The sequence below is a fragment of the Ctenopharyngodon idella genome, chromosome 18 (assembly GCF_019924925.1).
Source record: "Ctenopharyngodon idella isolate HZGC_01 chromosome 18, HZGC01, whole genome shotgun sequence".
Taxonomy (NCBI): Eukaryota; Metazoa; Chordata; class Actinopteri; order Cypriniformes; family Xenocyprididae; genus Ctenopharyngodon; species Ctenopharyngodon idella.
The window spans coordinates 14,672,642-14,816,820 of record NC_067237.1 but is presented as its reverse complement, the minus strand read 5'-3'; the positions used below and the strand labels follow the sequence as shown (position 1 = coordinate 14,816,820).

At 37.7% G+C, this 144,179-nt stretch overlaps 7 protein-coding genes, 1 long non-coding RNA gene and 1 pseudogene across 12 annotated transcripts in view; 6 read left to right on the top strand and 3 right to left on the bottom strand.

The window, feature by feature from the left end:
* Positions 1–19,295, bottom strand: part of LOC127499676 (semaphorin-7A-like) — a 19,720-nt gene extending 425 nt beyond the window's left edge. Inside the window, exons 1-15 of one of the 2 annotated variants that reach the window (XM_051870141.1) lie at positions 19,177–19,295; positions 18,543–18,579; positions 16,383–16,522; positions 16,030–16,077; positions 15,584–15,679; positions 15,431–15,509; positions 12,058–12,150; positions 11,782–11,903; positions 8,277–8,440; positions 6,947–7,052; positions 6,299–6,473; positions 4,585–4,694; positions 4,032–4,177; positions 2,600–2,628; positions 1–1,561 (exon numbers count right to left, since the gene is read on the bottom strand). The exon at positions 1–1,561 is cut by the window's left edge and continues 425 nt beyond it. In XM_051870141.1, coding sequence (XP_051726101.1) covers positions 1,188–1,561; positions 2,600–2,628; positions 4,032–4,177; positions 4,585–4,694; positions 6,299–6,473; positions 6,947–7,052; positions 8,277–8,440; positions 11,782–11,903; positions 12,058–12,150; positions 15,431–15,509; positions 15,584–15,679; positions 16,030–16,077; positions 16,383–16,522; positions 18,543–18,579; positions 19,177–19,278 — 1,821 coding nt within the window. In that variant the 5' untranslated portion in view covers positions 19,279–19,295 and the 3' untranslated portion in view covers positions 1–1,187. Of the gene's footprint in view, positions 1,562–2,599; positions 2,629–4,031; positions 4,178–4,584; positions 4,695–6,298; positions 6,474–6,946; positions 7,053–8,276; positions 8,441–11,781; positions 11,904–12,057; positions 12,151–15,430; positions 15,510–15,583; positions 15,680–16,029; positions 16,078–16,382; positions 16,523–18,542; positions 18,805–19,176 lie in introns of both variants that reach the window. The other variant, XM_051870142.1, reaches the window with a different exon arrangement.
* Positions 19,296–23,194: 3,899 nt separating this feature from the next.
* Positions 23,195–36,667, top strand: LOC127499678 (uncharacterized; annotated as a pseudogene).
* Positions 36,668–45,369: 8,702 nt separating this feature from the next.
* On the top strand, positions 45,370–54,106 carry LOC127499681 (collagen and calcium-binding EGF domain-containing protein 1-like). The gene is made up of 11 exons (XM_051870154.1): positions 45,370–45,617; positions 46,089–46,169; positions 49,992–50,044; positions 50,905–51,039; positions 51,127–51,264; positions 51,384–51,511; positions 51,578–51,698; positions 51,767–51,888; positions 52,161–52,196; positions 52,344–52,379; positions 53,276–54,106. The coding sequence occupies exons 2-11, from the start codon at positions 46,111–46,113 to the stop codon at positions 53,462–53,464; spliced, it is 1,017 nt and encodes a 338-aa protein (XP_051726114.1). The 5' UTR covers positions 45,370–45,617; positions 46,089–46,110; the 3' UTR covers positions 53,465–54,106.
* A 2,063-nt stretch (positions 54,107–56,169) lies between these two features.
* On the top strand, positions 56,170–76,395 carry LOC127499674 (NAD(P) transhydrogenase, mitochondrial-like). Its single transcript, XM_051870138.1, has 21 exons — positions 56,170–56,453; positions 59,081–59,310; positions 59,380–59,597; positions 59,676–59,763; positions 61,155–61,243; positions 61,330–61,517; positions 61,612–61,745; positions 61,829–62,020; positions 62,146–62,299; positions 64,078–64,239; positions 64,321–64,431; positions 64,526–64,671; positions 64,738–64,933; positions 66,560–66,793; positions 66,906–67,066; positions 68,598–68,777; positions 68,857–69,016; positions 71,846–71,927; positions 74,546–74,664; positions 75,840–75,955; positions 76,045–76,395. Exons 1-21 carry the CDS (start codon positions 56,351–56,353, stop codon positions 76,189–76,191), a joined length of 3,210 nt encoding a protein of 1,069 aa, XP_051726098.1. The 5' UTR covers positions 56,170–56,350; the 3' UTR covers positions 76,192–76,395.
* On the bottom strand, positions 76,210–79,422 carry dtwd1 (DTW domain containing 1). The gene is made up of 4 exons (XM_051870155.1): positions 79,120–79,422; positions 77,943–78,086; positions 77,673–77,868; positions 76,210–76,613 (listed from the first exon to the last, which is right to left on the bottom strand). The coding sequence occupies exons 1-4, from the start codon at positions 79,315–79,317 to the stop codon at positions 76,387–76,389; spliced, it is 765 nt and encodes a 254-aa protein (XP_051726115.1). The 5' UTR covers positions 79,318–79,422; the 3' UTR covers positions 76,210–76,386.
* LOC127499691 (uncharacterized) lies at positions 79,300–84,148 on the top strand. Its single transcript, XR_007926163.1, has 4 exons — positions 79,300–79,531; positions 81,202–81,742; positions 81,836–81,876; positions 82,643–84,148. It is a non-coding gene; the product is annotated as an uncharacterized LOC127499691 (long non-coding RNA).
* A 1,387-nt stretch (positions 84,149–85,535) lies between these two features.
* fgf7 (fibroblast growth factor 7) lies at positions 85,536–96,905 on the bottom strand. The gene is made up of 4 exons (XM_051870156.1): positions 95,323–96,905; positions 93,595–94,038; positions 86,905–87,011; positions 85,536–86,739 (listed from the first exon to the last, which is right to left on the bottom strand). The coding sequence occupies exons 2-4, from the start codon at positions 93,875–93,877 to the stop codon at positions 86,524–86,526; spliced, it is 606 nt and encodes a 201-aa protein (XP_051726116.1). The 5' UTR covers positions 93,878–94,038; positions 95,323–96,905; the 3' UTR covers positions 85,536–86,523.
* A 17,614-nt stretch (positions 96,906–114,519) lies between these two features.
* Positions 114,520–130,848, top strand: secisbp2l (SECIS binding protein 2-like). Its single transcript, XM_051870167.1, is given in 19 exon segments — positions 114,520–114,688; positions 118,893–119,059; positions 120,402–120,717; positions 120,813–120,945; positions 121,026–121,249; positions 121,321–121,345; positions 121,862–121,971; positions 122,044–122,145; positions 122,246–122,335; positions 122,796–122,963; positions 123,056–123,197; positions 124,383–124,528; positions 124,530–124,550; positions 124,642–124,762; positions 125,922–126,084; positions 127,522–127,742; positions 127,870–128,024; positions 128,122–128,341; positions 128,823–130,848. Coding segments are annotated over 19 exon segments (3,090 nt in total). The 5' UTR covers positions 114,520–114,667; the 3' UTR covers positions 129,368–130,848.
* A 13,165-nt stretch (positions 130,849–144,013) lies between these two features.
* The window catches only part of fbn1 (fibrillin 1), a 63,843-nt gene continuing 63,677 nt past the window's right edge, over positions 144,014–144,179 (top strand). The window contains exon 1 of one of the 4 annotated variants that reach the window (XM_051870137.1): positions 144,014–144,179. This exon is cut by the window's right edge and continues 85 nt beyond it. The gene's annotated coding sequence lies outside the window, so the exon portion shown is untranslated. The other 3 variants (XM_051870136.1, XM_051870135.1, XM_051870134.1) reach the window with 3 other exon arrangements.

Below are 144,179 nucleotides of genomic sequence, written 5' to 3'. Positions count from 1 at the left end.
AAATAAATATGACTCAATCGCATCACTTCATACAAACACAGACAATACATTACAGTCTGAATCACTGTATAATGTTTGAGGCGTCAGTCTGTACTGAACAATTGATTTTTGTTAAACAACACTTTACAATCGAAACTCTAATGAAGTGACACTGGTTGTGAAACGTTCATAAACCACAGTGTTTCACAATCTTCAACGCTCTTTCTTTACCCAAAATAAGACTTGAATTGATATTTCATTATCTAATGTAACTTAGGCATTACAAAATAAAAAAATCTTGTGGCTGCTGTCGATGTTGGAATGATCCAATGAAATGCTCTTACTAGTTTTATCTATATTTAATAATCCTAAATGACAGATTGTTAGTCTTAAACACTAGTACATATGAGTAACAATCACACAAATAATGTTTAACATGCAGTAAAACGTTCAGCCACATCGACTCGTTCTTCATTTGCTCATGTTCGAATAAAAGTGCGTTAATAAACATGATGCAAATGAAAACTCTCACATTTGAGCTTCGTCTAGTTCTCAGTTTTATTTATTTAATGTTTAATAATTTATTTTTGTCTACTAAACTAATGTAACTCGTTTAGATCAAAAGGGTTTGTAAGATCACGAGGAATGTACATTGAGTTTGCGTCCAAATATTTGCCTGGTAGATCACGTGACAAACACCGCTGATCGTGAAAACAACAATATATATAATCTCTCCACATCCTGTAAAAATGATGTGGAATCATCAAATCCAAACTGATTCTCTCCCACATCAACCTCGTGTGTTTTCATACTCTTGTGACTGATGACAAACTGGACACTCATATTGCACATTTCATATACTGTAAATATCTGGTGTATGTCGGAGTGTTTACCTCGTTTGCTGGTCTCTTTGTGAATGATTCATCAGTGCGAGTTTTTGTATAGAAAGCTAAATCTGTATAAACTTTCTTTAAAATGAAAAATATTAATAGCTCTGGCAATAATAATAATCAATAAATATAATATTATTAAACAGGATGTGGACAATTTTTCAGCTGAACAATGATGCTATTGTCTTTCTAGAGCTGAATTCTGCTTGCATCATTGAACATTGTATTCCTGTTTGTCACAATCTCTATTGTGTTAAGCACTATAGAAATAAAGGTGACTTGATAGTGACTTCAGGATCAGATAATACTTTCAAAAGTCTATAACAGGAAGTAAGGCACTGTGAGCAGAAGTAACAAGCACGGTAACACTATTGGAGCGACACGGTGAGCGTCTGACCGGCTCATGCTGAGCTGATATTGAGCGACGGTCTTCTTATAGGTCTTCTGATAGATGTCCTCTGAAGACACACAGATGTACGACCCTTCATGAGTCTTGTTCATGCTTTCAATGAGATACAAACAGCCCTGATCTGAACGAACGCACTCCTCGTGCGTGTTACCGTGGAGCCAGTGGTATGTAGCGTGATGTGATGTCATCGGGCAGAGCAGGAAGTGTCTAGAGGACGGTGGGACATGAACCACTGATGTCTCGGCACCAATTTCAGTCTTTGATGGTGCGGCTAAAGCTGGACCTGTGGAACAGATGGTCATGTGATGTGTTTGTTGAATTGGCACATATGGATAACCTGAAAACACTCTTTTCCAAAACCTATGAGCTGCCAATCTAGAAAGCAATCCCAGAATACACCACAAGTTCAGAGATCATTTTCATCTTGAGATGAAGCTTGTTGATTATAATATTAATTCAATACCATAAGCAGAAATAGATTAACTAAATGGTTTATTTGACTCAATATTAGTATGTCAGACTCCCACACGAGTTGATGAAAAGCTAACAATTGAATGTAAAATGAAAATAAATAAATGTGGCTGCACAATTAATTGAAACAAAACTGAAGTGCGATATGATTTTGTGCAATTTATTATGTGCAACTTCTTCCTGAGTCTCTCCATCAGTGTCGACTCCGGTTTGAACAATGTAAGGCTGAACACCGTCGTCATTTTGGCTGCGTGAGATTCTCCAGCTTTGTTGTTGTCGAGCGACTGAAGCGCGAGCTGTTAAAGCTCCGCCCTCTTCTGGAAAGGGGGCCGGGAGCAGCAGCTCATTTGCATTTAAAGGGACGCACACAAAAACGGAGTGTTTTTGCTCACACCCAAATAGGGGCAAATTTGACAAGCTATAATAAATGATCTGTGGGGTATTTTGAGCTGAAACTTCACAGACACATTCTGGCGACACCAGAGACTTATATTACATCTTGTGAAAAGAGCATTATAGGTCCCCTTTAAAATCTCAAGTAAATATTTTACATCTAAGGGGTTTGGCTGACAAAAAAGTTTGGGAACCCCTTCACTAATGTTTAAATCACTATTTATCTATCTTGTGTGATCTCACACTATTTGTGTGGCGTACAAAAGTTACTGCCAATGAAGAGCATCTCATATCAGTCACATTTCACTTGGGATGCTTCCTATAAAGGCAGCTACCTATGTAGGAAAATACTAAATACTTTTAGCACTGAAGAAGGTGGTTTGAGTTAAAAAAAAACAAAACAAAAAAAAAAAACACAAAACACAATCATCATCATCAAAAACAGAGCCAGACTTACTGCAAATGTGGGAGTTGGCAACTTGATTTCTGTGGAAAAAAAAGGGGAACATTAATGATACTTTCCATAAAAGTATTATTTTCATGTAAGTGATGCAGTGTGGGTTTCAGTTGTGTGTGTGTGTGGGGGTGGGGGAAGTTGAGTTGTTTAGTGGTAGATAAGGAAATGGGTGGGAACATACTAAAATTGGTTTCATGTGGTGGAGGTGTAAGGGCAGGTAATGCGATGCAAAGAGGTTGAGTTCAGTGGTTATTTGGTTTCAGAATGATTAAGCGGGATTGCACATAATTTTACTAATTCCCGCAGGTTTCACAAACAGCGAGAGTGATTTAGCGCTAACGCATCTGTACAAGCGAGCTGCAAGACTTTCACTCGCATTTTGGGACAGAATTTCCACTTGCCTAATCAGCCAGTGTTGCATCGTTACTAAAGTTTATCATATGCACGACTTGTCAATTTAAACATTCAAGCGATTTTAAAGCATTCAGTAGTGCTTGAGTCCCATACTCTCTGAAAGACGGTTTTCTGTGCGCTCATGCCCAGAGCGCGCACACATAAAGCCGCCTCTCAAACAGCTAACGAGTACCAAACTGAGCGCATTTTCATGGCTTATTGCAGTTAGAAACGCACAAATTTGTCAAAATGCCCGTCTTGGCGAATACTCACATAAACGCAGTCGGTGATATCTTAAGTGAACGTAAATGGTTGAAAAAGAAAACGCATGTATATCAGTATATTGAATCTGTGCATTCACTTTTAAAGTGACAGCAGCCTAATATTCCTGCTGCTGTCTATCATTAATGTTAATCAAACAACAAAAGATAGCGAGTGTCTGTATTTAATTTATACAATGAAACATTCGATTTATTAAATTTCTGTAGCATTCCTGTACCTGAATTTCATTTTTTTTTGTTGTTGTATTTATTTGTACTTCTGCTTGTAATGTGTTTTTGTTCTTGTTTACTTTTTTTTGCTCATTCAATTCAAGGTTGAAATCAATCTTCCTTGTGCAGTGTGTAAACTCATGCGCAACAAAATTACCCCATTGTAAAAACACAAATACATAGAATGAGCAAACATTTAGGTGATATAAATGTAATTTAACCCCCAGCTCCCCCTTAAAATTCACCTCAGAGGGGAAATCCAAAATGAAATTCAGGCCCTGACCTTATTACTAGTGCTCATTATGATTTGAACAAACCTCAAACACTAAGTATGAAACTTGAGTGTGTAACTCATTCTGCAGATCAGAGAGACTCAAACCAGTATGAAACCACCTCACAACCACCCAGAACGCTCTAGCTTAATTTCTTTCAATATATGAATTAACAGACTACTATGAGTGTTATTAACGGTTTATGCCTCATGCTAAAAATGAATTTGTAATCAGGAAGGAAGCAGACTTGTGGGTGTGCAGCAAATGATGTCTTACTTTTCTGTGAAGGTGCAGTGAAAACTGTTCCAACCGCAGTAGGGGTCTCGCGATAACAAGCATTCAGTACAATCATCTCCGTACACATGACATGCCTTAAGGTCAATCTGAACAACCTCATTACTGGAACTCACAAACAGACGCTTCTGAGAAATTTAAACACAGGATATGTTAGTACCACTAATGATACATTTGTAAGATTAAAAGAATGAAGATCAATCATAGATTAAGAAACTATATAACTATATATATATCTACGTTCAGAGTAATTAAAAGCAAAATAAAACAACATATTAATAACTATACTATATTAATGGTGACCTCAAAGCATAGGATGTTCACACATTATTTATCAGCTACAACAATCTCCAGTTATTACCAATGAGACGCTGAATAACATTTTATTCAAAGCAACTTGCAATGCAGTAAAAAAAATTGATTTTATCAGATCATTCAACCCATGGCCTTGATAATGCTCTACTGTTTGAGACATCATTCCAAACTTTTATTTTAGTATGCATAAAAGGAAGTGGATGTTATTTTTGCGTCATACCTCAGAAGCGTCCAGCAGCATGCTGGTGATGTGTGTCCCATGTGGAAACGGCAGATACTCCGCAATGATAAAAACTGACTTTTCCAGGACTTTATGGACCCTTCCACTTTCTGTAAGAAAATAAGAAAAATTTCCATATAACAACAGGACATATAACTAATCTGTCTGCATAGGGAGCTCCCTACAAAGACAGCAACTGTCACATGCACATCATACAAACACTAACACATTTTATCCAAATAGAGTTTGATGTTACATGTTGCTTTTGCGTGAAATAGTTGGTTTTTAACCCTTGTGCGTCAATTAAAAAAAAATTACACAGGTCTATAGTGGACAAAAATGTCCATGTCATAAAAATTTGAATCTTGGGAGCACAGACTTAGTCTCATTTTATTATTGTATTGAACATTATTGTATATAAATTGTTTTATGAAATATGTTGAACTCTAAAACTGCTAGAAAATCAAAGTTGTGTTCCAAATTTGAGGTTGATATCTCAAAAAATGAGCTTTCAGTAAGATTTTGTTTGGGCGCAGTACCACATTTTTCCCAATGGAATGGCACCATCTGGTAAAAAATAGTGAAAACTTTAATTTTGAAGCCTTGTCATCAGAATGAAAGCCTATTAATACAGACTGCATCATTTTATAGTTAAATGGCCCTGGGATTAAAAATTGCAGTTTTAATGGGGGCATTTTTGTCCTTAAGGTCCTGAGAGGAACTATTTTGTGTTACTGGTGCAAAATATAAATTTTTTTTTTTTAAAGGAAATGGAGGTGAAATAGTAAGATTCCAATAAAAATATACACCTGTGCCAAAATTTATGCAATTGGCATTAACACAAACAAAATGATTAAAAAAAACAAAAAAATGTTCATAAGGTTGCACAAGGGTTAATTACATAATTCTGCGATTGGCTACAAGTGAGACATTGATTTTGGCAATATATAGAAGCATCATGTTTCTACCTAGTGTTTGGAACAGCCTTCATGTCTATGATGCCTAATAATAACACCTAGTTAGACAGCTCACTAGGGTTTGAAACTATTAGATTGCATCACTTTGATTAATCATACTACACTCCTTATTCATTCAGCCTCAGTCATCTGACTAACACAACATTATCAATGATTCATTACATTTTTCCAGCAATTACCTATTCCTGCCTTTTCCTGTAGCAGCTGGTCATTTAAATGTGAAACTGATGAGTTTAAATCAACATGAAACTGCATTTACAACCCAATTAACTTTTCTAATGTGACGTATTTCAGAGTGTAACAGGATGTTCATGAGAAGCACATCACAATTAACAAACAGACTAATGACTCTCATGAGCCCATTCATCTTAATCTTTTCTTGGTATTTAGTGTTGATTTTGTTTAGTATTTTTCTTTAGTAGATTTAAGAGGAACATTAAGGAACCAGTAGCCTCATTTATTAAACGCACGTACAATCGGATCTGATCCTAAATTCCATTGATCTCATACTACATCAAAAGAAAAAAATGGGATTTATTAAGGCAGAAAGTGACATGAAAATGTTCTTAAGCGTACGCTAACTGAAGAGTATGAGTACAGACTTTTCAACTCTTATACTAGTAATTAAAATAATCCAACATTGATTATGAGAATGTCTTCTTAAACAGGCGTACTTCGTTTGAACAATAAAGATAGTAAACTATTTGTGGGAGCTCTGTTGATGTAAACTCACATACCTAGAGACAGAAGCAGGACAGTGTTGTTTTGTTGTCGGTCCACCTGGATGTGAGTGTAATGACAATGTTTGAACAGCAGGGGGCCGTTCTCTGGCATCACCCAATCCTTCATCTCGGGACGCTCCTTCATAAACGTCAGCACGTCATCGCTTAGCGTAGTACTGTCATTGACACACTAAAAGAACGATGAGTAGTTAGTTAGAAGGAATGGGAAAGATAACTGTGACCTGTTGATTGGACTACAGAGCTCAACAGTCGGTTCGAGAATCTCTATCAAGAATTGAGGTGATGATATGTGCTAAACAGTTGTTAGGAATCATAAGAGGACCTTTTAAAAGGACACAAAAACCCAGACTGACTGGATTACATCATTCAGTTTATGAGATGCGTAGCTCATTCATTCCCTCATAAAAGTCATTAAGTACAGTCTTGTACCTTTTGTCTTTTTGATTACATCACTGAATTGTCTTTTAATCAGATGTTGTAATGTTATGATTCATCCAGAGTTGTTTAGTTTGGTTCATGTCTCAGAACTACAGAATGAATCATTCAGTAAGGTGCCGCATTTTTAGGATGATAATATAGTTCTCGCTTTGCGATTATACAAGCAATCAAGCAGTATCGCTTCAGTGACAGCATAATTCTCACCGTTCCAGGCCGATGTTTTGTATGATCTTTGTTGGAGTTGAATTGAGAGGAATTGAAGATAGCGCTGATTTTTGTCATGTTATAGACGCACACAGCACTCATGTTCCTGTAAAGAGAGACACAGAGCTTCACACTTTAAACACAAGAGCCAGAGTTTGTGGAACTGTCAAATGACAGATGTTTCCTGGAGCTTTTAACACTCCACACTGAATCAACATGTAGTATCCCTCGATTCAACAGGATCATGTGACTCACCAGCAGTCATGTTAGCATTGTACACTAATGTGACAGACTTAGTACTTTAAACAGATGCACATTGGGGTGTCATGGGTATTTACTAGGGCTGGGCATTGACACAAATTTCACGATTCGATTTTTATTCAGAAGCTTGCGATTCAATTAAATTTGATATCGATTCACTTGGATATATATCAGATACAGTACATGTCAGTTTTTCTCAAGGAAAAATGTCTCAATTAATGTTGTAAACTATACATTATTAAAAATGCCTTCAGTTGTTAATTTTAACCTTCAATATTATAGTAAGTTGTAATAGCCTTTTGATTACATAAATGTTTCTACACCAATTTGTTTGAAAATAGACATTTAAATGGTTGCTGTCATAACTTTTTCATGATGGGTTTATTCAAACATATTTGAATATACATATTGAATATGCATTAAATATTAAAGAACAGGTTAAGTAAAAATATAATGGTTATGTAATTTGTAATTTAAAAGTGCATATATTTATTAAAAATGCTCCTCTCTAGAGTTATTTTTCTTGCTATCACGTTTATGGTCATTGAACGGCTTTTCTGAGGTAAATGTGATTTTACGTGACATTATTGTTTTCAGGCTGTTTTATTGATGCCTTTCCACGGTTGAAACATCGATTACATGAGAGTAAGTTGTTCTGTATCTCTCAACATTCCTTCTGATGTTCATGCATGTTTATTTGGTGCTGTAACTAGTAGTAAAGAGGAAAAGATGATCGCTTCACGCCACATTTATTGTTTGAATTTTGTGATAAAACTGACAGAATTTAAAAGCTGAGACTTTTTTCATATCAAAAGTATCAAAGCATAAATCTTATTACAAATGTTTAGTGAAGTTTTCTGCAAGCTTCAACTGAAAAGATCAATTCTAAGGATTTAAGAATCGACATAGGTTCATCAAACTGAGAATCAATTAAAATCCAGAAATGTATATTTTCAACCCAGCCCTAGTATTAAACTATTGAGATGACAGACTTTAGTTAAAGTTACACACTGATCACCTACAATAAAATATCACTGCAAAGCACGAGAATGACGTTTTTTTTCCTTACCAATAGTTTCTGAAAAGCGCATAAATTTTGATGTCGTTGTCTGTTTCGAGTGTGGCCACATCTATCAGTTGACTGAACTCATATCCACTCCCACAGAACAGACGGGCGTAAATCATGGACGTCCAGCTGTTCTGAAGATGACCCTTACGACCGCCTCTGTCATTCTGAAAAAGATCGTCAGGTGTTCAACTCTTTAGGTCAATGCATGTGAAGTTTTTGGTGTGACAGCTTTAAAGTGGTTTAAATCCTATTTTACTGACCATTCTCAGTTAATTTCTATGGGTGGTTACAGGTCTGAGATTAGCTCTGTTTTCACTGGTGTTCCCCAGGGCTCTGTCTTAGGCCCTTTACTCTTTAATATTTATCTGTCACCACTTGGTGTTTGTTTTCTCTCTGGCTGTATTTCTGAGATAACCCACAATCCAACTTGTCAGTTGTTTCTCAAACATGCTTATGATCTGTTTTTGAGGTTTCTTTTTATTACTTGAGCTATGTATGGCTTATTTTGTGTAGAGCACTTTGAGAAGCTGCTTTAAAAGGCGCTTTATAAAATGTTTATTATTATTATTATTAAGTGCAGTCATATGAGCTACTTTTATTAAATGTTTATGGTGTTTTTTTGTCCTTTGTGGAGTCCAACAGCTCCTGTGTGCCTATAGTGTATATAAAAAGCAATATGAACATTCAGCTAAACATTTGTTGTGTTCCACAGTAGAAAAAGTCATACGGGTTTGGACTGATGAGGGTGAGTAGAATGACTAGAATAAAGAGAGGTTCTTCAAGTTTTTCTGCATCACTCTGCGATTACAGATTACAAAAAGGCCTAACTTTCACAATATTTCTCAGATTATATAATGCAATCAAGTACATTGAAACATAAGGACCAGGAATCTGCAGCAATACCCTGATTTCATACTGAACAAGATTAAATATGGCACAAAAAGGCTTATTTATTGATATATGATCCTGCAAGAATGTTCAGTCAATGTTTTCATAATTGCAAAAATTCGATATTTACTGGTACATTTCTTACATGCATCTATTCAGAGCTTTGACAACATTTGAAGTCTCAGAGCACTTGACATGTGTCATTAACACCTGCGCTTATAATTATAGAAGTTTTCCCTTTAGCACAAATGTGGCTGCGAGTTACTGAGAAACATCTTTAATAAAAGGTGGTGATGCAGGTGTCATCATTTGTCAAATGCATTTCATATCTACTAAAATGACATTTGTCACATTTAAGCAGGTGAAAGATTGCAAAGGAAACCCAGACGTACACTCATTCTGTGCAAGACACCTCAACATCAGGCTGCATTTACTGCTGTTTACTGACAGATATAGTTGCAAGAAAAAGTATGTGAACCACTTGCAGAATCTGTGAAAATAAAAAATAAAGGAGATAATACAAAATGCATGTTGATTTTTATTTAGTACTGTCCTGAGTAAGATATTTTACATAAAAGATGTTTACATATAATCCACAAGACAAAAAAATAGCTGAATTTATTAAAATAACCCCATTCATAAGTATGTGAACCACTGATTCTTAATACTGTGTGTGGTTACCTGGATGATCTACGGCTGTTTGTTTAGTGATGTTTGTTCATGAGTCTCTTGTTTGTCCTGTGCAGTTAAACTGAGCTCTGTTCTTCAGAAAAATCCTCCAGCTCCTGCAGATTCTTCAGTTTTCCAGCATCTTTTGCATATTTGAACCCTTTCCAGCAGTGACTGAATGATTTTGAGATCTGTCTTTTCACACTGAGGACAACTGAGGGACTCAAACACAACTTTTAAAAAAGGTTCAAACATTCACTGATGCTCCAGAAGGAAACACAATGCATTAATAGAAGGGGGGTGAAAACTTTTGGAATTTGAAGATCAAGGTAAATTGGATTTAATTTGTCTTCCGGGAAACATGTAAGTATCTTCTGTTGCTTCCGAAGGGCAGTACTAAATGAAAAAAATTTATATTTAAACAAAATAAGAAAAATTTGGACATCTTCATCCTGTTCAAAACTTTTCACCCCCGACTCTCAATACATCGTGTTTCCTTCTGGAGCATCAGTGAATGTTTGAACCTTTTTTAATAGTTGTGTTTTGTCCTCCATGTGAAAAGACGGATCTCAAAATCATTCAGTCACTGCTGTAAAGGGTTCAAATATGCAAAAGATGCTGGAAAACTGAAGAATCTGCAGGAGCTGGAGGATTTTTCTGAAGAACAGAGCTCAGTTTAACTGCTCAGAGCAAACAAGAGACTCATGAACAACCATCACACAACAAACAAACAGTCGTGGATCATCCAGGTAACCACACACAGTGTTAAGAATCAGTGGTTCACATACTTATGAATGGGGTTATTTTAATAAATTCAGCTATTTTTTTGTCATGTGGATTATATGTAAACATCTTATGTAAAATATCTTACTCAGGAGAGTAAATAAAAAAATACTAAATAAAGTACTAAATAAAAAATAACATGCATTTTGTATTATCTCCTTTATTTTGTTAAAATTATTCACGTTTTCACAGATTCTGCAAGTGGTTCACATACTTTTTCTTGCAACTGTATATTAGATTATATTTGGCAACTTTGAGATATAACTAGCATATGCAGTATTTACTTGGACACACATGGAATAGACAGATGTCATTGGGCGTTTTTCAGTTTTCATTTCTGGGTGGGGTACCGATTAGGAAAGTTAGTTAGAATTCAGGGTTCTTGTAGATTCACTCTATTGCTCTCTGTATAGCTGTCTATGAATGCATGATAGATGGATAGATAGATAGATAGATAGATAGATAGATAGATAGATAGATAGATAGATGGATAGATATAGATAGATAGATCAACTTGTCAACTTTGAGACTTTGAGATTGATAAATGTGAACTTGACTGAGAAACAGAAGTGATACTTACACTGTGCTTCAGTTGCAAAAAATACTGACAGCCTTTCTATAATTATTTATATATATATATATATATAATATATAATATAATATAATATACACATCTGAAGTAAATAAATTGCATTACGTCTGCAGATGTCATTGGGCGTTTTAAAGGGATAGTCCAATCAAAAGTAATTTTGTCTTCATTTACTCACCCTCATGTCTTTCTAAACTTGTATGACTTTCAATATTTTTTAAAATCTTTTGTGTTCCACATAAGTCATACAAGTTTGGAACAATGTGAGTAAATAATAACAGTTTTTTATTTTTGGGTGGAGTACCAATTAGATAAAGTTAGTTAGAATGCTTTTGCGCCCTGTATGACTGTTTATGAATGTATGAACATGACTGACAAAAACATGGAAGCTGTACTGCCTGAAATTCCTCAGATGGTAGAAAAATCCCTTATTGAGTTTATGTACACATTGGGGGAATCACTAATTGCAATAATTTTTAAACAATAAACAAGGTTTACAGCCTATATGTCTTTATGCACATCTTTATCAGCAAAATAAGATCTCAAGATGTTTTACGGTGTGTGATTTCTGCTCACCATGCAGCTCTGAGAGACTCGTGGAATCCACTGGTCTTCACTTTTGTGTTTCTCTGCGAAGAAGGAATAAATTTTGCCCTCGTTTTTGCCTTTACCAGCGATCAGCTTCAAATACTTTTGCTCTAAATGTCAGAAGAGAAAAAGAGCACTTTTTAGGATGAAAACGGTTTCATTCTCACAATGACAAGAACTCATTTCAGTGAGAAAGTGAAATGCTCACTGTGGCAATGAAACACTTTAGATGTCAGTAGTATTGTGTTTAATCTGATTTCTCACCCATTTGAGGCGCCTGAGACCAAATGTTGTAATTTTTGTCCTTGCTTATCCTGTACAATCCTATCTCAGACTTAGTGAAGTACAGCATATCATCTGAAAGGTCAAATAAAGACAGAACATGGACGACACGTGTAAAGATAGACAGGACGTCACATGTAGCATGTAATAGAAGCAAATAATGTATTACTGTTCCTAGTCAATCTCACATAGACCATCATTTAATTTGTACCCGAATGAAAACGAGGCATACAGCGCTGTACTGTTGTTTAACAACATGGCAATTGTTCTGCTGACGAAACTTCTTTCCAAAAAAATTTGACAAAAACTCCTTAAAACCATTGTGAAAGTTGAGAGTTGTGTAAAAATGATCTTGGACCTTTATACAGTGCATTTCACCCTAAAGACTGTAAGTCTATCCTTCACAGCTCCGTTTTCATCCACGTAATATTTAATATGCCATCTACCCAGACTAAGGTATATCCTTGGGCTCATAGTGATGTGAACAAACCCTTAAAGGAATAGTTCACCCAAAAATGATAATGATCCCATAATTTTCTCACCCTCAAGCCTTCCTAGATGTGTATGACTTTTTTTCTTAGCCGAACACAATAGGAGATATATTAAATAATATTTTGGCTCTTCCCAGCCTTGTAATGGCATTGAATAGAGTTTTTGAAGCACCAAAAAGCACATCCATTAATCATAAAAGTAATCCAGGGGGTTAATAAAAGCCTTCTGAAGTGATGGGTTTTTTGTAAGAAAAATATGCTTCCGAAAGAACTCTACACTCTCATGGACACACGTCCGGCCGTTGCTGGAAGCCAGTGATTATAGTTTATGGTTTCAAATACAGTTATTTTTTCTTACAAAACCTGATCGCTTCGCTTCAGAAGGCTTTTATTAACCCCCTGGATTACTTTTATGATGAATGGATGTGCTTTTTGGTGCTTCAAAAACCCTATTCATGCCATTACAAAGCTGGGAAGAGCCAAAATATTATTTAATATAACTCTGATTGTGTGTAGACACCTAGGAAGGCTTGAGGGTGAGAAAATTATGGGATTATTTTCATTTTTGGGTGAACTATTACTTTCGCAGTAAGTATTAAACTTCAGTGTGTAACTCAAGCCCGAGCCCTATATAAAGAGAAGTCTTGACAGTGGACAAGTATGAAACAATCTCATAGCCAGGCCCTGACAAACACACTAGCATCATGGAAGGGAGTTTTACACATACAACCTCCACCCAAAATCTTTTCCGTTTGGTGTCTCTTGAGTGCAGAAATTATGGTTTATTATTCATAGCATTCTTGTGACGTGTAGGTTGCGATCAATGTGCACTTAAAGGATTAGTTCACTTTCAAAATAAAATTACCACAAGCTTTACCCACCCTCAAGCCATCCTAGGTGTGTATGACTTTCTTCTTTCTGAGGAAGACAGTCTGAGAAATTTTAATAAATATCCTGACGCATCCGAGCTTTATAACGGCAGTAAGCGTTACCAAACGAGTATGAGCTGAAGAAAGTGTCTCCATCCATATCTATCCATAAACATATTCCACATGGCTCCGGAGGGTTAATAAAGGCCTTCTGAAGAGAAGAGATGCATTTTTGTATAAAAAAAAAAAAAAAAAATCCATATGTAGACATGTTAGGAAGTAAAATATCTAGCCTTCCGTATTCAAATCACGTAAAAAATTGAACTGGCGTGGCGTCAGTTCCGTAATTTTGAATAGGGAAGGCGTAGGACGTACAGCGTAAGCTTTTTGAAGAATACGGAAGGCAGTCTGGTGGAAGCTACATATTTTACTTCATAACTTGTTTAAATATGGATTTTTTTTTTAAATTAATTTATTTTTTTACACAAACGCATCGCTTCGCTTCGCTTTATTAACCCTCCGGAGCCGTATGGAGTACGTTTATGATGGATGGATGTGGATGGAGACAATTTCTTCAGCTCATACTCGTTTGGTAACACATACTGCCATTATAAAGCTATGATGTGTCAGGATATTTATTAATATATCTACGATTGTGTTCGTCAGAAACGAGAAAGTCATATACATCTAGGATGGCTTGAGGGTGAGTAAAGCTTAGGCTAATTTTCATTTGAAAGTGAACTAAACCTTTAAACATTATCACAAGCGTTATTATGAGTGTTTCTCAGTCCTGCCGGCATCATGTCTAGTCATGTGCAGACAGACGTGGTGCTTTCAAAACAAATGATGTGAGGGTGGACAAACCATCCTGTCTCATTCCCATTGGTTAAACAAATAATCTATAGAAACACTGTAAACAAGGTTCAACTTCAGTCTGTCAGATCTATATATGGAGGCAAACTGTATATCATCAGGCACACAGAAAGCCTTAGTTCCTCTCTCAGTTCCCCTTTATCAGACTGCAGAAGCAATGCAAATGTGCAGGAATTCACACATTTCTTCTCATCAGACAGCTTCCTGAAACTGTATATACTGTAGTTTAACTAAATGTGATCATTTGAATTCATACTGTACGAATTTCCAGGAGCACAACAAGAGATATTTATAGCAAAATATCCAAGTTGCTCTTTCTATTTTCAGTAAATAACATTTCCGTCTGCTCCTCACACAAAGCATCATATGACTGCAATAGACTTGTCACGTGTCATATGGACCACTGTTACACTTTTATAGTGCGTTTTTGGTCATTTTTGGAGCTTGATAGCCATTGAATGGAATAGAGTAGCATGAACATTCTGCTAAATTTGTTTGGAACGACATGAATGTTCATTTTTGGGTGAGTTGTAGGGTAACAATATCCATCAACTGTCCTGCTAGTTTTCTGGAATATGAGTTAAACTTTGACAGTCAGTTATATGTAATAGCAATAAATGGTACTGCATGCAAATGCATGAATTGCATGTTAGTTGCACCATGACCTTCAGTAGAAGCACAGCGTTTCAACACGTCGAATGTTTCCTGAACCACTAGAACAAACATGCAACCCCATGTGAAATTATATTGGTACGCTATTTCATAATGAGTGTAAGCTTCTTTACCAAAGAATAGTGCCTTGATACTTTCCTCAATAATGGAGTGATGGAGCAGAAGGGAAATTAGGAGTGTTTAAGCATTAATAGTAATAATACTCCTACTGTGCTCAGCTAAATTCCAAACAATGAACAAGCCATTAGGTTGTCAAGAATCTGAGTGGGTGTTTAAGTATAACACGCTGACCAGATGCATTTCTTAGAGACATGCGTACTGAATCCAACCACAAACAATGGATATTATATACTATATTTTTGCAATTCTAATTAGTAGCGCTCAAACTGCAGCTCAAACTTATGCAAGCTTACTACTTACATGAATACAAATGCATACACCAATACTCACCAACGAGTAATGACGGCTCATTAATATTTGGCTCATAATTTTCTAATCTGAAGCAGTCAGTCATGGAATAATCGGAGTTCTGGAACAAAACAGATGACTCAGCTTCATACTTTCACACAAGTTCAAAATGCATACAGTAAAAACAGGACATACCATGTAACAGCACTTCGTATTTTCATGAACCGACCCACAGAAGAACAGATTTCCTTTAGCGCCCGGACTGAGCAGAGAGAGCCTGTATGCACACTCCTGAAAAATCAACAGTTCAACAGCAGTCAGTGACCTTTAATGGAGAAGCTGCTTAAACAACATGTTTACATTAATGTTCGATTATGAATAATAAAATCTGAGTGGTCATGAAAATGCATTAATTGGCTTAAGGTCATAAACCGGCATTTAAACGCCTGCATTCAATCGGCTTGTTATCTTGCTGGATTATTTGCGTGTAAACCAGTCAGACAGGTTATTTTATTAAACTGACTGGTACATCTGAGTACTGGTCTGCATGTAACATACTCAGTGAAGTCTGATCCTGTGGGAAGCCTGAATATCAAAAATCTTGCATAAACCATTTTCCTTAAACTCTTCTTAATACTTACTGAATTGTCTGAATCTTTACTTTCATCCTTACAAAGGTTCACATCCACCTAAACCAGGATCCAAACAGATATAACGTGTATTACAGCAAACATATCATATTACAAGCCAAAAAAATAAAAGATGATACTGCACAAACATAACAGAAATTATATCATGTTACTCTAGCCTTAAATTACTTTAATGAGAAAAAATATTTTAAATGGGGAGATTTTAATATATCAAATCATTTGCATCAGAGCAGTTATATGTGGTTTTGAATAATCGCTTAAAGTAAAATATCATCTTTCTCTTTTGGCAGAAAATGATCAGCTGGTGGGAACCGTTTAGACAATTATACATCAATATGAGGTACCAGTTTGGGTTTGGAGTCTTGTGCTGGTTTGATGGAATAGAGGGACTCGTTTCCTCCCACCCAGATGATTTTGCTACCAGAAGTGCTGACCAGCTTAACCAAACCACTCTGGTGGTTTTCAAAAGAATATCTGGTTATACCTGAAAGAGAGAGAGACAGACTGAAGATATACCTATAAAGTGTGCATTGTGGATTTGTAATAAAGTAAATCCAGTTTAATAATGCCATCACAGCCGAATGCAGAAGACACAACAATTGGTGTCTGAAATAAAACACCCACTCTGGGCAGCGTTTCCCAAAAGCATCGTTAGCCAACTATGGTTGCAAATTCCGCTGAACTGTTGCTAATGACAGAACTTGCGACCATATTTGACTTGGGGAAACGCACCCCAGAGTGGTTTGTCGGTGTGAGTTCATGAGAATACACAAGAACATTAAGTGAGGCTTTGACGCATCATGTAAATGTGAATATTTGACTATTTAATATTAGATTTGGATATAAAACACCATTAACTAATTTTCATGTAATATTTGACTATAAAATGTTTTTCAAAGAATTTTAAAGAACAAGATTTATTATCAGGGTTGCCAATTTAAGCAAATCTGTTCTCACGCTCTCATGCCACACATCTATTTTTTCATGAAGTGAAAGAGAGGACACTGACAACATGCTGAGAGACAAGACAGAGCAGCTTTCAAATTCTGTCAATTTTATTCAATCAATAAATACCGCTTTGGCACTCTTTCTTTTTCGTCTTTTCCTCTTTATTACTAGTTGCAGCACCAAATAAACATGCATGAACATCAGAAGGAATGTTGAAAGATATAGAACAACGTACTGAAATGAATCATGTCTCAGCTTGAGAACAACATTACATTTACCTCAGGAAAGCGAAAACAAGACGAGACGATAGTATTTTTAAGAAATCTTCAATGATGAAATACATGACAGCTGCATTTGAAATGTTTTAACTAATCATCTAATGAATGTCATTTCAGTTCTGCTTTGAGTATGAATTATCATATGCAGTAAAAGACAACAATACTCAAGAATTGTAAAAGGTTTTGCCACAAACTCAACTGACTGGCTTCTCTCCTGTATGATTTCATACGAGTCTCTTCAGACCGTACTGTATATGATTTACTGTTAGACCTTACTGAAGTCCTTTCCACAAATTGATCATAGAAATAAAAATCGTATTAATAAAAATGAATAATGTAAACGTAGCGATGGCATATTGTATCCTAATTTCACCCTCATACTCCGTCAATTTTAATCTCGCGTCACAGCCTTAATAGTTAGCTAGAAAAATTAACTCTAGAGAGGAGCATTTTGCTAAATATATGCAATATATTACATATTCTATTTTTATAGATTTTTATATCATTAAAAAAATTTTTTTTATAAAAACTGCCTTATATTAATAATTGTAGGCCTATACAAATCAGTTATTACATTATTTTAGTAATATTATAGTATTAATATATTATAGTATTAATATTATTTAAAATGAATATTATAGTAGTGTAATATTACATTATAGTAATATTTATAGTAATTTACTTTAATATTATAGTAATGTACCATCTGACAGGGCTTGACCCTTAGTTTACAGCATTAAGCTACTTGAGAGATTTTTTATTTATTTTTTTGTCCTTGAGAAAAAAATAACAATTTTTAATTAAAATTAAATTATACTTTAGGCTACTTGATATTTATTCAAATTAATCTATATTGAATCGAATCGCAAGCTTATGAATCAAATAAGGACTAGAGAGATGTCTTTAAAAATCTTTCCCTTTGAATTAAGTTTATTTATTAAGTTTATTTTTCTGACCCCACTGGCAGATCTCAATTTTGATATTTGTTCAGAAAACAAAACTAATCTTTTGTAATTTTGCTTCTCCAGTAAATATCTCGATTAAGGAATATTTAGATATTTGTGCTGGAAAACAAGACAAAACTACTGAGTAAGACAATAATTTTTTTTTCAGTGTACAAAACATAACACAATTCGATCTGAGCATGATATTAATAACAAATATTTGTCTATTTTTCATAGATGATTCATTAATGATCAGTCAGTGCCATAACTGGTTAGACTTTTCTTCACAGAACGATGATTTTGAGAGTAAAATAAAAAGAAATATATAACTTACCTTCATTTTTCACCGTCACTCGAGCATTATAATGCACCTTTGTTGAACAAACACATGAAATCCATATCAGCAGCACAGAAAAACACGTCCAACCCATCTTAACATGCGAGTTTTGACAGACTGTCTCTTGTTTTAAGTTGTGTCAACTTCCTCTCACAGTTCAATCGCGCTCAGGAGGTGCGGTTAGTCGGTTTAACTAACGTTAGTCCTCCTTATCTAGTCATGTGTGTACTTAAGATAACGGGATGGTGTAGTTCTGCATCTGCAAATACCAAGTTAACTGTAATTATACACTCAGTTTTATAAATAAATACAATTCAAAGCTGCCATACGTTACTGATGTACTCGTTTAATTAGAAATGTGTGACATGTCCGCCAGATGGCAGTTAAACAGTTTAACTGTCTAAAGCAGTTTGACTGGAATATATTGAATTAAAGTAAAATAAATTAATTAAAATAAAATGAATTTAAGTAAACTAAGCGCAGATATAGTCCACAAGGCGCGAAATGTCATCATAACTGTCAGAGGAGAAGATGCGTTAATGTACGACGATTTTGGTTTTAGCGTTATATTAGTTAACAACACGTCAGAAACGACAAGAAGTTTTAAAAACTAACAAATAAATAAACTAACCGTGTGTCTGCTCCTCGGCTGGGTGCCATGTTTTGTCTGTTTTCTTTCTTTCATAAACCGAAACGCTAGTCTGTACACTGATGCTGATGCTGAACTGCGCATGCGCCAAAATAAAAGTCCTCTTTGTACAAAACACAGATCTATTAAATAAATCGTCTTAGTAGAAAACTTTTTTTTAAAAACAGATAAAATGTTAAATTAGGGAGAAATCAAAAATGTGCAGTGATGGGCTTTTCCAGCACAAAATCACATCCTGCTGTTTACAAATAATTTGAGAAAATCCTTTGTTTTAACTAATGCAAATTATATGGCATGTTCTCAGGTTTAAGGATTTAGTTTAAAAAATAAGAAATGAAGAGGGAAAAAATGGCACACTGCTTTATCTGCTTCCGTAAGACTTCAGTATAGCATATTTGCTAATTTTAAAAGCATTTTAAACTTTTTTTTTTTTTTTTTTAAAGTGTATTTTATCAAAATAAACATTTAAGAAAATATAGTAGGCCCATATTTAGAAAAAAATTAAAAGCATTCAAAAATATTATTTAGTATATTTACTAAAAAAAAATAAACATTTAAAACATTTAAGGAAATGTATAATTATAAAATATTGTAAAATAAAATACAGTATATTTACTAAAAATTAACATTTTAAAATATTAAAAAAAATAGTATATTTGCATTTAAAATTAAAAATGATTCAATATATTAACTAAACATTTTAAAACATGTTTAAAATCAAAAAATTTAAAACATTTTACATTTTCTAAATAGAATGTTGTATTCTAGGCTGTTGCCAGGACATCGCTATGCAGTTTTGAGTGGTTGCCAGGTGGTTGCTAGGGTGTTCTGGTTGGTTAAAACTGAGTGACATCATATTTGTGATGCAAATCATGACACGGGAAAAATATGAATTGGTTACTAATTAAAATTAAATTCCTAAAGAAACATAAATGGTGTATTTTATAGAATACTTGATCAATTTTTATACATTATTGCATCCATGTGCAACTGTTCATATTCAATATGAAATCAAAACTGGCTGATGTTCCTGTCTTGTTGAATGAATCATATTTTTTAACTCAGAAATACGTCACATTATGGAAGTAAAGACTGGGTTGCAAATGCAGCTCTTTAAATGCTGGCTTTTCTTTCCTGGCAGTAGATTTGGTGTGATGAAGACATGAAATATAGTTTTATGGGAGCAGATAAAGCAGTGTTCTGGTTTTTTGAATTGTTTGACAGAGCACCTGCCCAAGTTTGCACGCTCAAATTAGTTAAAAACTAGCCCGTTTAACAAGCAAACTGCAGCTGATGAAGCTCTCAGGACGTCACGCCACTGAAGCGGCTAAAATGGAGTCATCCATCAGCTGCAGAATTAATTTAACGAGTTCGCAATTTCATGCCAGAGAGAGAAAGAGAGAGAGAGAGAGACTGACTCTCTGCCAGAACACAAATAATAGAGCACGTTTATAAGTTTTAATCAGTCACTCACAACAATTTGTTAAACTCAGACACTTCATCTTTAGTAATTGAACAGGAAAATGATCAGGATGTTCATAAAGAGCAAAAGTTCTTTTGACATGTTGAAATTCTCAAACTGATTTCTGTCATTTGATCAGAGAGGATGGGGTGCTTCAGAGTGATTCAAAAATGATGTCACTTCCTGGATGATGATAAGTGCTTTTGTTAATTAGAATGATTGCACAAAAGACTGACATGGTGCAAATGATGACACAGGAGGAAGTTATGAATTGGTTACTAATTAAAACAAATGAATGTATAGATTATCTAATAATGTGCCTTTAGACTTTATTATTGTGTGTTGTGTACAGTGTGATCAAACTGTTTAGAGTCAATATGAATTCAAAACTGTCTGATGTTCTTGTTGGATCAAAACTCTTATTTTTTCTCATTGAATTTCCTGTTTCACACTTATGAATCACATTATGGAAGTAAACCTTGAGCTGCAAATGCAGCGATTTCTTGCTGTGGCTTTCTCTGTGAACCACCATTATATGAATTAATGTTGTGTTCAGCAGGAATATGATGTGCAGACTTACTGGAACTCCATGACGTGTGTGTGTGTGTGTGTGTGTGTGTGTGTGTGTGTGTGTGTGTGTGTGTGTGTGTGTGTGAGCACGTGTGTGTGTGTCTGAGCGCGTGCGTGTGAGTGTGTCTGTGTCTGTGTGTGTGTGTATGCGTGTGTCTGTGTGTGTGCCTGTGCGTGTGTCTCTGTGTGTCTGTCTGTGTGTGTCTGTCTGTCTGTGTGTGTGTGTGTGTGCGTGAGTCTGTGTGTCTGTGTCTGTGTGTGTCTGTGTGTGTGTGTCTGTGTGAGTGTGTGTGTGTGTGTGTGTGTGTGTGTGAGAGCGCGCGTGCGTGTCTGTCTGTCTGCGTGTGTGTGTGTATGTGAGAGTGCGCGTGCGTGCGTGTCTGTGTCTGTGTCTGTGTGTGCGTGTCTGTGTGTGCGTGTGTCTGTGTCTGTGTGTGCGTGTGTCTGTGTGTGCGTGTGTCTGTGTGTGCGTGTGTCTGTGTCTGTGTGTGCGTGTGTCTGTGTGTGCGTGTGTCTGTGTCTGTGTGTGCGTGTGTCTGTGTGCGTGTGTGTGTGTCTGTGTGCGTGTGTGTGTGTCTGTGTGTCTGTGTGTGCGTGCGTCTGTGTGTGCGTGCGTCTGTGTGTGCGTGCGTCTGTCTGCGTGTGTGTGTGTGTGTGTGTGTATGTGAGAGTGCGCGTGCGTGCGTGTCTGTGTCTGTGTGTGCGTGTGTCTGTGTCTGTGTGTGCGTGTCTGTGTGTGCGTGTGTCTGTGTCTGTGTGTGCGTGTGTCTGTGTCTGTGTGTGCGTGTCTGTGTGTGCGTGTCTGTGTGTGCGTGTGTCTGTGTGTGCGTGTGTCTGTGTGTGCGTGTGTCTGTGCGTGTGTGTGTGTCTGTGTGCGTGTGCGTGCGTCTGTGTGTGCGTGCGTCTGTGTGTGCGTGTGTCTGTGTGCGTGTGTGTGTGTCTGTGTGTGTGTGTCTGTGTGTGTGTGTCTGTGTGTGCGTGCGTCTGTGTGTGCGTGCGTCTGTGTGTGCGTGTGTCTGTGTGTGCGTGTGCGTGTGTCTGTGTGTGCATGTGTGTGTGTGTCTGTGTGTGCGTGTGTGTGTCTGTGTGCATGTCTGTGTGCGTGTCTGTGTGTGCGTCTGTGTGTGCCTGTGTGTCTGTGTGAGTGTGTGTGTGTGTATATATGCGTGTGTGTGTCTGTGTGTGTGCGTGCGTGTGTGCGTGCGTGTGTGTCTGTGTGTGTGTGTGTCTGTGTGAGTGTGTGTGTATATGCGTGTGCGTGTCTGTGTGCGTGCCTGTCTGTGTGTCTGTCTGTCTGTGTGTGTGTGTCTGTGTGTGTGTGTCTGTGTGTGTGTGTCTTTGTGAGTGTGTGTGTGTGTGTGTGTGTCTGAGTGTGTGTGTGTGTGTGTGTGTGTGTGTGTGTGTGTGTGTGTGTCTGTCTCTGTGTGTGTGTGTGTGCGTGCTTGTGCGTGAGTGTGCGTGTGTGTCTTTGTGTGTGTGTGTGTGTGTGTGTGTGTCTGTGTGTGTGTGAGTGTGTGTGTCACACCGTGATGAACCTGCTGTATTCATGCATTAATTAATTTCTCAGATACTGATAATATTATATTTTGTCTCTTTGGATTAAAAGCGTCTGCATACATGTAAGTGTAACTGCCCTAATGAAACTGTGACAACTTGCCCCAACCTGAGATTTATAATTAAATACCCTGCTGAAAAAAGCTGGTGTCCCAGTTTTAGAGGGGATTTGGAGACCATCTTAAGCCAGTTAAAGTCAGTAAACCATTATAGACAGATTTTAGCCAGTATATATTCGGGATATAAGAGATGTACTCAGTTTTACCCAATAGATCATGTGGAAATAACATAAAACCGTCGCTTCTATTTATAATCTCGACTTTTTAAATGCATTACTTCACTAAGTTGAATTGTCTCGTAGCATCATCATCATCATCACGCATCAGCAGTAAACCGGATTGATTTCTCTGCTGCGGTGCGCGTGTCTGGCGCGCGTTCATGTCCGGCTCGTTTATAGAGTCTGCTCGTGTCTGTGGACGCTCAGAGACTCGTGAGAGCACTCAACAGAGAGCATGACTGCACTAGTTTGTCAGATTTGAGCAGCGCTCTCAGCCTCTGGGAAGATGCAGGTTGAACTTGAAGGTAAGAAAAATATCAGCATGATGCTCATTTTGTGCTTTTAGATGTTTTAATGATTGTTTAGTTCATAATCAATGGGAAGATGTGTCATGTGTGAGTCTTTAAACTACTATATAAAGACAACAGCAGCACCCTACAATGTCTGTAAGATGTTTAAAATCAGTTTCACTAGATGATTTCATTGTTTTTATTTTCACAGATATACAATTTTTTTTCTAGGCTAAATATACTAGAATGACAACAAACAGTTGCACAGGAGACACAACTGGTATTGATTTCATATTTGACTTTAGATTAATTGAGTTGTGCATAAACATCATTATGAACTGTCACTGTCTGAGGTTTGACATCAGCGCAGCTCTGTTTCTGATCACTGATGCCTGTGTCACTGATTAGAACCCAGAGCCATTTCCTCTGCGCTTTAATGCAATCACCAGTGATGAGTTGCATTCTGACAGAAAGGAAACGCAGTAAACAAACCCTCAGTTATCATGAGTCTGCCTCTAATAGTTTTCACAGCGACGTGTAACTACTTGTTCCTTTGGTGCACTACAGCAATTTGATATTGCTTTGGCACGACCAAAGTCTTAAATCACGGCATGAGTCACTGGAATTACTGATGATTTTTGTAAAATCATGCTGCAGTATATCCAATGACACCACCCAGCCCTCATTGTAAAGAAATGTTTTTTCAAAGATAACTGAAGTACGTTTTACAAGAAAATAGAGTGAATTCAGGTAATTTGCCATTCAGATGACTGGGACAAAAAATGCCCCAAATATCAGTTTTTCTACTTATTTCAATGTGTTACTTGCTATTTCTTTTCAACTGAGGCCTCAATAATGATTAACTTATATGATTAATAATAATTAATAATACTTAATAATGATTAATGGATTGATGGATGGATATTCGGATGGATGGATGAATTGATGATAGATAGATGGACAGACAAATATTCGGATGGATAGACAGATATTCGGATAGATGGATGGATGGATGGATAGATATTCGGATGGATGGATGAATAGATGATAGATAGATGGATAGACATATTTAGATGGATAGACATATTCAGATGGATAGACATATTCGGATGGATGGATAGATGGAGGGATGGATAGATATTCAGATGGATAGATAGATATTCAGATGGATGGATAGACAGATTCAGATGGATAGAAGGATATTCAGATGGATGAATGGATGGATAGATGATAGATGGATGGATAGACATATTCGGATGGATAGATAGATATTCGGATGGATGGATGGATGGATGGATAGACAGATATTCGGATGGATGAATGGATGGATAGATATTCAGATGGATAGACAGATATTCAGATGGATAGATGGATGGATAGATATTCAGATGGATAGATATTTGGATGGATGGATGGATAGATGGATAGACAGATATTCGGATGGATGGATAGATGGATAGATAGATATTCAGATGGATGGATGGATGGATAGATGATAGATGGATAGACATATTCGGATGGATGGATGGATGGATAGATGGATAGGTATTCAGATGGATAGATAGGTATTTAGATAGATGGATGGATAGATGGATAGACAGATATTCGGATGGATAAACAGATATTGGGATGGATAGATGGATGGATAGATATTCAGATGGATAGGCAGATAGATAATCAGATAGATAGATAGATGAATAGATAGATTTTCAGATGGATAGACATATGGATAGATAGATATTCGGATGGATGGATGGACAGACACCACCCAGCCCTCACTGTAAAAAAAAGAAAAAAAAAAAAAAAAGATATTTCAAAGATTACTGAAGTACGTTTTACAAGAAATAGGGTGAATTCAGGTAATTTGCCATTCAGATGACTGGGACAAAAAAAATGCCCCAATTTTAGTTTTTCTACTTCAAAATTTCACATTTACTTCACTGTGTTACCTGCTATTTATTTTCAGCTGAGGCTTCAATAATGATTAACTTTATATTGATTATGTGTGTTTTAATAGCACATCTCCAGATCTTATTGGCTGTTGGCTTAGCCATTCTCTCTTTCTGCCTGGTGATTGGCTGCATAATCTGTTGCTGGCATCGGAAGTCCCATCCCACGGATGACAAGGAGGCGGGGCTATCCTTACCTCCTCTACCTGCAGATCATGTGACGGTGACTCTTAGCCCCTCCCCTTCCATCAACACCCTGCCAATCAAACAGCAGTATGAGGAGCTGGACGGAGACGTCCTGGACTATCCCTCATTTAACAGCAGCTCAACACCGTCAGAAGACGATCTTTCCTTCACATCTCTTCCTCACAGTCTGACGGGACCTCCGAAGTCTCATTTCACTCTACGGAGGCTCAGTTCCCCTGTCGTTTTATCGAATCCCACTAAACCTGCCGTTCGTGTTCGTTCCTCGCTCCCAACCATTCCTAAACTCAGCCTAAAGTCGCAAAAGCGCAAGAATGGTAACATCTCGTATACGGAAAGCAGCAGGCTTAAAGTCGATAACAACCAACATTACGGCTCCAACTCTCACAAACCCACACCATCCCTTCACTTCACTTTACTTTTCTCACCGTCGGAGGGCAAACTCACCGTCACCATTCTGGGTCTCTATCGGGGTTCGAGGAAACTGAGTGGAGCCACAGTCAGGGCGTGTCTGCCTCCGCTCTGCCCCACGCCGCTTCAGGACGGCCGGACGCGCAGACGCAGCCTCAGTCCAGACGCTCCTGCGCAGGTGTTCCAGCTGCAGGTGAGATCGGCAGAGGAGCTTCAGACCTGCACCCTCAGACTGACCGTGTCCAGCAGGGATTTCTCAGGTCTGAGGGAGACGGCTGTGGGCGAACTGGAACTGGCATGTGCAGAAATCACTGGGAACCCGATTCCACCGTCACCTTCAATTGTCAACTCAACCCTGCGAGGAGGAGGCTGAGGAAGGTATTAGAGGAGCAGTGTGATAGAGTGACAGACATATTGAAACAGGTTTCTATACACTCTCTCCATATTCCATTAGTCAGACAAACATACGTGACTTCAGTATGACTTAACTGGTGAAGCAGAACCAAAACTGATATTTGACCAGTTAGTTGGATGGATGGATAGATATTCGGATGGATGGATGAACGGATGGATGGATTTTCAGATAGATAGATAGATAGATAGATAGATAGATAGATATTCAGATAGATGGATAGATATTCAGATAGATGGATAGATATTCGGATAGATATATATACGTATAGATAGATATTTGGATAGATATTCAGATAGATAGATATTCAGCTAGATGGATAGATATTCAGACAGATAGATATTCGGATAGATAGATATACGTATAGATAGATATTCGGATAGATAGATATTCAGAAAGATAGATATATATTCAGATAGATATTTGGATAGATAGATATTCAGATAGATGGATAGATATTCGGATAGATATTCAGATAGATGGATAGATATTCGGATAGATGGATAAATATTCAGATAGATGGATAGATATTCAGATAGATATTTAGATAGACAGATATTCAGATAGATATTCAGATAGATGGTTAGATATTCAGATAGATATTTAGATAGATAGATATTCAGATAGATGGTTAGATATTCAGATAAATATTCGGATAGACAGATATTCGGATAGATATTCAGATAGATGGATAGATATTCAGATAGATAGATATTCAGATAGATGGTTAGATATTCAGATAGGTAGATATTCAGATAGATGGATAGATATTCAGATAGATATTTAGATAGATAGATATTCAGATAGATGGTTAGATATTCAGATAAATATTCGGATAGACAGATATTCGGATAGATATTCAGATAGATGGATAGATATTCAGATAGATATTTAGATAGATAGATATTCAGATAGATGGTTAGATATTCAGATAAATATTCGGATAGACAGATATTCGGATAGATATTCAGATAGATGGATAGATATTCAGATAGATAGATATTCAGATAGATGGTTAGATATTCAGATAAATATTCAGATAGACAGATATTCGGATAGATATTCAGATAGATGGATAGATATTCAGATAGGTAGATATTCAGATAGATGGATAGATATTCAGATAGATATTTAGATAGATAGATATTCAGATAGATGGTTAGATATTCAGATAAATATTCGGATAGACAGATATTCGGATAGATATTCAGATGGATAGACAGATGGATGATGGGTAATATGATGATGTAAGTATAGTGCAGTACATGATATATTTATATTTGGCAGACGCTTTTATTCGAAGTGATTTACATTGCAAGGTGTTCATGTGATCAGATCGTACATTTCCTGGGAATTGAACCCGTGCCGTTGCTAGTGTAGAAAGTAGCTGTCATCAGCACAGAAACTCAGTTGCAGTGAGATCGTATACGACTGCGTGACCAGCGTGCCAACAAGTGGTGCGTTAGCCTGGCCTGGAGCCAGAGAGCTGCAGAGAGAGGAGCGCGAGTGCCAGTGGAGATCAGTAATGCAGCAGAGGAGGAAATACAGCAGGAAAAGAGAGAGAGAGAGAGAGAGAGGAAACTGAATGTTGGCTTGAGGAAAAAAAACTTAGTTTAAAGCCATAAGTCTTGCATAGATTGAAATCTTGGGAAGTTTGTAGAGAGATGTGTAGTTTCAAGGTAGTAGGCAGATGGATGGATGGATGATTTTGGGTATGTTGTTGTCGATGTTAATTGTGTGTTATATTTTGGGATGTAAAAGTCAGTGAGTGTGAGACACTGTGTGTTACTGAAGGATTGAAGTGATTGGTCAGTGTGTATTCGTGTGGCTTGAGATCAAGACAAACTTCCCCTTGGGAACAATAAAGTGAACTGAACTGAACTGAACTGAATGTCTCCTCGCAGTAGATGTGATTCAGCGTCAGTGTGAACATTATGTTTGAATGCTAATGTTCAGATGTAGTGTGACAGTGAGTTTGTACTTCCTCTGAGAGTCTAATATGATTACGAGGAGATGTTATTTGAGGAAAGCGCTGGAAATTGACATACAGACACATTCAGTTAAAAGAAAGATCCGTGTCTGGGATCCACACAACCTGCAAACACCTCTCACATCATACGTCTAAAATACGTCTTTTATTTTCTTACCAGCTCTTTTAAATCAAGTTTTTGTACTTTCAGAGTCAGAGTTCCCATGATGCAGTGGGGGACATCAGGGCTTCTGTTTGTCCTGTGCGATTTCTGGGCCAGATCCTGATTCTGCTGCAGTATCAGACGCTGGCGCATCGCATGAAGGTGATGGTGCGGAAAGCTGAGAACCTGCCCAAACTCACCCGGATGCCTGGGACTCCAGGTCTGTCTGTGTTTTATAAATGTTTCTTGCATTTTCTCTTTTGTAAGTGACATTGGATAAAAGCACCTGATAAATGAATGTGTACATTTTCTGTATACATTTAAAATAATTCATATTCAGACCAAGTGTGATAGATGGATGGACTTACAGATAGATAGACAGGTGGACAGATAGACAGACGGACGGACGGATAGTTGGACGGACAGACAATAAAGTTTCTCTGAACTCTGTACTATATCTGTTTATCGCCCGTCTATCGCCAATGATAGAAATTTTTCTTAGGTTAAAAGGCTCTCATACATGACAAGATAACAATACATACATAACAACAATCCACAACTCACAATTCATCTTTAAGATTTAAAAAAAAGTGCATATTTCTACAACCCACACACAATCACTTAACCTTGTTTAAAATAGCTACTGCGTTGGGCACAAAATAATTCCTGTAAGTCTTCTCTCTAGTCAAGGCAGTTCTGAACCGGCAACCTGATGGAAGCAGCTGAAAAGCATCATAAAGAGGAAGTGTACAATCTGTAATAATAGAAGCTGCTTTCCTCTTAACTGCCATATAATAAAGGTTTGAAAGGTGAAGCTGCGAGACCCCAGTAATCTTTGACGCCTGCTTAATAATTCTTGATATTTTTTTCTTATTTTCAGCTGAAAGTAAGCTATGCCAAGAAACAATATTAAATGTCAATTAAGTGACCGAGTCATAATGTCCTGTCTAACATTAAATCTTTTCAGCTGTCTCAGAAGACATAAACGCTGATTAGCCTTCTTGTAGACACCATTCGCATGTTGTGCAAAGGACAGTTGGCTGTCAATCACAGTAGGGGAGAGTGGGGTAAGATGAGCCATTTTTTACTTATGTGGTCCTCACGATAAGGGAAAACGAGGCAGAAGTACAATGAAAGTATTTAAAGTAATTTCAGGATGTTTCCTATCATTTTAAATGATCAGAATAGTTCTATGACAAAGGGCTCTAAAAATATGGCTTCTTATAAAAAAGTGTTCCTGTGGCTCAATTTGCCCCACGTTAGGGGTAAGTTGAGCCGAGTCAGTAGGTGGGTGTAAACTGACCATGAATCTGAATCTAACCCATGTGAAATTTTGAACAAAACCTATTTTATAAGATTACCTCTTTTGAAAACTAATTTTATAATCAAATATCCGTTTACAAATATTTATATTTATTTTCTACCTTAAACAACATAAAACCAACCAAACGAAGTTGAAATTTCAATGTCTTTAATTGTTTGCATTTCTGAAACAATATGTTGAACGCCAAAGTTGTAACCTTCCCAAAAACAGACTAAACTGAGAATTTGAGTAAAATTAAATAAAAAATGAATTAGAATGAATAAATGTTACTGAAACTTATAAATATTTTAGTCAAAATGTTCTTGACATGGTAGTTTTTCTGCAATGTTGACCATGTTAGTCCATTAGGGACTACTGGTGGAAAGATATAAACATCTTCTGGTTCTCTCAGTTTATACTTCAGAGATTTAACTTGTGGTGGGGTAAACACTGGCTCAATTTTCCCCACAGCATTTGGCTCACTTTGCCCCATAGCTGCCATTTTGGGAAAAACAAGCTAGCTTACCAATTCAGGATAATATTTAGCTAAATGATTTGCATGGTTTTTTACATTGCTAAATGACCAGTATGATTCATGAATATTTTTAGACATGGACAAATTTGCTTTGATGTAACAGCCATTACATCTGTTATGCTAAAATTTCACTTTGACAAGCCAAAAACAGTTTTTAAAGTAAATAAGCGACTTCCACTCCTCCCATGTGCTTCTCCTTTTCACAGTCTGGCAGAAATAATGGGTAGTTCCAAAATATATGGTCACATGGCAATAAAAGGGTACGGTTGCCAAGATACAGAGGGTGGGTCAACTTACCCACTGGCTCATCTTACCCCACTCTCCCCTACCCAAATATGTAAAGGATTCAACCTGTTCCACTTCCTGCCCCCCTAACCTAAGTGGTTCATAAAGTGAAGAAGAAATTTTGGATGGACAATACCCGCCCCACAGCACAACTCTTTGCTCTTACTTATGTTCAGCTTTAGGGAACTGTCATGGAACCAACCAACCATGAATTCAACAAATTCCCTGTATATAACCAGGGACTGCTTGTCTGTCATACAAGCCACCAAAGCCATGTCATCTGCGTATTTCCAAAGTGACATACCCTTAATTCCACACATGACTTCATTTGTGTATGGAAAATAGAATAGGTGACAAGACACAACCTTGTGGAACTCCCGTATTTATAAAAATACTACTAGATTTGTGGTCATACATTCTAACATATTGGAGTCTATTCGTTAAAAAATCCTTAATCCATTGCACAAGAGTTAAATTAACTTGTAATCTTTTAAGACGATCCAACAATAGATTAAAGGGTTAGTTCACCCAAAAATGAAAATAATGTCATTTATTACTCACCCTCATGCCGTTCCACACCTGTAAGACCTTCGTTGATCTTCGGCACACAAATTAAGGTATTTTTGTTGAAATCCGATGGCTCAGTGAGGCCTGCATAGCCAGCAATGACATTTCCTCTCTCAAGATCCATTAATATACTAAAAACATATTTAAATCAGTTCATGTGAGTACAGTGGTTCGATATTAATATTATAAAGCGGCAAGAATGTTTTTGGTGCACCAAAAAAACACAATAACGACTTATATAGTGATGGCCGATTTCAAAACACTGCTTCATGAAGCTTTGGAGCGTTATGATTCAGCGTGTCGAATCATGATTCAGATCGCGTGTCAAACCGCCAAACTGCTGAAATCACGTGACTTTGGCGCTCCGAACCGCTGATTCGACACACTGATTCATAACGCTCCGAAGCTTCATGAAGCAGTGTTTTGAAATTGGCCATCACTATATAAGTCGTTATTTTGTTTTGTTGGCGCACCAAAAATATTCTCGTGGCTTTATAATATTAATATTGAACCACTGTACTCACATGAACTGATTTAAATATGTTTTTAGTACATTAATGGATCTTGAGAGAGGAAATGTCATTGCTGGCTATGCAGGCCTCACTGAGCCATCGGATTTCAACAAAAATATCTTAATTCGTGTTTTCCGAAGATGAGCGAAGGTCTTACGGGTGTGGAACGACATGAGGGTGAGTAATTAATGACATTATTTTCATTTTTGTGTGAACTAACTCTTTAATGTTGACTGTGTTGAAAGCAGATGTAAGATCCATAAATAGAATCCTAACAAACAGAGTTAAGAGCATCCAAATGTCTAGTAACAGTATCTAAAAGAATTAGACAAACGTCTTCAACTCCCCGTTTTGACTTGTAGGCAAACTGGAGCAGGTCTAAACACTGACCTACATTGGGCAGAGAGCTCCCCTACTGCCACCCTCTCCATGCATTTACAAAGAACCGAGCTAAGTGCCACAGGTCCGAAATTCTCCATCTCTTTAGCATTAGATTTTTTAAGAACAGGAATTATCATCGTCTCCTTCCATGCTTTCGGAACACACCCAGTGTTTAGTGACCGCTGGAAGAGCTGAGCCACCATTCCACCTAATTGAGCCGAACACTCCTTCAATATGCGGCTTTCAAGACCATCTGGGCCTGGAGCTTTCCCTGGCTTTAACCTAGAAAGAATGGAAATGGCCCTTTGCTCATCCGCACTGATAGGAGTGGGAGCATTACTGTCATTAATCAGATCACAGAGCTGATCACATTGAACCTTGCATAAAAAGTGTTCAGCTGCTCCACAAATGAACACTGCGCTCGAGCTGACTCCTGTGCTTTTCCCGTCATCATATTAAGATTCTTCCATGCAGTTTTTGTATTTGTTTGTGTAGATCACTATGTTGTAATCAACCTGCGTCAGGACGGTAAAGTCATCAGCACTAAAGAGACGAAGGGCGCCAGTGGAGCGAATGCGGTTTGGAACGCACCCTTCCTGTTTGATCTGCCGGCCGGTGACGTCAGCCGACTGCCGCTGCTCCTGGAGCTCATCGTCATGCAGGTGAGAATATTTTTAATCTATTTTTAATCTATCTTTACAATTCATTAATATGTGACATCACATGATGTGTCTCAAAATTTCACAATAATGACATGGCTCTATTATGTATTGACAGGGAAGGCTATACACGAAAAGTTGCATTCTGGGTCGTGTTCTGATTGGCTACGAAGGTTCCGAGGCGGGAAACCAGCACTGGAGTGAGATGTGCAGCAGGGCGCAGGTGGAGACGGCGTACTGGCATGAACTCCAACCAGACACCTCATAGGCCAGCAACGCTTGATTGACATTCTCCCTAACCAATCAGATCGCTCCGTTAAATTTCTCATTTCACAATGGAGTTCTAGACTGTGGAACCTGGTTTGAGGAGACGAGGAAAGTTTTCTGCTTAATTTGTTTGCAAATATCACTGCAGGGTGTCATTATGATTAGTTAAAACATCAGCTGATTTTGCACTAGTGAACTGGTCAGTCTTGTTACTGTAAACTAAAACTTTGCCTCAGTCTTGGACAATCACAATTTTGTGGTATTAGTGTCATTGTGCTGCTTGTAGTTTTTGGTCCTGCTTTAGTGTTTGTTTCAATGGTTTGAAAGATGACCAGTATTCCTGTAATCCCAGGTAAACTAAACCAAACTATTTCATTGATTTAGTTTTTTTTTTTTTACCTGTCGATCCCTTCATGCTGTAGTTGCCGTGTTGAAATGTGAGATTCAGAGCGCATTCAAAATTGCAAATCACATCTAAGAAAATAAGATGCAACCAAATATTCATGATTGGGTGTGGCCAAATTAAAAATCTGATTAAAAATGCAATGCATATCAGTTAAAGTGATAGAAATAGTGGTTAGAAAGAAAGATGAATGTCGAGATCCACTTGGTTTGCAAATTTAGCTATTTTTAAACCTCCAAATGCTCACTGAAGTGGAAACGGAAGTCAGACTGTAATTTAATGCAATTGCACGCATGCGGAACGGCCTTATTACGCAGTTGGATGTGTCACTTTCTGAATATTTGTTTTGCATTGGATCAAGATTTTAATGTGCAGACTGGAATAAATGAGCTCCAATATGAAAGAATGATGAAATGGATATTTTAGGTATTTACGGTGAAATTCAGAACTTGCTGTTTTTACAAACAATACTGTGATGGTACATTTTTGGTAACTTGGTGTGGAACCAAAATGTTCTTTTGAGATGTTGATGATGAACATTTGAGCTGAAGTTATAGATTTTATCCTTTTAAACTTTATAGCCGAGCTCAGTGCTGCTCTCTGGAGGATGGAGGAATTACACCAGTATTGGAGACGATGGGTTTGTAATGTAATGTAATGTAATGTAATGTAATGAAAAGAACAAAATAATTTTAAAGGTGCACTAAGTAACTTTTGTTTTTGTTTCACTGGGCGGTATGACCAAAAATCTGTGTCACGGTATTTTTCTGGTGGATTCTGGTGGTTTCATGGTATATCACAGTTTTTTGTTTTTCTCCTTTTCATGACTGGACCTTTATATAAGTTTATAGTGGTTTATTATTCTGCAGTAATGCATGAAATATAAAAACATTATAATATCAAATACAAATTTACTTTCAAAAATGAAGGTAATCAAATCAATTTATACAACTAACAATTTAGTTAAAGGTGACCTATAATGCCCCTTTTCACAAGATGTAAAAGTCTCTGGTGTCTCCAGAATGTGTCTGTGAAGTTTCAGCTCAAAATCCCCCACAGATCATTTATTATAGCTTGTCAAATTTGCCCCTATTTGGGTGTGAGCAAAAACACGCCATTTTTGTGTGTGTCCCTTTAAATGCAAATGAGCTGCTGCTCCCGGCCCCCTTTCCAGAAGAGGGCGGAGCTTTAACAGCTCGCGCTTCGGTCGCTCAACAACAACAAAGCTGGAGAATCTCACGCAGCCAAAATGAGGATTGTCAGTAACGGTGTTTGTGAAGCAGTCCGGCGTAAAATGACGGCATGTCAACAACACTCTACTACAACAACTCTTCCTCTTCTCTAAAGCAGCCCAACATGGCCTCGCCCCCTTTGTTGTGTGTTCTCGGGGGCGGGGTTTATGTAAATTTTAGGGTTTGTGATGTCACCAACCCGGGAAGAAGCTCGTTGTAGTCCCTACCAGCCGTTTGTTGTAGTCCTTAAAAAGTGATTTCTGTAAAAGAAAATATCTCCCTTTGCATTGAACTTTGAGCGTCGTAACTCGTGCAGATGTTGTTTATGATCAAACAGCAACATAACTAAAGTTAAAAAAGTGAAATCATAATCAACCACCCCTTTAACATTTTAAAATGTAATCAAATAAAAAAAATTCAATCATTTCTTTTTGGCAAGTCTCCTTTTAAATGAAAACGTAAGAGAACTTTTGTGATATTCCTTAAACATAATGATTTAATACATGATTTTATTAGTACTACTTGAAGTACACTACTGTGCAATGGTAATATATTTCGGTTATAGCTTCAACTAAACCAAAAATTTTATTTTGACGGGTTATCATGAAGACCTGTGTTTATGACGTGTCATTTATCGAATGAAATGCTTGTGAAATGGCCGTGAAGTGACTCTCAGAGCAGCTCTGGAGATGAAGTTTGTGTTCTCATATAGTGAGTCGACAGACGCTGAAATATGGAATTTTAACATGTTAAGAACTCGTAAAATATGCGTATTTCACGCGTTAAATACTTGTGTGAAAAATCAGCATGTTGTTAACGCGTAAACAACACGTGTTCTTAACGAGTTAAAATTCAAGTGTTTTTGAACCTTTTGGCCTTCCGTACTGAAAACGCCGCGTGCTTCAGTGTGTGTGTAGACGAAACTCTGAGACGCAAAATACAGACTTCAGGCTTCAATTGCAGTATTTTTGAGCTTTAATATTCACAGTAGTCCATATCGAGATTTGATTCATAGTAGAGCCCAACTTTTAATTTATTCATCCAAAAAATGTGACATTCCGCTTTATTCGGTAAGCTCCATTTCTGAATGGATTTCATGGATTGCAGTGTCGCATTGCAAAAATCATAGGGCTCTACATGGTATTTGAGTTAGTTGTGTGGATTATTTATTGTCGTGTTATACAGTTATAATAGAGGTCCATATACATAGAGCTCTTCGTGGACATTTATTAGATGCAGCAATTGTTTACACACCGTAAGGCGTTATTTGAAAATATATCGCAGGCTACTCGAAACTGATGAACCGGTATACCGTCCAGCACTAGCTGAAATTTTCTGATAACTTTTAGGCTTTTATGAGCTTTATAATAAAATAATAATTTTAAACATTCATTGCAAGTACTGTCCATTTATTTAGGTGGAAAAGTTGCACGATGCACCTTGCTGATAAAGATGGCATCTGTTTGTCTGTGATTCAGCGTTATGGGCCGTGCGCAGATATTTGTTATAGGTTTCATTTAAGAACATATTAGAGATTAAATGTGAGATTCAGAGCGCATGCAAAATTGCAAATCACATCTAAGAAAATAAGATGCAACCAAATATTCATGATTGGGTGTGGCCAAATTAAAAATCTGATTAAAAATGCAATGCATATCAGTTAAAGTGATAGAAATAGTTGCACGATGCACCTTGCTGATAAAGATGGCATCTGTTTGTTAAAAAGCATGTCTGTTATGGACCGTGCACAGATATTTGTTACAGGTTTCATTTAAGAACATACTAGCTAAGCTTGTGTTTTGATCTGTTTGAACAGAATAAGGACTGGCTGGTGATAGTGTTGTCAATCATGACTGCTGACAAGCTTGTTTTCTGTGAAAGAATCAACGGTCAGCTTTCAAATGTGTGATTCATTCTGATTCATGTGCAATTTATGCATCTCTGTGACATTTAAAAGAAATGTGTAAAAAAAAAATACACTAATTTCATGAGATTCAGCCCTTTGCCTACAAAAGAATCGGTTGCTTGTTAAATGTACTGATATTTATAAAAATATGAATATAAGAGAGTCTTTGTCTGTTTATTTTTATATGATCTCATGCATTTATTCCAGTGAAAGGTCACGTTGTCTCTGTTTTTCATCAGTGATTCACTAGTTCTCATCAGTATTGATCATTCATCGTCTCTAGAGATCGATGCGGCTCTCGTCGTTCCCGCGCACTCCTGAAAGTCAGAGGTCAAGAGGTCACGTTCTGACAAGCACCGCATCTCACGGTCAGAATAAAGGGAAGGCTATGTTTCCATCCGTCTATTTATAGGTGAATTTTTGGTTATTGCATAAGAAACGCCGGATGGAAATGCAAGATGCGCATCATTTCTAAAACTGCATAAAAAAACGTGTGCGCTCAATTGAGGCAGATAATTTTGATGATAAGAAGACATGCATAATGGAAACACATTTACCAAATAAATCCCTCGAAAACTCATGTGACTTTGCCTCAGCAGAGTCTGTGATTGGATAACTGGACTAACCAGCAAACCAATCACATCGCAGCATCTCAAATGTTGGTTTAGTGGTTCTGAAACGCCTGAGTCAAAGTCTGTCATCAGAATGATTTGGTTTAATTCCTCCAGAAGCGTGTCACACGATTGTGTTCCCGAACACCAGTATCCGAACGCAAGATCACATGACAGCGTTTATTGTGTTTCGTCTGACGCTCTGAGATGAACTCATTTATGATGGAGGGAAAAAGAGCCTGATTGAAGAAACGTACATTTTTATTACTGATATTTTGTGCCGATTTCCCTGCAAGTGATGATTTTGCTCTCTTGAACACATGGAATGGAAACGCTGCTTTATTTGCAAATGTTTTATGCCATATTCCAATTTATTCACAACTTTGGATGGAAACATAACTAATGACATCACCTGGTCAAAAACATGTGATGCTATCAGATCTGGTACTGTGATTTTTTTTATATATATATATATACAGGGCTGGGTAGGTTACTTTTAAAATGCATTTTACTACAGATTACAAAATACATGCTTTAAAAAGTAATTTGTAATGTAATTCGTTAGATTACCCAAGTTTTGTAACTTAATCTAAATACTTTAGAATACTAATAAGTATGTAACACACACAAAAAAAGGTAAGTACAAGTTTTTCTCACAATTCTGACTTTTTTCTCAGAATTGCATGATATGAAGTTGCAATTGCGAGTTATAAAGTCCGAATTCTTGGATATAAACTCACAATTTCCCAGAAAAAAAGTCAGAATTGCAAGTTTTTAATCATGTAATTCTGACTTTATAACTTGCATTTACGAGTTTATATCTCCCAATTCTGACTTTTAAAGTTTAAATCTTGCAATTCTGAGAAAAAAGTTCAGAACTGTAAGATGCAAACTCGCAATTGCAAGGAAAAAAGTCAGAATTGTAAGATAAAAAGTTGCAATTACCATTTTTTACAGTTACAAGGGACTCACAAACAACTATTGCAAAACATGAAAACAAATTCAGTCATTTTGTCTTGTGGAATATATGTAAACATTTTATGTGAAATATCTTATTCAGGACAGTACTAAATAAAAATAACTTGCAATTTTTTTGATCCCTCTTATTTTGTTAAAATGATTAAAATATATTCTGCAAGGGGAATGAAACTTATGAGCAGAAATGTAGCTGATGCTTTTGCAGACGGTCAGAGTCAGAGAATCACCAATTGCTTTTTACATTAATTACCCGTCACAGTTTACATTAATGATTAAATTCAAAGTAATCACTTTGGTAATCTAAAATACTTTTCAAATGTAACTGTAATTTGATTACCACCCATTTAAAATGTAACTGTAATGAAATACAATTACTCAAATTTTGTATTTTAAATACGGAAATAAGTTACATGTATTTCGTTACTCCCCGACCCTGTATATATACTGTAAATATGATCACCATATTCATGAGCCATGACATTTACAATATATGGTACTCCAAAGAATACCATGGTACTTTTTACTACTCTTTTGTTAGTACAGTACCAGTCATCTGTCTATGAGTTAATGGTTGGTTTAAACACACAAGGACCTTCATCTATGACCACATACAGACATTTAGATGATTTAGAAATTCACCAGTGTTTTTCTCTGAGTTTTCCTTCTGGATTACATTACTCCGTCATTTTTATTTCCAGTCTAAAGCTTGAATGTTGTAAGCAAAATATTCCCTCCCACTAAACAGAACTCATATTCAGATCAAAACAAAATATGTTTAGTGTTTGAACCTTTTAAAAGATGTCATTTTAACATGTACATACATACAAGTTTGTGGTCGGTAAGATTATTTAATGTTTTTAAAGGTCTCTTCTGCTCATCAAGACTGCATTTATTTGTTAAAAAATACAGTAAAAAATGTGAAATATTATTACAATTTAAAATAGCTGTTTTCTATGTGAATATATAGTAAAATGTAATTTATTCCTGTGATCAAAGCTGAATTTTCAGCATCATTACTCCAGTCTTCAGTGTCACATGATCCTTCAGAAATCATTCTAATATGATGATTTGCTGCTCAATGCTCATATTTTTGCGGAAACCATCATACATTTTATTTTTCAGGATTCTTTGATGAATAGAAAGTTCAAAAGAACAGCATTTATTTGAAATAGAGTCTTTTGTAACATTATAAATGTCACTTTTGATCAATTTAATGCATCCTTGATTAATAAAAATATACATTTCTTTTAAAAAAGTGACTAAATGTTTGAATGCAGCAGGTTTATGAAAGCACATCTATGTTTACTGTGAGTTTTATCATTTCAGAGGCGGTACAGTGATGGATGTGAGGCGTAATGGATGGACATTACAGACAAACATCATCCGCTGTAATGGACATGAGTAATTTACTATCTGCCTGTAAGTCACATTATCAACAGAACGTGAGTGAATTCAGGTGTTTTTGTGACCTGCGTGTGTCTGAGATGTTTTGTTTGTGGGGAAATTTATGAAAAGATGTTCCTCATCTATAATACTTGAGATCATGAGAATGTGCCTCATTCCCTTTAGTTCCTTTTTAGATCGTTTGTGCTGTTTGTTAATCATCATTAGTACAAGTGCTGTTAGTGATGGGCTGTTTTTGACAAACATCATTCATGATGGATTTAAAACAGTCAGAAGTTACAGAAAAACAGCAGTCGAGTGTGAGAGCGGTTTTTATTCACAGCGTGGGAATTGTTTAATATTTCCTCTGGTTTTCATTTTATCATGGTCTAAGGAGCTTTCCCACTGCTTATTTAATCAGTAGAATAAATAAGGAAGGATGAATGGATAAATTAATAAATAATCTCATTATGTGGAGATGTTTTATGAAGTGCATTCAGTATCTGACAGTGTTTTTCCTCTTTCATCCAGAACCAGATCCTGGACCCGGCAATGGACATTCAGTTATATATAAAACTTTATATTTATAACCTGTTTTGATTATCAGTCAATCTTCCGCTTTTATTCAAACAGACTTAATATGTGACAGAGTTCACTAATAACTGATCGTGAGTAAACATTAACATATGATTATGGTCATATCATAATATCACATCACCGGTTTTACTTCCTGTTTTGTTGTAGCCACACACACACACACACACACACACACACACACACACACACACACACACACACACACACACACATGTTTGTTTTTTGTGAATTGTGGGGACATTCCATAGGCGTAATGGTTTTTATACTGTACAAACTGTATTTTCTATCACCTACTCCTAAATCGACCCATCACAGGAAACTGTGCACATTTTTACTTTCTCACAAAAACTCATTCTGTATGATTTATAAGCCTTTTGAAAAATGGGGACATGGAGTAATGTGCTCATAAGTCACCCTCTCCTTGTAATACCTATGTCATTATACAAACTTGTGTCCTGATATGTCACAAAAACACACACACATGATTGGCATAACATTTGGTGTTACCCACAATCTACAGTTTGTTCACACACACACAGCAGCTAAACCGACTGACTGTGAAGATGTTGTAGCGCCCCCTGCAGATCACTGATGATACAGCACTATGTAATATGTGGATTTAGAAGTGCTTGTTTTGTAGATTCTGTATGTGAGATCTCACAGGAAACAGAGAGGAAGCCTAAAGTCTTCAGATGAACATGTAAAGCGGCATCTGTTCATCTCTATCCATCGGTGATTTCAAATGTTTCTCTCTCGTTAGTGCTCATAAACACGACTCGTTAAAGACTGCAGCTTCGTTCTGTAGCTTGTGGTCCAATTTGTTTCATATCCATCTGAATTCCTTCATTTCTCATTAACTCACTGAACTTACACAGCGAGGACGGTTTGTTAAGGATAGTTTACTGCTTTTCTTTGGCATGTTAGTGACACATACGGTCTAAAAGTGATGATTTTCGTCTTGTTTTCCAGTACAAATATCTAAACATTCTTAAATCAAGAGAGAAGCGAAATGACTGAAGATATTAAGTCTTGTTTACTGAAAAATTGATCAATTTTAAGTGAGTTTGTGCTTAAAACAAGAACAAATATCTGCCGATGGAGTCTTGTTTTCACTTTGAATTAAGTTGATTTGACTCCACTGGCAGATATTTGTTCTTGTTTTAAGCACAAACTCAACTTTAATACAGTTAGAGGAATTAATAACACATGCAGCAAATTGTTTTCTGGAGAACAGAAATCTTATATATTGTTTATCACAATAAAACTAATTAATTCTCCTCATTTAATTGTAAAAGAACACAGACTGATCGTGTGCAGATGGGTTCGTTCTCTCCCTCTGTGACTTTATCCATTAAATTCTCTGTAAATTCTTTAGAAGTTCATTTGTGGCCCTATAAATGTTTTTATAGGTGTGTCATGAATTTTGTGCGCATTTTGTGTTTAACTCTCTCCAGACTTAAAACAAACAGAAGAATATTCTGTGTTGGTTCAGATGTATTGCATCTGTTGATGAGTAAATAGGCTTAAAAAATCATTTTAAAATAACATTTGATATTTCATTTAGCATTTCACATTAAACAGAGTTAAATCCATAGAAACTGCACACAGATGTTTTCTGTGAATGATATAAAGCACAGACTAATCAAGCTGTGATGTTTTAAACAACTCTGATATATTAAGGACATTAATGATGTTCTTCTCACAATAACTGCTTTGCTAAGAGAGTCCAGATATTCTGTATATCACATATGATCATCTCAGGCTCTTCTGCATGAGGTAAAGCATGACAAGCACTAATCTGAGTGAAATAAACTCCATCTATTAAGTGTAAAGTGACGCTAGAGCACAATATAGACTTTCTAATGCGTGTGTATATATATATATATATATATATATATATATATATATATATATATATATATATATATATATTGAGATTTACAGTATCTCACAGAAGTGAGTACACCCCTCACATTTTTGTATTATATCTTTTCATGTGACAACACTGAAGAAATGACACTTTGCTACAATGTAAAGTAGTGAGAGTACAGCTTGTATAACAGTGTAAATTTGCTGTCCCCTCAAAATAACTCAACACACAGACATTAATGTCTAAACCGCTGGACACAAAAGTGAGTACACCCCTAAGTGAAAATGTCCAAATTGGGCCCAATCAGCCATTTTCTCTCCCCAGTGTCATGTGACTCGTTAGTGTTACAAGGTCTCAGGTGTGAATGGGGAGCAGGTGTGTTAAATTTGGTGTTATCGCTCTCACTCTCTCATACTGGTCACTGGAAGTTCAACATGGCACCTCATGGCAAAGAACCCTCTGAGGATCTGAAGAAAAGAATTGTTGCTCTACATAAAGATGGCGTAGGCTATAAGAAGACTGCCAAGACCCTGAAACTGAGCTGCAGCACAGTGGCCAAGACCATACAGCGGTTTAACAGGACAGGTTCCACTCAGAACAGGCCTCGCCATGGTCGACCAAAGAAGTTGAGTGCACGTGGTCAGCGTCATATCCAGAGGTTGTGTTTGGGAAATAGACGTATGAGTGCTGCAGAGGTTGAAGGGGTGAAGGGTCAGCCTGTCAGTGCTCAGACCATACGCCAAACACTGCATCAAATTGGTCTGCATGGCTGTCGTCCCAGAAGGACTAAAGATGATGCACTAGAAAACCCGCAAACAGTTTGCTGAAGACAAGCCGACTAAGGAACCATGTCCTTGAGACCAAGATAAACTTATTTGGTTCAGATGGTGTCAAGCAGTGTGGCGGCAACCAGGTGAGGAGTACAAAGACAAGTGTGTCTTGCCTACAGTCAAGCATGGTGGTGGGAGTGTCATGGTCTGGGGCTGCATGAGTGCTGGGGAGCTACAGTTCATTGAGGGAACCATGAATGAGCAGAGCATGATCCCCTCCCTTCGGAGACTGGGCCGCAGGGCAGTATTCCAACATGATAACGACCCCAAACACACCTCCAAGACGACCACTGCCTTGCTAAAGAAGCTGAGGGTACCTAAACCCTATTGAGCATCTGTGGGACATCCTCAAACAGAAGGTGGAGGAGCGCAAGGTCTCTAACATCCACCAGCTCCGTGATGTCGTCATGGAGGAGTGGAAGAGGACTCCAGTGGAAACCTGTGAAGCTCTGGTGAACTCCATGCCCAAGAGGGTTAAGGCAGTGCTGGAAAATAACGGCGGCCACACAAAATATTGACACTTTGGGCCCAATTTGGACATTTTCACTTAGGGGTGTACTCACTTTTGTGGCCAGTGGTTTAGACATTAATGTCTGTGTGTTGAGTTATTTTGAGGGGACAGCAAATTTACACTGTTATACAAGCTGTACACTCACTACTTTACATTGTAGCAAAGTGTCATTTCTTCAGTGTTGTCACATGAAAAGATATAATACAAAAATGTGAGGGGTGTACTCACTTCTGTGAGATACTGTAACTGGCCTGAACCACTGGCTCTGAGTTATATCACAAATCACCTGAAAATAGATCAATGCAGAGCTTTATTTCCTAGTAGTTACTCTAAATATATAAATCAGTATATAATACAGTATAGGCCTTTTTATCAGTGATTTTCTACAGGTTTTAAAGAAATCAAAAACAGATGGAATGTATGAGGAACATCACAGCTGACAGAAGTGTGTTCTGAGAATGTTTTGCTAATTCGGAATGTTTTCTGAACATTCCGTTTTTTTAACGTTTTTTCTTGGTTGTGTGAACGTTAAGGGAACGTTCCATTTTGCAAACATTATTGGAATGTTACTTTTGAACATTCTGAAGCGATTAGTAACACTTAAAAGTGTTAGACGAACATCCAACTAAGATATTAAGTCTTGCTAATATCTGAAAACTATCAAAATTAGTTAAAACAAGACAAATATCTGCCAGTGGAGTCAGAAAAATAAAGTTAATTCAAGAGGAAAACGAACAGATATTTGTTTGTTTTAAAAATTTCTCAGAAAACAAGACTTGTTCTCTTTTTAGTTTCACATATCAAGTAAATGTATCTTGATTTAAGTGCTGGAAAACAAGACAGAAACACTGAGGAAGAACATCTCTACTTTAAATCTCACATATTAAAAGTTCTTGACTCAAATGTATTTAGAATATGAATGTAGAAAATATGATTTATAAATAGTTTTGGTTACACTTTATTTCAATGGTCCACTTTAGACATTTACTGACTTTGCAACTTCATGTAAACTAACTCTACTAACCTTAACCTACAGTTTACTAATACTCTCATGAGAGTTAGTTTACATGGAGGTGCAAAGTTACTAAAAAATGGACCTTTGAAATAAGCATATATTTCCCAGTAATGTGTCAGTATGTTGAATCACATCCGTCATCAGCGGATCCTGACAAACAGAAGAAAGCTTTCAGATGGATAACGTGGGAACTGTTCGGATCGGGCTTGTGCGGTCAGCAGTAATGAACCAAAATCTCTCTCTGTGGCTGTTTAATATGTATTTTATGAATCATTTTATACCAGTGGGAATGAGTTTGGTGTGGGGGTGTTTGTGAGGTTTGGGGTGCTGGTTTAGGTTTGGGTTTGGGAGGGTTACTCTCAAAAATATTCATTTGTCATGAGCAGAAGCATGTGTTTCCACAGCGTCCATCAGGAGACGGTTAAAGCCTTTGTTTAGAAGAGGACAATAACTGATATAATCTGACCATATTATATAACTTACTGAAGAACATCGAAACCAACAAGCAAACTAAAGTGTCCTAAAAGCCTAAACTCTTTTAAACCTCTTTGACCCACAAACACTGATTTCATCAGTCCTGACAACATTTATAATGTGCATCTCTATATATATTTTTCATATTTCTTTGATATTTCCAAGAGGGTAAATCTGTTATATCCATCAAGACTACAAATGAACTGATCATATTGTTGATATGTAATCAATTTGCTTTAAAAAGCTCCAGGATGAAGGTGAATATGATGCCTTTAAAAAAATAATTTAATAATAAATAGCTGAACATTAACTATCATTAGTGCAATAATATGATGTCATTTAACTGATTTTAATCAAGTAAAAAAAAATCATTTAATATAGCAGTATTAAGAACAAACCTAACCAATGATTGATGATTTTTATTTTTATAGTGAGGCAAACTAGAAATATTTGTGTGATTTTAATGCTGTTTTTTGCTGTTCTGAATTATTATCAGGATCTTTATATCATATGTTATTGTTTAAATGCAAATTAGGTACTGAATTATTAATGAGCTGCACAGTGTTAAGGTGCGTGGAAGAGGCGGAGCTTCATCTGTCATGTTTTCTGTGTGGATTAATGCGCGCTTCAGTGCGTAGAGAGTTTGCCGCGGGAGCGCGCGCGCGCACTGCTGTGAGTTTGCTGGATTGAACATGTTTTTTGTTTATTTGATGAAGTTCTGCAGTCTCGTGAGACGCGTGGAATCACCGTGACAGTGAGATGACGCGACTTTTGCGCGCGGCCGTTTGGCGTCTTGTGCGTGTTTTTGTGGACGTGCGGCGTGAACGCGTCTGACGCCTCGCAGTGAGTGTTTCTCATCTGTGCCTGTCACATCTCTGGATAAAATCTCATTTGCATTAACCTTAACTAACATGAACTAACAATGAGCAATGCAGCATTTATTAATGTTGAAAATGTTCACAATGAACTCATTTCAACTGATGCAGCTTTTGATTTTAATAATGTTTTAGTAAATGTTGAGATTAATAACTGCTGTAGAAGTGTAAAAGTGTTACTGATGATCCAAGTTGATTTAAAGCGAAATGATTCGATTCTTCAGTTCAAGTATCATTTCATTATTATGAGAGACATTAATACTCACAAAAATGCTTTGATGGATTTAATGAAAGTCTTTCCATCAGTAAAGCTGTTATTTTCACTCTTAACATCTTATAACCTGCTTTTCTCTGTCATGCATTACAATGTTAGTAGGATGCAAAAAAAAAAACACAAATATCATCTGATTTTCTGTGCGTGTCTCTGTTTCTCCTGCAGAGAGGATTGTCCGGAGAATAAGATGCTGACCGTGGAGTATCCGTGTTTGAGAGCCGGAGGTCAGAGAAGCGTCTGTCTCAGGTACACGTCACTGTCACATGATTCACACATCATCACACATTCATATGTGGATGTTTTGGATTCTTTATCACATGTACATCATTGTTTTGGATGTTACAAACTCTTTCAGTTCTCAGTTTCACTGTAAGTCAGTGAAACTTTTCAAAACACTGATCTGCCTGACATGACAACCAATCACGTGAGTGTGGGGCGGGGCTATCTGTCTGACTGACCAGTGGCAGAGAGAGACAGTTACTTTTGTTTATAGTAGAATTGAATCTGTTTCATGATGAACGTTGCAGGATCGACGCTGTTATTGAACTAAACTGAATCAACATTGAACTGAATTGCGCTGACACTGTTGACTGTAGTCATTTCATAATTGATGAATCTTGCAACACTTTTTTTATTTCTGTGAAGCTGCTTTTAAATCTGTATAAAGCGCTGTAGAAATGAAGCTGACTTGAATTAAAGCTCCAGTTCGTGGGATTTGAACTTTCAACATTTGGTTCCCAGGCAGTGAGTGTGAGAACAGTGCTAACGTGACTGTGTGTGACATGCATTGGTGCGTTTGGCTTTATGGATGATCATGTGACTCTCGATTATGTGACTCTCAGCCAGGCACAGGGAAATTAAAGAGCCATTTGTGAGAATCATATTAAACTGATTTAATGAATTAGTACACTGATGATAGTGACTGTAGAAGTTCATATATATAGATATTCAGAGTAATGATGTACTTTCCATATGAGAGTCAAAACTCTTTCACAACCCTGTGATTGTTCACTGACAAACTGCTGAAATATTGTGGTTTGTGTCTCATTGCTGGTCTAAAAGTTTGCAGAGGAACTGCCAAACCAGCGTCTGGACTGACAGGCATGTCGTAGGTATTATTTCTGAGGTTATTAAGAAGTGGAAAAGTTCAGAACACAAGACCGAAACAGAGACTCCATGTGGATGGTGTTACGACCCGGTCTGGGGTGAGACCGCAGTGTTATTCTGTGTAGTAATTCATACATGAACGATTCCTCAGATCATGTGTGCTTTTAGCGGAAAACAATCCAAATATTTAGAAATCAAGAAGTGATTCAGAAGTTTGGAATAATTAAGACTTTTAATGTTTTTAAAAATAAGTCTCTTCTGCTCACCAAGGCTGCATTTATTTGATCAAAAATACAGTAAAAATTGTGATACATTATTACAATTTATAATAAATGTTCTCTATGTGAATATATAGTAAAGTGTAATTTATTTCTGTGATCAAAGCTGAATTTATTTGAATACAAATACAGTAAAAATCACAAAATATTTAAAACAGCTGTTTTCTATGTGAATATATAGTAAAGTGTAATTTATTCCTGTGATCAAAGCTGAATTTATTTAATTAAAAATACTGTAAAAAAAAAAATATATATATTATTACAATGTAAATCAGCTGTTTTCTATGTGAATATATAGTAAAATATAATTTATTCCTGTGATCAAAGCTGAATTTTCAGCATCATTACTCCAGTCTTCAGTGTCACATGATCCTTCAGAAATCACTCTAATATGATGATTTGATGATCAATTATTATTGGTGCTTATTTATTAATAATGGTTCTTATTATTATCAGTATTGAAAACATTTTTTTTTAAAACATTCAGCTTTGATCACAGGAGTAAATTACATTTTACTATATATTCACACAGAAAACAGATGTTTTAAATTATAGTAATACTAAGTGATTTTTACTGTATTTTTAATCAAATAAATTCAGCTTTGATCACAGGAATATATTACACTTTACTATATATTTACATAGAAAACAGCTATTTTAAATTGTAATAATATTTAGTGATTTTTACTGTATTTTAAATTAAATTCAACTTTGATCACAGTAATAAATTACATTTTACTATATATTCACACAGAAAACAGCTATTTTACATTACAATAATATTTCACATTTTTACTGTATTTTTGATCAAATAAATTCAGCTTTGATCACAAGAACAAATTACATTTTACTATATATTCAGATAAAAAAACAGCTATTTTAAATTGTAATAATATTTTGTGATTTTTACTATATTTTTAATCAAATAAATTCAGGTTTGATCACAAGAATAAATTACATTTTACAATATATTCACATAGAAAACAGCTATTTTAAATTGTAATAATATTTAGTGATTTTTACTGTATTTTAAATTAAATTCAACTTTGAGCACAGGAATAAATTACATTTTACTATATATTCATATAGAAAACAGCTATTTTACATTACAATAATATTTCACATTTTTACTGTATTTTTAATCAAATAAATTCAGCTTTGATCACAGAAATAAATTACATATTTCAATATATTCACATAGAAAACAGCTATTTTAAATTGTAATAATATTTTGTGATTTTTACTGTATTTTTAATCAAATAAATTCAGCATTGATCACAGAAATAAATTACAGTTTACAATATGCTCACATAGAAAACAGATTTTTACTGTATTTTTAATCAAATAAATGCAGCTTTGGTGAGCAGAAGAGACTCTTTCAAAAACATTAAAAAAATCTTAATCATCCCAAACCTTTGAAAAGCAAAACAATATTTGTTTTCTGAGAAATGTATCAAAATAAAGTGAGTTTATGCTTAAAACAGAAAAAAAAAAAATCTGCCAGTGGGGTCAGAAAAATCCACTTTAATGCTTTAACACCTCGATTGTTTCTCCTAAACCCCAGTGAGATGAATGGAGATCAAATGGAGGTTTTTGTGGCTTCTCAGTTTGACTGTTTCTCATTGGCAGCATGTTCTCAGCAGTGAACGGAGGCGTGAGCTCCTTCAGATCTGTGTGAACCCAAGCTTTAGGCTCCCGGCAGGAGATCCGACTGTAAATCCTGCGAGAGGAAGTGTCCGCTCGTGATCACAGCTGCCGCGATTGCAGTGCTTTATGGGATATCTGCTGGTGCTCTGAGTTCTAGAGGTGTGACTGAAGAACAAACGCTTCAAGTGTGACGAGAGACAAACTCTCAGCGCATTCATCTGGGGTTACATTTGGTCTGTCTGCATTGAAATAGAAATAGAAATTGCACTTTAGGTCTGACTGAGACGCTCTCATTTCTTATGATGCGTGTGTGTGTGTGTGTGTGTGTGTGGGTGGGTGTGTGTTGAGCACAAAATTGTGACCAGAAGTGAGCTAAATCTGACACGACGTCCTCAAAAGTAAAATGATTCATAATATTAAGTAAATAATATTTAGTTTTTTCTTTTTAGGTTTTGGTTGTCTGCAGTCATTATAATTATCTATTCAAACAACAGTAGATGTGTGTTGGGAGAGGTTAGATTCCTAAAGCAGCAGCAGAGGTCAGGAGGTCAAGGGTCACAGGAACAGATTTGATGTTGATGACACAAACGTCCTGACAGTCAGAGCTCGTCATGTGTGCGTGTTCTGGTTCTGATGAGGATGTTCTCAGGCTGTGTGTGAACAACATCAGCTGTAGAAATAAACCTGCGAACGGACAGATGAAGTGTGGGATGGAGTGATGAAGAGAGGAAAGACAGTCTCTTGAGTCTGGTTGCTAGACGAGTGTTGAGAAAATAAACACACACACAGATGTGTTTCAATCTGACACACACTTTCACTTTCAGACTGAAGCATATTTTGATGGACTGTGATGTTAAACTCCTCCAGGACTCTTCACCGCTCGCTCGAGACTCTGACGCCAGATTTGAGTTTAGATTATCAAAAAAAACCTTTTGTACATTTTGTATTTATTCATTCATTCATTTTCCTATTTATTTATGAATTATTTTTCTGTTAATTAGTGAATTGTACTGTGTTGTTGATTGTGTGTCTGCAGGAGGAAGTGCTGTGAAGGCTTCAGGTTTGTGATGGGTCAGTGTGTGCCAGAAAGTAGGTAAAACCTTCAGCTCATCTGTTATATTGGAAAACAATCAGTCATTATACATGTCTGAAATATGTATTTGGTTTTTTGCATGACGAAGAGTTTTATTACGAGACTAGTTCACCCAGAAATTATCATTCTGACATTGATTTATTTATTTATTTTATTTGTTTTTATTTTATATATTACCTTTTTTTTATTAATCTTATTTGTTTGTATTTATTATGTATTATTTTTTGTTTATTTATACAATTTTATTTATTTCGTTTTTATTTACATTTATTTATTTTTATTTTTATATTTTTATTTAATTTATTTTATTTGTTTATTACTTTTATTTATTTGTATTTATTTGTTTATTTTTATTTTTGATTTATTAATTTGTTTATTAGTATTACTTACATTATTTATTTTATTTATTTTTTTAAATTTACATTTATTTCTTTTATTTGCTTATTTAGTCATCTTATTTATTTGTATTTATTTATTGTTTATTTGTATTTCTTTATTTTATTTTTTATGTATTTTATATATTTTAATTATTTATTTATTTACATTTTATATATATTTTATTTGTTTTTATTTTTTATATTTACATATATTTATTTTGTTTGTTTATTTATTTTTATTTCCTTATTTCCTATTGAATTAGGAACTTTCTCCTATATCCACCACTGAGAACAAGATCAGGAATATTTTTGGTCTGTTTTTATTAAAAAGACATTATAAATGTGTGAATGATTATATTTGTGTGCTGAATGTGAATTGTCCACAGTTCACTAACATACAGATGAACTAAAAGCATAAAGTGTGATCTTTTGGTGTCATAATAACTAAAGTAAAACCTGATGAAGTGTGTGTGCCGCAGGTCTGGACGTGTGCGCCGGCTCTCCCTGTGAGCAGCAGTGCACGGATAACTTTGGTCGAGTGTTGTGCACGTGTTACGAGGGTTACCGTTTCGACCGAGAGAGACATCGCCAACACCAGCATCCATACTGCATAGGTTAGTACTGTAGGTCACGTGTTTACAGCATGCTGTGTTCAAACACACACAGTCACCTCTCTCTCTCTCTCTCTCGCTGTGGTCCAGATGTAGATGAGTGTGAGGAGTCAAACAGCAGTGTGTGTGAACATGTGTGTGAAAACACTCCTGGAAGTTTCCGCTGCAGCTGTAATGCTGGATTCACACTGACAGCAGATCAGCGCTCCTGTGAACCCGTACACAACCGTGAGTCTGAGTGTTTGTTGAGTGTTTTTCAGTTTTTTTCTTATTCTTCACCCCGTATTAAATGAGTGCAGTCAGTGTGTGTGATGTGTGTGAGTGATCCGTGTGTCTCTGTGTCTCAGTGAACTCCTCCGTCAAGTCTGACACTCAGATGAGCTCTGGATCCTGTTCTCTCAGCTGTCAGGACTTCATGAACATGAGGAGCAGTTTACTGCAGATCAAACTGCTGCTGGGACACACACCTGCACAGGTAACACATACACACACACACTACACACACACACCTGATAAGCTCACACACATCTCATCTGTGTAGGGATCGTCTCCCATTCTGGAAAACAACAGCCATAAACCGGCTCATGGGAGAACAGGGAAAAATCCTGATATTCACACCGTCACTGGACCAGCAGGACCTCCAGGACCTCCTGGACTGCCAGGTAAACACACACACACACACAATAAATATATTATATTATATTATTAAATGATATTCATCATGTTTTAGGTGAGCGGGGTGAGAAGGGAGAGCAAGGGCCGTCGGGACCCCAGGGGCCCAGAGGAGACATGGGTCCGATGGGGCCTCAACCTGATCTGGAGCACATAAAGACGGGCAGACGGGGACCGGTGGTAAAAACACTCTCAAATCCCAACAGAATCACAGAGGATTTATTACAGACACTGAATGCTTCATATTCTCACTGTACTTCATGATAGATGAGAAGAACATCTGCCTGTTTTAACCCTGTAATATTTGATACGATATTCTCACTATATGAGTCATAAAAGCCTGATGTATCGAATATGACGAACAGATGTGCAGGCATTTTGTTGTCTAGCGATTCAATAAACAATCAAACAAAATTCTGATGTTTGATGAATGTTTTCCTGTGTCTGTTTAGGGAGCTCCAGGAGCACCGGGTAAAGACGGACAGAAGGCACGTGTCTCACTTTACGTAAATGAACACCATATTGAACTATGATGGCAGTTTACTGTTATTTATGATTTATTACACCATCTGAGTGCTGTGCTTGATGTAGAAACAATATGAATCAGATGAATAGTGATTTATGAATCTATACAGGGTGACAGAGGGTTTCCTGGACCGAGAGGATCTCCGGTAAGTTCCTCACGGCACTGGATTAAAATATTATTTATTATATTAAATATGTATTATAATATTAAATATTTGTGCAGCAGCTCTGTGTCCTCAGTCAGGGTTTATTCTAAGCCTAAATATTAACTTCTGAAATCAATTGAGCCTGAAGTTAAAGTTTTAGTAATTCTGTTATTACATTATATTATATTTTTATATATTTAATAGTTTTTATTTTGTTTTTTTTATATTTTTATTTATTAAATTTAGTTTTTATTAATAGTTTGAATTGGTTTTTATTTTTATATTTTCTGTTTTTATTTGAATTTTTGTTAAAGTTCTAGTAATTTTGTGTATATATAATGTTATATTATTATATTAAATTATTATATATTTAAATATTTTATATATTTAATAGTTTTTATTGATTTTTATTTCATTGCATTGTTAAACTAAAAGTTCATGTTTGTTTATTATTTTATTTCAGTTTACTTTTTATTAATAGTTTGAATTGGTTTTTTATATATTTTCTGTTTTCATTTTAATTTTGTTTGTGTTTTTTACATTTTTATTAATTTTATAAAGTAAATATATAAAGGATATTTAGATTTAGATATTGTATAATTTTATATATTTAATAGTTTTCATTAATTTTAGTTATTTTAGTACATCTTAAACTAAATAAAAATGAGAAATGTTTTCTTGGCAACTTGCTGAAATAACTTTTTTTTTTTTTTTGTAATATTTTATTTTATTTCAGTTAACATTTTACTGCACAGTGACTATCATTCATACAGAACCAAAGAATCAGACCTGAACTTGAACACTAATAATTCTGCTGCTGCTGGACAAACACTCAGAAAATGTGAATCCAGTTCTGAAGTGAAATAAAAGTACTGAAATCTCTCTGTCCTCTTCAGGGGCCTCCAGGGTCGTTCGACTTCCTGTTACTGATGATGGCAGATATCCGTCATGACATCGTCGAGCTGCAGGAGCGCGTGTTTGGGAAGAGGCGTGGCCTTTCAGTGGACACGCCCATTCTTTCCAGCGGAGAGGCGGAGCTTGAGGACTGGGCGTCAGGACAGGGAGAGCTGATGCCGAACACGTGAGCGAATCAGACTTCGACACTAAACCAGCTGAAGAACCTGAACAGGTGGATGACTGAGAGTTTCACATCATCAGACACTTCAGATAACGACATTTTAAACATCACTTTAAATGACATGCATAATGAACGCTTTACCTAAAAGACTATAAGATGATGCTTGAAAGACTGAGAAGGAACTGAAATTGTGTTGAAAAGGGAGTAGAGATGTGAATAACACACTACCATACTCCTCTTTTTACAGTGCACAGTATGTACACTCATTTCTGTATTACAGTCTACATTTGCTCACTGTGTGAGATTGTTTATGCTCAACTTCACCTTCCATTTCCTGTGTGACAAATGAACTGAACTCTCTCTTGACTCATTTTTTTGATTAGACTTGCAAAATTTCAGACTCAAAAACTCGATTAAAAATTCAAATATTGTTGCATACTGCTTTGCATGCTATTTTTTTTAAACCGTACACTAGTACTCAATTTGGAGCACAGCCAGAGCTGATATAAGTGAAATACACATGAGAAGAACTGAAATGAATTTAAAGTCAGCATGAAACAGACGTTGAGCTCGTCTTTTCTTCTCTATTGTGACACATATCTGAGTGAAACACTTCTCAAACAAGAATAAATGTAGGGCGGGGCTTGATTTTGTCTTTGTGGAATTGATTGGATGGTTGTGGTTTGCTATTGGTGGATCTCATGTGAGTGACAGGTTCCCCTGAACAACAGGACAGGTTTTCATGCTTAAAATGTTCATTATTTTCCCCATATTCTCCATTGCAACATGCTAACAACATGCTAAATCATGCTAACAACATGCTAAATCATTCTAGAAACATGTTAAATCATGCTAACAATATTCTAATCTTGCTAACGACATGCTAGCAATGTTAAATCATGTTAACAACATGTTACATACTAAGTCTTGTTAGCAACATGCTAAGTCATGATAGCAACATATTAAATCATGTTGGCAACATGCTTAATCATGTTAACAACCTGCTAAATTATGTTAGCAGCATGTTAGCAATGTGCTAAATCATGCTACAAACATATTAGCAATGTGTTAAATCATTCTATCAACATGTTAAATCGTGTTAACCATGTTCTAATCTTGTTAGCGAAATGCTAGTAATGTTAAGTCATGTTAACAACATGCTAAGTCATAATAGCAACATGTTAAATCATGCTGGCAACATGCTTAATCATGTTAGCAATGTTCTAAATCATGCTAGCAACATGTTTATCATGCTAGCAATGATGCTAAATTATGGTAGCAACATGTTAGCAATGTGCTAAATCATGCTAATCATGCTAGAAACATGTTAGCAATGTGCTAAATCATGCTAATCATGCTAGAAACATGTTAGCGATGTGTTAAATCATTCTATCAACATGTTAAATCGTGTTAACAATGTTTTAATCTTGTTAGCGAAATGCTAGTAATGTTAAATCATGTTAGGAACATGTTACATGCTATGTCATGTTAGCAAAATGTTAAATCATGCTGGCAACATGCTTAATCATGTTAGCAATGTTCTAAATTATGCTAGCAACATGCTTATCATGCTAGCAACTTGTTAAAACATGTTAGAAACATGCTAAAACACCTTATCTATCTATCTGTGCTGTATATCCGAATGAAACACTTCTGGAGCAAGAACAAATGTAGGGCGGGGCTTGATTTTGTCTGTGGGGAATTGATCGGATGGTTGTGGTTTGCTATTGGTGGATCTCATGTGAGTGACAGGTTGCCCTCATGCTTGAATGTTCATTATTTTACCCGTATTCTCCATTGCAAAATGCTAACAACATGCTAAATCATGCTAACAAAATGCTAATCATGCTAAAAATATGTTAGCAATGTGTTAAATCATGTTAACAATGTTCTAATCTTGTCAATGTTACATGTTAAATCATGTTAGCCAACATGCTAAGTCATAATAGCAACATGTTAAATCATGCTAGCAACATGCTTATCATTCTAGCAATGTTCAATTATGTTAGCAACATGTTAACAATGTGTTAAATCATGCTAACAACATGTTAAATCATGCTAGCAACTTGTTAAAACATGTTAGAAACATGCTAAAACACACTATCTATCTATCTGTGCCGTATATCAGACTGAAACGCCTCTCAAACAAGAACAAATGTAGGGCGGGGCTTGATTTTGTCTGTGGGGAATTGATTGGATGGTTGTGGTTTGCTATTGGTGGATCTCATGTGAGTGACAGGTTGCCCCGAACAACAGGACAGGTTTTCCTGCTTGAATGTTGATTATTTTCCTCATATTCTCCATTGTTCAGCTCCTCTCTTCCCAGTCTGTCAGTAACGCTCTGTTTAGTTCCTGTCTCTATGAAGCCCCTCCTTCTGAAAAGCACAATGTGCTCTGATTGGTCGGTTGGAGCAGAGTGTTGTGATTGGTGTTTGGGAAATGTCCCACCCTTACTATAACCAGCAGTTTCAACACACTACTAACTAACTCAACCAGGCCCCGCCCCTTTATTCTGCGAATGAATTATTTAAATGAGGAATATTGTGAAGAAAACTCAAGATGGAGGCGTTTCAGGGAGTTCAGAAAACACTGACACTGATATAAAGAAGAACTCCTGCCTTTTTCATGCTTAAACAGCAGCATTACATGGAAGAAAGCATCAGATTGGCTTATTAATACAGTAAAGCTGTGTGTGTGTGTGTGTGTCTTGGCATCTTTCCCTGCTCTCTCGTCACTGGTCTCGCGTGGCCGTCCGAGAGCGGCAGATGTCACCCTACAGGCCTGCAGTCTGTGTCCGGTCGTGCCGCTGCTAGAACATGCGTGTCTGCGTCTGACGGAGAGTGTGTGTGTGCTGTTGAGAGTGTGTGCTGTGTTCCTCAGAGACGCCTGAGACATGTCGTGTCTGCTGCGCTGTGTGACCTGCTGCTCGGTGCAGCGGCCGGCGAGGAGATTCTTCCAGACCTTCTCTGTTCTGTGTGATCAACAGGCTGTTAAAGGTGAGATCTGAAACTGCTGCTCGCGTGGCTAGTGGGAAAGAGAGCGTCTTATTTACAGCTGAAAGTGTTGAGAGTCATAACACATGTGATTTAGTCTTTCTGTGCTGGAGATAAGAGAGGTCAGTTAAAGGAGAAGTGCGCACTGCATGTCACTTCCCTTTCACTTGTGCTTGAGTACGCAAGGGCACTGGATCTCTGCCAATGAGCTTCTAATAATGTCTGCTGCCTCGCTCTGATTGGATGTCGCCAATTATGGAGAGAAATGTGTTAGCTGATCCGCCCGTCTGTGTGTGTACAAAATGTTCCCACTGTTGCATTGTAACGTAGACAGTAAAACCTGGGGAAAAAAGCATTGTGGGAGCCTCTAAATCGGTGCGTCTTGACCTTTTTGACCCCATTATCTAACAACATATTCAGAGCCCCTGGAAACTGGAAAACAAACATAAACATTAGTTATTGAGTGGTGAACATTTTTTATTATTATTATAATTTGTTTTAGCATTTTAATAAATTATTTTAATTATTTATTAAATTTATTAATGATAATATTAATTGTATTAATAATAATATATTAATTTTAACAATTTTAAGTCATCCTGAGGCCCCCTGTTTGAGAACTGCTGCTCTAAATAATGTCTTATTACAACATTTTCATAAAAGTTTATGGTAATATATGGATACTATTATAGTTTTAAAAAAAATATTAATTAGTTTTTTTTATTTTTGTTTTCATTGTAAATAAGTTGGCTTGAAAAAGCTTACTATTTAAGAGTATTATTATTTTGAGCCAAATTTAAACAGTATCTCCTTCTAGAACTTTAAAACTACTTCCACCAAACTCGGCTCAGGCCTTCAGTTGCTATATCTTTTCTAACTGATCCGACTTAGCAAAATGCTAAATCATGCTAACAACATGTTAAATCGTCTTAGCAAATGTGTTAAATAAAGCTAGCAACATGCTAACAACATGTTAAATCATGTTAGCAAAACATGTTACCTACTAAGTCATGCTAGGAACAACATATTAAATCTTACATAAAACATGCTAAATCATGCTAGCAACATGCTAACAATATGCTAATCATGCTAGAAACATGTTAGTAATGTGTTAAGTCATGTCATTTAAGCAACATGCTAGGTCATGATAGCAACATGTTAAATCACGTTAGCAATGTTCTAAATAATGCTAGCAAACATGCTTAGCATGCTAACAATGTGTTAAGCCATTCTAGCAACATGTTAGCAATATGCTAAATCAAGTTAGCAAAATGCTAATATGTTATATCATCTTAATATGCTAAATCATGTTAGCAATATGCTAAATCATGTTGGAAACATGTTAGCAATGTGTTAAATCATGCTAACAATGTTCTAATCTTGCTAAATGTTAAATAATGTTAGCAACATGTTACATGCGAAGTCATGCTAGGAAAATGCTGAATCATGTTAACAACATTAAATTTTGCTTACAACATGCTAACTTGTTAAATCATGCTATCAACATGCTAAATCATGCTAGCAACATGCTAACAATATGCTAATCATGGTAGAAGCATGTTAGCAATGTGTTAAGTCGTCATTTAAGCAACATGTTAAGTCATGATAGCAACATGTTAAATCATGTTAGCAATGTTCTAAATAATGCTAACAACATGCTTATCATGCTAGCAATTCTAGCAACATGTTAGCAATATGCTAAATCAAGTTAGCAAAATGATAACATGTTAAATCATGTTAACATGCTAAATCACGCTAGCAACATGAAACGTTAGCAATGTGCTAACAATGTTCTAATCTTGCTAGCGACATGCTAGAAATGTTAAATAATGTTAGCAACATGTTACACGCTAAGTCATGCTAGGAAAATGCTAAATCATGTTAACAACATATTAAATCTTGCTTACTACATGCTAACAACATGTTAAATAATGCTATCAACATGCTTATCATGCTAGCAATGTGCGAAGTCATGTTAGCAACATGTTAGCAATGTGTTAAATCATGCTAACAATGTTCTAATCTTGTTAGCGACATGTTAGAAATCTTAAATAATGTTAGCAAAATGTTACATGCTAAGTCATGTTAGCAACATGCTAAATCATGTTAGCAATGTTCTGATAGAGTTTATTGCCTTCAAAACATTCAAACTTTAAAACCACTTTAAGATTTTTAGTTTAAGTTTAAAACTTCAAACTTTACTCTCCTAGTTTTAGTTAAAGTTTTAGTAATGTTGTTTTTGTCATTTTTTTTAATTGTATTTCAGTTTTAGTTATTTTAGTACATCAATTAAACTAAATGAAAATGAGAAATGCTGTTTTCATTTAATTTAATAGCTGTTTTTTTTTTTTTTTGGTTTTAGTTTTAGTTAATGATAATAACTCTGGTCAATAGAAATTCTCACTAGATTTATACTTTTTCTGATAATAATGTGAGTGATATTTGCCGTCCAAAACCACTACAGTGCTCAGGTGTTTTCCAGTTGCCGGGGCGTTGCTATGTGGTTGCCAGAGGTGTTCTGAGCTGTTAGCACATTACTAGGTGGTTTCTATGCAGTTTCTGGGATGCTCCTACTGTAGTTGGTTTCTTCCTGTCTCTCTCTTGTGTGTGTGTGTGTGTGTGTGTGTCAGGTGTGAAGTATAAAGATGTGCTGGTGGGAGTCCCTAAGGAGATCTTTGAGAAGGAGCGGCGGGTGGCCGTGTCGCCCGCGGGTGTGGAGTTGCTGGTCAAACAGGGCTTCAGGGTGCAGGTGGAATCCGGAGCTGGACGTGAAGCAAAGTTCTCTGATGATCAGTATCGGGCCGCTGGAGCTCAGATCACCGACACCAAGGGAGCGTTTGGATCAGATCTGGTCCTGAAGGTGAGGATAAAGCTGTTCATATCCCGCATCTGCTCAGTTCTGCTGACGGCAGTGGACTCTGTGCCGTAGGTTCGAGCGCCGGTGTTTAACGAGGGGTTACGGGTCCACGAGGCGGAGCTGCTGAAGCCCAGATCCACCCTGGTGAGCTTCATCTACCCGGCGCAGAACCCCGAGCTCATGCAGCGGCTGAGCGAACAGCGCTGTACGGTGCTGGCGATGGACCAGGTGCCGCGCGTCACCATCGCACAGGGCTACGACGCCCTCAGCTCCATGGCCAACATCGCAGGGTGAGACTGACGCGCCCCGCGCTCTCTGTGGAAATCTGTGTGATGATCAAATCTCATTCGTGTCGCTCTCGTCGGCAGGTATAAGGCCGTGGTTCTCGCAGCCAATCACTTCGGAAGGTTTTTCACGGGTCAGATCACAGCGGCTGGAAAAGTTCCTCCGGCGAAGGTACAGTAAACACGTCTGCTCACTTCAGTCACATGTAAAACCGGCTGATCGTCACTCATCAGTCAGGATCCCAGGGCTCTATAAAGTCTGTTTGACTTTAATTTTTTTTTATTCCATTTTTTGGTCTGAAAATTTTAATAATCAAAAAGCATGTCTAATTAATAAAATCATGAACCTTGTCCAATTTAACATCCATTTATGAAAAGTTTAACACAAATTACATCTTTAGGGCCCTAAGAAATATGTTTTATTTTTCCCCCCAATATTTCTGGATTCCATTAAATTATTAAACTAAATTTTAGTAATCATTTTAGTAATTCCATTCTATTTTAATTTTAAGTTAAATGAGTCCACATCTAATTAATTAAAATCGTGAAAATTGTACTATTTAATAACAATTTATTAAAAGTTTAATAAACATTACATTTTTAGGGCCCTATGAAATATGTTTTCAGTTTTATTTTTTTTCTAAATTCTTTTATTTTTTTTCTATTTTAATTTTTTCTACATTTTCTAAATGTTTTTTTTACCCCCAAATTCATTTTTTGTTGTTGTTGTTTTTTTTTGTTTTTTTTTGGATTCTGTTTTTCCTTTGTTTTATTTTTATTTTTTTAATTTTAGTATTCAGAAAGCAAAAGCAAACATTTTATTTTTAGGGCCCTGTGAAATATGTTTTATTTTTTCCCCAAATTTTATTTATTTTTTCCCAAATTGTGTTTTTTTTTTTTGTTTTTTTTTTACATTTTAATTTTTCTGGATTTTTTTTAATGGTTATCCATTAAATGGTTACACTAAATTTTAGGAATCAAAAAGCACGTCTAATTAATTAAAATCATGAAACTTGTACAATTTAACAGCAATTTATTTAAAGTTTAACAAACATTAAATTTTTAGGGCTCTGTGAAATATGTTTTCAGTTTTATTTTTCCAAATTCTTTTTTTTTTTCTATTTTAATTTTTTCTAAATTTTTAAATGTTTTTTTACCCCCAAATTCTGTTTTATTTATTTATTTATTTATTTATTTTACATTTTAGTAATCAAAAGGCAAACATTTAATTTTTAGGGGCCTATGAAATATGTTTTATTTTTTTTTCTCAAGTTCTGTTTTATTTTTCCCAAATTCTGTGTTTTCTGTTTTAATTTTTCTGGATTCCATTTTAATGGTTTAACTAAATTTTAATAATCAAATGCATTCATTTAATCAATTGAATTCATAAGACTTTAACAACTTAAAACTCTAGATCTGTTTTGACTTTTTGATTGAATGACATTCAGACATTTTTAAGTGTGACTTAATTGTCCAAATATATTTTGAGGCCATGAGTGAATAAACAAGCTCTCAGAGAAGGATTACTGAAGTAAATGGAGTTAAACAGAAGTTTGTGTGCAGGTGCTGGTCATCGGTGGTGGTGTCGCGGGTCTTGCTGCGGCTGGAGCTGCGAAATCAATGGGCGCCATCGTCAGAGGATTCGACACCAGGTGTGAGACGGCACTTTATCTGTCTGACTGACTGAGATCAGAATGAAGCCGTCCTGATCGGTGTCTGTCTGTCTGTCTCCCGTTAGACCGGCAGCTCTGGAGCAGTTCAAATCGTTCGGTGCGGAGCCACTGGAAGTGAACATCGCCGAGTCTGGCGAAGGGGTCGGAGGTTACGCCAAAGAAATGTCTAAAGAGTTCCTGGAGGCCGAGATGAATCTGTTTGCCAAACAGTGCAAGGAAGTCGACATCGTCATTACCACGGCTCTAATTCCTGGTGAACACAAACACATATATATATATATATATAATACAAAAAAAAAAGTCTTGTATCACATTTTATTGTGACGTGTGTGTCGTGTCGCGTTCAGGTAAAAGAGCTCCAGTGCTGATAAAGCGTGAGATGGTGGAGAGCATGAGGGACGGATCAGTGGTGGTGGATCTGGCGGCGGAGGCCGGGGGAAACATCGAGACCACCAAACCTGGACAGCTTTACGTCCATCAGGTATCTGTGCATCTGTACATCAGCGTGTGGCGACAGTGGCGTCGTGGAGTGAATCTGACGTGTGCTGCTGGTTTGTTGTGTAGGGCGTGACACACATCGGCTTCACGGATCTGCCCAGTCAGATGCCCACGCAGTCCAGCTCGCTTTACTCCAACAACATCATAAAGCTGCTGAAGGCCATCAGCCCTGATAAAGAGTTCTTCCACTTCGAGCCGTCGGAGGAGTTTGATTACGGCACGCTGGATCATGTGATCAGAGGGACTATGGTGATGAAGGTGAATCAAAACCCAAATAAACTCACTCCTGTGACGTGCATGACATTAGAAATCACACAAAATCTTATTAAATTCACCATAAACTTTTTTCATATGTATGTTCATATTTTGTTTCCTGTTTCTAGGAAGGTCAGAATCTTTTTCCCGCACCGCTGCCAAAAACCACCCCACCGCCGGCACCCGCCAAAATCAAGAGCGTCGCCGAGCTGGAGGCTGAGAAACAGGCCGTAATTTCCCCCTTTAAACGCACAATGACATCAGCGGGCGTCTACACAACAGGTCAGAAATCACACGAATGACTGAATGAACGAATTAAATGAATGAATGAAAAAACATATGAATGAATGACTAAAATCTAACAAATGAATGAATGAATGAAAGATGAAATTAACTAACAAATAAATTAATGAATGAATGAATGAATGAAAGAACAATGAATGAATTAATGAAAGACGAAATGAATGAATGAATGAATGAATGAATGAAAGACGAAATGGACTAACAAATAAATGAATGAATGAATGAACAAATGAATGAATGAATGAACAAATGAATGAACGAATGAATGAACGAATGAAAGATGAAATTAACAAACAAATGAAAGAATGAATGAATGAATGAACAAATAAATTAATGAATAAACGAACAAATGAATGAAAGACGAAATGAAATAACAAATGAAAGAATGAATGAACAAACGAAAGAGTGAATGAATGAATCAATCAATGAACAAAAGGAATGAATGAATGATTGAATAAGAATGATTGAACAAACGAATGAATGAATGAATGAATGATAATGAACATTAATGAATGAACTGAACTAACAAATGAATGAACCAATGAATGAACGATTGAATGTGCAAATGAATTAATGAACTAATGAATAAATGAGTGAGTGCATGAATGAATGAGTAAATGAATGAAAGAATGAATGAACAAACGAATGAGTAAAAGACTAAATGAACTAACAAAAGAATGAAACAACAAATTAACTAATGAATAACTAAATGAATGAACAAACAAATGAATGACCGAATGAATGAATTAATGATCGAACAAACGAATGAATGACTGAATGAATGAATGAATAAACAAACTAATGAATGGCTAAATTAACAAATAATTGAATGAATGAATGATTGAATGAACAAATGAATTAATGAACTAATGAACAAATGAGTGAGTGAATGAATGAACGAATGAATGAACAAACAAATGAATAAAAGACTAAATGAACTAACAAAGGAATGAAAGAAAAAAATGAATAACTGAATGAATGAATGATCGAACAAACGAATAAATGACCAGATGAATGAATGAATGATCGAACAAATGAATGAATGACCAAATGAATGAATGAATGAATTAATAAATGGCTAAATTAACAAATAATTGAATGAATAAATGAATGAATGGATGAACAATGAATGAATGGATGAACAAATGAATGAATGACTAAATTAAACAAATGAATGAATGAAACAGATGAATGAATGAATGAATGATCGAACAAACGAATTAATGACCGGATGAATGAATGAATGAATGATCAAATGAATGAATGAATGAACTAATGAATGGCTAAATTAACAAATAATTGAATGAATGAATGAATGAATGGATGAACAAATGAATGAATGACTAAATTAAACAAATGAATGAATGAAACAGATGAATGAATGAATGAATGATGCAAATGAATGAACAGATAAATTGATTGAATGCATGAACAAACAAACGAATCAGGACAAACTTTGAAGGACTTGTTTTGTAAAATACATCCAGAATAACTGATTTTTTTTATCACAAGATCAAGTGAAGAATATTTTATAGAGTTATTATGTTTGTACAAAATTGTTTAGTCTTTTTTTTCTTTCTCTAAGTCGAGTTTATTAAATGTTTGTATTTATTGAATGTTGAATCTGTACCTGCATGAAATAGCCTGTGAAACTGATATGACAATAAAATACAACAACGAACAAACAAACGAATGAATTAATGAATGAACAAATGAACACTCTCTCTCTCTCTCTCTCTCTCTGTGTGGCTGTCAAGGTCTCTCGACCGTGTTGGCTTTGGGAATCGCCTCTCCCAATGCTGCCTTCACTCAGATGGTGACGACCTTTGGCCTCGCGGGAATTGTGGGATATCACACCGTGTGGGGTGTGACGCCGGCACTGCACTCGCCGCTCATGTCAGTGACCAACGCCATCTCAGGTGAGGCTCACACAGGTGTGCGTGATCATGTGTGTACTGATGTGTGTGTGTGTGTACTGATGTGTGTGTGTGTGTGTGCAGGTCTGACGGCGGTCGGTGGGCTGGTGCTGATGGGTGGAGGTTTGACTCCCTCTTCTGTGCCTGAATCTCTGGCTCTGCTCGCTGCGTTTGTGTCCTCCATCAACATCGCAGGTCAGAGCAAAACTATATTTATATATATTGCAGTTATATTATTAACGGGTCACAGCTCACACACAGTACTGATGCTTCATCATGTGATCTTCAGGTGGTTTCCTGATCACCCAGAGGATGCTGGACATGTTTAAGAGGCCGACGGACCCTCCGGAGCACAACTATCTCTACTCGCTGCCCGGACTGGTGTTTGTGGGTGGATACGGGGCGTCTGTGGCCGGCGGATACAGCATTGAGCAGGTGCTGCACGTGTGATGGTGATGTCTGTGACAGTCACATGACTCTATAATCTGTGTGTGTGTGTAGATGATGTACCTGGGCTCGGGTCTGTGCTGCGTCGGAGCTCTCGCCGGTCTCTCCACTCAGCGCACCAGTCGTTTGGGTAACGCTCTGGGCATGATCGGGGTGGCAGGAGGCGTCGCGGCTACGCTGGGCGCTCTGAAACCCTCACCAGAACTCCTGTCGCAGATGTCCCTCGCAATGGCAACAGGTGGAACTCTGGGTAAGAACCGCTCATTCCTGCCTCAGCACTGGATTTTATTGTTGATTCCCAGACTAACACCGTGTCCTAACCAGACGTGATGCGATAAGATTCCAGTCTGTCCACATCAGACGTGTCAAAATCAGTCTAAAATCACAGCCAATCAGAAGAGTGTGTGGGCGGAGTCTTTCTGCAAGCGCACTGCACTCACAACCAAATCGATCCAAAATTACAGCCAATAAGAAGAGCGTGTGGGCGGAGCCTCTCTGCACTGCACTCGCAACCAAATCAATCCAAAATTACAGCCAATCAGAATAGAGAGTAGGCGGAGTCTCTTAGCAAGCGCACTGCACTCGCAACCAAATCAATCCAAAATTACAGCCAGTCAGAAGAGCGTGTGGGCGGAGTCTCTGCAAACGCACTGCACTCATAATCAAATCAATCCAAAATCACAGCCAATCAGAAGAGAGTGTGGGCGGAGTCTCTGCAAACGCACTGCACTCATAATCAAATCAATCCAAAATCACAGCCAATCAGAAGAGTGTGTGGGCGGAGTCTTTCTGCAAGCGCACTGCACTCGCAACCAAATCAATCAAATCACAGCCAATCAGAAGAGAGTGTGGGCGGAGTCTTTCTGCAAGCGCACTGCACTCGCAACCAAATCAATCAATCACAGCCAATCAGAAGAGAGTGTGGGCGGAGTCTCTCTGCAGGCGCACTGCACTCATATTCAAATCAATCCAAAATCACAGCCAATCAGAAGAGTGTGTGGGCGGAGTCTTTCTGCAAGCGCACTGCACTCGCAACCAAATCAATCAAATCACAGCCAATCAGAAGAGAGTGTGGGCGGAGTCTCTCTGCAAGCGCACTGCACTCACAACCAAATCAATCACAGCCAATGAAAAGAGCGTGTGGGCGGAGTCTCTCTGCAGGCGCATTACGCTCGCAATCAAATCAATCTAAAATCACAGCCAATCAGAAGACTGTGTGGGCGGAGTCTCTCTGCAGGCGCACTGCGCTCGCAATCAAATCAATCTAAAATCACAGCCAATCAGAAGAGAGTGTGGGCGGAGTCTCTCTGCAGGCGCACTGCACTCATATTCAAATCAATCCAAAATCACAGCCAATCAGAAGAGTGTGTGGGCGGAGTCTTTCTGCAAGCGCACTGCACTCGCAACCAAATCAATCAAATCACAGCCAATCAGAAGAGAGTGTGGGCGGAGTCTCTCTGCAAGCGCACTGCACTCACAACCAAATCAATCACAGCCAATGAAAAGAGTGTGTGGGCGGAGTCTCTCTGCAGGCGCATTACGCTCGCAATCAAATCAATCTAAAATCACAGCCAATCAGAAGACTGTGTGGGCGGAGTCTCTCTGCAGGCGCACTGCGCTCGCAATCAAATCAATCTAAAATCACAGCCAATCAGAAGAGAGTGTGGGCGGAGTCTCTCTGCAGGCGCACTGCACTCACAACCACACGGATAAAGCACGTTCATAAATTACACCGTTTTAACATTATTAAAAATACACACATATTTTTTGCATTTTGTATTTGTCAAATTTATAAAGTATGACGTTTGAAGAAAATGATTGTGGTTTATCGTGGTTTAAAGTGTGTGTTCGTGTGTGTGTTTGATCACATGATCAGGTCTGACCATCGCCAAGCGCATCGAGATCTCGGATCTGCCTCAGCTGGTCGCCGCGTTCCACAGTCTGGTGGGTCTGGCGGCGGTTCTGACCTGCGTCGCCGAGTTCATGATCGAGCAGCCGCACCTGGACGTCCATCCATCGGCCGGCGTGCTGAAGATCGTGGCGTATCTGGGCACATACATCGGCGGAGTGACCTTCAGCGGCTCTCTGGTGGCCTACGGGAAATTACAAGGTGGGTTAATTGAAATTAAAGCCATTTAATTCGTTCTCTCCTACAAAATGAGATGTTTAGCCCTGTAAAGCCTGAAATAATAGTTTGAACTGGTGTGTGTGTGTGTGTTCAGGTGTGTTGGACTCGTCTCCTCTGCTGCTGCCGGGCCGTCACATGCTGAACGCGGGTCTGATGGCGGCGTCGGTGGGCGGGATGGTTCCCTTCATGCTGAGTGATAGTTTCAACACAGGCATGGGCTGTTTGCTGGGCGTCTCCGGCCTCTCCACCATCATGGTGCGCTGAACCTCACAAACACGTGTTTGTCTGATGTGTGAGCGAAGTCGGTTCTTTGATTCACAAACTAGATTGAATGATTCATTGATTTTTCAAAAACCTTATCAAGTTATAAAAACAACTGGAAAGGTCATAGAGGTCAACTCCTTAAAACAATCATGAACAACACGTTTTAAAATATATAGTAACACTTTACAGTAGGGTTTCATTAGTTAACATGAGCTAACAATAACAATACTTCTACTGCATTTATTATTATTAGTTAATGTTAAATTCAACATTTACTAATACATTTTAAAGATCAAAAATTATATCTGTTAAAATTAGGTAAAGTACCGTGAAATAAATATAAACATTTTTAACTAACATTAACAAATTTAAATAAAAATACTGTAAAAAAAATATATATTGCTTATTGTTAGTTCATGTTAATGTATTAACTAATGTTAAAATAATTATTGTAGTGTTACCAAATATATTTTTCTATTTTAAAATATTTTGTTATTTAAAATATTTTATATATTTAACATATATATTTTTTTAAATATTTACATTATTTTTAAAAAATATTTTTACTCACAATTTCTACCAGATCAAATATTTTAGAGCTTGCCAAAACTAGTAAAATTAAAAATTAATGCATTAACAAATTAGACCTTATTGTAAAGTGTTACCAAATCTAATTTTTATATTTAATTTGTAAAAATATATATATATATTTTTTTACATAATTTTAAATATCATAATTATTGGTATATATCATAAATATTGTTAATATATTTTACATATTTTAAATTTTTTTAAACATAATTTGAAATATCATAAATATTGTTTTACTCACAGTTTTTATCAGATAAAATATTTTAGAGCTTGGCAAAACTGGTAAAATTAAAAATTAATGCATTAACTCATGTTAACAAATTAGACCTTATTATAAAGTGTTACCAAATATATTTTTTATATTTAATTTTTAAAAATATTTTTATTTTGAATATTGTTTTTTTTTTTTTACATAATTTTAAATATCATAAATATTGTTAAAATATTTTACATATTTTAAATTAACATAATTTTAAATATTATAAATATTAATTTACTCACATTTTCTACCAGACAAAATATTTTAGAGCTTGGCAAAACTAGTAAAATTAAAAATTAATGCATTAACTAATGTTAACAAATCAGACCTTATTGTAAAGTGTTAACAAAAATAAAAAAATTTTTTTTACATATTTTAAAGATTTTTAAGTTTTAAGACTTTTCCAGGTCTAGAAATCACACTTTTAGAATGAGGCTTCCTCATATATCCATGTTTTCCATGAACATGTGAATCCTGGTTCTTCAAGACAAAAAAATGAATTAAAATAAAAAAAGATTCCCAGATCTTGATAAGAAATATTTTTAGTTTATTTTAGTGCTGAGAAACCTTAAACACAGTGACCGCTGCCCATCTGAACTCCTTGTGGGAAGGTCAATGTAACACAGGTGTGTGTGTGTGTGTGTGTGTGTGTGTGTGTGTGTGTGTGTGTAGGGTGTGACGCTCACCGCAGCCATCGGAGGAGCCGACATGCCCGTGGTCATCACGGTGTTGAACAGTTACTCAGGCTGGGCTCTGTGTGCCGAGGGATTCCTGCTGGACAACAACCTCATGACCATCGTCGGCGCTCTGATTGGCTCATCTGGTGCCATCCTGTCTTACATCATGTGTGTGGTGAGTAACCATGAGCCTAGTGTGAGAAACCAGAGGAGATCCTCCAGCTCTGACGATGACCTGTGTGTGTCTTCTGCAGGCCATGAACCGCTCGCTGCCGAACGTCATCCTCGGAGGATACGGGACCACGTCCACCGCCGGCGGGAAGCCCATGGAGATCGTCGGCACGCACACAGAAGTCAACGTGGAGCAGTCGATCGAGATGATCAAAGAGGCCAACAGCATCATTATAACGCCTGGTGCGACACACACACACACACACACACACACATGACCGTGTGAATCCTGGTTCTTCAAATATAAAAACAGCTGTTGAGGAGGTGAATTAAAATAAATATCAGTGAGGTGAGCTGATAAAAGAGATTATATGCATCAAATCCTGTCACACTGAACTTAGGAAGCTGTTTCTCAGGCGTTTGAACACTAGAGGTCAGTGTTTGTCAAAGGATGAAGGGATAGTGACCGCTTGCCTTGGCAGTGAGAGCCTGAATTATGAGAATCTGGCACTGATAAAGTGTGTGTAATAATATATTGAGATGTTAGCGCACACACAGATATTGTTCAATGGAAAAAGATATTGAATGGTGTAGTTGCAACATCTACCAGCAGGGGGAATCACACTAACACACACACGTTTCTCCTGCTGACTTCCAGACACACCTGCAAAAACACATATAAACATCTTCCAGATGAGATTTACTATATTGTTTTATTTGAGTATATGTACAGTTGGATATACGTACAGTATAATAGTTATGTTGTCTTGACAAAGCCAACATACTGAAATCCTGTTTAGGTTTCTTCTTTTTCTGAGACTTAATTTAGTTACTGTCTCCTCCTAGAGCTTTAAAGCTAGATCCACTAAACTCAGGTCGGACCTTTAGACTGGTGGACTGATCGGACTTACAGTTTTCGTTAAACGGACGATCAAAACTACAAAAAAAGCTATAGAAGGGGTCAAAACCCTACTAACTCTAATAGAGCAGCTTCATAAACCAAGTATCTACCACTAGCAAAGCCTAGCAACTAGCTTAGGACATGCTAAAAACGTGCTAAAACATGCTAGCAACAAGCTAATTCATGCTCTCAATGTGTTAAAACATACTAGCAACTAGCAATGTGCTAGCAGCACGCTAAGTCATGCTAACAATGTGTTAATTCATGTTGCCAATGGATTCTAGCAATGTGTTAATTCATGTTAGCAATGTGATAAACATACTGGTGACATGTTAAAACATGCTAGCAAGAAGCTAAGCCATGTTAGCAATGTGTTAAAATATAATATCAACATGCTAGCAGCATGTTACAGTAAATCATGCTAGCAATGCTCTAATTCATGTTACCAATGTGCTAAAACTTGTTAACAATATGCTAAATCATGCTAGCAATGTGTTCGTTCATGTTATCAATGTGTTAAAACATACTAGCAATCTTAAAACATACTAGCAAAGTGTTAGCAGAATGCTAAATCATGCTTGCAACTTGATAATTCATTCAAGCAATGTGCTAAAACATACTAGCAACATGCTAAAGAATGTTAACAATATGTTAAAACATGTAAGCAGTGTGTTAAACATGCTAGCAACATGCTAGCAGCCTGTTAAATCATGTTAACAGTGTGCTAATTCATATTACCAATGTGTTAAAACATGTTACATATAATGTAACCAAAATAACCAAAATAATGCTAGACACATGCTAAGACAGGTTGACAGCATGATAAAAACATGTTATCAATGTGTTAAAACATACTAGCAGTCTTAAAACATGTTAGCAAAATGTTAAAACATGTTAGCAGCATGCTAAATCTTGTTTGCAACATGTTAATTCATTCAAGCAATGCACTAAAATATACTAGCAAAATGTTAAATAATGCTAACAATGTGTTAAGACACTGGCAACATGTTAAAACATGCTAGCAACAAGCTAAGTCATGCTAGCAATGTGTTAAAACATACTAGCAAAATGTTAAATCATATTATCAATGTGTTAAAACATGCTAGCAACATGTTAAATCATGCTAACAATGTGCTAAAACATATTAGCAATATTAAAACATGCTAGCAAAGTGTTAAAACATGCTAGCAACATGTTAGCAGTTGATAAGACATGGTAGTAACATGTTAATTCATGCTTGAAATGCACTAAAACATTCTACAAGCATGCTAGCGAAAAGCAAAATAATGCTAGACACATGCTAAGACATGCTAACAGCATGATAAAACATGCTAACAACCCTAAAAGACAAGACTTTGTCAAGCCAACATAAAAGTCTGTCCCAATGAACTTTATTTTTTAGTTGACAGCTGAAGTTAGTCATTTGGTTTGTTGTGATTTTGAGGATTATGAATCTGTAAGGTTTAAGTTTATAAGATTTTGGCGTCGTGACAAACCTAATTGATATTAGCTGATGTGTATCACATGATTAAAGTGACGCGTATCCGTTTAAAATTTTGGTCATATCGCGCACCCCAAAGCTGTTTAACTGAGACGCTAATTGAAAGTCATGCTAACAAAAATATGTTCTAAGAACGTTTTGTTAACGTTCCCATTAAGTTATAAAACTTGAATGTTCTCTGAGCGTTAAAAATGTTTTAAAAACATTTTTTTCTTGGTTATGCTAACGTTAAAGGAACGTTCCCTGTTAGCTGCTTATACATAATATCTTTAGTCTCGACTCAAAACGAGAGAGAAATGGATGAGAAATCTGAGCGAGAAGAGCCTAAGAGTGATGTTGAGCAGCCTGAAACACGGGTCACACATGTGCGTGTCTCGTCTCCACACGCGATCGTCCTGTAGGGAGACATCTGGAGTTCAGGAAACTCTGCAATCTGAATGTAATCAAACGGATTTCCCTGAAAGTCCGCACACACGCGGCTGATGACACAATTCTCCACGCTCCTGCCGTTATTAGCAGGAAACTTGAAGCAAATGTGGATCTTGAAACATCAAGTGAAAAGGGTTTAGGGGATTCCTCCATGACCTCACGCTACTCAAGATTCTGGGAAAAGACAGAAGATTAATAACTTACATGAAGTGTGTGTGTGTGTGTGTTTTCTCTCGGACAGGCTGGGGTCTGTGCGCAGCCAAGGCTCAGTATCCAATCGCTGACATGGTGAAGATGTTGAGAGAGCAGGGCAAGACTGTGAGGTCAGACGCAGCTCATGTCCTTCAGATCATGACCTCTTAAATCAGCGAGAACATCAAAATAACCTCCAAAAATAATCGCATGCTGAACTCTCACACATCCAATGTTTTTAATGTCTTGAATACTTGGCAGGTCAGCAGCGTAATTCTGTTAAAGAGAAGACAAAACACATCTGTGTCTAATAAAAAAACGCTGGTAAAAATGCAGCCTTTCTGTAAATAAAGAGGGAAAGTGTAAAACATTCTCAGAGTATTTACACCGCAGATGGTGGAGAAGCAAGAATTTATTGCATGGAGAATAAACGGCTACACTTTATTTTAAGGTGCCCTTGTTAGAGTGTATTTATACAAATAAGTTCTGAGTAATATTAATTAACAACATGTACTTACTACGTGATTATGGTTAGGGTTAGTTGCATAATTATGCATAATTTATACGCTGCAAAAAGTATTTTTGACTTGTTTTCCAGTTCAAATATCTAAACATTCTTAAAGCAAAATGACTTGAGATATTACGTCGTTTAATTGAAAAATTGATCATAATTAAATGAGTTTTTGCTTAAAACAAGAACAAATATCTGCCAATGGAGTCAGAAAAATCATCTTGTTTTCCCTTTGAAAGAAGTTTATTTTTCTGACCCCATTGGCAGATATTTGTTCTTGTTTTAAGCTCAAACTCACTTCATTTTGATAAATTTTTCTGCAAACAAGATTTAATATCTTCAGTCATTTTGCTTCGCCAGTAAATGTATTATGTTAAAAATGCTTGCAACATGCTAATTCATTCTAGCAATGTGCTAAATCAAGCTAAGCCATGCTAGCAATGTGTTAAAACATACTAGCAACATGCTCATGTTACCTATGTGTTAAAACATGGTAACAACATGCTAAATCATGCTAGCAATGTGGTAAAACATGTTAGTAGCATGCTCATTAATGGTAACAATGTGTCAAAACACACTAGCAATATGTTAAAACATGCTAGCATCAAGCTAAGTCATGCTAGCAACATGTTAAACATGATAGCAGCATGCTAAACCATGCTAGCAATGTTAAAATATGTTAACAAAGAGTTGAAACATGTTAACAACATGTTAGTAATTGCTAAGACAGTAGTAACATGTTAATTAATGATAGCAAAATGTTAAAAATGCTTGTAACAAACTAAGTCATGCTAGCAATGTGTTAAACTGGCAACATGTTAAAACATGCTAGCATCAAGCTAAGTCATGTAAGCAATGTGTTAAACATGCTAACAACATGTTAAACATGCTACCAGCATGCTAAATCATACTAGCAAGGTGCTATTTCATGTTATGATGTGCTAAAACATGCTAACAAAATGCTAAATCATGCTAGCAATGTGTTAAACATGTTAACAACACGTTCATTCATGCTAGCAATGTGTTAAAACATACTAGCATGTTAACAATTGCTAGGACAGTAGTAACATGTTAATTTATGATAGCAACGTTAAAAATGCTAGCATCAAGCTAAGTCATGCTAGCAAAATGTTAAAACATGCTAGCATCAAGCTAAGTCATGTTAACAATGTGTTAAACATGCTAGCAACATGTTAAACATGCTACCAGCATGCTAAATCATGTTAGCAATGTGTTAATTCATGTTACCGATGTGCAAAAACATGCTAACAACATGCTAAATCATGCTAACAATGTGTTAAACATGCTAGCAACATGTTAAACATGCTACCAGAATGCTAAATCATGTTAGCAATGTGCTAATTCATGTTATAGATGTGCTAAAATGTTAAATCATGCAAGCAATGTGTTAAAACATGTTAACATGCTCATTCATGCTAGCAATGTGTTAAAACATACTAGCAATGTGCTAATTCATGTTACCGATGTGTTAAAACATGCTAACAACATGCTAAATCATAATGCTAGCAATGTGTTAAAACATACTAGCAACATGTTAAAATGTTAACAAAGTTGAAGCATATTAGAAACATGTTAGCTAGCATCACAAATACTAGTATCAAGCTAAGTCATGCTAGCAATGTGTTAAAACATACTGACAACATGCTAAAACATGCTAGCATCAAGCTAAGACATGTTAGCAATGTGTTAATTCATGTTACCAATATGCTAACAACATGCTAAATCATGCTAGCAATGTGTTAAAACATACTAACAATGTTAAAATATACAAACAAAGAGTTGAAACATGCTAGCAACATGTTAGCAATTGTTAAGTCGGTAGTAACATGCTAATTAATGCTAGCAATGTACTAAAACATTCTACAAGCATACTAACTAAATGCATGATAAAACAGTTGACAAATATATTGGCAGATATTTGTTCTTGTTTTAAGCACAAACTCACTTCATTTTGATATTTTTTTCTGCAAACAAGACTTAATATCTTCAGTCATTTTGCTTCTCCAGTAAATGTACCTTGATTTAAGAATGTTTAGATATTTTTACTGGAAAACAAGACAAAAATACTGAGTAATATTTTTTTTTTGTTGTGGTTTTTACTATAGTAAGTGTTACTGAATCAACTGTTGATAAGTTTCATGTTGAATTGTTCTGATTATAAAGCTCATAATAGGATGAATCTGCACTAGTTGATTATCATCTGTGTGTGTCTGTCAGGTTTGGGATTCACCCGGTGGCCGGACGCATGCCCGGACAGCTCAATGTGCTCCTGGCTGAGGCCGGCGTCCCGTACGACGTGGTTCTAGAGATGGATGAGATCAATGAGGATTTCCCAGGTCAGATTTAACAGCATGTTCATCAAAAGAGCCGATTTGCAGTCTGACACTGTTTTGCAAAGTGCATCACTGCACAATGAGACACACATTTTTCAAATTAACTCTGTTTTTTCCTTTATTTTCCTCATCCATTTTACTTACAGTAATCAAATGTGTTAAATTCGTTCTGTATTTAAATAACTGATCTGACCGTAAACTCTAGTGTTGGGTCAATAAGACTTTTAAAAATTGTGAAATATTATTACAATTTAAAATAGCTGTTATTCATGTGAATATATTGAAAAATGTAATTTACTCCTGTCAACAAAGCTGAATGTATTTGATTAAAAATACAGTAAAAATCACTAAACAATATTACAATGTAAAACAGCTGTTTTCTCTGTGAATATGTAGTGAAGTGTAATTTATTTCTGTGATCAAAGCTAAATTTTCAGCATCATTACTCCAGTCTTCAGTGTCACATGATCCTTCAGAAATCATTCTAATATGATGATTTGCTGCTCAAGAAACGTTTATGATTATTATCAATGTTGAAAACAGTTGTGTTGCTTCATATTTTTGTGGAAACCATCATACATTTTATTTTTCAGGATTCTTTGATGAATAGAAAGTTCAAAAGAACAGCATTTATTTGAACATAATGTCACTTTTGATCAATTTAATGCATCCTTGCTGAATAAAAGTATTAATTTCTTTCAAAAAAATATAGCAATACTAATAGCCAATTTTTATGCTCATTGATTTCCATTAAATACAAAGTAGCAATCGAGTTATTTGCCGGTTTGACTGTTCAGTCAGTGGATTGTTTACGCTTACAGTGTGAAACACATCTCATATCTGTCAGGTACAGATGCAGCCCGTCAGACGGATGAGCCGATGATCCACAGACTGCTGTGAAGTTGTTTGGCAGCGGTTGGGACACATGTGGAGTCTGATCTTTGTAATAATTCATTTTGATTATGTAATTGTGCCTAGACATGCAACCCCGAGTTGCCGCAACTGGCGTCTCTGCGGTCAGAGGCAGAGGGCAGCACGTGTTTTTGTTTAGCCGGAGCAGATAAGCATGTAGAGAACGAGGGAGAAACACGATCCCATCGCATGAGAGCTTCTAATAGAGCGGCCGTCTGAACCGTTCTCTTATTGTTCTTCTGTGTGTGTTTGTGTGGCATGTGCAGAAACTGACCTGACACTCGTGATCGGAGCCAATGACACCGTCAACTCCGCAGCACAGGAAGATCCAAACTCCATAATCGCCGGGATGCCGGTACTGGAAGTGTGGAAGTCCAAGCAGGTGTGAGGTTTTTCCGTGATTATACACAGATTGTGCCGTACGAACAACAGCAGCCGTGTGAATCAGTGTGTGTGTGTGTTTGTGTGCAGGTGGTCGTGATGAAGCGCACTTTAGGTGTGGGCTACGCTGCGGTCGATAACCCCATTTTCTACAAGCCCAACACTGCCATGCTCCTGGGAGACGCCAAGAAGACCTGCGACAGTTTACAGGCCAAAATCAGAGAGGCCTATTACTAACATGACACGAGACAAGTGTACAAGAAAACGTTTATTGTCAAATACACATTGAAGTGCCTTAAAAATACAATCAGTGAATGTTTCAGCCACACTGGGAATATGCATGCAGCCTTTGACTTGTAAATAAAAATATTCAAATCTCACTGTGACAAAATGCATCCATTGCGTTGAAATAAATCAGACGTGAGTTTCTCGTCACACTTTCCCAGCAGCCTGTTTGGCTTTATTGATCAGTTTATGCAGGAATGAAAAGAAGAACAGCAGGTTGTCGTATTCTCCCGTGTATTCGGAGAAGTAATGGCTGTGCAGGTCCTTCAGGAAGTAGTAAACGGCCTCTATTGTGGCCAGGTACGTGTCCGGACAGCCTTTCTGATGCCGCCAAAAACAGGTTCTTCTGCTCTTGAGCTCCACATTTGGTAAAGCTGTAGAGAAATAACAATAATCAATGAAGGTACATGAGATAAACAAACACATACAAAAGGGCTATTCACACTGCGCTTAACCCCGGGTTATCATCGTTGTAAAACCCCCCTTTTAACCTTGGGTAAAATAATGTTAAATAACTTTAACCCAAGACAAATAACTTTAACCCAAGGCAAATAACTTTAACCCAAGACAAATAATGTTAACCCAGGGCAAATAATAAGGTTAACCCAAGGTAAATAACTTTAACCCAAGACAAGTAATGTTAACCCAGGGCAAATAATAATGTTAACCCAAGGCAAATGATAACTTTAACCCAAAGCAAATAGTAAGGTTAACCCAAGGTAAATAACTTTAACCCAAGACAAATAATGTTAACCCAGGGCAAATAACTTTAACCCAAGACAAATAATAATGTTAACCCAAGGCAAATAACTTTAACCCAAGACAAATTATGTTAACCCAAGGCAAATAACTTTAACCCAAGACAAATAATAATGTTAACCCAGGGCAAATAACTTTAACCCAAGACAAATAATAATGTTAACCCAGGGCAAATAACTTTAACCCAAGACAAGTAACGTTAACCCAGGGCAAATAACTTTAACCCAAGGCAAATTATGTTAACCCAAGGCAAATAACTTTAACCCAAGACAAATAATAATGTTAACCCAGGGCAAATAACTTTAACCCAAGACAAATAATAATGTTAACCCAAGGCAAATAACTTTAACCCAAGGCAAATTATGTTAACCCAAGGCAAATAATAATGTTAACCCAGGGCAAATAACTTTAACCCAAGACAAGTAATGTTAACCCAGGGCAAATAACTTTAACCCAAGACAAATGATAATGTTAACCCAAGGTTTGAGGAATGTATTATGTGAAATGTCAGCGTAAAAATAAACAGGATTAATTGTTAATCTCAGGTAAATTAGGAGCAATGTGAAACGTGAAGCAAGATAACCCAGGATTCTGTTAACCCAGGTTTAAAATGACCCAGGGTTAACTAGTTCAAGTGTGAAAAGCCCTAAAGATGAGAGAGAATCTGCTGGCACCTTGAAGACGTTCATCCGTGATGATTCTGGTGGTTTGGTTCCAGGTGCTGTCGATGAAAACCACTCTCTGGATAGGGCAGGCGCGAGTTTCAGAAGCCGCCTTTAATCTTTTTGCTCTCTGCGCTCCACCAGCAGAAAAATACTCCCATAATTCCTCCACCGTCATTGCATCTGGACCGGGAAACACCAGCACGATCTGTGGGAAGAACAGGCATCTGTATTACCCGAGGCGGTCTGAGCACACGGCGGGTTCACAGGGGTTTTGCTTACGTTTTCTGAGCTCTGGTCCAACTCAGGGATGCAGGGGTACGTGTAGATGGTGACGTCCTGCGGCGCGAGGAGTCTGGCCTGCACCGCCGTGCTCTTGCCGTCTGTTTCATTGGGGTGTTTGATGATGTCAATCTTCACCGGCAGCTGAAAATGGCAGACAAACGTTTCATGAGCTTTAACAAACACCATGCACTTCAGAAGAACAGTTCTAAACGCTTCAATGTATATTTGTAAAGAGACGTTTATTCATATGAGGAACTGAGTCTCTCAAATCATTATTCGTAAAAAAAAAAAAAAAAAAAAAAATATGAAAAGAATGAGCGTTTGGCAGCCTTGAGTTTCCTGTGGGATTTTTAGAAAAGTGGTTTTGGATTTATTGAGTAACTTTTATGTCGAAGGCCAAAATGTTCAAGTCTCTTCCAGTAATGTTCACCACAGACCTTATTTTACTCATAATTCCAAACCAAAAATTCCTACAAGACAGTTAAGTCATGAAGAATTAGGTTGGTCAACAAATTAACTTAATAACAGCTCCATTTGTGCATATTTAAATTCGGCACATGCAAGAAGCAGTGAGATTTCTGCTTCTCTTTATACGGCGCTGATCTTTTTCTTCCCTAATCCGAATAAAACGGCTTCTCGAACAAGAAAAATGTAGGGCGGGGCTTGATTTTGACTCTGGGAAATTGATTGGATGGTTTTGGTGGATCTCATGTGAGTGACAGGTTGCCCCGCTCCCGTCATTAGAGAACAGAAGAGATGCTGCAAGAGGGGAAATTATGATTCAAGATTACCAGGAACAAAAAACGATAAATCATTTAGAATAAACACTGCAATATTCCATAAAAAATAAGAATGGTCAATTCTGATTTCATGGTGACTTTCAGTGCTGGAAAATTCAGATAAATTTGATTACGTTCATGATTTAAATTTCAGAATCTTGTTATTTTTGGAGCTTGACAGCATCAGTCTCCAAAAACTTTCATAGAATGTAAAAATGCAGACATGATGGTGAGTAAATGATGACAGAATTTACACTTTTGGTTTAATAATTGTTCCTTTAAAGGTGCACAGTTAGAATTTAATTTTATTTAAGTCATTATACTAACTTGTTCAGTATGAAGTTATTTGTGAGAATAATGATTCTACAGCGGTTTAATGTGATGTTTTCACGGACCTTGACGCTCGGAACGTCCCGCGGCTCCAGCCCGACCAACGCGCAGCAGCTGTAGCAGTAGAACATGCGCGACGCGCCGCACCGCGAGCACTTCATCCGGCCCGCGCGCTGCGCGTCATCCAGCGGGGTGTGCGAGGCGAGCAGCAGGCCGCTCAGGGAGCTCCTCTCCCCCGCAGTAACGCAGTCCCCACCCGACATGACAGCCAAACCAACGCTTCCACACACACACCATAGACTGTAAAAGTGATGACAACAATACCACGTGTGCACTGCGCGCCGGAAACACTCACAAGCTCGAGGAAGCAGGAAGAGCTGCGAGCGGTTACCTAGCAACAGACGCGGATTGTTGTTTGAGATGGAGAAACAGACGAATATTTGCTCCCTGGACGAATATATTCAATCTCAAGGACTGGTGAGTTCAAATGAGCATTAACCAGAATAAATCAGCTAAGTTAACTATAATTATTAATATATGTAACGTTAAATGTCATTATTGGATGAGTCTCACGAAATCCCGCCAAAAGTTCTGTGGCGATGAATACGTCACCATGTACAACCCATAATAAAATGACGGTAAAAACGACGATTTAAACAACTTTAATACATGTTTTGACAAACAAAAGGTTTTATAAAATGATAAGCCTCACATTTAAGCCTTTAAAACTTTTTTTTAAAGAAAACTGACGGGTCAAAATTATAAATTATTATGTTTATATTCACTTAAAATACTCATGGAGCGACGGGAAACCTTTGCATTGTGATATTATGACAATCCAGCACATTTTCCCTTCAAATTCTCGTGTATCAAAAAACAAAACAGATATAATGATATAAAATAATGTAAATTATTTATACATCATGGTAGTATTTGTTGCATATGATTAATGCTAGTTTTATATTGTTGTATGATGCAATAATATCACAGTGCAAAACATATTAACAAACACATCTGGTCCTAATAATATGCCTTATTTTATGTAGAATTAAAATATTTAAATATTTTTGGGATGAAATGTGACATTATCGTGAGTTTTTGTGATCCATTACGTTTTGTTGTTGTTTTTTTAATCTTATTTAAGACATTTTATATATGTACAGTGCTTTACAGTGTATTATAAATCGGATAGTTCCGGTGTTGTGCCAGATTATTACCCCCCCTAGTATTGTTAGGTTTAGGAGTAGGTGTGGGGGAGGGGCTAGGATTAGGGGTGGGGTTAAGATTAGGTCATTAGTTAGCGACTTCAACAAGGGGGGTAATAATTTGGCAGGGGGTCGAAATTCGACACCGGTCCTTGATTCTGATTGGTTGAGCCGGTTCGAAGGCCCGTTCACACCTATTCGGTTGTTAAGTCTGACGTCAAGCGGCAGCGCTTCCGGGTCCAAACGCGCTATCTCGTACCACAAGAAAACAACAGATTGTGCTAATATACACACACGATGTGGTGTAATACTATCAAAAAATAATAATCATAACCTTTATCTCCATACCAAAATCCCAGATGGCCAGACAGTTATTCATCTTTTATAAATCGTTAAAATATTAATGTCTCTGACGCTGTGAGCACGGAGACTGTTGTGTAGACTAACATTTAAAAAAGTTAAACATTTAAAACTTAAACGTTTAATATGAATAAATACCGCTGATAAACGGCCGTCGCAATGGCATTTTCAAGTGAACGAGTCGAGGCTTGGACCCAGAAACGGCGTTCCTTACGTCACGACTTAACAAGCGGATAATGATAACTTTATTAGCGTTCACACCAGCGCATGATATCGTTCTGTTTATTTGAAGCGCGCTGCAGTTTTAACATCTACCGCTTTAAATAAGCAGGATGGATTCTGATTGGCTGTCAACGTTTTTATCGGTTATCAGCTGGAAAAAAATTGTTCTGAAAGTGATTCCAATAATATTGTTTCTCTGTGCTGTTATCATTATAGTTGTGGTGCTATTCTTTTATATTTATTATGATTTTTAGAACCATATCTTTATCGTTTTAGCTATAACGAATGCATTGTGCAATTTACTACAACTTACTATGGTTTACAGTGAATTTTATTGCTTTAATCCACCATTTGTTTCAGGTTGATTGGCCAGTGACGTGTGAGGAGAATCTGGACGAGTCTTCCTCTCTTCTCTACCGTCACTCTGGAGAAATATATGAAGACCTCAAAGCCAGAGTCCCTTTTCCCAATGACACCATTGAATCCCTGCAAAAAGACCTGCAGATGCTTCAGATTAAACTGAATCTTCAGAACTCCATTTTTTCCCAAGTATCCGGAGCTCCAGCCGTCTGTGTGGGCACGTCTGTTTAACGCATCTGGACTTCACACGGCCTGCGCTGATCATTTGGCAGAGAGAAAACGTACCGATTGCCTTTAATACTTTTAATTTGTCACCATCTGTTTGTGGTGAGGATGAATGAGGCTGTTTGGCTGGTCACAGCAGATTCAGATGAAGACAATAACACACTGATGTGATCCGAGGTGAACGATACTAGATCCTTTTGACTCAGCGGAGAGGCACTCCATCACAGATACAGAGATAAATAATATTAGAGAGAATGATTAAAACGGCATGAAACTGCTCTGAAGATCTGCCAGCGCTTCACTTCATCAGACTGTTGTAGGTTTATTGCAATGACACACACACAAAATATTTTTTTATAACATCTCTGAACGTCTGGTAATAATGTTTCTCTGTCCATCTGTTGATCAGCGGTTTTGATCATCTCCGCCATGATTCTTCTGTTCACTCAGGTAGCAGATTTTATTACTATTCTTAAATGATTAACGATACTCCGTTAAAGTCGGCATGACAGTGTTGTTTATTGTGCCGAGTGAAACGCTTCTCAAACAAGAACAAATGATTTTGATTTTGTCTGTGGGGAACTGATTGGACGGTTGTGGTTTGCTATTGGTGGATCTCATGTGAGTGACAGGTTGCCCCGCCCTCGTCATCAGAGAAGAGAAGAGATACTGCAGAGGGAGGAGAAGATATTCTGATTCAAGATTATGAGGAACATGAATTTAACACAATAATGATGTGCGCCGATGAATCATTTAGAATAAACACTACATAAAAAACAAGAATTGTCAGTTTTGGTTTCATGATGACTTTCAAGTCCATTAAAGTTTTATAGCGCAAGCCACTGGTATCCAGACCGCTGCTGAAGTGACATTGTCACATGGTACGTGTTACTTTTCCGAGCACAGGCGAGGCTGGACAATAACTATCATGATGAGGCAATTTATTTAGACGTTTTCTAGAGATGACCTCAGATATTAGCCCTTGGTAACTATTTAAACATACAAACCTTTATAGACGTGTCCATAAAGGACAGCCGGCGCCCTCTGGAGGAGAAACCGCTTTGATCCTCATAGAAACATATGAAATCCCTTTTGTTTTTACCCAAATTCTTTTCCATTTTAATTTTGCTGGTTTTAAGGGGTTTATTAAATCCATTAATGAATTCATAGAGCAATTTAATCACTCTTTTAAAATGTAACGTCTCTCACACTCTAGGACTGTTAGCTGCTCAGGTGCGTGTGGACTTCCTGTCTTTGCCGTCTGGTGATTGGTTCATGAGAGGTCACATGGACCCATCCCTGCATCTGGACTGATTCCTGCTGTGTGCAATTACTGCAACTCTATCTGCAGGTGAAACTGGACATGTTGTTGGAATTATTCAATTTATGCAAGTCACCTGTGTCTATAAATCTCAAGAAAACATTATTAACTAAAATTAAAACTTAAAATATAAACTTTAACTGAAATAGAATAAAATATTTTTCAGCTAGTTGCCAAGGCCACATTCATAAAGCTTAGCTTGATGTACTTAAATAACTAAAATTAAAACTGAAATAAAAATTTATAAAAACTATTTAAACATATTAATAAAAATGACAAAAACTCACAACACAGTTACTAAAACTACTTAAAACAGAAAATATATAAATGAAAACATTCAAAATATTAATTAAAAACTATAATAGTATATCAGTAATACTAAAATAACACTGGTCTAAGTCACATTTTACCCTAAAACAAAACCTGTTTTTAGGACCATTATGATTTTTACATTATGAATGTATTTCATTATGTCTTTATTTTGCTTTACAGTAATGAGAATTTATGGGTTGAATTCTGCATTTAGTTGTCATGAAAATAATTTTCTGATGCAGTTATCCTAAAAATAGGCTTAATTTTGTTAGGCAAAAATAAAAAGTGTTTTTTCTTTCGATGTTGAGCCGGTCATGGTCTCGAGGGATTCGCCCATATGTGATCAATCTCTGTGTTGTTTTAGACTTTATCAGGTCCCATTTAGATTCAGAGCTTTGATAAAACTCAATCGACGTGTCCACAGGTTCCACTGCCAGAATCGCCCACGGTTTTGATTTTATTTGGACTCAAACATGCTGAACTCATGTTATGTGCTGAAGGCTTTCGACCACATGACCAACAAACAAACGAACAAATGCCAGATGAATGTGAGACACGTTTAAGCTGAGCTTTTATCATAGAGATACAAGACATTTTTATTAAATGACAAGTGATTCTAAGATTAATTTGCAGACGGTGATGAAACACACTGATTGTAAAGTCCAGATGGATTCGAATCAAACCTTTTATCTGATAAATGAATCATGTCTTTTTTAGTGTGAGGCCCGTCAGTCGCCGTCGCTCACAAACGGCCCTCAGTGAGAGTCTGTTTACATTCAGAACATGTTACAAATTATACGCTAAAACCAACTTTGCGTGACTTGGCAGAAGTGCTCACCTTACTCTAACTGTGTTTGGGTCAAGAGAAGGGTGTGTGTGTGTGTGTGTGTGTGTGTGTGTGGCAGTCGTCCAGCACATCTCTCTCGTTCACCTCACAGGGAATCATGTTTCGCTCAATCCCTCGAGATGCTACAACTGACTCCATCGATCTGGATAAAATACATCCACAAGAAACAACATGTACAGTACATAAACACTGAAGACTGAGCAACTTGTCAAATCAATAAATATATGATGATTAAATATTGATTAGAGTGTAATTTTGTTTTATTATGAGTAGAAAGAAAGTGTATCGACATGAAATCGCTGAGATAACGCTTATTTTGCTTGAAGCCCATTTCAGCCACATAAGAAAAAAAAATCATGCTTTTGTAAATCATAATTATGACATAAAAAGACATATTTATGAGATTTCACAAAAAATTGATAGTCAATTATGACATATTAAGTCATATTTATGAGATGTTAAAAATATGACAAAAAGTCAAAATTATGACATGATCATAATTATGAAATACTGTCATAATGAGATAAAAAGTTGAAATTATGACATACAAAATTCATAATTTTGACTTTTTGTGAAAATTATGACATGATCATAGTTATGAAATACTGTCATAATTGAGATAAAAGTTGAAATTATGACATATGAAGTCATAATTTTGACTTTTTGTCATATTTGACATAAAAATTCAACTTTGACAATAAATTGTCAAAAAGTCAAAATTATGACATGATCATAATTATGAAATACTAAGTCATAATTGAGATAAAAGTTGAAATTATGACATATGAAGTCATAATTTTGACTTTTTTTATAATTGACAAAAATTCAATTATGACAAAAAATTATGACAAAGTCGCAATTATGACATTAAATAATAATTACGAGATTAAAAAATCAATCAATCATAATTAAGACAGTCAGAATTTTGACTTTGTGTCATAATTATGCATAAAAAGTTAAAATTATGACAATCATAGTTATGACATACAAAGTCATAATTGACAAAAGTTCAATTAACAAAAATTAACAACAAAAAAAATCGAAATTATGATAGTAAATCGTAATTATGAGATTAAAAAATATCCAAATTATGAGTCAAAATTTTTACTTTTGTTGAAATTGTGACACTAAATCATAATTCGGACATACTAAGTCATAATTATGAGGTTAAACAGTAGAAATTATTAGATAAAACATCAAAATTGAGTTTCTGTCATAATTTTGACTTGGTATTAGTACTTTGAATGTCATAATTTTGACTTTTTATCTCAAAATTTTGACTTTTATGTCATAATTAAGTATGATTTTTTTTTTTCTTATGTGGCTGAAATGGGCTTCCGTAGGAAGGTCCTACTGTAAAACACTGAATGAAATGTCATTTTCTGTCTAAACAAAAAATCCTGTCAGTCATTGTGGTTCGTTTGATGTCATCATTATGTTCAGTAACTTAATTTCTTGCAGTGAATTTTCTCCCAGCCGCTGTAGCGGACGCAACTGGCCGATCGGTGTTAAAAGGAGAAAATAAGATAAATGTAGTGAGCGATTTGTAAAGCTGATCATCTGTTTTTTGCAGCCGTCGTGTGTCCAGATAAAGGCCTCGTGAACATCTCAGAACACGCCACTCCAGAGAAAGATATATACATGTTTTATTGAGATTGATCTATAATCATATAAAACCTCAGATTTCACTTAGTATTCTAGCAGCAAAATATAAACTCCTGCGTGACTCTCTGTGAGTGTTTGCAGCACAGAACACAGACGATTATTTCAGAGCCAGCGACACATATAAATATCATAAATAACACACAACGACACATGGACACAATCACATTAGAGCTCTGAGTGATTATGTTGAAACTAAATATGGTCAGACTCCCACGTCAAACCCATTTCACCATAATGTGTTTGATTTCATCCGATTGGATGGTGAAAGTGTCTATATATGAAGGCGGTTGATCAATAATGGAAAGGAAAGTCGTTTATGAATAAGTGATGGAAGATTGTGAAGACAAACATTGTATTTCTTAGAATACAGTCACTATAAGAGCAGGAAGATGAATGTTAATTGCATGTGATTTTTAGAAATAATAAATGACCCAAACCCAAAGATTAAACAAATTAAATAAGGGAACTGATTGAAATGGAAACGAGAACGGAATGTCTCAAACTAAATGAAAAGGAAATCTCCTCAGGATGAATGTTGAAGGGATGTTAGTATATAAACTGAAGGTGTGTGATATTGTCGTACACACACAGCGCTGCCATATTTAATGACCATTCGTATAAATGCATTGCAGTGTTTATTTGGCGTTTTCATTCTTAATGGCTGTGAAAGTGCAGTGAACAGAAACATAGACGCTCTGGTTATTCTCTCTAAAAAATATAAAAATAGTTTTTATCTCCAAACACAGAGAAGTATTTATAACTGTTTGTTTACATGAGTCCAAAACATTTTCATATATAAACCGTGGTGTCGCTTCACCAGCTTCTTCTCGTGTGTGAGTGGCAAAGAAAGAAAGTATGTTTTATCGATAATGTTTTCAGCTGAATTACTGACAGTAATCTCACATGCATCACGCCAGACGAGTAAAAAGCCAAACCAGGTCTGTTTCTGGCTTCACGCCAGCTTCTTCTCGTCTTCCTTGCACTTTCGAGGGATGAAGTGAGAAGTGATGCTCTCTCTCCTTGTCTTCTTTCCTTTCAGCGGCCGGCCGTTTTTTGACAGAGCGATGAACATCTCTTTGCCGTCTTTAGTCTTTTTGACGGAGGCGTACGCTGTGTAGTAGTTCTCTAAAAACACTTCTTTGAAGTTGCAGCTGTCGTTGTATTCTTTCTGTTTGGAAGAGGTGAAAATAGGTATGACAGAACTTTAATTTGCCGTAAAATCTATATACGGTTTGCTCATTCGCTATATTTACTCTTAATCAGCCATGAAACGTGAGAATGCATTAGCTGGAATCAGATTAAAAGATGTGTTTGCAGGACGGAGGGGTTTTACTTTGCCCTGTAACATTCCGGTGCGGTTCATGGAAATGTAATACTGGCTCTTCAGTCCTTTTATGGCCAACACGCCGCCCTCAGAAACCGTCCTGATCTCCAGAACACCTGAAACACAGACAGTGGATCAGCCTGAGCGTTTGAAGACACGCAGCAGTGTGTGTGTGTGGAGCCAAATATACTTTGAAGGTCAAATTAGCTTTGAAAAAGCGTTGTTTAACCCTCTGCGGCTCCTCACATGAACACCTCAAATGCAACTCTTTTTCCCCCCAGTAAAATCTGTGTAATATATTTTTGTTCAACAATATTTTTTATTTAATATTTTGCATTTTGAGGGAGTGTTATGGTACTAAGTAATATTTATGCAGTAATTATGCAGTAATTTTGTTTCCTCAAATTTTTACAGTACAATACAATTATTTATTTTTTCAGCAAACCCCTTCATTGCGGTGTGCTTTTTTCTGCATCATGGCTGATTTGTAGATTGTACCCCCCAAAAATTCTGTGTATTTTAGTTTTTGTTTTGTTTTTTGTTTTTTAAATTTCCCATTAATTTCTATAGCGGTCATTTTTAACTATTTTGTGACTATTTTTAGGACCATTTAACCTTTTCGAATCATGTCCACAATTTTTTGTGTGTTCACATACACTACCAGTCAAAAATTACTATTTTTAATGTTTTTGAACGAAGTCTCTTATGCTCATTAAGGCTGCATTTGTTTCATAATAAATAAATAAAAATATTGTGAAATATTATTACAATTTAAAATTATGGTTTTATATTTTAATATACTTTAAAATATAATTTATTTCTGTGATCAAAGCTGAATTTTCAGCATCATTACTCCAGTCTTCAGTGTCACATGATCCTTCAGAAATCATTCTAATATGATGATTTGATACTCAGTTATTATCAGTGTTGGAAACAGTTGTGTTGCTTAATATTATTTTGGAACCTGTGATACTTTTTTCAGGATTCACTGATGAATAAAAGGTTAAAAAGAACAGCATTTATTCAAAATATAAATCTTTTCTAACAATATAAATCTTTACTATCACTTTTTATCAATTTAACACATCCGTGCTGAATAAAAGTATTAATTTCTTTCAAAAAAAAGAAAGAAAAAAATTACCCCAAACTTTTGAACGGTAGTGTATATTGTTACAAAAGATTTCTATTTTAAATAAATGCTTTAACTTTTTATTCATCAAAGAATCCGAAAAAAAGTATCACAGGTTATAAAATAATATTAAGCAGCACAACTGTTTCCAACATTGATAATAAATCATCATATTAGAATGATTTCTGAAGGATCATGTGACACTGAAGACTGGAGTAATGATGCTGAAAATTCAGCTTTGCATCACAGAAATAAATTTATATTTTAAAGTATATTAAAATAGAAAACCATAATTTTAAATTGTAATAATATTTCACAATATTATTGTTTTTTCTGTATTTATTATTAAATAAATGTAGCCTTAATGAGCATTCAATTACAAACTTCACCGTTCAAAGTCCAATTTTAAAAAGGAAGCAGTAAAATCAGTGTAATATATTTTTGTTCAATAATTTTTTTTTTTATTTACTGTTTTGCATTTTGAGAGAATGTACTAAGTAATATTTATGCAATAATTATGATCTATTTTTTTCCACAACACAATATAATTAATCAATGCAAAATATTTTTCAGTAAACCCCTTCATTGCGGTGTGCTTTTTTCTGCTTCATGGCTGATTTGTAGATTGTACCTCCCAAAAAATTCTGTGTATTTTAATTTTTTTTAGTTTACCCATTCGTTTCTATGGAGGTCATTTTTAACTATTTTGTGACAATTTTTTGGACCATTTAACCTTTTTGAATCATGTCCACAATTTTTTGTGTTCACATAGCAAGTGCCACAACAGTCATACCATTCAGATGAAGTACAAAATTAAAAAAATAAAGAACATTTTTTGGTCTAAAATGACTGTAGCGTACTGAAGGGTTAAATCTGACAGGGGGGGAAAGTGGTTCATAAATGACCTAAATAACATTTAATTCTTTGGATATTTGGCCACTTAATTCATTTCAAAACACATTTAATTTAATTTATGGTTTAAGGTGATGTGGGCCATTTTTTTTGGATTTAAAATACTACCTAATATGACAGTCGAAGGTTGATTCTTTCGAATCTTATGAACTTTTATTGTTTGAGAATCCCATCCCATGACGTGGCCTGAGCTGATTTTTCTGTTTAATGACACACTTCACCTTTCAGAAATCTATTTTTATAGAGAAAACAGTTTCATTTCTTAATATAAGATCTTAACTGAAGATGAAATATCAGTATCAGATGGTTCAATCAACAGTGAGTTAAAAGTCGACAAGCTCCAGTTGCACTCCATATCAGATATTTCACAGCTGAAGGGCCTGTTTGTTGTTTCGCTCATGTTTTCTTGTCGTTTTAAGCTCTGTGTGTGTGAGTTGTGTAAGGACACTCAAATACATGTGTGCGTCTCTGGAAGTGTTTGGTTTACATGTGAGCAGCTCTAATGGTATAATAAGCTGCTGTCACGGCACAACTCTGACAGAACCTCAAAACGCGTCTGCTTTTCTCTCCCACGGCGCTGTTCGCCCCTCTCCTACCCTCACTGCATGTCTTGCATGCGCTCTGTGCGTGCAGTTGTCGGCCACATCTGGCTGTATCAATTTTTCTTCTTTTCAGCGCCAGCTGACGTAATCATTTTCCCTCTGGAGCAGAGATGCATGCCGTCACGCCAACACAACGACTTTCTTCTTGTACACAAACAAAATTACTAATAACCAAACATGCTTGAGGCTGATGTTATACTGTATATATCATTAAGGGTATTAATAAACATTTTAATTATTATTAAACAGAATAATTCATTATGTATTGATGCATGTATCATCAGCCTCAAGTCTGAATTTAAGTTTCATTTTGCTTCACAATTTGTTTTGACGCTCTCTACACAAACAAAACTGAAATCTTTTTCAGTGAGTTGTACTTCCATGTAACCACATTGACTTTTAACTTCTGACCACTAACTAAATCCTCTAACGAAGGGAAACAAGAGCTATAAATATGGCCCCAACACAGAGCACCTGTTTCTCTTTACGCCTGTCACTCCCTCGTCACACTGCCTCGCGACCTGCTAATAATCCCACTGGAATTCTGACCAGGCTGATTGCTTCACCCTCAGATAGAGTGGGATATCACTGTCTACTAATATAACGTAAAGTCTTTACCAGACATAAACGTACATAAATTAATGTATAGTCTAATAAAGCTTAATAAACATTATTAGATTATAAAACACTCAACAAATCAGTAGTGACATTTAAAGTGACATGCAACTATATTTTTTGAATTTCATATTTAATATTCATATTCATATTTAACATTGTACATAATGCACATGATCGGTTTAGCATGATGTAATGTAATATTGTTTGTGAATCTAACTAATGAAAGCTTTTGTTGCTTCATCACTGCTTTAAATGCCTTAATGTTGCTCTATTGCTACTTTATGTGTCTTATTTTCGCTCTATGGCTACTTTAAATGTATCCATATTGCTCTATCGCTACTTTAAATGTCTCAAAGTTGATCTAGCTACTTTAAATGTATCCATATTGCTCTATCACTACTTTAAATGTATCAATGTCACTATTGTTACTTTAAATGTATCCATATTGCTCTACGGCTACTTTAAATGACTCAAAGTCGATCTAGCTACTTTAGATGTATCCATATTGCTCTATGGCTACTTTAAATGTCTCAAAGTTGATCTAGCTACTTTAAATGTATCCATATTGCTCTATCACTACTTTAAATGTATCAATGTCACTCTATTGTTACTTTAAATGTATCCATATTGCTCTATCGCTACTTTAAATGTATCCATATTGCTCTATCACTACTTTAAATGTCTCAAAGTTGATCTATCGCTACTTTAAATGTATCCATATTGCTCTACGGCTACTTTAAATGTCTCAAAGTCGATCTAGCTACTTTAGATGTATCCATATTGCTCTATCGCTACTTTAAATGTATCAAAGTCGATCTAGCTACTTTAAATGTATCCATATTGCTCTATCACTACTTTAAATGTCTCAAAGTTGATCTATCGCTACTTTAAATGTATCCATATTGCTCTATGGCTACTTTAAATGTCTCAAAGTTGATCTATCGCTACTTTAAATGTATCCATATTGCTCTATCGCTACTTTAGATGTATCCATATTGCTCTACGGCTACTTTAAATGTCTCAAAGTCGATCTAGCTACTTTAAATGTATCCATATTGCTCTATCACTACTTTAAATGTATCAATGTCACTATTGTTACTTTAAATGTATCCATATTGCTCTACGGCTACTTTAAATGACTCAAAGTCGATCTAGCTACTTTAGATGTATCCATATTGCTCTATGGCTACTTTAAATGTCTCAAAGTTGATCTAGCTACTTTAAATGTATCCATATTGCTCTATCACTACTTTAAATGTATCAATGTCACTCTATTGTTACTTTAAATGTATCCATATTGCTCTACGGCTACTTTAAATGACTCAAAGTCGATCTAGCTACTTTAGATGTATCCATATTGCTCTATGGCTACTTTAAATGTCTCAAAGTTGATCTAGCTACTTTAAATGTATCCATATTGCTCTATCACTACTTTAAATGTATCAATGTCACTCTATTGTTACTTTAAATGTATCCATATTGCTCTATCGCTACTTTAAATGTATCCATATTGCTCTATCACTACTTTAAATGTCTCAAAGTTGATCTATCGCTACTTTAAATGTATCCATATTGCTCTACGGCTACTTTAAATGTCTCAAAGTCGATCTAGCTACTTTAAATGTATCCATATTGCTCTACGGCTACTTTAAATGTCTCAAAGTCGATCTAGCTACTTTAAATGTATCCATATTGCTCTATCACTACTTTAAATGTCTCAAAGTTGATCTATCGCTACTTTAAATGTATCCATATTGCTCTATGGCTACTTTAAATGTCTCAAAGTTGATCTATCGCTACTTTAAATGTATCCATATTGCTCTATCGCTACTTTAGATGTATCCATATTGCTCTACGGCTACTTTAAATGTCTCAAAGTCGATCTAGCTACTTTAGATGTATCCATATTGCTCTATCGCTACTTTAAATGTATCAATGACACTCTATCGTTACTTTAAATGTATCAATGTCACTCTATCGCTACTTTAAATGTATCCATATTGCTCTACGGCTACTTTAAATGTCTCAAAGTCGATCTATCGCTACTTTAAATGTATCCATATTGCTCTATCACTACTTTAAATGTCTCAAAGTTGATCTATCGCTACTTTAAATGTATCCATATTGCTCTACGGCTACTTTAAATGTCTCAAAGTCGATCTAGCTACTTTAAATGTATCCATATTGCTCTATCACTACTTTAAATGTATCAATGTCACTCTATTGTTACTTTAAATGTATCCATATTGCTCTACGGCTACTTTAAATGTCTCAAAGTCGATCTAGCTACTTTAGATATATCCATATTGCTCTATGGCTACTTTAAATGTCTCAAAGTTGATCTATCGCTACTTTAAATGTATCCATATTGCTCTATCGCTACTTTAAATGTATCAATGTCACTCTATTGTTACTTTAAATGTATCCATATTGCTCTATCGCTACTTTAGATGTATCCATATTGCTCTACGGCTACTTTAAATGTCTCAAAGTCGATCTAGCTACTTTAGATGTATCCATATTGCTCTATCGCTACTTTAAATGTATCAATGACACTCTATCGTTACTTTAAATGTATCAATGTCACTCTATCGCTACTTTAAATGTATCCATATTGCTCTACGGCTACTTTAAATGTCTCAAAGTCGATCTATCGCTACTTTAAATGTATCCATATTGCTCTATCGCTACTTTAAATGTATCAATGACACTCTGTCGTTACTTTAAATGTATCCATATTGCTCTATTGCTACTTTAAATGTATCCATATTGCTCTACGGCTACTTTAAATGTATCAATGACACTCTATCGTTACTTTAAATGTATCAATGTCACTCTATCGCTACTTTAAATGTATCCATATTGCTCTATCGCTACTTTAAATGATTCCATATTGCTCTATGGCTACTTTAAATGTCTCAAAGTCGATCTATATTTTAAATGTATCAGTATTGCTCTATTGCTACTTTAAATGTATCCATATCGATCTATTGCTACTTTAAATGTATCAATGTCACTCTATGGCTACTTTAAATGTCTCAGTGTCACTCTATTGCTACTTTAAATGTTTTAATGTCACTCTATCGCTACTTTAAATGCCTCAATGTCGCTCAACCACTACTTTAAATCTATCAATGTCGCTCAACCACTACTTTAAATCTATCAATGTCGCTCTATGGTTACTTTATTTGTCTTAGTGTTGCTCTATCGCTACTTTAAATGTATCAGTGTCGCTCTATGGCTACTTTATTTGTCTCAATATCACTTTATCGCTACTTTAAATGCCTCAGTGTCAATCTATCGCTACTTTAAATGTTTCAGTGTCTCTCCAGTGATAAATTCTCCGTGAAGCTCCTGACACATGAAGACCAAATGTGTTTTTTGAAATTAAGGTAGAACCTCAGTCAGACATGTCAGAAGTGAGTGATAATCTCTTACTGTAGCAGTTGTTGGGATCCTGCGTTCCGTTGATATTCCCGTTCTCATCAATCATCAGAAACCACTGTGTGCGACTATAGAGGCGTCGGATTCGAACGTCCCCTCCTTCCATGTAGTCGTAGTTCCTGGTGTGGCGTTCGTGTTTGGAACAGTCAGTCACAGACGCCTGCCCAGCGACCCTGTCGCCATCACACACGCACACACGGCTGACAACCAGCATGACGTGCAACCACAGTCCACACGGCAACTTAGGCAGTTTCCATGGCAGCGTCCATTTGCGCATTATACTGCGTTTCTCAATGAGTTCATGATCCACATACTGAAGGCAAAACTCTGGTTGGATCTTCAAGCCGTGGGAGATCCGCTTGGACCCTTTCCCAGTAAAATCCTCAGACTGTGGAGTGAAGTCGGACCTCCTCCTGCAGCATCAGAATCTCCTCAGAGCTAGAGGAGGCAGCAGTGTATTAGTTTCTGTTGTTAGTGACAGTCAAATGATACAAATCAACAAACGGATGCTTCACACACTGTCCATTCCTGATGAAGATACAGTCAGTTCATCACTCACCGCAATAATCAACATCATTCACATATAAACCAGATTCTATATGTTCAATGTCTTTAAAATGAGTCTCACTGTCACTATATCGCTACTTTAAATGTTTCAGTGTCACTCAATTGTTACTTTAAATGTTTCAGTGTTGCTCTGCTGCTACTTTTAATGTCTCAATGTTGCTCAATTGTTACTTTAAATGTTTCAATGTTGCTCTACTGTTACTTTTAATGTCTCAGTGTTGCTCTATTGGTACTTTAAATGTTTCAATGTCACTCAATTGTTACTTTAAATGTTTCAGTGTTGCTCTGCTGCTACTTTTAATGTCTCAATGTTGCTCAATTGTTACTTTAAATGTATCAGTGTTGCTCTATCGCTACTTTAAATGTCTCAAAGTTGATCTATTGCTACTTCAAATGTATCAATGTCACTCTGTCGCTACTTTAAATGTATCCATATTGCTCTATTGCTACTTTAAATGTCTCAAAGTCGATCTATACTTTAAATGTATCAGTATTGCTCTATTGCTAATTTAAACGTATCAGTGTCGCTCTATGGCTACTTTATTTGTCTCAATGTCACTCTAATGCTACTTTAAATGTTTTAATGTCGCTCTATCGCTACTTTAAATGTCTCAATGTCACTCTATTGCTGTTTCAATGTTGCTCAGTTGTTACTTTAAATGTTTCAGTGTTGCTCTACTGTTACTTTTAATGTCACTCTATTGCTACTTTAAATGTCTCAGCATTGTATCTATTCTTTCTTGAAACATCTCAATATCACTTCTTCAGATGTTTCAGTATCACTTTATTCCTACTTTAAATGTTGCAATATTGCTGTTTTGCTAATTAAAATATAATATAAAATTTCAATATTGCTCTATCACTGGTTTAAATCTCAACATCTATCTATCCTTTCTTTAGTGTCTCACTACCACTTTATCTGTAATTTAAATATCTGTCACCACTTTAAATATCGCCACTCAATATTGCTGCTTTAAATGTCTGAAAATTGCTCTATCAGTGTTTTAAATGTCTCAGTATTGCTTTACCAATACCTTAAATTACATTATATTCGTTGCTATTTCACTCTGTCTCTCTTCCTAGTTTCTGCCAAACTAACTTATGACAGAATATATTGATTTAAGATGTTATAATAAAGTCTTAAAAGTGACTTACTTGTGCCTCCAGGATTTGTGCTTTAGTCCAGACGATTTCAGAGAAACTTCCAAAGTGACGCACCGAGAGAGGGAGTTTTGGGGCAGCCCGTCTGTGCTGTGCATCTTCTCGTGTTGCTGAACGCTGCGCAATCTCTGATAAAAGCCTCTTGCTGACCTCACTTCTCTGCAATTACGCCTCAGCCACTCAGCTGTCACTGGGATGCTGGAGCGAGAGAACGAAAGAGAGAGAGAGAGAATCATCCGTTTCTGCCAGCCAGGCCTCCGGTGGACGTGAGAGGGAGCTGTAAACATGAGTGCAGCCGTTCTCTCTCTCTCTCACTCTCTCTCTCTCTCTCTCGCTGAGGTATGCTGGAAGAATCCTGCGAGATCTGCACACAGACTCTAAGAAACTGCTGTTGCATTGACATCCACCGATTTATTAAAAGAAATCACATGACGTGACTTTCTCAAGATCCCGCAGTTCTCATATGTGATCTGAAGGGTCTCGTCTGTCATTTGTTGCTGTCTTACAGACAAACATCAAAGCATGAGTTGAATTCAAAGGCTGATAGTGAATCTTTGAGGGTAATAAATCTAACGAGGCGGGCCACAATTGAGGAAGCTAAACAGAGGGCCGTTCACTGCTGGAATGGTTCATCTCTGCAGAAGGTCAAGCACTCTTTCACTTTTCCTGTTTGTATTTAGGAGGCAAATTTACAGTTTTACACACCTGGCCTCCGCAGCTCTCGGCACATCAAACGTTCCCAGAGTTTGGAGCCCCGAGGGAGACGCTGCGCACGGCCGACAGACACGCAGACCTCTGGACGCTCCAGTTTGCTCTTTCATTTCCCAAACGATGGCTCGTAAAACGGCTGATCTAAAAGCTCACGGTCATTTGCAAATGGAGAAGCCTTGTATTTCCTTTCACCTTAAAAACGTAATTAGGTTTTACAGGAGCATGCGATCTAAAGCTGTTTGAGTTTCTGTACAGGAAGACCGTATCAGATGTAGACGTGATTCTGCTGCACCCAGATTTTATAGTTGAACATCAGAACAGAAAGTTTCATCCTCCTTTCAGCCACTGCATAAAACATATTTAGCACAAATCTGGGTCATATTTTCTTTCGTCTGGTGTAGTTTTGTTTGTGTTTTTTTTTTTTGAGAATGAGTTCATGTTCATGTTCTCAGCTAACAAAAATATGGTCGTTTTGCCATTATGTTATGAAAACATTATTTCTGAGCGCTTAAAATGTCCAGTTTTTTTGACGTCAGAAATGTTTTTTCTTGGTTATGCGAACGTTAAGGGAACGTTCCATTTTATTTTTTGCAAATATTATGGGAACGTTAATTTTGAATGTTCTAAAATAAGTAGTAACACTTAAAACTTAACTAAAATGTTTCAGAAACAGTACATAAATAATGTTTTTGTGCTGATGTTTTGAAAACGTTTTTAGAGACCGGATAACTTTGTACGAACTTTCTATTAACGTTACTGGAATAATGTTTGTTCGAAACATTGAGAGAACCTTGCCACAACGTTCGGAGAACGTTACCTGTTAGTTGGGTTGACATCTGACAATTGACTATTGAATACTGTAGAGTTTGATTGGATGTCATCAATGTCAACAGACTCTTTAGAGGAAGAAATGTTTATTTTCCTGTGCTAATTATGCATGATTATATCATTGTAATTCTCATTATGTAAGTCAAAAGCATCTGTAAAATGAATAAATGTGTTTAGTGTTGTTTATTCCCTGCTGTTTAATTGTTTTACCACAGTTAAAGAGATTCAAAGCCGAGTCAAACTTTGAGAAAGGGTTAATCTGATGCTGATCTGCATTTGTCGCTTCTCTAAATGAGTTTCATCCTGAAACTCGCATCACGTTCTCACTGAACTGAATCTCTCTGCGTTCACTGGACTGTATCACTCACTATGTTTACAGTCCCAGCGGCCATTTGAGTTTATGGCTGAAATGATAGAGCGAGTGACACATCAAAGCAGTTCTGGAGGAGAGAGAGAGAGAGAGAGAGCTCATGTTGTCTGTGAACTTTAGACGACTCTCTCAGGTGGATCTGCAGGTCTCCTGCTGTTTTAATTGCACCTGAAACGGCTGTTATAACCCAAACGAACATGCAATCCAATTTACGTCTGTTTACTCTGGGCTTATGGAGAATAACTTTGACATATAATATCAATAAACACGAGAACTGATGAAAGTGTGAGCTTGTTTTGTCTGTGCTTCATCAACAGCGGGATGGCGCTTGGCTCTCACCTGCTCTCGGGGTTTAAGGTCAGTCTATTCTGAGGAGCGGGTGGCGTTCGGGTTAATCCGCTGCTTTCTGCATTCCCTCTTAATTGGTGAGCTCATGGGATCATGGCTGTTAACGGTGGGCTGTTCTTTAAATAGCTACGGTTGTGCTGCTCGAGTCTTGGATGGATTGAGGAGAGAAACATTGTGTACATGTGAAAAATCAACATTGTCAGCTCATTACAAATGTGAATGCTTCATTTGTGTGTCTGATCAGACACTGATAATGTTTGATTGTATTTTTTCACTTCTGTTATCTGTGTTTATTAGGGTTGAGGGCTGAAGGTGTCGCACCTATTGTTTCTGTTGTGACATCATCATCATCATCATCAGACTTGGAATCGATGGCGGCCTGTAGAATTACATGGTAAGACGTTTGCCGCACTGACTAGGGTCTGACTGGTCAACACACTTTCTAGCGCCACCAACTGCTCAAATTTGACTCTTTCTTCTGCTTATAACACTGGTCTAGAAATATAATTTTCCCCCTCTGATTTCTCATATTGGTTTAAATCAGAATTTTTTATCACACAATTCTGACTTTATAACATGAGATATAAACTCTCAATTCTGAGAAAAAAACGTCAGTCTTTTTTCCCTTACAATTGCACCTATCTCGCAATTCTGACTTTATATCTCACAATTCTGACTTTATATCTCGCAATTCTGACTTTATAACTCGCAATTCTGACTTTATAATTCAATTCTGACTTTATATCTCGCAATTCTGACTTTATAACTCACAATTCTGACTTTATATCTCACAATTCTGACTTTATAATTCAATTCTGACTTTATATCTCGCAATTCTGACTTTATAACTCACAATTCTGACTTTATATCTCGCAATTCTGACTTTATAATTCAATTCTGACTTTATATCTCACAATTCTGACTTTATAACTCACAATTCTGACTTTATATCTCGCAATTCTGACTTTATAACTCGCAATTCTGACTTTATATCTCACAATTCTGACTTTATAATTCAATTCTGACTTTATAACTCACAATTCTGACTTTATATCTCGCAATTCTGACTTTATAATTAAATTCTGACTTTATATCTCGCAATTCTGACTTTATAACTCGCAATTCTGACTTTATAACTCACAATTCTGACTTTATAACTCGCAATTCTGACTTTATATCTCACAATTCTGACTTTATAACTCACAATTCTGACTTTATATCTCACAATTCTGACTTTATAACTCGCAATTCTGACTTTATAATTCAATTCTGACTTTATATCTCGCAATTCTGACTTTATAACTCACAATTCTGACTTTATATCTCACAATTCTGACTTTATAATTCAATTCTGACTTTATATCTCGCAATTCTGACTTTATAACTCACAATTCTGACTTTATATCTCACAATTCTGACTTTATATCTCGCAATTCTGACTTTATCTCTCGCAATTCTGACTTTATATCTCGCAATTCTGACTTTATAATTCAATTCTGACTTTATAACTCACAATTCTGACTTTATATCTCGCAATTCTGACTTTATAACTCGCAATTCTGACTTTATATCATGCAATTCTGACTTTATATTACACAATTTTGAGTTTATAAAAAGTTTTGCATCATTACTTCACATGATCCTTCAGAAATATCAAGAAATATTTATGATTTTTAGCAGTGGTAAAAACAGTTGTGTACAATTTTTTTCTGTGTACAATTCTTTGATGAATATAAAGTTCAAAAGAACAGCACGATGATTTTCTTTATCCTGTTGATGTAAAGACTATATCAAAATATTTCTTCTCAGGAGGCAGCTTTGTCACTTTTTTAACCCTGATGAGTTTGCATCTCTGTCTCAAGAATATATGATTGTATTGTTTTCTTCATAGCTGATTTGATAATAATGACCGTGTGCAGAGTGGGTTAGGGTTAGTCAGGTTTAGTGATGCTTCTGTACAGCATAAAAATGCTTTTACTCACATTCTTTTTGTTTTCGGTGCCTGAATTAACCAGCAGCTACTGAATTCCCACATAACTCATGTTCGAGCTGCACCTTCAAAACAAACAAGCTTTTCTCTCTCTCTCTGTGTCTTGATGTGGCTGATGGTAGTAAAGTTAAATGACACCATCATGAGGCTTCATTCATCATCTCAGAAACGCTCCTCTGCCCTTTAATCAGTGTCAATGTGGGTTACAACTACAGCACGAGATTTATAAAGCTGCAGACGTCCCACACAGGTTGAAAAGTTCATGTGCACCTCTGGATATGATGAACAGATTCTGAATGAGCAGCGCTTCAGATGTTGGACAGAAAACAGACAGGTGAGTGTCTCGCCCTCAGAGGTCAGCTGGAGTATCGCTGCACGTGTTTCATTAAATGCACAAAGAGTGTGTGTGTGTGTGTGTGGGCCAGTGGTGGGCCATGCAGTGTGCTCAGAAAGGCTTTTATTTGACTGGTAGTGCTCTGACATTCACATGACGTTTAGAAACAGTTCTGTTTGAAAAAATCTGAATTCTTAAACTGTTTATGATGTGCTGAACTGAAGCTCATAGAGGACAATTCACATCTGAACAATTCAGTCAACTGCAGACGCTTTCAGACAGACTGATTTTGTTCTTTGAGTCACGCTGTTGCGTGAGATTTCTCAGCGCTGACGCTTTCTTGTAAATCATAATTGAACAGTAGTAATGCAAAGAATGAGCTCAAACATTCTGTTTTTGATTTCAGAGTCTGTAGTGCCGAGAGAGAGAGAGAGAGAGAGAGAGAGAGAGAGAGAGAGTCCATAACTGCTGGCCAGATCACCTCACACACACACTCTCTCTGGAGGGTGGACTGCAACTCTATTTTTGTGTAAGCTGATATATGATCAATTCAATTCAATTGTATATTACATTTACTTGTATTAATTTTAGCAGACGCTTTTCTCTAAAGCAATTTACAAATGAGGAACATCACTAGTAATTTGTGATGATGACATGCAGAAAAGAGCCAGAGAACTGTCACATTTTCAGTTTGTCTTTTGCTTGTGTTTTCTGTTGCTGTGTTCCTTTGTTCAGTTTCCCACCACTCATTTGTTCCCATGGTTATGTCGTTAGTTAATTATCTCGTTTCTGTTTCCTATTTAAGCTGCACCCTTGCCTGCACTCTTTGTCTAGTCACTGTTATGTTAAGGTGTGTTTGCACTGCCTGGTTGCCTGCTTTTTTAGTTAGATGCAGACCATAACAAGCACTCAAGGATGGATTACGGCATTGCCATCCCTGAGCCCACTTCAGTGTCGGCTCCAGCCCATGAGTTCATTCCAGTGTCGGCTCCAGCCCATGAGTCCACTCCAGTGTCAGCTCCAGCCCATGAGTCCACTCCAGTGTCGGCTCCAGCCCATGAGTCCACTCCAGTGTCGGCTCCAGCCCATGAGTCCGCTCCAGTGTCGGCTCCAGCCCATGAGTCCACTCCAGTCCCTGAGTCCCCTCCAGTGTCGGCTCCAGCCCATGAGTCCCCTCCAGTGTCGGCTCCGGCCCATGAGTCCGCTCCAGTGTCGGCTCCAGCCCATGAGTCCACTCCAGTCCCTGAGTCCACTCCAGTGTTGGCTCCAGCCCATGAGCCTGCTCGATTGTCAGCTCCAGCCCCTGAATCTGATCCAGTGTCAGCTACAGCCCCTGAGCTCGCTCCAGTGTTGGCTCTAGCCCATGATCCCGATCCAGTGTCGGTTCTAGCCCATGAGCCTGCTCCATTGTCAGCCCCAGCCCCTGTGTCCGCTCCATTGTTGGCCCCAGCCCATGAGTCCACTCCAGTGTCGGTTCTAGCCCATGAGCCTGCTCCATTGTCAGCCCCAGCCCCTGTATCCGCTCCATTGTTGGCCCCAGCCCCTGTGTCCACTCCAGTGTGGGCTCTAGCCCATGAGTCCCCTCCAGTGTCAGCTCCAGCCCATGAGTCCGTTCCAGTGTCGGCTCCAGCCCATGAGTCCACTCCAGTCCCTGAGTCCACTCCAGTGTTGGCTCCAGCCCATGAGCCTGCTCGATTGTCAGCTCCAGCCCCTGAGTCTGATCCAGTGTCAGCTACAGCCCCTGAGCTCGCTCCAGTGCGGGCTTCAGCCCATGAGTCCACTCCAGTGTTGGCTCTAGCCCATGATCCCGATCCAGTGTCGGTTCCAGCCCATGAGCCTGCTCCATTGTCGGCTCCAGCCCCTGTGTCCGCTCCAGTGTCGGCTCCAGCCAATGAGTCCACTCCAGTGTTGGCTCCAGCCCATGAGCCCGATCCAGTGTCGGTTCTAGCCCATGAGCCTGCTCCATTGTCAGCCCCAGCCCCTGTGTCCGCTCCATTGTTGGCCCCAGCCCATGAGTCCACTCCAGTGTCGGTTCTAGCCCATGAGCCTGCTCCATTGTCAGCCCCAGCCCCTGTATCCGCTCCATTGTTGGCCCCAGCCCCTGTGTCCACTCCAGTGTGGGCTCCAGCCCATGAGTCCACTCCAGTGTGGGCTCCAGCCCATGAGTCCACTCCAGTGTGGGCTCCAGCCCCTGTATCCACTCCATTGTTGGCCCCAGCCCATGAGTCCACTCCAATGATGGCTCTAGCCCATGATCCTGATCCACTGTCGGTTCCAGCCCATGAGCCTGCTCCATTGTCGGCTCCAGCCCCTGTGTCCGCTCCAGTGTCAGCTCCAGCCCATGAGTCCACTCCAGTTTTGGCTCCAGCCCATGAGCCCATTTGTTTCATACCATTCCAATGAAGTAAAAAATAAAAAAATTTAAAAATTTAAAATTTTTCGGTCAAAAAGTACCACAGTGACACTGTTTCAAAGTAATGCCATAGAAGAACCATTTTTGGTTCCTCAAAGAACCTTTCAGCGATCAGTTCTTAAAAGAACCATTTTTTCTCAGTGTGAAGAACATTTTAATAATTTAAAGAACGTTTTTCCATTATAAAGAACCTTTTTTTTGCAATGGAAAGGTGGATGTTAAAGGTTCTTCATGGAACCATCGATGCCAATAAAGAGTGTAGAATATACAAATATATATAGTACAGTATAGGTGACATTTAGCAGAGACTGATTGAGGGGATCCAGTGTTTTTCCTGAAGCTGAGTGGATGTCTGGTCTCTGCTCAAGACAGAACCGCTGCCAGACGGCGTGTCCATCAAACGCATGTGTTTGGGTGGGTGATGCGAGGCTCCTGTCATCATCAGTGTGATGTAAAGCTTTGACCCGTGAGCTGTGCGGTCCGCTCGCTTTATTTCAGCAATCGCTATCATGAACTGTGTGAACTATCATGAACTCGTCTGCGCTGGAGCTGCACATGTGTGTGTGTGTGTGTGTGAGATACAGATGTGGTTTTATGCCTAAGCAGAAGAAAAGATTATTGCTAAATGGAAATGTGATTATCAACATATCATCTACTGTATATATAAAAGTGATGTCCGGAGGGGATATTTGCTGTTAATGACCCTACTAGTTCGATTAAAACATCAAAATATTTGATATATTTTTAATATTTTTAAATATGAGGAAAGAACAAAACACTAAACAGGGTGTTTATCTGACAAAATAGTTTGGCAAAAAAAGGCAAAATACAGCTGCAAGTTTATTTTACTATATGCAAAACAAAAAGCTAACGGGAAAAAGCATACATATCAGTTATTAATATTTCATTGTTTCTGTCTTGTTTTTGCATGTGTAACATTGAGTCAGAGGATGAAGAAGACAGACAAAATCATTCAAATAGAAAAGTTATTTATTAATCAAATCCAAGAGTGATGAAACACAAATGAAACAGCGTGTAAAACACAACAACACCAGACAGAGCTGAAGGGCTTATAAACACAAGATAATGAAACTGAATACAAACAGGTGTGATCTAATTAATGAGTAACCAAGGAGTAACAAACTAGTGGCGGGAAACTATGAAGAACAAGGGAAAACTAACTAAGATAGACTAAACAGCAACTGAAAACATTGAAAATGAAACCCAAACTGAGCATAACTGTGACAGCATGTGTTCATAATTTCTATACAAAACAGTCTGGACAAAATGATGTCGCACACTTTGGCATGTTTCGTTGCGTTATTATCACAAATAAAACAATCGACTCCAAGACAACTATGCAATATGATTACAAAATCTTTAACACATTTTTAATAATATTTGATTAAAGAGTGAAGATGTCATCTCATTTAATGCAGTTTAGTTTTAATGCAAAACTTTCTCTGTCAGTGTTAGTGTGTTTTTGTTTTAGTCTATAGTATTTTTTGTAGTATCTAGTATTTATAATCAGCTGTATACAGAAACAGCCTGTCCTCATTTATATAGTTAAGTGTGTGTGTGTGTGTGTTTGTGTGTGTGTGCACCTCTCTAATTGCTCCTCACATCTGTTCACAGTTCGCATGCAAAGGTGTAATTTGCAGACTCTTGCATCTGCTCCGAGTGTCTGTGTGGAGCTGCAGGATCTGCATGTCATCATGGCATGATATTATCATCCGTTTCTCTCTCTCTCTTTCGCTCAGGGCAGATGATTCTCTGTCGTGGCCACACAGACTGTGCCCCCCCCACCTCGGGTAAACACGACTGATTATCCAACAGTAAATCAGAGCTGGATTTTTTTGTCCTGGTGGGAAGTGGGAAACGGTCCCGGAGGGGTTTGGAGGACCACAGCGCAGCTTTACACGACACTCGGCTGCAGGTCTCATGGAGAATCTGGTCATGTTGACCTCCTGTTACTAATGTCTCAAAGCCGTTCATCTTTCAGAAGCATTCTCTCGCTGAGCACATGTGGAGCTGTTTTCTGTTGTTTTCTAGTGTTGGTCAGTCAGGGCAGACCTGCTGAAACTCACTAGAGATTCATTAGAGCTTGGCTGAGAACGCCGTTGGCAAAGACTTCAATATCTACATCCATAACGATAGTTTTATGCTTTAACTTGCATAATCATGACTCACTATTCACATTACATCATCTTTTACACCTGCACACAATCCGTCCTGGAGTTACGGAGAGTTTGTGTCAGAGGTGAAAAACAGTTTACAGTTTCCATGGTCAAATATGAGCAAAGTGCCAGATGATGATAGGCTGTAATTTGTGTGATAATATTTACTTCAGACAGTCGGTCCACTGAAAGACAGAGAACGATATTATGATCTTATTGTTCCACTGGACTGATGTTCTTCTTTTTCCTCACAGCTTCAGCTTTTCATTGCAAACAGCCACATGAAGGTCTTTATGAGTGAACATCTGTATCTGGTAAACATCGCAAACACATCAGACTCACTTCACCTGCAGCATGTCACATCAGATTCTCAAAGTCGAATGACTGTCTCTGCATCTGATCTGAGTGTATTCTAATGATTTGACGGGAAAAAGGCTTGTTATAGTGAGGACATCAGAGCATCTGCGTGAACTTTATTTTTGACTGTGAAGGACAACATGTTCTCACAAATATAGTAGATCCTCTCAAATGAATAGTTCAGGAAAAAATAACATTCTGTCATCATTTATTCACCCTCATGTTGAAAAGGAGGTACAAAAGGAGATGCGTATGGTGGTCGAGAGAGCTAAACTCACTGCAGCTGAGGAAAACAAATTCAAATAGCAAAACACCAGCAAATTAAGAAAACATCTTCATCAGTTTGACAACACGTGCTGCAAATACTCGCAAGCCAACCAGATACAGAAGCACTGCAAATACTCGCAAGCCAACCAAATACAGAAACGCTGCAAATACTCGCAAGCCAACCAGATACAGAAGCACTGCAAATACTCGCAAGCCAACCAAATACAGAAACGCTGCAAATACTCGCAAGCCAACCAAATACAGAAACGCTGCAAATACTCGCAACACAACCAAATACAGAAACACTGCAAATACTCACAACGCAACCAAATACAGAAACACTGCAAATACTCGCAAGCCAACCAAATACAGAAGCACTGCAAATACTCACAACGCAACCAAATACAGAAACACTGCAAATACTCGCAAGCCAACCAAATACAGAAGCACTGCAAATACTCACAACGCAACCAAATACAGAAACACTGCAAATACTCGCAAGCCAACCAAATACAGAAGCACTGCAAATACTCACAACGCAACCAAATACAGAAACACTGCAAATACTCGCAAGCCAACCAAATACAGAGACACTGCAAATACTCACAACGCAACCAAATACAGAAACACTGCAAATACTCGCAAGCCAACCAAATACAGAAACACTGCAAATACTCACAACGCAACCAAGTACAGAAACACTGCAAATACTCACAACGCAACCAAATACAGAAACACTGCAAATACAACACAACCAAATACAGAAACACTGCAAATACTCACAACGCAACCAAATACAGAAACACTGCAAATACTCGCAAGCCAACCAAATACAGAAGCACTGCAAATACTCACAACGCAACCAAATACAGAAACACTGCAAATACTCGCAAGCCAACCAAATACAGAAGCACTGCAAATACTCACAACGCAACCAAATACAGAAACACTGCAAATACTTGCAAGCCAATCAAATACAGAAACACTGCAAATACTCGCAAGCCAACCAAATACAGAAGCACTGCAAATACTCACAACACAACCAAATACAGAAACACTGCAAATACTCGCAAGCCAACCAAATACAGAAGCACTGCAAATACTCACGAGCCAACCAAATACAGAAACACTGCAAATACTCGCAAGCCAACCAAATACAGAAGCACTGCAAATACTCACAACGCAACCAAATACAGAAACACTGCAAATACTCGCAAGCCAACCAAATACAGAAGCACTGCAAATACTCACAACGCAACCAAATACAGAAACACTGCAAATACTCGCAAGCCAACCAAATACAGAAGCACTGCAAATACTCACAACGCAACCAAATACAGAAACACTGCAAATACTCGCAAGCCAACCAAATACAGAGACACTGCAAATACTCACAACGCAACCAAATACAGAAACACTGCAAATACTCGCAAGCCAACCAAATACAGAAACACTGCAAATACTCACAACGCAACCAAGTACAGAAACACTGCAAATACTCACAACGCAACCAAATACAGAAACACTGCAAATACAACACAACCAAATACAGAAACACTGCAAATACTCACAACGCAACCAAATACAGAAACACTGCAAATACTCGCAAGCCAACCAAATACAGAAGCACTGCAAATACTCACAACGCAACCAAATACAGAAACACTGCAAATACTCGCAAGCCAACCAAATACAGAAGCACTGCAAATACTCACAACGCAACCAAATACAGAAACACTGCAAATACTTGCAAGCCAATCAAATACAGAAACACTGCAAATACTCGCAAGCCAACCAAATACAGAAGCACTGCAAATACTCACAACACAACCAAATACAGAAACACTGCAAATACTCGCAAGCCAACCAAATACAGAAGCACTGCAAATACTCACGAGCCAACCAAATACAGAAGCACTGCAAATACTCGCAAGCCAACCAAATACAGAAACACTGCAAATACTCGCAAGCCAACCAAATACAGAAACACTGCAAATACTCGCAACCCAACCAAATACAGAAACACTGCAAATACTCGCAACGCAACCAAATACAGAAACACTGCAAATACTCACAACGCAACCAAATACAGAAACACTGCAAAAACTCGCGACCCAACCAAATACAGAAACACTGCAAATACTCGCAAGCCAACCAAATACAGAAACACTGCAAATACTCACAACGCAACCAAGTACAGAAACACTGCAAATACTCACAACGCAACCAAATACAGAAACACTGCAAATACAACACAACCAAATACAGAAACACTGCAAATACTCACAACGCAACCAAATACAGAAACACTGCAAATACTCGCAAGCCAACCAAATACAGAAGCACTGCAAATACTCACAACGCAACCAAATACAGAAACACTGCAAATACTCGCAAGCCAACCAAATACAGAAGCACTGCAAATACTCACGAGCCAACCAAATACAGAAGCACTGCAAATACTCGCAAGCCAACCAAATACAGAAACACTGCAAATACTCGCAAGCCAACCAAATACAGAAACACTGCAAATACTCGCAACGCAACCAAATACAGAAACACTGCAAATACAACACAACCAAATACAGAAACACTGCAAATACTCACAACGCAACCAAATACAGAAGCACTGCAAATACTCACAACGCAACCAAATACAGAAACACTGCAAATACTCGCAAGCCAACCAAATACAGAAGCACTGCAAATAGAGAAATGTCTTCTTTATTTTATCATTTTTGAATCATTACTTATGAATGTTCTCTGAACCATCTGATAAAGTAAGTAGTAATGTTTAAAAAATTTAGGCTAGTGTCCAAATAAAATGTTTCAGAAAAACATTCCATGAATGATGTGTAAATAATATTTTTGTTCTAATGTTTTTTAAGGAACATATAACTTTGAACAAATTGGAAGAATGTTTGTTCATAACTTTGAGAGAACCTCGGCAGAACGTTCTGAGAACATTTCCTTTTAGCTAGGTAAGGGACAGATGCTGTAAAAAGACATCATAAATGAGTCTTAATAAAAAAACCTATAATATCATAATGTGTATGAATGTAGCCTATAGGGTCTTCATCTCAGTTTAGAAACAATGGTAGTCTATGAGAGATGTGCATAAGTGTATGACATTGATGGATTCGGTCAGAAGTCTGATCTTTGTTTCATTATATCTCTCTCTGTCTCCTCTCAGTTTCTTTGAATAATTGTAAGAACAAGCCATCAGTCATAAGACATCAATAATAATGCTGTGAGAAAAAATAGAATGCTTGTCCCAGAAACTCTGTATGTGTGTGTGTGTGGCCTCATCACATCCACATGGTTCGAGTCTGCGCGCGCGCATGTGGTTGCGTGCGAGACTCCAGCAGTGCGCGTGCTCTCAGGGCGTCTGGGGTTTGATGTGTAAAAAACAACCCCGTGGACTTAAATGAGTGTATAAAAGCAGAATCACGCGCAAGCCTTGTAAAAGTAAAAACACAACATGTGTAGTCACGCATCCCGTTACGGTGACCGGAGGGGGGCTGCGCGCGCCCCTCCATGAGATCTAAAACTCTGCCGGACTTTTTTTTAACCCATAAAATTACATGCACAGAGCAGCAGTGGATGCTTGCCAAAAATAAGCGAGTGTCAAAAACTGGCTTACATGAATGCTCATTAGCAGAGGCATAAAATATTTTAATGGAAAACTGACATTAAATGGGCGATAAAGTCTCATTTAGACGTGTTTGACAGGAGGATACATAAGTGTATGAAAGCCCATTTCTGCCACATAAAAAACATGCTTTGGTAAATCACAATTAATGACATACAAAGTCATAATTGTGATATTAAAAAGTCAAAATTATGAGATAAGTCGAGATTCTGACTTTCTGTGTCATAGTTATGAATTCTTGCTATAACTTCGAGTTTTTAAGTCATAATTTTGACTAATTATAATTTATAAACATTTTTTTCTTATGTGGTAAAAATAGTGTTCCATATTAGTTTTCTAAATTCTGTGATCAAATGCCTCATCAAACCACTTAACCACAGTCCAGCTCTTACAAAAAATAAAACCTCAAAAACATGGTTTTATTGTAGTTAAACCATGGCACCCACAAATTAACCATGGTTTTGCCACACTAACCATAGTTTAACCATGGTATTTGTAGTAAAACTGTGATTATACAAATGGTAATCAGTCCTTAAAAAAAAAACATGGTTACTACATCTTTTTTATAATAAAACCATGGTTAATTTTCATAAGGGAAATATGCATACTTATAGCCTACTATACACTAGGCTAGATGTAGTTAGCAGCCAGTGATGGGAAACACTATGCCAATAATACTAGCCTAAATAATAATGTCTTAATACATAACAATTCCCATTGATGCATATTGATTGATTTTGTGCATAAGTGTTAGAAAAAAAATTAATAAAGTCAAGAGAGAACGGTGTCGACCTCCTCCAGATCCTTTGTACAAGGGCTTGTGGGTAATATTACCCGAAAAAGCATGTGTGGATGGACTTTGAAAACCTTCTAGACAGTAAATCATCCAGACACCTTTATCATACTATTTTCAGTGTAGCCTGCATGATTTGGGATGCACAAATTCTGGGCTGTTCCATCTGGCAGTGAGAAAAATTCCTAGTTTGTTTAGTCACAACCACCAGTGTTTAATTTAAGTTTTTTATGTGTCTGTTAATTACACAACAAATACTCTAATGAGCACACACAGGTGAGCAGCGCTTTGATCGCTTTCAGATTTTCAGGTCATTTTGCTGAGAAAGGCAAGCAAGTAAGTTTGAGATCCATGTTTTTTTTTCCCCCTGATAGATTGAAATACAACAGCGCCACCTGTAGGTGAATGTGAGAGTTGTCTGGCTTTCCATTGATAGAGTGACAAGAACTGAAGTGATGATAATATTAAACTTTTAATATTAAACCCTTTTTTTAATATTTAAACTTTTTTAGCTGCTGTGCACAAAGTGCATTACAAATAAACAAAAATACATTAGCAAAACAGACATAAAGAACTTTGCACAATAAAAAATCAAGAGTAATAAAACATACAAAATACTCCATAGAACAAAATATTTAAGACAAACAAAATTAATTTCTATAAATTAATAACTTAACAAAAGCTTTCTATCCAAAATGAAAATAAAGATTGAAGATCATGAAGAGGTCTGTTATACAATTTCTGGTACAAATAGATTTCTGTCATCACAACTCTCTGAGTGTTTGGCATGAGAATGTCGTGTATGACAATGTTGATATGTTTGGTCTTGGTGGAATAGATCTGCTACGCTGCTGCTGCTGCTGCTGGTTATTGCTGCTGATGGTTATTGTTGCTGCTGTTGGTTATTGCTGCTGCTGCTGTTATTGCTGCTTCTGCTGCTGCTGCTGCTGTTGGTTATTGCTGCTGCTGCTGGTTATTGCTGCCGCTGGTTATTGTTGCTGTTGTTGGTTGCTGCTGCTGCTGTTATTGCTGCTGCTGCTGGTTATTGTTGCTGCTGCTGCTGGTTATTGTTGCTGCTGTTGGTTATAGCTGCTGCTGCTGTTATTGCTGCTGCTGTTGGTTATTGCTGGTTGGTTATTGCTGCTGCTGATGTTGGTTAATCACTGCTGCTGCTGTTATTGCTGCTGCAGAACAAGTACAGGACTGCTGTTATTGCTGCTGCTGTTGGTTATTGCTGCTTCTGCTGGTTATTGTTGCTGCTGTTGGTTATTGCTGTTGTTGCTGTTATTGCTGCTGCTATTATTGCTGCTTCTGCTGGTTATTGTTGCTGCTGTTGGTTATAGCTGCTGCTGCTGTTATTGCTGCTGCTGCTGCTGCTGTTGGTTATTGCTGGTTGGTTAATGCTGCTGCTGTTATTGCTGCTGCTGCTGCTGTTATTGCTGCTGCTGATGTTGGTTAATGCTGCTGCTGTTATTGCTGCTGCTGCTGCTGTTATTGCTGCTGCTGTTTGTTATTGCTGCTTCTGCTGCTGTTATTGCTGCTGCTGTTTGTTATCACTGCTGCTGCTGATATTGCTGCTGCTGTTATTGCTGCTGCAGAACAAGTACAGGACTTCCTACTGCCAATACATACACGACACACTGCTGTGAGCAAGTAAGACATGCTGCTGCTGTACAATATAGCATACATGAATTACCCGTAGCAGATCTATACAGGTGGAGCTGGGGAAGGTGGAGGGTTTTTGAAAGCGTGCTGCAAATGCTATAGTAAATGCTGACCAAGTATTTGAAGGTTCAGCAGCAAGCTCATTGGCCACTGATACAGCAGGAACCAATCAGATTTGCCCTATAGAGAATGATGTGATTGCAAGCATATTGAGTTAAGGACCTGTCAGCCTGCGCCATCTAGAGTTTCATGACAGAACTTTGTATATAGCTTGAATAATGCAGATTGAGATTTCAATCACCAGTAAATAAGCCATGAGCCAGAGAAAGAGGGCAGTTCTTTACTATTCACGCAAGAGTTAATATAGGATTAGTTGGGTCAGTTTATGATATTCTAGTGTATATGCAATCACTATATGATTTCTATTTATTCAATGCATCTGTAACACTGCAGTGAGCTTGCATATGAACATTACACCAAAGTTAACATGAACTAAATCTGAACAATGTTTATGTTGCCTACATGTAAATATATAATATTCTACATATTAATTCATTTTAATATTAAAATACAATGTTGTATTACATGTTGTATTACATATTGTATTCTTAATTAGGTGACATGTATTAATAAATTTGTACATCCATGCATTGAATTCATGCATTGGTTCATCTTGTTTAATTGACAGACATGTGCAAATGGTAATGTAGGCTATACAATCTTGTTGTACAGTGCACAGCATAAATGAGCACACCCCCTCTGAAACTTCTGAAAGTCAGCAATTACTCATTACTTAGAAGACATATTAGGGTTCTTTAGAGATATAATGTTCCAGCAAGTCTGCTTAATCAATTACCAAAGAAGCATGTCAAAATTATTCAGGAAAATAAGATTTTCTTATCAAGGTGATAAAATATTGTGTAGCAAAAATGAGTACACCCTCCTAAAAGTTACTAAATAAAACGAAATAAAAATTTTCTGGTGTAGGTTTAAGGCAGTGTTTGATCAACAGGTAAGTATGTTGAACCAAAACATTTAAATGAAGTAATTTCTTTACAATTAAAAGTGTTATATAGCCCACTGAATCATTCTCAGACTTAATGCTGACAACAATGGAACCACTTGGGAGAGAACTGTCAGGAGACTTATTTCTTAGCACAAAAGAGGACAGTGGTACAAGAGGATTACTAAATCATTGTTTTAAGTGTGAAAATATAGCAAAAGTAACACAGAAATTGAAAAAACAATGGACTTGTGACAAGGCCCCTGAAATAATCAGGCCTTCATTTTAAGCTTTCATTTAGTGATGAGGGATTTTTTTGATTAGACAAAGAGCAGGAGAAATACCAAGCGAGTGTCTCAGAGCCAGCAAAAGCTATGAAAAGAGTGACTGTTTATCTCACAGAGTAAGATGCAACCTGCAGAAATGACATGCATGGTTGTTGTTCTCCCTGGAACTACCTACTGTAGCTAAAGCCAAGGCTCATATTTACAAAATATAGACTTCTGGGAATCAATACTCTGGTTTCATGAGACCACATCTATCATTTTGGATCGAACAGCATCCAGAATGTTCTGGTGTTGCTAGAGGAGGAGTACAGTGAGAAGTGCCTGGTTCCCACAGTAAAGTTCAGTGGTAGTAAAGCTCTTATATAGGGATGTATGAGTGCTGAAGGTGTGAGAGAGTTGTGCTTCATCAATGCTGTCATGAATTCCCACACCACTGAGTAATTTAATACACAAACTTGAAACAGAAGATGTTACCCTTTCCTCATTCCCTGCATTGTTGGGCATTTTTTCGACATGACAATGAAGATATGCATTCTCCCAAGGTGAATAACCTTCTATGGACATGTATTGCACAATCCTAACTCTCTTGAGCACCTGTGGGGGATTCTGTAGAGACGAGTTGAGCAACACTCCCCATTAAAGATCAGGGCATTTAAGGAGCTCATCATCCAGGAGTAAAACAGGACAGATGTGACAATTTGTCATGAACTTGTACACAAGAAGGGTCAGAGCAATGTATTCAAAATTATGGAGGGCATACTAAGTGCTAGAATATTATACATTTGTTGAATTAAATCTAGGGTGTATTCATTTCTGCATTCCTTAATTTAAACAAAATTGTCTAATTTACTTATTTTATAGCTATTAATGACATATATTTCTCAGTTTTTATTATGTATATGTTTAATACATTTTAGTTTTGCCATCTTTCCATGAATTGTATTAGTGATCATAAAGAAAATACATCTTTTGTATTTGTTCAGAGGGGGTTTCTCATTTATGCTGTGCAATGTATACTGTGTAAGTCACACCCTATAAAGGCATGAAGTGTGTAAGTGCACGCTTGTGTGGGTTGCACTAGTGTCCCCCAGCTGCAGGTCCGGCCCATCAGATAATATCAGAATTCCTATAGTTTGTGTCTGTGAAATCTCTGAACTCAATGGCTGGTTTATGTTTTCTGTGCCAGTAATTCTAGGGTTGTTTTGAAGAATAGTGAGAACAGTATTGTTTTGTGGGATGTATGGGTTGGGTTAAAAATAGAGCTTTCTTTTCACGAATTCACAGAACACAATGACATCATTAATTTTGGGAAAATATACAAAACAAATCTGAGCTTTACAATACTGGGTGTCACATCAGTGTGTATGTGTCATGTTGAAGGTTAAGTGTTGCTTGGTGTTGGTGATAATAAAGGAATCACATGCTTGATTACTGTCTAAATCACATTGCAACAGCAACTCGGGTCAATTTGAAATTGTCAAGACTGACAAATGACAAAACTGACTTTATTTCCTTTCTTAATAAATGTTCTTCGTTGTAAACAATTCAGAAAAAATAAATAAATGTTTGTTTCTGAGACACCATTTCTTTCAGTTGGCGTAAAGCTGCAAACGTTAATATTAGCCAATAATACTGTAGTCTAATTATGTTTTCGCGATCCAATAATGGACAAAATTATGTCATATCCTATATAAATTCTCAGTGAATACTGGTCTCTCTTTGAAATATATCAGATTATTTCAGCTCTAAACTGCAACTTTGCTCATTTTATCATCAGATTAATTTATTATATAAAGCTGAATCTATATCAAATGTTTCTGAAGAAAACAAACAACCGAAAAATACATATTTCTCTATTTAAATGGTTCTTTATGTTTACAAACTAGCTAAACCGTCACAGTGATTGTACTGTTAGGTCTGCGCACGCGCGTGAATGCTCTGCTCTCACGCGCCCCCTAACGGCAGCACGGCACAATTACAGAAACGCATGTTCGTAATGACCCTCCGCGGCTCCCGTCCCAGATGAGTGTCAGTCAGTCAATCAGTCAGTGACGGACATCAGAACTGGAGCAGCACCGGATCATGCGCGCGCTCACGGTCTCCTGACAGCTGCACGCGGCTCGGTTCCGGTGTCAGCGTGCGAGATGGACGCTGGCGAGAGGAAGGTAACTCGATTTCACGATACACGGACGCGACTAACACCCGCTGGCCTCACATTAGCTTTAGCATTAGCAGCGCTCGCGGGATTAAAGTCCAAAACGGCATAATGACGGGTTATTATTGTGATCAAACACTCACATGTGTGTGATACAAGCGTTTTATGTGTGTTCGTGTGTGTGTTAGTTGTGTATGTTGTATATGGCGCGATGCTGCGAGCAAAGCGACGCGTCAAAACAATGACGCCCCTGTTATAATCAATGAAACAAAACTGGATCCATTGCAGCGATTAATCAAATATTAACGAACAAGTCGATTGTTACAAAAGCGCAATATTCGTCTGTGTGAGTATAATCCCCTTATTAAAATACCATGGTAATACTCTAATGATGTTATTCGGAGAACCGAGTAAATATTATGGCTCATGAATACGGAATCATTTATTACCATGGTATATGTCAAAGTACCATGGTACTACCAGCACAGTGCTGTAGTTTTCCATCAGGAACCGTGATTATTGACAACACACAGCTGCTTATGAAGATTATTGATCTGTGAATGATTGACACTCATAGAAACAATAATATTCTGTGTTTGGATCAAGTAAACATTCATAAGAACAGATTTGATGTGATTAATAGAGTTTGTTTTCTGTTTATAATAACTGAGGTGATTGATGTTTGTGAGTGATATTACAGTGACTGTGATAGTACTGTGACTGGGATATTGTGCGTAGTATTACATGATTTTGATAGTACAATTCCTGTGATATTACTGTAAATTATAGTACAGCGACTCTGTTAGTATAGTGACTAATATTACATGACTGTGATCGTACAGTAACTTTGATAGTATAACTATAATATTACATGACCGTACAGTGACTGATAATACTGTGATATTACATGACTGTGATCGTACAGTAACTTTGATAGTACAGCGACTGTGATATTAAATGACTTATCGTACAGTAACTTTGATAGTACAGCGACTGTGATTACATGACTGTGATCGTACAGTAACTTTGATAGTATAGTGATTCTGATATAACATGCCTGTGATCATAAAGTAACTGATAATATAGTGACTGATATTACATGACTGATTGTACAGTAACTGATAGTATAGTGACTAATATTACATGACTGTGATCGTACAGTAGCTTTGACAGTGTAGTGACTGTGATATTACATGACTGTGATCGTACAGTAGCTTTGACAGTGTAGTGACTGTGATATTACATGACTGTGATCGTACAGTAGCTTTGACAGTGTAGTGACTGTGATATTACATGACTGTGATCGTACAGTAACTTGATAGTATAGTGACTGATATTACGTTAATGTGATCGTACAGTAACTTTAATAGTATAGTGACTGTGATATTACATGACCGTACAGTGACTGATAGTACTGTGATATTACGTGACTGTGATCGTACAGTAACTTGATAGTATAGTGACTGATATTACATGAATATGATCGTACAGTAACCTTGATATTACATGACTGTGATATAACATGACTGATCGTACAGTAATTGTGATAGTGTAGTGACTGTGATATTACATGAATGTGAACGTGCAGTAACTTTAATAGTATAGTGACTGTGATATTACATGACCGTACAGTGACTGATAGTACTGTGATATTACATGACCGTACAGTGACTGATAGTACTGTGATATTACATGACCGTACAGTGACTGATAGTACTGTGATATTACATGACTGTGATCGTACAGTAACTTGATAGTATAGTGACTGATTTTACATGAATGTGATCGTACAGTAATTGTGATAGTGTAGTAACTGTGATATTACAGTGAGTTTGGGTTCTTACTGGTCATTTGGTCTGGATTGAAGTCTCATGTCTTGTGTATCATGTGTTTGGTGTGTGTGTGTGTGTGTGTTGCTGGTTTCTGCAGGCACCGATCACATCTGATCCATCAGGTTTTTCTGCATTGATCACATTCCTCACGTGTCTCTGATGTTTTTGTCTGTCTTCAGATCAGTTTCTGTGCATTTCTCCTTGTGTTCCTGTTCAATTGTGTCCTATCGGAGCTTCTCATGTCGGTGAACTGTATCCGTGTGTTTGTGTTCTCAGAACAATGCTGTTGTGTCCTGTTTGGGATTGACCAACACTTTCTCAAAAGCGTCAGTCCAGGTCCAAAAGTACAAAAGTTTTTAATTTTCCTTTGCTGTAATGTATTTGTATTGCAAAACCTCTTGTTTTTTATTGTTATTTTTATTGGGTTATATGGGTGTAATTTGGGTTATATATAACTTATGTGCATTGTAATGATAAAGATCCACTTTTTGGATCAGTTTATTATGGAAGTCAAGTTCAAGTCTCAGTCCTAAAAACATCTTTACAACCAAAATACATACAGATCAGAAAGTCAAGTCATCTTTATTTGGCGCTTTATACAGTACTGATTGTTTCAAGGCAGCGTTAGAGTAATAAATTACAGAATCAGTGATTCAAACTTTATGTAAAAGGACAATAGTATCATTATAGAAAGCATTAGAAGATTAAAAATGGTCAAGCAACTTGAGATGGAGTGACCCAAAATGATTCTTTCTGAACGATTCCATCTGCAGTCCCTCGGCCTGCCCGTCTGTCTCTCTTTTGTCTTTCTTCAGCACAAAAACCCTCTGTTTTCTACACACAGTCTTGAAACAGAAATGCTGAAAAGACAAAAGCGTCCTCCTCGCCCTCATTAGTTCAGCCCACATTGAGCAGACCACCGGCTCACGTTCATCCATACTGGATCTGTGAATCTGCTGCAGATCTCCTGCCGTTCAAGAGTTCTGCGTGTTTTCTGCCCCGTGTGTTTCTTTATTGAAGTTTTAGGTTAATTTGAAGTGTTCATACACACCATACTCAGTTAAATTTAACACATTTTTTCATGTTTAAAGGGATAGTCCACTTAAAACTGATCATTCTGTCATGTCGTTCCAAACCTGTGTGATTTTCTTCTACAAAAGAAGTTTTTTTGTCCATAAAATGAAAGTAAATGGGGTTTGACAGAACGGCAGTAAATGATGCCAGAATGATCATTTGTCTCTGTAGGATCAGTGTGACTCTCACTTTAGAGTGTGTATTGTTAGTGTACTCTAATCTGTCCATACCTACTTCTTGTGTAATTAGCTTAACGACAGCCGCCGTCCTCACTTTAATCCCTGAAGTGACACCTATTATGTCACTAGTCTTGATCACGTACATTTTATAATTTCAGGAAACATCTTTTCAAAGAAGCTTTACAGAAAATCATGATGTTAATATTTTGTAGTCACGTTTAGCAGTTTAGAGCGATAGGATAGTTTACATTTGGAGATATGATTAGCAGCATGAACTGATGTTATTGTCAGTGATCTGATTGGACGAGAGAGCAGATGATGTAGATCTGCTCAGCTGTGTGTGATGTCATAATCGGAAGAGTGTACAAAGCTCCGCCCACCACCTACAGACGAACAATTGCTGCTATATACTATAACACACACTCCATTCACTCACACACACACACACACACATAGCATCAGATGTGTCTTTGTTTCTGATCAAAATGACTGTTTAAGCAGGGAGTCAGGATGTTGTCATTATTATTATTATTATATTTGTATATCTTTTCCATTACATTAATATTATTATTCGGTTTGTAATATTCTATTGCATCTCGAATCAGGGCGGTTCTGTGCTTTATTTTCCCGTGATTTTGTGTTGTTTGATAATGTTGTGATGAGGAACATTCTGCTGTTTAATCACTGACTCTTCCTGCTTCGTTACATGATTATGGGAATGATTTCGCTGCAGGAAGTTCACCTGAGATGTTAAGGAATGTGTGGAATGTGATGATGCCATGGTCACCTGACTGTTCTCGCTCTAGATTCCTTTGGTTATTTTGTTGTTGTTGTCGTGGAAATGCATGCTGAAACAGAGCTGCCGTAAGGGAATCATTCAGAGTCCGATCTGTCGTTTACTCACCTGGACGATGTTTTTGATCATGGTGCTTCAGACACGTTAAACCGTAAGACATGTGACCGCTGTGTTGGTATGTGTGTATGCTGACATCTGGCTCAGAATGGTGTACTAGCACACCGTGTTTGCTATTTCTGGAGTATAAAGATATAACATTAGTAAAAAAATTTAAGTAAAAAATGCTAGTCAATGTTATGTGTTTAAATACGTGTGTGTGTGTGTGTGTTTCAGGATGTGAAGCTCTCTGCTGAAGTGGAACCGTTTATCCCTCAGAAGAAAGGTGTTGATGCTTCATTATTACCCATGAGTCTGTGCGGTGAGGGTGGAGCTGAGCCCACACAAATCCCCTCCTATCTGATCACCTGCTACCCCTTCGTACAGGAGAATCAAAGCAACAGGTACACACACACGCACACTCAAAAGCGCACACTCACTAACACATTCACACACGCATTCACTCACACACACACACTCTCACACTTTCACTCACGCGTTTGTTTTTGTGAACTGTGGGGACTCTCCATAGGCGTAATGGTTTTTATACTGTACAAACCGTATTTTCTCTCCCCCTACACTACTCCTAAATCTACCCATCACAGGAAACTGTGCACATTTTTACTTTCTCACAAAAACTCATTCTGTATGATTTATAAGCCTTTTGAAAAATGGGGACATGGAGAGTAATGTCCTCATAAGTCACCCTCTCCTTGTAATACCTATGTCATTATACAAACTTGTGTCCTGATATGTCACAAACACACACACACACACACTCTCTCTCCCACACGCGCGCACACTCTCTCTCCCACACGCGCGCACACTCTCTCTCTCTCTCTCTCACACACACTCACTCGTTCACACACACTCTCTCTCTCTCTCTCTTACACACACAAACACTCACACACACACATTCTCTCACACACACACACTTACAAACACACACTAACACACTCTTTCACAAACTCACACACATTCACACACACGCGCACACACATTCACGCACACACACTCTCTCTCTCTCTCACACACGTTTGTTTGACTATATCAGTGAGCTCATCTCATAGACGTCCACTGTTTTTCTGACCCCTAAACTCTCACATAAACCTGTGTAAAACATTAGATGTAAAAAGAAACATGATTTGGTCGATTCATAAATGTATTTATAGATTGTGTATGTGCGTGTGTGTGTGTGTGTGTGTGTGTGTGTGTGTGTGTGCATGTGTGTGATATCGCCTCCATTCCCAATGGACCCTACTTGTTTTCCTTCCTGTTCACTTTGAATTGGAGGAAGTGCACGCTTTGTGCCACTGTGTGTGTGTGTGTGTGTGTCACAGCTGAAGTGTCTTTTCTGTGTCACCAGATGCAAAAATCACAGGTTATAAAACAATATTAAGCAGCACAACTGTTTCCAACATTCATAATAAATCATCATATTAGAATGATTTCTGAAGGATCATGTGACACTGAAGACTGGAGTAATGATGCTGAAAAAATTCAGCTTTGAATCGCAGAAATAAATTACACTTTAAAGTATGTTAAAATAGAAAACCATTATTTTAAATTGTAATAATATTTCACAATATTACTGTTCTTTCTGTATTTTTGATCAAATAAATGCAGCCTTGGTGAGCAGAAATGTTGAAACCCAGACATCTTTGTTTTGTAGTTAAGCAGCACATTGGTCAGTTAACTGTCGTTTTAATTGTACTTTATAAATAAATCACCTTGCCCTATCTTCAGTCGGCAGCTGCCCATGTACAGCGGAGATCAGCGCTGGCAGCAGCTCAACCCGAGCCCCGGCGGGCCGTACCTGGCGTACCCCATCCTGTCGTCCCCTCAGCCGCCCGTCACCAGCGATTATGCCGCGTACTATCACGCCATCATGCCCACGCCCTGCCCTCCTGTCATGGGCTTCTACCAGCCCTTCCCGGGGCCGTACGCGGGGCCCCTGCAGGCCGGCGTGTTGAACCCCGTATCCGACTGCAGCGAGAGGCCGCCACCGCAGGGCCAGACGCAGAGAGGAAGAGGCGTCTCACGAACCCCCGTACTGCACAAGGTACGAGACAAGATGTGGATTGTTCAACCACTGTATGTGACCGTGCATTTCAGTAGTTTAAACTAACGCTGATGTGTCGTTTACATCACTCACAGCAGCCGATGGCTCAGCCAATGAGAGCCAAGCGTCCTGTGATGCGGAGCGTGGCGGTACAGAAGGAGGTGTGTGCGGCCGGGCCTGATGGGAGGTCCAAGACAGTGCTGCTGGTGGATGCAGCACAGCAGACAGGTACTGAGCTGACCTTCGAACTTTAATCCTGAGCTAGTCATCCTTGAACCCTGAACATCATGTGCTGTGTGTGTTTTCAGATTTCCCCGGCGAGGCGTCCGGAGGGGTGGTCAGATGCGCGTCGGATCAGGCGAGTCCTCAGCTGTGGAAGAATAAAGCTCGACGCAGGCGCACGTCGCAGCAGGAGTCGTCCAGTGAGCAGGGAGCCAGCGAGGCCGACATCGACAGCGACAGCGGCTACTGCAGCCCCAAACACAACCAGGGAGCCGCCAACACCTCCACCAATCAACACACGGCCGCGGCGGTACGTTCAGATTGTTCAGATTGAGGGTTATTATGGTTGCTGTTTTCTCATCTGTGTGTGTTTGTTTGCAGGCTGTGGACGCTGGCGTCATGACAGGTAAGATCTCTCACTCTTTCACCTGAACACTCATGAGCGAACGTAACATGATCAAGGTCCTTGTGTTTGGTCAGTTCATGCCAAGAACGATAACTGTGACCATAAAGATTATAATTGCAATAATTGCTCAAACTTTAAGAGAAAAGTCCACAACTATAACTATAGCAGAGAAATGATATCATTGGAATCACTTTCAGAGCGATTTTTTTTTTTTTTTTTTTTTTTCCCAGCTGATGAACGATAAAAACATTGACAGCCAATCAGAATCCATCTAGGATTTTATTGTTATCATCATAATTGTCATTATAGTTATCAGAGTTGTTATCATTATAGTTATAGTTATCGTTATAATTATCATTATCATAATAGTTATTTTATTTGACATAATAGCTGATGTTATAGTTTTCATTATAGTTATTGTTATAGTTTTTGTTCTTGGGGTGAATAGGCCTTTAAACGTGTGTGTGTGTGTGTGTGTGTGTGTGTGTGTGTGTGTGTGTGTGTGTGTGTTTACAGCGGTCAGCTGGGGGAATGTTTCCTCACAGGCCGTCCAGAAGCCGTGGACAGACAGGAACACACCGTACCACAGAGGCAGCAGAACACCCGAGCAGAGAAGCTACACACAGGTACATCTCGACCGGTCACATGACAGTGTTGCTCTGATACCTGTGAGTTACTCTACATCATCTGACCCGCAGGACTTCCAGATGAATTTTGGAGGTCGTACAGGAGGACAGAGGAGATCGACCCCTCCAGAGACCCCCAACACACACCTCACACCCGAGCCACTGTACTTTCAGGTACACACACATACACACACACACACACACACACACACACTCACACACAGTATTATCTGTATTTGTTGTGTTGATTGTCTCTGTTTTTCCTGCTTTTCAGGATGAGGATGAGTTTCCTGATCTTGCCACAGGTGGCGCTGCTCAGCGGAATAAACCGGATCCAGTTCAACCCAAACTGCCCAAGAACCTGGTGAGTGTTTCACAGAATCAGAGAGCACAAATTCCCACTCTTTTGTTATTCGCTGAGGGGTAAAAAGAGGTTTGGAATACCTTTGCAGCAATATACTGTTAACAAACATCCCGACAAACACATGAGTCAGTGTCGATTTCCGTTTGGAAGTTCATCGTCAGTTTCTATTATAAAGCGGCTCTCAGTTTTAACTCACATCTGATCTTGACGAACTAAACAGAACAAACGAACTGGAGGAGATTTACATCTCAAAGAAGGCAGAGTCTAAGAGACACACCCACTCATTACATCTTCATTACATGGATCAATGGTAGCTTGAAGACGTATGCCAGACGGATCAAACTTTTCTGGAAAATTCACTTTGACAAGCGGTTTCGAACTCCAGACACAAACTTCGGTTTGACCTAATTTTGTTTGAAATGACTCCACACCTTAAACCTCTCTGTGTGTGTGTGTGCAGCTGGATAACCTCCCAGAGAATTCCCCCATAAGCATCGTGCAGACGCCCATCCCTATCACCAGCTCCGTGCCCAAGAGAGCCAAGAGTCAGAGGAAGAAAGCGCTGGCCGCCGCTCTGGCCACAGCGCAGGAGTACTCCGAGATCAGCATGGAGCAGAAGAAACTACAGGTACAAACACTCTCAGTCTGTAGAGGAGTGTCCTGAACATCACATCTGCCAGGGCTGAAGAACTCAATGTGTGTGTGTGTGTGTGTGTTTAGGAGGCTCTGACTAAAGCAGCAGGTAAGAAGAGCAGGACGCCGGTGCAGTTGGATCTGGGCGACATGCTGGCGGCGCTGGAGAAACAGCAACAGGCCATGAGAGCACGACAACTCAACAACACCAAACCACTGTCATACACAGGTGCAAAACTATAACACTCGATGTATACACATTATTTTTCAAAACAAAAGTCAGCTATTTCTTGTAAATGTGCCATTAGCTGTTATTGGTAATTTATGAATCCCTACATTTATTCAAAATGAATCGCTACTTTTAAAAATGAATCGCTACATTTATTCAAAACATGTCGATACATTATTCAAAAGCAATCTACATGTATTCAAAAGGAATCACTACATTTTTTTTTAAAGAATCACTACATTCAAAACGCATCAATGCATTTATTCAAAAAGAATCGATATATCCATTCGAAATGAATCGCCACATTTATTCATAAGTAATCGCTACATTTAAAACACATCGATACATTTATTCAAAAACAGATAAAAAAAAAATCACTATATTTTTTGAAAAGAATCGCTACATTTATTCAAAAGAAATTGCTACATTTAAAACGCATCGATACATTTATTTAAAAAGAATCGATACATACATCCGAAATGAATCGCTACATTTATTCAAAACGCATCAATACATTTATTCAAAATCAAATCGATACATCCATCTGAAATGAATTGCTACATTTTTCAAGAATTTTTTCAAGAGATTCATTCAAAAACGCTGATTCATCCAATAACGAAAGTATTTATGAGTGAGTCATTGAATCATTCATTCAAACCATTTTTTTTTTTTTAAATAATTTCGATTAATTATACATTTTAATTGGACTGCAGCAATTAACATTTTATCAGAACCTCTAATAAATTACGCTTTTTTGTTTAGTTTGTTCAGAATCATGGGAGAATCATGATCTCTGTTTGAAACAAAACAATCATGATTCTCAGTTTATCCAGAATCGTGCAGATCTAAACAGAATTGTCGCTGCTGTTTTAGGACAAAAACTCTGATTAACATGAAAAGATCATCATGTCGCAGTGTCATGTTGCGTCTGGTTCGGACACAGTGTCACATGTTTTGTTCATCATAATAATCTTCACAAATGAATGAATGCATCTTTCATGAATTTTAAGCTTAAATAAAATCAGCAGAAATAAAAAGTTAAATGTAGGATTTAAACAAACTACACTACGGTCACATGACTTCTGGCTTCATGCAACAACTCTTCAGTCTTTATTTAAAAACATTTTCCCTGAAAGTTTGAGTTGGAATAGAATAAACTAACACTGGTGCGTGTGTTGTTGTCAGTCGGGACAGTGGGCGCTCTGCACGGTAAAGATGGCGGCAGTCGAGTGACGGGACTCAAAAACACGTACACCCCCCCACACAACATCCTGGACTCCAGCGCGCCGCGCATCAAGAGAGGCAAAGAGAGAGAGATTCCCAAAGTCAAGAAGACCACCTGCCATGAAGAAGGTGCTTCAGATCACACACGTGCACATGCCACTGAGCGTGACAGGATATGACATCACAGCACATTAACCCCTCCCTCTCTCTCTGTGTATAGATTATTCTGCAGGAGCGCGAGGTGAAGAAGGGCAAGAGTTCTGCTGATCTCGGCGTGTCTGAAACCGACGAGCAGAGAGACGCTCTGAGCTTCACCGACCCGCTCACACAGGAGCAGGACGGTACGAACACACACAAACACATCATGTGATCCTCATCAAATCCGTGTGACACTGCTGTGAAATATGCGACTGCGCATTTACAGCGTTTCTCCAGATTTGTTCAGAGAAAGCGAGTCTGTTCTCACCTAAACTTCATGAAGTTTTTCTACAAATTAAAAGCTTGATGGTTTAATATTTGAAAATAAAGAAATTAAGATGTAAATATTAGTATTGCAATTTTACTATTGTTCTGTGAATAAAAACTTTAATATTAATTATATAGTAATATTTTTATATTTTACTATAATTATATAAAATATTTATTATATAGTTTATATTTATTAACATAATATATTTAGAATTATTATTAAATATTTTTTTTTTTACTTTATATTAAATCGAGTGCATACTTTTTATATTTAAATTACAGTACAATTGTAATATATTTCTGTCTTTTTAAAAATATAAACAAACGATATTTTTAAAATATTAAAAATTAAAAAAATAGTTTTTACTATATATATTTTACTTTATAACTTTATAAATAAACTATATTAATAAATATATATAGGCATGTATATATTAACATCTCAAAATAATATATGTATATATAATTTATAAATAAATGATTATTATTGTGAGATGTTAAATGTAATATAATATCACAGTTCAAAATTATTTTTATTGCAGATGCAGTTTTGAAAATGAACTTAAGATGTAAAATTAGTACTGCAAATTTACTATTGTTCTGTAAATAAAATGTTTAATAATTTATATAATACATATTACAATAATTCTATAAATATATATATATATATATATATATATATATTAGAATTATTATTATTAAATATAATTTTTTGCTTCATATTAAATCAAATGCTTACTTTTTATTATAATTACAGTACAATGGTAATATATTGCCGTCTTTTTAAAAATATTTATAAATAAACAATATTTTTAAAATATTAAAAATACAAATTACAAGTTATTTACAATTTTTTTTTTTTTTTTTTTTTTTTTTTTTTTTTTACAAATTATTGTGATATATTAACTATATATAAAATCACAGAAAAAGTAAATATGGCAATGTCAGTTTTTTCCCGTATCGTGCATCACAAACTCAATGATGTGTAAGGTGGGCGGCAGTCTTCATCTGTCTTCTATGTGTGTGTTGTAGAAAACGGTCTGAGCATGCCCAGTGATGCGTCCCTGTCTCCAGCGAGTCAGAACTCTCCATACAGCATCACGCCCGTGTCACAGGGTTCACCCGCCAGCTCGGGCATCGGGAGCCCCATGGCGACGTCTGCCATCACCAAGATCCACAGCCGCAGGTTCAGAGAGTGAGTACACACACGGTCTTAAGATCCGTCATGTGATCCGGTCACCAGTGTTGAGTGCTAAATACAGGTGTGTTTTATGATTCAATCCAATGTGGTCACAATCTGTAAACGGGTGCTGAGGTTTGTGAGGGTCACAGGTCAGTGAGTTCACAGCAGTGAAGATACAGCGGCCCACAGTCTCTTCCTGTCAGATCTCAGGCGGGCCTTTGTGCTGCTCGTTCTACAGGCTTTGAGTGGGTTTGGAACAGAGTGAGACTCTGTGCTCCTCAATACACACTGTGTGTGTGTGTGTGTGTGTGTGTGTGTGTGTGTGAAGGCCTCAACAATAAGGATTATTTTCTGTTGGCCACTCACACTAAGATGACACTTATTTTTGAGCTCACACACAATCTGGCTTTTGATTCAAAACATCTGATTGATTTATCATTTTAAACTTTGTCTTTTTTTCCCCTTCACATATTTTAGTAATCATCATAAATTAAGTATTATTTGAAAGCTTAAACACCCAAAATCCATCCTGTTTAAAGCCTTTAACTCCTCCCCTAGTGGGTGGAGTCATGTTTCAAATGTTACAAAATTTACTGCACTGTTGATTTTTCATGGCCGATTGCGACTGCTGATTTTTACAAGTAAATTGGCTGATTCTGATGCCGATTTTTTTTTTTTTCTTTGTTTCAGCAAATTTATTTGTTGTTTATTTGCTCTATAACAGGCAAAACTGACCTTAAAGGGTTAGATCACCCAAAAAAGAAATTTCTGTCATTAATTCCTCACCCTCATGTCGTTCCACACCCATAAGACCTTCGTTCATCTTCAGAACACAAATTAAGATATTTTTGATGAAATCCGAGAGGTTTATGACTCGTCCATAGACAGTAATTTAATCAACACTTTCAAGGTCCAGAAAGGTACTAAAGACATCGTTAAAACAGTCATGTGACTGCAGTGGTTCAACCTTAATGTTATGAAGAGACGAGAATACTTTTTGTGCGCAAAAACAAAACAAAAATAACAACTTTATTCAACAATCTCTTCTCTTCTGGTCATTCTCATACGTTGTTTTCGTCCAGCACTTCCAGGTTCTACGTCAGAACGCCGACTCATTATTGGCCGGCTCCTGCATCAGCATCACACGCATGTGTCGTGCTGATCACGTGATCAGCTTCTGCCAATACTGAGCCGGCATTCGGACGTAAACACTGAAGCCTTCACTGTGTGTCACCTGCGTAAGATAATGACAGGGAAGAGAAGAGATTGTTGAATAAAGTTGTTATTTTTGTTTTGTTTTTGCGCACAAAAAGTATTCTCGTCTCTTCATAACATTAAGGTTGAACCACTGCAGTCACATGACTGTTTTAACCATGTCTTTAGAAACAGCTGTAGATTATCAGTCTGTTTGATGTATCGTGTGTGTGTGTGTGTGTGTGTGTGTGTCAGGTACTGTAATCAGGTGTTGAGTAAGGACATCGACGAGAGCGTGACGCTGCTCCTGCAGGAGTTGGTTCGCTTTCAGGAGCGCATTTATCAGAAAGAGCCCAGCAAAGCCAAAGCCAAGCGGCGGCTGGTCATGGGACTGCGAGAGGTCACCAAACACATGAAACTGCACAAGATCAAATGTGTCATCATCTCACCCAACTGTGAGAAGATCCAGGCCAAAGGTGAGAAACGCCCCTGTTGAGCTGCATTGAGAAACCATCTGTAATTACTTCATGAGTCCCACAGTCTGAATCAAAAGTGTTTAATGTGTTTTTGTGTGTGTGTGTGTGTGTGTGTGTGTGTGTGCAGGTGGTCTGGATGAAGCCCTTTATAACGTCATCGCTATGGCGAGGGAGCAGGAGATCCCGTTCGTGTTCGCTCTGGGCCGTAAGGCTCTGGGCCGCTGCGTGAATAAACTCGTGCCTGTGAGCGTCGTGGGAATATTTAATTACTCTGGAGCAGAGGTACACACACACAACACACACACACACACACACACACAATAGATGAAAGTATCTGCCAAATGCATGCATGTAAGTGAGTGTGTGTGTGTGTGTTCAGGGTCTGTTCAATAAGCTGGTGTCTCTGACGGAGGAGGCGCGGAGGGCGTATAAGGATATGGTCAGCGCTCTGGAGCAGGAGCAGGCCGAGGAGGCGCTGAAGAACGTCAAGAAGGTCACGCACCACATGGGCCACTCCAGAAACCCGTCTGCCGCCAGCGCCATCTCCTTCTGCAGCGTCATCTCTGAGCCCATCTCAGAGGTCAACGAGAAGGAATACGGTACGACCAGGGCCGTGTGATATCACAATGTTGGATCGCAAATGATTAAAATGTCTCCATTTACAGAGATCTTTTGTTCCAGTTCTTCTCTATATCAGTGTCAGTGTTTCTGAAACGCCTCCATCTTGAGTTTTCTTCACAATATTCCTCATTTAAATAATTCATATGCAGAATAAAGGGGCGGGGCCTGGTTGAGTTAGTTAGTAGTGTGTTGAAACTGGCGGTTATGGTAAGGGGCGGGACATTTCCCAAACACCAATCACAACACACTGCTCCAGCCGACCAATCAGAGCACACTGTGCTTTTCAGAAGGAGGGGCTTCATAGAGACAGGAACTAAACAGAGCGTTACTGACAGACTGGGAAGAGAGGAGCTGAACAATGGAGAATATGAGGAAAATAATCAACATTCAATCTAGTAGAGCCCAAAAACCACTTCACGACTTTGTAAAATATAACATCTGTAAATGTTCTGTGTGCAGAAACCAACTGGAGGACGATGGTGGAGAACGCAGACGCCCCGGAGCCGCTGGAGTCTGAGCCCATCAGCAGAGGGAACAACAAAGAGCAGTGTGAGGTCGCGTCACCGCCTCCACAGCCAGTGCCCAGCCCGAGCCCCGCAGCCGCCCGAGCACCGGATGAGTCCCGCACGGATGACCGGCTGGAGTGGGCGTCACAGCAGAGCACCGAGACGGGCTCCCTGGACGGCAGCTGCCGCGACCGACTCAACTCCTCCATCACCAGCACCACCAGCACACTGGTGCCCGGCATGCTGGAGGAGGAGGACGAGGAGGAGGAAGAGGAGGAGGACTACGCACCCGAGCCCATCGTGCCGCTCAGCAGCCGCATTGAGTCCTGGGTCTCCAAGACGCTGGAGAACCTGCAGCTGCGGCGACAGAGCAGCACGGAGGACGAGGAAGACGAGGAGGTGCGGATAAGTGACGAGGAAGAGCTCGACTCCTCTGACCTCGCCGAACCGGCGGCCGACGATAAAGACGTGCCGGAGCCAGTCGTGCGCACGGGCTGACGGCCATTTCACACTCACAAACACTGACTCAGGAAACTATAACGGACAGATCACCCGCTCACACACTCTCTGTGAACGATTCACCGACTGTTTAAACGCCGTCATCATCGGCTCACCCTCAAACCCGCGCGACTTTTCATCTTCAGATGATGCTCTTCATCATTATGAACAATGACTGATGCCGTTGAGCTCCAAAAATAAAGCATCATAACAGTCGTCCATGTGTCACATATCACCTTTGTTCATCTCAAAACACACCATTGGTTGTGCTGTGACTTGACGTCTTAAAGGAATAGTTCGTTCTGTCATCATTTATTCATTCTTGTGTTGTTTGTTTCTTCCGCGAAGCACAAAAGCCGATATGTCTGAACATTTCAGATGTCATTTGAGTAATTTCTTAAAAGATCTTCTATGTTCCACTGAAGCAAGAAAGAACCATATGAAAGCATGTAAATGATGACAGAATGACCATTTTTGGCTGAACGATTCTATTAAACGTAGAGCTGAATCACTGAATCACTCGATTCATATGAACCACTGTCATGATGCTTCCACTGAAGAAATAGTCATGCTTGTTTAAAGCGACATGAGGGCGAGTAAATGATCGAAGGTTTGGGTGAACTCTTTCTTAAAATTAATGAAGGAAACGAACGTTTGTTCATTCCAACACACATACACGTCTGATTTTCTGATCTAAGCGTGCGTTTAGTCTAACCAAAGCATTAACGAACGCTGCAGAAGAGAAACTCAATGCATAACTAATGACGTGGACAAATTAACGAATCCTGGTGTAAATAACATGTTTAAATGTTTCTAATATTCTGTCGTCTTCAGTTCTATTTATCGCGCTTGAATTGAAACAGATCGGGGGTGTTTTATTTCATGTGTTGAATGGTTTCTCCTAGTACTGATGGGATCGTTTCCTGCGGTCGTGTCGGTAAATTGCTGTACCTTATTCTGGTGCTTCAGATGGGCAGAAGCTCCTCTCCGTGTGTGTTTGTCTTTCTAACCATGTTTACTTCGGTCTTTCTCCTCCATCTTTAGTCTTGGATGCGGCTCAGCCACGTTCAACTCCACATGAAGGATTTCTGACGTTATAATGATGTACATTAACGATCTCTTGGTAAATGTCTCAGCGGGTGTATTCGTGACTAACGTGAGGGCGAATGGAGAGTCCGATCCGTCGTGATGTAACCGTGTAAATGTTCTGGATCATCACGATTGATCTCAGTGCAATAAGCTTCCTGTAGCAGCGTTCGGATCCGTGTCTCTCTCTCTCTCTTTCTCCTTCTCTCTCTGTGTTTGGAGTGATTCTCATCGGCGTGTCTTTTGCACTATGTACATAAACGTGAACATGCTTTGGTAACTAATGTGAAACTATCACGCATCTCTGCCGTTCTGATGGTGAAGTCACAGCGTCTGTACATGCAGTAACTGTTCTGACTGATCGTTAATACAATTAAACTGTTTTCAGTAAACTATCTACTGTACCATGTGTTTGTTTTCTCTGAACGAGTGACACCATTTTACTTGTGTTCAATGAGAAACTAATGATTTTATTCATCAGGAATTGATGCGATCGGTATAAAGTGGTGTTTTATATCAAAATCGAATCCTAAAGCAAGACCAGCGGACGTGGAGGCTTAAGGTCCAGAGAATCTTCTCATTTCCCAGCAGTAGCACATCATTAATCATTTCACAGACGCTTTTATCCAAAGCGACTTACAAATGAGAACAATAGAAGCAATCAAACCAGTCTCAGTCTAGCGCAGTACACATAGCAAGGTGTGTGTTTTGTTTTTTAAATCAAGATATATATATAAATAGAATAGTAATTGTTAGTATAAATAGGTCAAGTGTTGACGAAAAAGATGCATCTTCAGCCGTTTCTTGAAAGTGGCTAAAGTTCTAGCAATGTGGTCTGTGAAGTTAAACTGATCATTAATCATAGCTCCAAGGTTCCTGGCTGTCCTGGATGGAGTTATGGTTGACGAATCTAGCTGAATGGAGAAGTTGTGATGAAGTGTTGGTTTGGCTGAGACCACAAGCAGTTCTGTCTTCGCATGGTTGAGTTGAAGGTGGTGGTCCTTCATCCATCAAGAAATCTCTGTCAGGCTGAGATGTGAGCAGCAACCGTCAGATCATCTGGCTGGATTGAGAGGTAGAGTTGTGCATCATCAGCATTGCAGTGAAAGGAAAAAACATGTTTCTGAATGACAGATCCTAGTAATGACATGTAGATGGAGAAGAAAAGCGGTCCGAGCACCGAGCCCTGAGGCACCTCAGTAGCTAGATATTGACTTGGACACGTAACCCTTCCACGACACCCTGAAGGACCTGCCTGAGAGGACGTTCATGAGATGCCCTTTGTCATGAGGGTTGACAGGAGGATCTGGTGGTTGACTGTGTCAAAAGAAGCAGACAGATCCAGCAAGATGAGTACGGATGATTTGGAAGCTGCTCTTGCCAGTCTCAGAGCTTCAATAACCGAGAGTGTCAGTCTCAGTTGAGTGGATGCTTTTGAAGCCAGACTGGTTGTTGTCCAGGAGGTTGTTCTGAGTAAGAAAGGTAGAGACTTGGTTGAACACGACTTGTTCAAGTGTCTTAGCAATGAATGGAAGAAGCGGACAGGTAATAGGCTGATTGGAAAGGATGAGTTTGGAGATGCCAGCCTCTGAGAGTGGAGAGGAGAGGAGATGTGTGTTAGTTTGTGGTGTGGAAAACTGGCCTCTGATGGTTATTGTTTTATTTATGAAGAATGTGGCAAAGTCGTCAGCTGTTAGGGCTGATGAAGGACGGGGAGGAGGAGGACTAAAGAGAGGAAAAGGTTTTGAAAAGCATGCGAGAATCAGAAGAGTTGTTAATTTTGTTGTGGTAGTATGTCATTTTCGCAGTAGAGACATTTGCAGAGAAAGAAGAGAGGAGTGATTGATACAAATCAAGGTTAGTGGGATCTTTTGATCTGTGCTGCTTCCTCTCTGCAGTTTGTTGTTTTGTTGTAACTTTTCTTATGTTAATCATTTTTACTGTGCATCACTTACAACAATGGAGAACCAAACCTGTAAAAATTAAAAAATAAATAAATAGATAGATAAATGAATATGTAATAATGGGAAAATAAATTATAGGAATAAATGACTTGATAACACAAATATATAATTCATTTTAATTAAATTTAATCTTTATTTGTGTATTCCTTCATTATTTTCTGTATTTGTTTTTACATTTATTTTATTATTCAAACTTTTATATATTTAATTTGTTTTTCCATGTTTATTTATTTATTTATGCATTTTTTAAATTATATTTTACATATTTGACAGTGGCCTAAAATGATGACTGAATACATATTTGACTATTAGTTGGATAAATAGTTCTCAACCAAGGGTTTATGATGACTTAAAATGGCTTAAAATATGACAAAACAAAATGTAAATGAGCTAAAACAGCTTAAAATCAAGATATACATAAGCTGAGCTATATGAAGTTGAGCATTTAGATGAAAAGGTTATGATGACAAACATTGCTTTAGATAGAATAATGTCACTGATGAGATCAGGAGCTTGTATTCAGAAAGTAAATGGTTGTAAATTGCTGTCATAAGGTGGCGCTCTTGTCTAAGTGCAGATTGAAGTTTGAGGAGAACAAAGCTGGCACAGATCTGAAGTCAGAAAAAAACGTGAAACGTGCTGAGACGCTTCAGATTTCATCAGTTTAAAACTGTTGTAAAATCTGGCACGAAACCTTCTGGAGTCAGACAGAAGAACTGCATCCAAATCAGAATCGCAGTCGAAACTTTGATTCCTGTTGAGTGTAAGCTGATGTGAGTTTGGGTGGAGAAGCGCTGGGTGACGTCAGACAGCTGCTCGCATTCATCTCACAGCTCACGTGAACCTCTCTCTCAGACAGAGGGGCTTTCCAGAATTCCTCAGTTGGAGTCGGACAGATTCTGTGTGCTGGACAGAAGAACAGAGACGGGGCGACTGTCAAATATCACTGTTGTGGCTGGTTGCTGGGGAATTGCTATACGGTTGCTAGGGTGTTCTGAGTGTTTTCGCAGTCAGATGACCTAGTAAAGTAAGAGCACAGTTTAACCCACCCTGACCGTGAAGCAGCAGTAACACAGAAACCCACAAACAGCTGGAACAAATAAATGCAGAGGAGTGATGAACAGGTTTCAGTATGAGTATTTCACATCAAAAGAGAAACACACTGCAAAAAAAAAGAGATTTGCAAATATCTAAACATTCTTAAATCAAGGTACATTTACTGGAGAAGCAAAATGACTCAAGATATTAAGTCTTGTTTAGTGAAAAATGCATCAGAATGAAGTGATTTTTTTGCTTAAAACAAGAACAATTTGGTAATCAAAATAATCTTGTTTTCCCTTTGAATTAAGTTTATTTTTCTGACCCCACTGGCAAATATTTGTTCTTGTTTTAAGCATAAACTCGCTTAATTTTGATCATTTTCTCATAAAACAACAGACTTAATATCTTCAGTCATTTTGCTTCTTCAGTAAATCCATCTTGATTTATAAATGTTTATATATTTTTGCTAGAAAACAAGACAAGGAAGAAAGTCATTTTGAGCGCCGGACGTTCAGTCGTTGAAAGCGTTCCAGGTCGTTTAGTACAAACACACTGGAATGATTCCCGATTCCTGACGAGACGCTCGACTTCATGTTTTTCTTAAGCATGTTGATTTCTGTGGGTAATGCCAAAGTCATCGGATTCCAGTGTATTAAAGATGCCGAGAAGTGGCGTTATTTCCCATCATGCATTGCCTGAGGCCAGTAACGCTTTTGGAATTCATGTTTTTGATTATGAGAGCGAAAGTGCCGCCTGTGAGCGACCGGCCTCTTCATAAAACATCCAAAACCTGCTCAGAAACAGTCTAATGACAGACGTTTACAAGAACGAAACCAAAGCTGCAGACTCGAGCTGTGACACCGTGTGTGTCCATGAATTCACTAAAGACACGACTGAACATGCTGGTCTGTAGATGAGAACATGCTGCTTTGTTTGTAAACACACATTAGGCTCCTTCTTGGCTGCTTTCAAGTCGCCATGAGATCAAAATTGATATTATTTTTTTTTTTTTATGGAATATTGCAATGTTTATTCCAAATGATTTATCGGTGCACATCATTATTGTTTTAAATTCATGTTCCTCATAATCTTGAATCAGAATATCTTCTCCTCCCTCTTGCAGCATCTCTTCTCTTCTCTGATGACGAAGGCGGGGCAACCTGTCACTCACATGAGATCTACCAATGGCAAACCACAACCATCCAATCAATTCCCCACGGACAAAATCAAGCCCCGCCCTACATTTGTTCTTGTTCCAGAAGTCGTTTTACTTGGATATACGGCACAATAGGGGAGAAAAGGCTAGCGCAACTTCCGTTTCATGTCGACTTTAAGTTCTTATGTTTTTACAATCATCAGGTGTCGGTGCTGTTGGGTTTCTTACTGTCAGTCCAACAGCATGTGACGCGTCTCCAAATGCGTCTGGAGCCAACAGTGACACACGCTTAGAAAAATGCTGCCCGCGGCTGCTGTGTGTGTGTGTGTTTACTGTGGCATTAATCTTTACCACTGAGGGGCTTTTGTCAGACGACAGGAAAACAAGATTCTGCAGCTGTGAACATCCGCCGTCTGTCGCCCTCTGCATCTGTCTGCCTGTCGTTGTGCTGTTGATGGATCTAACACACAGGTCTGATTGGATGACATCATCTGAGGGTCGTTATTTGTCTTGGGTAATGTGTGATGGGCGAGTCGGTGTGAGTCAGCGAGTGAATGACCTCAAACATTAGAGACACGTTACGGTCTGGTTCTAGAGTCATGATCAAATGAGGAGCGCCGTCGGTTCATCACCTGCTGTATGCTGATGTCAGATGCTCTAATCAGGCTGAATGACCACAAATAAACTTGTGGGCGCACATATTTATATCAGGCTACGTCTACATTAATCTGAATGCATTTGAAAATGACCTTTTCAAATTTTAAAACGCTCTCTGTCCACACTGCACTCTTAGAAGAAAAGGTTCTATACAGAGTCTTAAAGAGTTCCATCAGGCGCTTCATATGTAGAACCTTAAAGGGTTCCTTGTGGCGCTTCATATGTAGAACCTTAAAAGTTCCATCAGGCACTTCATATGTAGAACCATAAAGGGTTCCATCAGGCGCTTCATATGTAGAACCTTAAAGGGTTCCGTCAGGCGCTTCATATGTAGAACCTTATATGGTTCCTTCTGGCGCTTCATATGTAGAACCTTAAAGGGTTCCGTCACGTGCTTCATATGTAGAACCTTAAAGGGTTCCGTCGGGCGCTTCATATGTAGAACCTTAAAGGGTTCCGTCAGGTGCTTCATATGTAGAACCTTAAAGGGTTCGTCAGACGCTTCATATGTAGAACCTTAAAGGGTTCCATCAGGAGCTTCATATGTAGAACCTTAAAGGGTTCCGTCAGGAGCTTCATATGTAGAACCTTAAAGGGTTCCATCAGGAGCTTCATATGTAGAACCTTAAAGGGTTCCGTCAGGCGCTTCATATGTAGAACCTTAAAGGGTTCCGTCGGGCGCTTCACATGTAGAACCTTAAAGGGTTCCGTCACGTGCTTCATATGTAGAACCTTAAAGGGTTCCGTCAGGCACTTCATATGTAGAACCTTAAAGGGTTCCGTCGGGCGCTTCATATGTAGAACCTTAAAGGGTTCCGTCGGGCGCTTCATATGTAGAACCTTAAAGGGTTCCGTCGGGCGCTTCATATGTAGAACCTTAAAGGGTTCCGTCGGGCGCTTCATATGTAGAACCTTAAAGGGTTCCGTCACGTGCTTCATATGTAGAACCTTAAAGGGTTCCATCAGGAGCTTCATATGTAGAACCTTAAAGGGTTCCGTCGGGCGCTTCACATGTAGAACCTTAAAGGGTTCCGTCACGTGCTTCATATGTAGAACCTTAAAGGGTTCCGTCGGGCGCTTCATATGTAGAACCTTAAAGGGTTCCGTCACGTGCTTCATATGTAGAACCTTAAAGGGTTCCGTCAGGCACTTCATATGTAGAACCTTAAAGGGTTCCGTCACGTGCTTCATATGTAGAACCTTAAAGGGTTCCGTCACGTGCTTCATATGTAGAACCTTAAAGGGTTCCGTCAGGCACTTCATATGTAGAACCTTAAAGGGTTCCGTCACGTGCTTCATATGTAGAACCTTAAAGGGTTCCGTCACGTGCTTCATATGTAGAACCTTAAAGGGTTCCATCAGGAGCTTCATATGTAGAACCTTAAAGGGTTCCGTCGGGCGCTTCACATGTAGAACCTTAAAGGGTTCCGTCACGTGCTTCATATGTAGAACCTTAAAGGGTTCCGTCGGGCGCTTCATATGTAGAACCTTAAAGGGTTCCGTCACGTGCTTCATATGTAGAACCTTAAAGGGTTCCGTCAGGCACTTCATATGTAGAACCTTAAAGGGTTCCGTCACGTGCTTCATATGTAGAACCTTAAAGGGTTCCGTCACGTGCTTCATATGTAGAACCTTAAAGGGTTCCGTCAGGCACTTCATATGTAGAACCTTAAAGGGTTCCGTCACGTGCTTCATATGTAGAACCTTAAAGGGTTCCGTCAGGCACTTCATATGTAGAACCTTAAAGGGTTCCATCAGGAGCTTCATATGTAGAACCTTAAAGGGTTCTGTCACGTGCTTCATATGTAGAACCTTAAAGGGTTCATCAGGCACTTCATATATAGAACCTTTTTTGATATGAGCTACGTGAGGAAGAATATTTATGATCATCAAATCTCTTAAAGACATTGGATTGAGTTTTGGTTGATTTAACAGCATGTCTGTGTTCAGCGTCACATCAGACTCACACAAACATTCCTAGCGTGTGTCAGCGCACATGTGAGTGCATGTATGCATGTTTATGTGTGCGTGTGTGTTGGTCTGGCCAAATGACCCGTGTCGACCCAAAACACAAGAGTTTTCCAAACCGTAGATGGTGAAAAATGTGAAGGGAGGTCGTCAGTGTTTTCCTGTGTGTCAAAGGAGAGAAATGAACCTCAGAGGGCTGAAACATCCAAATAACAGAAGCGTGCTGGACGATCATGAACGTCTCTGTAACACCAAACAGCCTGTGATCGCCCAAACACATTCTCATCTCTGTTTGCAGATATTTGCCTCTGATGCTGATGCATTCAAGTCCTCCTGAGAAGTCCTAATAATGACTTTAGGTGCACTGTTAACTGATTTCTTTGCATTAATTCTGATCTTTATTTTTTTGTCTTTGACGGGTGCTGCACAACACAGCAGTACATCGCAATTCACACAGCAGATGCTCTCCATACTAATAGCTCATGTGCAACCCATGAATCCAACAGCTGGTTTAATGTACATTTCGATTGATTAAAGTCAGCTGTGAGCAACTGTGCCGTTGACCCTCACAAAGATTTAACAAGCACAATTCACCTGATCAAAGAGAGTTTTAATGAAAGAATAAAAAAGAGATACTCATATATTGAGTCTATCAGTCAGGAAAAGGTTACACAGACGATTCCAAGGCTCTGGATCTGAACAGACCAACGGCGAGAGCCATAATGTCGGAGCGAAGAACTCTTGGAACGGTGGTGAAACTCCCCAGGAGCGGCCGGCCTGCCAAGGTTTCTCCAGAGGCGCAGCCTAAAATCATCCAGACCATCACAAAAGATCGTCCAAAGAACTGCAGGCTCCTCACAGCTAAGCGTTTGTGGTGCCACAATCAGAAAGAACACCAAGAAGAACACAAACGTTTGTCTATTATTTGCCAAGAAGCACCAATTTGATTCCAAGTGCTTTGGGAAGGTGTTCAGTGGAGCTGAAGCTGTTTGCTCCAGGAGCTGGAAGACTTGAATGCTGCTCAATATCAGATGATGAAGATGAAGCAAAGCTGGATGATGTGAAACACAAGAGCATGTCTGTATGAGAACGGCAGAAAAGAAGCACAAAGACCAGTGTTCAATCCTGAAACCTGACTACTCTTGAATTTCCTTCGAGATTAATAAAGTATCAATCGAATCGAATCAATACCCGTGATTAATGACTCACTATACACTTTTAAAATTAAAGGTTCCAAAAAAGGGTTTTTACAGCGATGCCATAGAGAAACCATGTTTTTGTTCCTTTTAAAAATAAAGTTTTTTTATTGGCATCTATGGTTCCATTAAGAGCCATCAATGGAAACTTTTCATTCCACACAAGGTTCTTCCTTGTGGAAAAAAAGTTCTTTCATTTTTCAAAATAAAGGTTCCAAAAGGGTTTTTAGCAGTGATGCCATAGAGGAACCATTTTAAGCTTTGAAAAGAACCATTTTATTGTTGGTGTGACAAAAATGTTAATGATCTAAAGAACCCTTTTCTATGGAAGCTTGTTTCCACCACCAAATAAAAAATAAAAAAGATATAATTGCGACTTTTCATCTCACAATTTTGACTTTTTTCTCGCAATTGTGAGTTTACATATTGCAATTGACTTTTTTTTCTCAGAAATGCGTGTTATAAAGTCAGAAGTGTGAGTTATAAAGTCAGAATTGTGATATAAAGTCAGAATTGCGAGATATAAAGTCAGAATTGTGAGATATAAAGTCAGAATTGCGAGTTATAAAGTCAGAATTGCGAGATATAAAGTCAGAATTGCGAGTTATAAAGTCAGAATTGCGAGATATAAAGTCAGAATTGCGAGTTATAAAGTCAGAATTGCGAGATATAAAGTCAGAATTGTGAGTTATAAAGTCAGAATTGCGAGATATAAAGTCAGAATTGCGATATATAAAGTCAGAATTGCGAGATATAAAGTCAGAATTGCGAGATATAAAGTCAGAATTGCGAGTTATAAATTCAGAATTGCGAGATATAAAGTCAGAATTGCGAGATATAAAGTCAGAATTGCGAGATATAAAGTCAGAATTGCGAGTTATAAAGTCAGAATTGTGAGATATAAAGTCAGAATTGTGAGTTATAAAGTCAGAATTGCGAGATATAAAGTCAGAATTGTGAGATATAAAGTCAGAATTGTGAGTTATAAAGTCAGAATTGTGTGATATAAAGTCAGAATTGTGAGTTATAAAGTCAAAATTGTGAGATATAAAGTCAGAATTGTGAGTTATAAAGTCAGAATTGTGTGATATAAAGTCAGAATTGTGAGTTATAAAGTCAAAATTGTGAGTTATAAAGTCAGAATTGTGAGATATAAAATCAAACATTTCAATAATCTAAAAACCTTTTTCCATTATTAAAAAACCTTTTGTACAATGGAAAGGTTCAATGGAAAACATCAATGCCAATAATGGAAACACTGAAACAAGATTACCCACTCAGAATACCTTGGCAAATGCATAGCAACACCCTGGCAACACCTGAGCAACATGTGAGCGGCGTCTGCGGTTTCAAAGGTAAAAACCCAGTTGAAATCTTATAATCTTTGTGTGCGGTTGTGCAGGCGGCGCTACATGAACCTGAATGCTCTGTGATATCAAAGCAATCTAGACGTGATTAATGATGATTGATTCTGTGAGATTTCAGATACTCCTCCCATATCGTTGATCGTCTGGGAGTCAGAGCGCTCGATTCCTGGAGTCCAAGACCACGGGAAATGAAAGGAGACACACTCGCTCCTGAGCCAAAGCAAATAAACAGTGTGAGAAAGTTTGAGTAAGACGCTTTCGCACAGGCACACGCACCCCCCCGTCCCTCCATCCGTCTGCGATCCACACGAGGCCGGGAACAGGAACAGGAATGGGATGCTGTTATTGGGTCACGTGCAGTGAGAGAGAGGACTGAATTCCTGAAAAGTAGGTCAGTATATTGCAGCATCTGTTTAAGCCATAGAGCCGAGCCTTAGAGAAAGTAAACACAGAAGAATGAGCAGAAACACTGTTGATCAGCCTTGAACCCCACAGCCGACGGGACCCTGAGACACGCTGACGGCCGCGGGAATCCTGCTGAACTGTGACGTTAAGATAGCTAATGCACAACACAACGAACGCCACTTAACCCCACGACACTGGCCATCAAAGTTTGGAAGAATTACGTTTTTTTTTTAAAGAAAGAAGTCTCTTCTGCTCACCAAGGCTGCATTTATTTAATCAAAAATACAGTAAAAATTGTGAAATATTATTGCAATGTAAATCAGTTGTTTTCTATGTGAATATATAGTAAAGTGTAATTTATTCCTGTGATCAAAGCTGAATTTTCAGCATCATTACTCCAGTCTTCAGTGTCACATGATCCTTCAGAAATCATTCTAATATGATGATTTGCTGCTCAAGAAACATTTATGATTATTATCAGTGTTGAAAACAGTTCATATGTTTGTGGAAACCGTGATTCATTACCATTCAAAAGTTTGGGGTAATATCTTAAACAGAGATTTATACTTTTATTCAACAAGGATGCATTAAAGTGACAGTAAAGGCATTTATAATGTTACAAAAGATTGTATTTTAAATAAATGCTGTTCTTCTGAACTTTCTATTCAAGACTAGAGTAATGATGCTGAAAATTCAGCTTTGATCACAGGAATAAATTACATTTTAATATATATTCACATAGAAAACAGCTGTTTTAAATTGTAATTGTAACACAGTTCGTAGATATGGGAAGAAGGAGGCGGGAACCGGCGAACACAACTTTAATATATAAAATAAACAAATACAAAACTAAAGTCCTCACGGACGTCTGCCGGCCACACAAACATAATAAAACATAACTTAAAGTCCAAGCCTGGTCCTCTCTCGTCCTTCACTGTCGTCGCTCCCCTTTTATGCTTCCGGAGCTCCTCCGTGAGAGATTCGAGACCGGTGCAACACGCAGCTGACGCTCATTATCACTCGCTTCACCGGCCTCGCACCGTTCCCTCACGGCTCTCGCCCGCCCTGCTCGTCACAGTAATAATATACACTCACTGGAAATTAATTGTTGGATTTACTTAAAAAAGCAGTGTCAAGTGTGTTCCACGCAACTATATTGAGTAATTTGTACAAATAACAATTTAGTTGTATGAACAAAATAAATTCAAGTAAAACTGACAAAATTTCTTTGAGTAAAAACAAATCATTTGAATTTGTCACTGTTACATAATATTTATAAGTGCAGTTTACTTAATAATGTTATGTTATATTTATAAAAGTTTATTACGTAAGGTGAAGACATTTATTGATTTAATTATATTAAATTAACTATTTGCTCTACAAAATAAACAACTCAGTTAAATTAAGTTACATGAGTTTTTAAGTAATGTGAACAAGGATGGTTTGAGTGAAACTAACAAAAGTGAAAGTTTTTTTTACTGTATTTTTGATCAAATAAATGCAGAAAAATACACAGCCCCACACATGACATGCAAGAAAAAAAATTAAATCGTGCACACGATTTACTAATTCGTTCCCTCGATTTACTAAATCATGCATGTTTTAAATCGTGCACATAATATATTAGTATATACATTTACGCAGCGGAAGCAGTGAAATATGCATGAAATTTTTGAAATTTGCAGTGTGTGTGAAAGGAAAGGTGTTGTGCGACCAACCGTCAACTGGAAAGGAAAGTCGTTTCAGAGGACCAGCGAGTGATGACATACAGTATAGATTAATGAAGACAAACATTTAATTGATTATAATACACTGATGAGATCGAGAATGTGTATTAAGAAAGTAAATGAGTTAGTTTTGAGTTCATGTTGACTTTAATGTTGACTTGACTTTCTGATGATTGACACACACACACACACACGCACACTTACACAGAGCGAGTCCAGCGAGAGAAGGGTGCGGCTCGTGTTCAGATGGTCTGTTTCTCCACCCACCGTGTGCCATTGTTCCTGCATCAGTCTCAGTCTTGACTCTGTTGGGTTGATATCTCCTCGTCTCTACACTCTAAACACACATATACAACTGACATGTCAAGATGCAGCTCATTCTGAAACAAATTTAAATTTTCTTCTCAGAATTGCAAGTTTATATCTCGAAAATGCAAGTTATGAGCTTAATAAGCTTCCATACACTGGTCTTTACATGGTACTCCAATGCACTTCAAAAACTGACATGGTATTTCCATGATACCAGGTCTAAAAAGTATGTTTTTGTTGTTGTTGTTGGGGTTTTTTTTTTTAGTAAGTGAGACCACATGCCTCTCAAAACCAGCGCTTTGACATGCTCATGGTTTGAATTGTGTATTGTGCAGCACGTCTGGAGGGTAAAAGTCATAAATTGTTTCCCATGAGCCCCCTCTCTCATTGTGCATTGTTCGTGTTCTCTCATTACATGAATCAAGGTGCTGCCAGCGAGCGCGCGCCCGCGCCTAACGTGACTGGGAACGCGGACAAGAGATGATGCTGCCGCAGAAGTATGAGGCGCGCTCCCGAGCCGCGCGCCAATGTCTGTCAGCAAGTGAAAGTTAAAAAAAACCTTCAAAAACGCACTTTTTGACTGAGTTAATTTATCACAAAACCTTCCCGGTGTTGTGGTGATTCAGGTAAGGTGCTGTGGAAGTATTATATCAGAACAGTTCACTGAATTATTACCATCTATAGTATTTACACGGTATTTCATCTAAAAGTTATAAACGAGTGACATTTATGTATCGTATTCTTGGAAGTACCTTGAATATGGTAGTTGTCTCCTTATAATGATCGCCTTTGTCTTCATTTGTACGTCCCTTTGGATAAACGTAGGAATTTCCACCGCATTAGAAAAAAAAATCATGCTTTTATAAATCATAATATTAAGTTACTAAGTCGAAATTATGACTTAAAAAGTCTTTAAAAAATCGAAATCGAGATATACTAAATTGATGTTGTGACTGAAATTCGATATAAAAAAGTCGAAATTCTGACTTAAAAATTCTTAAAAAACAAAATGATGACACTAAATCGATGTTGTGACTGAAATTTTATATAAAAAATCAGAATTATGACATACTAAGTCAAAATTGCTTACTTAAAAGCCGTAATTATGACAAAAATTCGAAATTCTGACATTAAAAGTCTTAAAAAAAAAATCGAAATTATGATATACTAAATTGTTGTTGTGACTGAAATTCGATATAAAAAGTCGAAATTCTTACATACTAAATCGATGTTGTGACTGAAATTCGATATAAAGTCGGAATTATGATCAAATTCTTGCTTAAAAGCCGTAATTATGACAAAAATTCGAAATTCTGACTTTAAAAGCCTTAAAAAAATCGAAATTATGATATACTAAATTGTTGTTGTGACTGAAATTCGAAATAAAAATTCGAAATTCTGACACTAAATCGATGTTGTGACTGAAATTCGATATAAAAAGTCGTAATTATGATCATACTAAGTCAAAATTCTTACTTAAAAGCCGTAATTATACGAAAAAGTCGAAATTCTGACTTAAAAAGTCTTATGACATCGAAATCATGACATACTAAATCGATATTGTGAATAAAATTCGATATAAAAAGTCGGAATTATGACATACTAAGTTGAAATTGTCGAAATTCTGACTGAAAAAAGTAATATTCATGGCATAAAAAGTCGAAAATCTTACAAAATGTCATACAGTTTTTGAGCTTCCATGTAAAAGCGTCTTTAACGGCATAAATGAGACTCGTCATGCCCGCCTCACTCAAATCGCGCATGTTCTCGCGAGATCAGAGGGGAGCGAGTGTTTTCAGCTGCGGCTGGACGAGGTTTGAGTGGCGCAGCAGAATGAGCGCTGATGCAGTAACGCAGCCGCAGCGCACACACTCATCCTGCTGCGCTTTGTGTTGCATCTCTGCGTCGCCTTCACTCTCTTTTTCTCACCCTGACA

Coding starts and splice junctions, on each gene's coding strand:
- LOC127499681 (XM_051870154.1), top strand. CDS start 46,111: ATGCTGACCGTGGAGTATCCGTGTTTGAGAGCCGGAGGTCAGAGAAGC. Junction 46,170..49,991: donor CAGAGAAGCGTCTGTCTCAG/GTACACGTCACT, acceptor GTGTGTCTGCAG/GAGGAAGTGCTGTGAAGGCT. Junction 51,512..51,577: donor TGGGACACACACCTGCACAG/GTAACACATACA, acceptor TCATCTGTGTAG/GGATCGTCTCCCATTCTGGA.
- LOC127499674 (XM_051870138.1), top strand. CDS start 56,351: ATGTCGTGTCTGCTGCGCTGTGTGACCTGCTGCTCGGTGCAGCGGCCG. Junction 59,311..59,379: donor GATCAGATCTGGTCCTGAAG/GTGAGGATAAAG, acceptor TCTGTGCCGTAG/GTTCGAGCGCCGGTGTTTAA. Junction 64,432..64,525: donor GTCCTCCATCAACATCGCAG/GTCAGAGCAAAA, acceptor TGTGATCTTCAG/GTGGTTTCCTGATCACCCAG.
- dtwd1 (XM_051870155.1), bottom strand. CDS start 79,317: ATGTCGGGTGGGGACTGCGTTACTGCGGGGGAGAGGAGCTCCCTGAGC. Junction 77,869..77,942: donor TGGACCAGAGCTCAGAAAAC/GTAAGCAAAACC, acceptor TTCTTCCCACAG/ATCGTGCTGGTGTTTCCCGG. Junction 76,614..77,672: donor CACGGATGAACGTCTTCAAG/GTGCCAGCAGAT, acceptor ATTTCTCTACAG/CTTTACCAAATGTGGAGCTC.
- fgf7 (XM_051870156.1), bottom strand. CDS start 93,877: ATGCGCAAATGGACGCTGCCATGGAAACTGCCTAAGTTGCCGTGTGGA. Junction 87,012..93,594: donor GGATCCCAACAACTGCTACA/GTAAGAGATTAT, acceptor TCTGTGTTTCAG/GTGTTCTGGAGATCAGGACG. Junction 86,740..86,904: donor CCGGAATGTTACAGGGCAAA/GTAAAACCCCTC, acceptor TCTTCCAAACAG/AAAGAATACAACGACAGCTG.